This window comes from Empidonax traillii, unplaced genomic scaffold (assembly GCF_003031625.1).
Source record: "Empidonax traillii isolate 1590-97213 ecotype Southwest subspecies unplaced genomic scaffold, ASM303162v1 scaffold633:size372093, whole genome shotgun sequence".
Classification (NCBI taxonomy): domain Eukaryota; kingdom Metazoa; phylum Chordata; class Aves; order Passeriformes; family Tyrannidae; genus Empidonax; species Empidonax traillii.
Genome location: NW_020955826.1, coordinates 90,623 through 192,737, shown reverse-complemented (window position 1 = coordinate 192,737; position 102,115 = coordinate 90,623). Strand labels below are relative to the sequence as shown.

General features: G+C 50.2%; 7 protein-coding genes across 17 annotated transcripts; 4 read left to right on the top strand and 3 right to left on the bottom strand.

Moving 5' to 3' along the window:
• Positions 1 to 7,316: 7,316 nt before the first annotated feature.
• On the bottom strand, positions 7,317 to 28,647 carry ATAD3A (ATPase family AAA domain containing 3A). 2 transcript variants are annotated; one of them, XM_027898993.1, is made up of 16 exons: positions 28,413 to 28,647; positions 27,506 to 27,582; positions 26,914 to 27,015; positions 25,784 to 25,843; positions 25,359 to 25,428; positions 24,388 to 24,553; positions 23,357 to 23,426; positions 21,178 to 21,333; positions 20,905 to 20,961; positions 19,849 to 19,974; positions 19,454 to 19,578; positions 17,158 to 17,209; positions 16,216 to 16,286; positions 13,771 to 13,938; positions 13,381 to 13,489; positions 7,317 to 7,733 (listed from the first exon to the last, which is right to left on the bottom strand). In XM_027898993.1, the coding sequence occupies exons 1-16, from the start codon at positions 28,645 to 28,647 to the stop codon at positions 7,554 to 7,556; spliced, it is 1,824 nt and encodes a 607-aa protein (XP_027754794.1). In that variant the 3' UTR covers positions 7,317 to 7,553. The 2 variants fall into 2 exon arrangements, with proteins under 2 accessions (XP_027754794.1, XP_027754795.1); XM_027898994.1 differs by having other exon boundaries at positions 25,784 to 25,909; positions 28,413 to 28,518.
• A 1,085-nt stretch (positions 28,648 to 29,732) lies between these two features.
• VWA1 (von Willebrand factor A domain containing 1) lies at positions 29,733 to 43,415 on the bottom strand. Its single transcript, XM_027898995.1, has 6 exons — positions 42,795 to 43,415; positions 37,577 to 38,140; positions 34,529 to 34,807; positions 33,741 to 34,013; positions 32,463 to 32,732; positions 29,733 to 31,399 (listed from the first exon to the last, which is right to left on the bottom strand). Exons 1-6 carry the CDS (start codon positions 42,865 to 42,867, stop codon positions 31,359 to 31,361), a joined length of 1,500 nt encoding a protein of 499 aa, XP_027754796.1. The 5' UTR covers positions 42,868 to 43,415; the 3' UTR covers positions 29,733 to 31,358.
• A 13,860-nt stretch (positions 43,416 to 57,275) lies between these two features.
• On the bottom strand, positions 57,276 to 60,719 carry TMEM88B (transmembrane protein 88B). Its single transcript, XM_027899001.1, has 2 exons — positions 59,594 to 60,719; positions 57,276 to 57,601 (listed from the first exon to the last, which is right to left on the bottom strand). The coding sequence occupies exons 1-2, from the start codon at positions 59,861 to 59,863 to the stop codon at positions 57,332 to 57,334; spliced, it is 540 nt and encodes a 179-aa protein (XP_027754802.1). The 5' UTR covers positions 59,864 to 60,719; the 3' UTR covers positions 57,276 to 57,331.
• Positions 60,720 to 62,825: 2,106 nt separating this feature from the next.
• On the top strand, positions 62,826 to 65,638 carry MRPL20 (mitochondrial ribosomal protein L20). Its single transcript, XM_027899002.1, has 4 exons — positions 62,826 to 62,958; positions 63,720 to 63,830; positions 64,198 to 64,275; positions 65,177 to 65,638. The coding sequence occupies exons 1-4, from the start codon at positions 62,872 to 62,874 to the stop codon at positions 65,351 to 65,353; spliced, it is 453 nt and encodes a 150-aa protein (XP_027754803.1). The 5' UTR covers positions 62,826 to 62,871; the 3' UTR covers positions 65,354 to 65,638.
• Positions 65,639 to 66,540: 902 nt separating this feature from the next.
• CCNL2 (cyclin L2) lies at positions 66,541 to 74,868 on the top strand. 8 transcript variants are annotated; one of them, XM_027898987.1, is made up of 11 exons: positions 66,570 to 66,857; positions 67,670 to 67,744; positions 68,041 to 68,150; positions 68,385 to 68,505; positions 69,642 to 69,706; positions 72,579 to 72,678; positions 72,768 to 72,872; positions 73,061 to 73,202; positions 73,939 to 74,056; positions 74,138 to 74,230; positions 74,514 to 74,868. In XM_027898987.1, exons 1-11 carry the CDS (start codon positions 66,570 to 66,572, stop codon positions 74,866 to 74,868), a joined length of 1,572 nt encoding a protein of 523 aa, XP_027754788.1. The 8 variants fall into 8 exon arrangements, 5 of the variants coding, with proteins under 5 accessions (XP_027754793.1, XP_027754788.1, XP_027754791.1 ...); XM_027898990.1 differs by lacking the exons at positions 66,570 to 66,857; positions 67,670 to 67,744; positions 68,041 to 68,150; positions 68,385 to 68,505 and adding an exon at positions 70,455 to 70,568 and having other exon boundaries at positions 69,594 to 69,706; XR_003572907.1 differs by lacking the exons at positions 72,768 to 72,872; positions 73,061 to 73,202; positions 73,939 to 74,056; positions 74,138 to 74,230; positions 74,514 to 74,868 and adding an exon at positions 70,455 to 70,568 and having other exon boundaries at positions 66,541 to 66,857.
• A 2,263-nt stretch (positions 74,869 to 77,131) lies between these two features.
• LOC114065268 (C-factor-like) lies at positions 77,132 to 86,995 on the top strand. 2 transcript variants are annotated; one of them, XM_027899020.1, is made up of 6 exons: positions 77,132 to 77,278; positions 84,066 to 84,117; positions 84,408 to 84,595; positions 84,998 to 85,153; positions 85,934 to 86,044; positions 86,256 to 86,995. In XM_027899020.1, the coding sequence occupies exons 1-6, from the start codon at positions 77,138 to 77,140 to the stop codon at positions 86,367 to 86,369; spliced, it is 762 nt and encodes a 253-aa protein (XP_027754821.1). In that variant the 5' UTR covers positions 77,132 to 77,137; the 3' UTR covers positions 86,370 to 86,995. The 2 variants fall into 2 exon arrangements, with proteins under 2 accessions (XP_027754821.1, XP_027754822.1); XM_027899021.1 differs by lacking the exon at positions 77,132 to 77,278 and adding an exon at positions 80,664 to 80,887.
• Positions 86,996 to 88,648: 1,653 nt separating this feature from the next.
• Positions 88,649 to 91,378, top strand: AURKAIP1 (aurora kinase A interacting protein 1). 2 transcript variants are annotated; one of them, XM_027898999.1, is made up of 4 exons: positions 88,649 to 88,708; positions 89,161 to 89,249; positions 89,799 to 90,241; positions 91,212 to 91,378. In XM_027898999.1, exons 2-4 carry the CDS (start codon positions 89,198 to 89,200, stop codon positions 91,317 to 91,319), a joined length of 603 nt encoding a protein of 200 aa, XP_027754800.1. In that variant the 5' UTR covers positions 88,649 to 88,708; positions 89,161 to 89,197; the 3' UTR covers positions 91,320 to 91,378. The 2 variants fall into 2 exon arrangements, with proteins under 2 accessions (XP_027754800.1, XP_027754801.1); XM_027899000.1 differs by having other exon boundaries at positions 88,703 to 88,721; positions 89,160 to 89,249.
• Positions 91,379 to 102,115: the final 10,737 nt, after the last annotated feature.

Sequence of the window (102,115 nt, the reverse complement as noted above, 5' to 3'; positions counted from 1 at the left end):
GTGGGACAGCACGAAGAAGATGCAGAGTGTCTCATCCAAGAGCTCGAGTCCCCCGTTTCTTTGGTCCTTTGGCTTGGTTTTGCTCTGCCCTGTCCCTCCTGTTGCTAAAATGGCGTGGCTGGTCACAGGTTTGGATTGGGAGCTGCTGCCAGCGGGCTGGGAAGGCACAGCGTCCCTTTTTGCTTTGGTTCATGTTTTGGGGAGTTGCTGTGGGGGAAGGAAATGCTGGGAATGTGTAAGTGGTTTGTTGTTTGAGTTGTTATACACTGAAACCTGCCTTAAGCAATCCAGGGAATCTCGGTGCCAGCCCGTGGGGCAGGGCTGGGCCTGCCTGGGTCACCCCTCTGGTGGGACCTCGGTGGTGTCAGTGCTGCTGTTCCTTCACCAGAGCCGGAGAGGAGGGAGGGAGGGAGGAGTGGGATGGTGTTGGATCTGACTTCGCACCCTGATCATATCCCTTTGCTCATAAACACCCCTCCACCCCTCTCCTGGGAGGAAAGGAGCTGCTCCCCCCCCTTCTTTCAGAGGGAGAGCCCTGGTTAAACCACCCCAAAAACACTGGCAGTGCAGGGAGAGGGTCCTGTGAGCGATCTCACTGCCCCTGCACATGAACAAACACTTCTCTCCTGTGCTCCTGCCCTGAGCTGGAATAGCAGCAGGTCTGGCCTTGGCTTGAGGGACACAGAAATGTGGACCTGAAGCCAAACTCCTCTGCAGAGTCTCAGACATCCCACGTTCACAGCGTTGAACCAAAGTATGAGGACGCTCTAATTTTCCTCCCCTAGTCACATCTTAGGTGTGGGTTTTAAGGTCTGAGTGTGACCAAGGGTCTGAAACAACCTCCACACCCAGAGACCTCCTCCACTTGCAGGCAGAGGTGGCTGAAGGAGCTGATAAAGGCCCTGGGTGGCGATGTCTGGTCCTTGCAGTGGGTCATGTTCTGCTGGGGGAGAGCAGCAGAGGTGCCCAGGACACACCCATCCCTGCTGCAGGTGCTGGGCAGCAGCACTTGTGCTGCCTTAGGTGGGCAGAGAGAGAGCTGACCGAGAGGGACAAAGGAGGGAGATGCCCCAAGAAGCTGAGATGGTAGCCCTGGAATCACTTCTCCTTCATTCACCGCTTTGTACTGAGCGGGTTTGTGCTTAGGTGGGGAAAACACCCCAAAGAGGATGAATATTGGCAGAAACTGCTGGTTTCTTCCATGAATTCCTTGACACTGGCAGTGGCCTCCTGCTGTCTGATGGCAATCCCTGTGGAGGGAGAAGGACACCATCCCTCCAGCTCTTCCCTCCCTGCTTCAGCTTCCGTGTCTCGGGGTTTGTTTTCTTTAATTTGCTGTGCCCAGGGTCAGTTCAGTTGATCACAAGCCCCAAGAGCCAAACATTCCCATTTTTCTGCCATTCTTCCCCTCGTTATTCTCTAGGGCCTCTCATCTTGGAGCCCCCAGTTTGTGTCTGGGCCTGAATAACTGCCTGGTCCATAGTTGTGTCTGTTTGACTGCCTGTCACTGCTGTGGCTGGAATGTCTGCAGCCACCTCTTGGGATCTGAGGAATGACTTTTTCTGGAGCAGCTCCTTTCCCAGACACACAGTTTTGCACCCTCCTTGTGCCGTGGCACACACTGAGCAGGCAGGGAAGAGCAGGTCCTGTGCTATCAAAGTGTCTTCAGGTGGGACAAACACTTTGCAGAGGAGAAAATTCCATCGTGGTAAGGAGAAATATTGAATCTCTGGAACTAGTTATGGGTTATGGGGGGGGAAAAAGCACTTTAAATAATCTTTCCACTTGCAGCCTCTCATGAGAGTGACTTAAGGCCGTGACTTAAAGTCAGACTGAATATAAAGCCTGGTTCTGCCCTGCTCTAGCAGCTGACCTTGGTTGAAATATTATTAAATATGGGACAACTGGAAAGAGTGAAGTGATGGCTCTCACTCATTAAGTCTGCTCTGTCTGATCCACAGTGAAATTTCAGAAGAGCAGGAGTCTCTGGAAGGAGAAAAAAAATATCCCACACAATACATAATCCCATTATTTAAGAACAGATTTTTTTTATTATTATTATTTTTTAATTTGGGTCTGTAGCTCTCACCTTTTGAGCCTCTCTCTTGTTCACACAGTCAAAAAAAAAAATATAAATCAAAGACAGTCTCAGTGCAATTAAATTTACTGGGAGTCAGTCATTTACTGGTCTTAAATGCACAGAAACCAGCCATGTCCCCTCCGTGGGGAACGAGGTGACAAAGCCCCCGGAGAGGTAGAAGGTGGAGGAGGTTTTTGGGAATGCATCACTGCGCTGCAGCCCCTGCTCTCCCTGCCTGCCACTCTCTCAGCTGATCCTGCTCCAGGGGGAGTCTTCCCAGCCCTGTCTGATGTGTCCTCTCTCGTCCCTCTGTCCCAGTGAGGTTGCTGCTCTTGCTGTCAGCTCAGTTGTCCGTGGTCTGCTGTTCCTCTGTGCATGTGTTTGTTTTGCTTCTCTCTCTGGTGTGGGGGTGTTTCCTCCTTGTTTAATTGTCCCAGATGTACTAGTGTTGACTTGTTTGTTGTTCTCTTGCCTCTGATCCAGTCTTCACACACACACACACACACATACAAAATAACAAACAAAAAAACCAACCACAGATAGAAACAACAACAACAACAACAACAACAACAACACCCAAACCCAGCAACAACCCCAGGCAAAAAGGGTTCGGTTGGGAGCAGGTGACTTTGGCATCAGGGAGCTGACAAAACAAGGGCAGGAAGGGAGGACAGGGGGTGCAGCTGTGGCTGTGCTGGCAGCTCTGTGGGACATGGGAATGGGATCTGTGGGACACAGGAATGGGATCTGTGGGACACAGGAATGGGATCTGCAGGACAGGGGAGTGGGAAGTGCCGGCCCCGTCTCAGCACTCGCCCGCCAGATGCTTTGAGGGAGGCACTGATGGTGGGGGGGTAGGGGGGTGGGATATTTTTAGAGCAGAGACAGAGCTTAAAACTGGATGTGTCGATCCTCCAGAGCTGGGATTGGCACTGGGAATGTTCTCCCGTGTTTTTGGTGCGAGGAGTCCAGGCCTGGCTGCCTGCACATCCCATGGGTGTGTGCTGGTTGCTGCAGGGGGGAGGAGTGGAAAGCCAGGTGGAGAAAAGCAGGGGACTGAGAAATCCATTGCATCAACCAGTAGCTCCTTTTTAAAATCAAATCCTGTCCTCAGCACCAGCACTGCTGAATAAACCCCTTTTGCCCATAGAAACAAGAAGGACCTTTCCTCTCTGAGGAACAGTTTGGGAAGGTGTCTCATGTCATTCCATCCATCCATCCCTCCATCCATCCATCCATCCATCCATCCATCCATCCACTCACTGTGTCCTCTTACTGCTCAGTCAGAGACACATCCACTGGCCCATCCTGGCTGAAGGGCCTGACAGCACTTTATCCACCATCAAAGACCAGGAGGGAGCCTGGAAGGGCACTGGCAGCAGGGTGGGGTGGGTTTAGTTGCTCTCACTGCTATTTCTACCTCATTTTCTGGTTGTGCTCAGCTGGGAGAAGAGAATCCCTGATCCAGAGGGATGTTAAACACAGCCAGCTAAGGTGATTAAGGGACTGGAGCATCCTTTCTGTGAGGGAAGGCTGGGAAAGCTGCTCTGGGTGTCTGTGCTTGAGCAGGAGAATTGGACTAAAAGAATTCCAGAGGTCCCTTCCAGATCAAAGGGGAAAAAGAAAAAAAAAAGCCATGCAAGTGGTGCCGGGTGAGTTGGGGCTGAAGAGACCCAGAGCTGGTGGTTGGAGCCCATGATAGAAACATCAACAGCCTTTCCTCACCTTGGATAAAGTCTAGGGGAGCCCAGGCAGGAGAAAGCCCTGACCCAAGGTCATTCCCCAGCCTGGGAGAAAGCACATGGTGCAAAGGGAGGGGGATGTTCACCTTCCAGAGCCCCCTGCAGGAGGTGGAGGTTGGCAGGGGATGAGTGGCACAGGGAGCTCAGGGTCATTTCGGATCTCACCCCAGCAGCATTTACCATTCAGAGGGACAGTGTGGGTGATGAAGCCTCTGCTGCATTCAGGGGGCTCCGGGCTAGAAACAGCCAACAGAAATTCCCAGAGCACCCCTGGATGTGAAAGAAGTGCTTCCATTACCAGAGCATGTGGTACAAACAGACACTGGGATCAGTGGTTTTCCAGCCTGGATATTTTGGTGGGATAGATCTGGGATGGAGGGCAGGGGACAGACGGGGCAGGGACACAGGACTGCAGGTTCTACCCCAGGATGGAGTGCAGATGAGGTGTCCTCTCAGCCCAGCCCACTGGGGCGCTCAGGAGAACCTGAGCTTAGTGAAAAAAAAAAATCAAAAAAGCCAAGTCTACGACCTTTCTGCAGGGGCTGTTGGGGCAGAGGAGGAAGCAGAGGAGTGGGAAAGCGTGGCAGGTTAAGGAGGAGCTGGGCTGCCCATCTGCTGGGTCCTGCTGGGCCCCCCAGGGTCCCGCTCCGGGTCCGTGTGCGTGTTGTGCGCTCCCAGCCGTGTCCTCACGTGTTCACTGCACGAGCCTCCTCCTCCTGCAGTGCCTCCCTCCCATCTGCACTCACTGCTTGTCCAAAAGGGGTTGCCACTCCGAGTCCCCAGGAGGGGTGAGCCCAGGGTGACCAAGGCAGGGGAAGCCCTTGCAGGACAGAGCTCTCAGCTGGGGTGGATTTTGTCACTGAGAACGACGAGAACAAAGCTTGGAGTGCTGTTTTCCCCCACTGTTAATCCTTCTTTTCTGTTTTTTTTTTTTGTGCACCCAAACCAGTTTTGCATGCACCAGGCAGGGAGAGGCACAGCACACATCGAGACTGAGAGAGAGAGAAGTTATGCTCTGCCCTGAGTCTGATCACAGAATAATCTCTACTGTGGTTGAAAAGCAATAATGGCTAATTTATTTATTTTTTTTTAATTATTATTCAATATACTTGCACGGGCAGATGTCACCCAGGGGTTTGTGCTCTCCAGTGGCTGTGCTGGAGGGGTGACAACCTGTGCTGAGGGAGCAGCTGAAGGCGCAGAGAGAGCTTGGGGTGGGGGGGAGGCAATAGAAAAAGCACACTGTGATTTTCTTTGGGTCAATGAGTGAGTGTATTTCAGCCATTCCTTCCCTTTCAATAAGATGTTTGTACATAACCAGTTCAGCTCCTGGAACTAAGCCCGTCCTTTGCTGTTTGTCAGTAAAATAGTTTTTTGCATGTTTTGCATCCGAGTGGTTTTTTTTCCAACCCTTTGAACCCCCAGGGTACCCCCGGGGCAGGGGCACTGCTGAGCAGCAGCTCCCCAGCTTTGGGCAGGGGCTTGAGAGAGGAGGAGGAGAAAGTACCAAAAAGGCTGGAAAGGTGTGGGAAAACCTGTCCTGATCTCTGAAGAAGGGCTGTGTGATTTCCCCCAGGTTATGTGACATCACAGGACTCTGTCCCAGATTTTCACCTGCTTGCCTCCTGCTCACTGGGATCACAGGGAAGCTCCAAGGTCCAGAAGTGATTTTTAAAGGGAGATAAATATTTCACTGTTCAATTGTGGGTGCAAGTTACCTCCAGAGAGCAGCCTGGGCCCCTCGTGTTGCCTGCACGGGCCAGAAAGGCAGGAAAAGTGCAGGGAACTCAGTCCTCTGGCACGGAGAAGGAAAAGTGGGAACATTTCCCATTCCAGCAGTACCAAAATCTGCCACCACGACCCAGCCCTTGACCATCCTTCAGTCTGCTCTTGGCTGGAACAGAACCACACCCACAGACAGAGCAGGTCTGACCCCGGGTGGGACCCCAGTCCTTGTGCACCAAGATTGTGCTGCACGAGTCGCTCTCCAAGTCTGGGCACATCCCAGACTCCACGTGAGGGCAGAGCAGTAAATAAAACCCAGCACCCAAGACAAGGGATTATAAAAGACTCTGAGTGTTCCTTCTCCGTTCCAAACACAGACACAGGTTGGCAGAGAAAAGCTTCCTGGGGAGACTCCCCCCTCCCCGAGTGCCACAGCGTGCGATGCTTCCACAGGGGGACTTTGCTCCCACTGTATCACATCCAGAAGTAAATACTTCAAAGGATGGCAACTGGGAGGAGACAGAGGTGACCAGGCTGTAAATCTGCCTCCCAGCTGCAGTGCTGGAGCACAAGGGAGCACGTTTGAGCTGGCACAGACCAAGCTGGGGAGTGATGGATTGCCTGCTAATCCATCTGCTCTGAGATTTGCTCTCCAACACAAAATACCATTTTAATAAAGTGCTGCTGGCTCGTAACTCACTCAGTGTCATGAGAGGAGCTCACCTCAGCCTGGGGTTGCCATCCTCTGTCCCTGCAGGAACTGTTACATAGCTGGGTGCCACCTCCACGGGGACAGCAGTCACCCTGAGCTGATGGCCTGTGAGGCTGCCAGAGGTGACAGGGCCTTGCCTTTAGATCTTGGAGGAGGCAGGAGTTCCCTTTCCTGTCCCACTCCACAGGAGCAGCAGCAGTGACAGCACCAGGGTGGGCACCAGTGACCTGCCTGGTTCTGCTCCTGAGCCCACCAGCTCCTTCCAGCCAGGTGAGTCCCTCGGAGCTCAGCCACAACCACCGGTGAGAAAAGGCTGCTGTCGGTTCCTGTGTGAGGAGAACAGCTCAGCAAGGTACTCAAGGGCGCAGATTTGGGTCATGTTTGCACCGTGTAGTTACAGAAAGGGCCTCAGAGCAGAGCACAGGGTTCAAATGCAGTTCAAACTCAGGAAAAAAAAAATCAGGAGATGTTCTGACCTGTCTCTTATATGCTCACAAGCAGAATGAATGTCAGCTCATCAACACAGGCTCGTGTTTAGGACTTGACAATGGCACAGTTCTCAGTTGTTACAGAAATGCAGCAGAAGACTCGTGTTGCAAGAGCAGCTGGAGGGAGGCAGTGGGAGCAAACGAGCCTCTGTCTCCCATCTCTGGAGACTGTGCTGGACACCTTTGTGCCAGAGAGACCTCCTGAGCCCTGCCTGCTCACCTCCTGCAGAGAAAGGGCAGTTACTTGGGGAAAAAATTCCTGGGGCTGCTCTCAGACTACCTGTGTGGACTCCAAGGTAATCAGGTGAGTGACATCAAATCCACCCCTGGAACACAAAGCCTGCTCTGAGCCTGTGAAGGACAACACAAGGGGGATGCCACGTGGGCATGTGAGCAAGGAGGGGAAAAAAGGTGAGAAATACCTCTGCTGGACATAAACCCTACAAATGAAATACATGGGAGGATTTGGACAGGCACTGGGACACTCCAGAAATGTGAAATGGCTGGAAGGGATTTGGGGTTTGGGCCCCTCCAGCAGGACAGGCCACACAGACCAACACAGTCAGTGGTATTTCAGCAAGGGGGGTCCTTTAATTCAGTTGCTTCTGCCTCCTTTAGAGCACGTTGCTCTCTGGAGCAGTTTAAAACCAGGAGACCCAAGGCAGGCTGAGGCAGCACCCCCTCCCCCTTGCACCAAAGGACACACATCTCTCCCAACTGACCATCCCACCGAACCAGAAGACCCTCCCAGCTCTCTCCCGGGGCCTCGGCCCCACGGCATGCTGGTCCGAAGCCCTGCAGACTTCTCACACTGGGGTTCCTCTGGGGAAAGGCAGCAGGGGGTTCCCACCAGTCCCTTTGTTTTCTTCAGCACCTTCTGTTTTCAGCCACTCCATCTTCTGCCTGTGCTGCTGCACAGCGTCGGCCACACGGGCGTCGATCATGGCCTCGGTGAGAACGCCGTCCTCAGAGGCGTAGGCTGCTGCCTGCAGAGGGACAGGCAGGACACACAGGTCAGGGATGGCAGTTCTCTCCTGTTTTCCACGCGTGTTTTCCCCCACACCCTTCCAACGCAACCCCCAGGCTGGTTCTCAGGCAGTGGTGGCACCGGGAGCAGTCGCTGACAGGCACCTCGGCCCTCCTGCCTCTGGATTTCCCAGGAGACAGGACCTTTGCTTTCAGAAGAGACAAAGTGAACCCTGCTGAACTCATGGTCAGGCTGCAGCCACGCCTGGCCTGTTGAAATTCCCTGTCCTGCTTCAGCAGCCCTGCACGTGGGAAGCCAGTGAGGTAAAGAGCAGCAGGGGCAGGATGGGGATTGAATGAGCCCGCCCAGGAAATGTTTGAAACATCTGCACAGCAGAACCAACACCAGTGCTGGGGTGAATATGGGCAAGGTGGCACCTCTACAGTGATGTCTAACATGCATTGACCTTGCTTTCCTCATGCTCAGCTCTCCCCCTGTACCCTTTCATCCCCCCTCCTTTCATCCCACAATTCCTGTCCCTCCAGTTGTGCTTGGTAAGCACTCAGGTCCCACAGCTGCTACAAAAGGCAGCACAAATCTGATCCCAGCCCCTCGGAGAAAGGGCTGTAAACTCCTGACAGCCTTGCCAAACACCCCTCAGGGAAAGCAGGGCTGTGTGACTCCTCTCCAGCTGCAGCAAGAGGACTGTGCCCCTGGCCCACACAGCCAGGGCAGCTGGAACTGCACTGATCATCCTGCAGGTGACAACGTGCAGCCAGTCCCCTCCGAGCAAGGGGAGGATGTTTATGCTGCTAACTGCACCCATCTCCAAGGAAACAGAGCAACTCCCGAGCTGCAGATTTCTAAATCTGGTTCCTCCCCCTGCAAGAGCGAATCCATGTCCTGTTCCGTGTGCAGTTATGGAATGAGGGGGTTTGGCACCAGGCAGGTTGGGACCCCCTCCAGCTGCTCACACCCACCCTGCCTGCCCCAAAGAGCCCCAGATTTCTGCCCACATCTCCCCTCCACAGAGCTGTCACGTCCTGGACTGCCACATTCTCTCTGCAGGGTTTGCAACATCCCCGGCAGGAATATTAACCTGGGCTCTCACGACAGACTGAGGTGTGTTTGTAAGGGATTGCACACGGGCTCCACCAGCCATCAACGGTGCAAAGCATCAATTAAACCAAGAAATGAAGTTTACTGCAGAAGCACCACAGAAATAAAATCCAGTGAGACCATTTCCTGCACCCCCTGGCCAGGGGTGATGATGAGGGAAAAGACAAAGCCCAGGATAAGCTGTTGCACCAGTACCATCCCAGTACTGTAGGTTATACCTGCCTATTAGACTGGTGCTACCTCACTGCAGGAGGAATAATTAATTCAAGAAACGAGCAAAAGGTCACCCAAGTTGGTTCTCAGCCTCCTCTAACCTACTTTCCAGCCCTTTTTGGGGAACTGGTTAGCTCACAAAAGGTCTTGCTGCACAAACCACAGGGCTGGCAGGTGCTGGTTTTTCCTGCAAGAAGCATCATATCCTTTACAAAGATCCTTCCCTGTGCAAAACCCTTGCAATCCTTCCTTCAGGCAGCAGTGAGAAGTCAGGCTAATGCTTCTGCTTGAGATTAGGAGTAAACAGTGGCCACAGGGAAGGAGAAGGTCTGTAAACAGAGAATTCACTCTGCATTAAAAGCACTTGTCCTGCTTTCACCGGCAGAGCAGGAGGCATCCTCAGCACAGCCAGGCTGCCACTTCCACCCCACCGGGAGGAAAGCACAGCTTCCATAACCTGCCAAATATTTACACAACACCCCTCACAGTCTCACCTGCCTTCCCTCACCCCCCTGTCCAGTTTTTTATTTTTTTTTTTTTTTTGGCAGGACCTGCCAGTGCAGCCCCCCCCAGGCAGGAGCACTGGGTGTCTGAGAAGGGCCAAGGTGCTCTCCTGGGATGCACTGAGGTGTCTGCACAGCACAGGCAGAGGATGCTTTTCTTCCCTCCCCTCCTCCCTGCCACTGCACAGCCCATCCAGCCCACCGTGGAACCTCCTGCAAAGCTGTGCAGTTCACGCTCCGGTGATTTTCTCAATGACTTTCTATTTTTAGAAAGCCTTAGGCCCTCGCTGTCAAGAAAGCAAATGGGAGAAGCAGCTGCCCCTTCTGGGAGTAGCTTGCACACACACACAAAAATGGTACCAAGCCTCATTTATATTCATACCTCTGCCTCCTGCATGGACACATTTTAACCCATTTTCTCCTAGTGCAGCTATTCCTGGTTTACTGCTCCAATCTAATTATGAAATAAGCTGAAAACAAAGTGTTCGGTGGGGAAGTAGAGGGAGGAACAGATGACAAGTCCAGCCTAGATGACCTAATGTTTCATTTCAGCCAAGACTCCTGGTTTATTTTACCCTGGCCAGACTAATCTGTATCCTTCGAATCACATTTATAATAAAAATAGCCTGATAAAAAAAAAAAAAAAATCCCACACAAGCACTATTTTTAAAACACAAACAAGGTTCAGGGAGTAAAAAGGCATTTGTGTCAGTGGCATAAAAGGCAAGGAAATGACAAGAAGCTCACACTGGGACATAAAACTCCTGGGAATTCTCCTGATGTGCTGCCAAAACAATTTTCCAAGATTACAGCTTGGAATAGTGAAAGGTTGATTGTTTTGGGGTTTTTTTTTTTTTTTTGACATTTTACCTAAAGCACATCAAGGGGTTTTAAGTACAGGGTGCAGAGCTAGAAAGGTTGCACATTACTACAAACAGATCTGAAGGGAATTTTTCAGTGTATGAATGCACCCAGTCCATATTCCAGTCCTAAAGGGTTAGATCTGGGGGATGGAAAAGCACAAGGACAAAAGAGAATGCTCAGTCTCCTGCAGAAGAGATTAAAATGGATTTCTAGCACGCAGACTATTAGCTGTGCCAGACAGCAATATTTTTCCCAGGGCTAGTAGAGGTTACATTCTCTGCCTTTCTGCATCTTATTTTTTTTTTTCTGTTGGTAAATTCAGGACAAATCAAACGAGACTGAAACAAGAGTGAACTAGAATTTGGTGTAAATGACAGCCAATCCATCTCAAGCCCAGCTTATGGTGGAATTAAGCCCAGGAAAGCTGCAGCTATTGCTCAGTTTAACTGAGATGCTTTTGTTAAAGGCCAATATTGGCAGCAGAATCCAAAAAAATACTTTCCTGGGAACTTGACTGCAGGGCCACAGGGCAGCAGAGTGGCACTGTTGCTGCCCAGGCACTCCTGGCAAGGGCTGATAGTTGTGATGGTTCCTCCTCCAGCTGCTTCAAAACTTCACCCCTCCCCAAACCACCCCCGAGATTCGGTTCTGGCCAGGAGAAGTGATGCCAGGGAAGGCAGGAAGAGCTGATGGCATCTCCAAACTGATTTCATGGCTAAAAAACTCAAGTGTGCATTCACAAAGGTGCTGCTCACATCAGGCACAGTGGGGGGATTATTGAGTTTATCCTGGGCAGGGCCAGGGGTTGGGCTTTGATGACCCTTGTGGGTCCCTCCCAGCTCAGGATGTTCACGGATTCTGTGACCAGGTTATTTCCCACATCAGCCATCTTTGGCATGCAGCTCCTTGAATCCAAAATTCAGTTGTACAGGGAGTTTAGGAGACCAACAGCTCAAGAGTTAACAGTGGATCTGCAGCACACAGCCACCCTACAGCTGTTCCATCCAGCTGAGGGAAGCCTGACAAGCGTTTTTTTTGAGTCAGTGATGCTGGTTCCTACAGCCCCTACCTCCCTGGGATGTGCCAGAGCACTGTAGCTATGCAGTTAACTTGCCTTGCCAGGCTATTTTTAACTCTGCTCAGCTCCCTGACCCAGTTCACAGCACAGCCATGCACAGGGGTGCTCCAGCACCAGGGGAAGGGGAGCAGGAAGGCAGGAATGTAAGGCAGGAATAGCACTGCCAGGAATGCTTGTAAATGCAGCTTTAATCCTGCCCTGATAGCCCAGAGCGCTGCACCAGCTACAAAGATCCCTGCAAGTTCTCTGCTGGTGCTAACCCAAAACACCAGCACCACTCAGGAGGAGATCAGCAGGGGTTTAGAGTTTACAGCTCTGCCAGGACAGCGCTCAAAACCAGTTTTATCCCATTCTGGATGCCCTCACGAGCCATCTCCCAAGGAAATACCACCTGGCACACCCCACCTGCCTTCCTGCCCACCAGCACAGAGCCCCCCGTTCCAGCACACCAGCAACTTCGATTCTGACACAGATGAAGCTTCTTGCAGCTCCCACATCAAAGCAATCCGTGTATTTTTGCCCACCCTCTCCTGCACGGTTTTATTTTAAACCACTTTTGAGTGTTTTATGACAGCAGAGAGGAGAGAACTTCCTGCTGCAATTTGCCATGGAAGCTTGTTAATAGGCCTGGCACTATGAGGCACATTTTAAAAAGCTATCAGGGGGCAACACTGAGGAATTAGTCACCCCCACCTTCCCCTTCCTTCATGATCACTTAAAGGATAAATGATAAAAGCTGAGGTCATTGCTGGGGACTAACGACAAGCTTGCAGATAAGGGGTGATAAAAAGCAACAGGATCATTTATCACAACTTTTTATTACTGGAAATACCTGGCAGCAAAGCCTTTAGCACACATGGGGCAGATGACAGCACACAGTTTGAAATATGCTTCAGGAACAAAATTCACCCAGTAAAGTTAACCAGCTGTGTGCTACCAAAGAAGAAAATACCAGCTCTCAAATGGCTGCTTTACCTCAGCTCGTGACTGCTGAGGTTCAAATTAATTTAGATTAGAAAGGATAAATATTTTCTGTACCTTTAAAGGTACAGAAAAACAGTAGTAGGAGGAATGAAACGCACAAACTTTGTAAAACGTTGGTGAACTGCTAAACTAAATAAAAAATTTAAAAACTAAACAAAAAGCCACTTTGTTTGTTCAATCCCTGAAAGGAAGCTGACATGGGTAAGCTGCATAAGGTACAATTTGGAGCATATTCCTTAAATTGATATTTCTAGGTTAGTTCATGAAAATGCACAATCCCTAAGAAACTGGCAGCTGTGACAAAACAAGGTGAAAGGCTGATTTAAAAATAAAAAAAAAGTTTAAGCTTGTTAAGCATGTGAATAATTGTACTCCAAGTGACTGCTTTTTTTTATTTCTATATAGGGAGAAATAAATGGAAGAAATACCTATTTTTTTCAGCTCCATTTCCAGTTGGTTTTGTTTCTTAAGTTACTCCAGTTGCACTACAAATGTGTTTAGAACAAAGTAGGGAAGCAGGGGGGGGTTTAATGCCCTAATGCTGTCGATACCTGAGGCATCTCCTGAGCTGGACCACCAGTCATGGTCAGCATGATTTGCCCCAAACCATTCCAAACTCACCTGCTTTACCTAAATTCAGCGAGGGATTTTCTATCAGTGAGGGACTTGATGATCTTGCAGGTGTTTTTCAACCTGAATGGTTCTGTGATCATCAAAACTGCTCCTGTTTATGAGATGAGGAGCTGTGCTGACACTCTGACACCCACCCCAGAGCCAGGAGTGTCATGGGACCACCCTCTGGACATAACGGAGCTTTCAAAGGGAGACAAGCTCCAAGAATCCAAAATCCGACCCTCAAACCTTCCAGAAAGGGAGAAGGAGCCCAGTGTGAAAGCCCCACTCACCTGCCAAGCCACAGCAAGCTGTGAGATCTCTCTGCCAGACATGCCCTCGGTCAGCCTGGCGATCTCCGAGCACTTCTTCCCATAGTCAAACTGGGCCAACTTCAACCTCCTGGGAGACACAGGAACCAGGGTCAGTTGACATTTAGCCACATGACAGTGGAGTTCCAATGTCATTATGGCCTCCACTGCAGCATCCTCCTAAATTTTAAGGCCACAGCAAACCGTGGCAGAAAATCCTAGGATGGCATCTCATCCTGTAACAGGAAGAGGCATCTCTCCAACTCTTCACCGTGCCACTTGGTCAAAGTGACAAAATACAAAATACACAGACAAGGAGGTGAAGAAAAGCCACAGAATTCCCCAGGGAGGGAGGTGTGCAGGGACACTCACTGTTTGCCCTCTGTGGCCGGTTTCAGGACGTGCCGATCGAAATACATCCGGACGAGCCGCTCCCGCTCCTCCAGCCGGGGCAGATCAAAGTTCACCATCTCATCTATCCTGTCATTGATAGCCCAATCAAACTGCTCAGGCTGGTTGCTTGCTAAAACAAGCATAAACCTGGAATGATGAAAACAGGAGAGGAAAGACTCTCAAAAAACCATAAAAACAAAAATCAATGAACTCGTCTGAACATCGGGAGCTGCCACGGTCGGTACCAAAGACATTTCATCACCTGGGAAGATGGAGATGCCCTAGAAACAGCTTTGTAACAGCATCTCAAGGCCCACGCTAAAGTGCAGTGCTGTTTGGGCTATTCAGAACAGTCTCCTGTGTGCAGAGACATTCAGAATGAACATTATGAACCAAAGATGCTCTGTTTCACCAAGCTTTGCTCCGCTGTACAGATGTGCTGATTCCAGGTCCTGCTCTGTCCTGCTGCATTTTGAAGCTAGAAAATCCTTTTTTTTTTTTTTTGCTTTGTAATGATGCTACTTCCCTGTGCCAATACTTTAATGCTTTAATTGATGTTACCAGCTTAATAGTGTATAATAATTTGCAATGGGCTTTTAACCACAGCTATTGGAATATCGACGTTCCTCCTGTCTGTTTGAATCACGGTCTACAAGGGGCCGTGTTCCTTGCTGTCATTTCTGAGGATAACTTCGCCAACCCAAGAGCCACAGAGGCAGGAAACTGTGGCTTTTCTCCCAACTAGGACTTCCCCCAAGCTGCAGAAACACAGCCTGGATAAAGGGCTGATATTCAACCTGATCCTCAGGCACTGCTCGTTTCCATCATGACAACAATACAAATGAGCAAGACGTGTTGGCACAGTCTGATACCCCAGCAAGATGATGTTGGGAGGTTTAAGCCAGCAATTCACATTGCTTAGTTATGCTGGTGACAATTCAGTGCTCAAGTAACAGTTCTCCTCAGGGTCTCACCAAAGCAGCCACATTTACATGCCCCATTACACTTATTCAAGTGAACTCCCGTTCATGGATCCAGGACTCCTCCTTGCCCAAAGCAGCAATAAGGCTGTTGAGAAGTGAAAAGCAGTGCATGAATCACAAGGGCATGTTCAGCATCGTAGAATGGCTCATGGTTTAAAGCAGGGCTGAATTCAACATCTGCTCAACTGCTCTGAAGGGAAGGCAGAGCACCCCCAGCACCCAAACAGAGCCAGAGCTCTGCTAAAGCAATTTAACAGCAGGGGAAAGAAAGAACCCTTCCCTTGCCACCCCCTGCCAGTCACTGCCTTGCAAGCACAATATCATTTAATAACAATAAACTCAGCTTTACAGAGCAATTCTATGCATAATTTCAGAAGAGACTTGCTATCCTCCCAAAGGGAAAAATGAAGCTCTTGCAGGCTCAACACCTTGCTTTCTGACAATTTATTTCAAGACACCCCGAGGACAGAAAATGCCCTGCTTTTGTCCTTCCAGAATATTCCTTTCAATGTCATGAGGTTACTGTAACAGGTTATTTCATTCCAACACTACTAAGGGAGCAATTCATCACAAGAAACCCACTCTCCTGCATACACACAGAGACAACTTTTCTTGTTGGCTCAATTTCTTTGTACAAGTTTAACAACTAAGTAAAGTTCACACACACACACATCCACCAAAAAAATCAAATATTACTTGAAAAAGGTCGAGGAAAGGTCACCTCTCTATTATGGGTTCTGTTAAACTAAGCAGTGCTGTGCAGGAAGTTCACATCAATGTGACATGGTGAGCACGGCTGGATGGACAGTGACAGTCACAGACATCTGCCAGCTCAGCCCTGCAATCCCATGTTCAGCAAACCCGGGAAGGGAACAGCTCTGGGCTCCCTGAATTCACGAGCAGCGCTGCTCACAGATGCTCTGAGCAGCTCAGGCGAAAGGGATGGAGTCAGATTTGAACTCATCTGCCCCCAGGTTCCTGCACACACACATGCACCAGATGGAAAGAGGTCACCAAGGCACTGGAGAGGAACAGCAGCTCAAAGAAGCACCTGCTGAAGTATTTTTTTTCCAAGAGCATCCAGCCAGGATCAACTCCGAGTTCTCTTTTGTGATATTGATTTTCATGGGCCCAATATTGTTCTTGTATAAACAGCCACTTATCAAAAAAGAAAACATTAATCAAGCTGTCCAAACACCAGCCCAGTCTCAGGAAACAATTTCTCCACAGTTCTGATTTCCAAGTGCCAGGAAGGGATAAAGGAGGAGCAAGCTGCATTCAACACATAAACTGAAAAGGGGATATTTTCTGCAGATTTTTTTTAAGCCCTCAGCAGCACATATCATTCCCAACTTTCATTTGTACACCACAGACCCTTTACAGGCCTTTTCTCAATCCAGAGAAATCCCAGCTGCTGGAAGGGCTGGAACTGGATACTCACTTGTTGCTGTGCTGCCCTGTTCTGTGCAGGAATGCATTTAAAGTCGCTCTGAGATCTTCACTGATTTTCTCCTGCAAAGATGAAATCCAAAGGGAGATCAACTGCTGGGCTCTGCAGCCAGGTCACAGCTTTAAGCAGCATTATGGACAAAGGGAGTTCTGTTACTGTCAAGCACTTGAATTACAGTAGAACCCAAACAACTGTAATACCCTGGGGGAAAAAGGATCAATTTATATACCCAGGAGAAATGTTAGGAACTAAAGCTTCCAGTAGAGAGATTACATATTTATCCACACTCATCCAGTGATTTTGATTCCAAACCCAAGGCTGCAGCCACTGGCCCAGGTGGCTTTCCCTGCTGAACACCATTTTAGCTGGGAAGTCCAGTAAGATACAGGAAAATAAGCCAGAGCAAAGACTTGACTTACACACTCAAAGCAGTTTCCTAGAGAGAGCTCTTTAAATAGACCACTGGGGTTCAAGAAGCAGAACCAGACTGAATGCACAGTGTGGTGACTGACTTTGAAAACACAAATTATCTGTCCAGGGGAAGATGCTGGTGAAGCTTTGCTAACGTAGCAAAAAGCAGTTTTGTCATGAACCCCCCCCCCCAAGATAAACACCTGCTGGGAGAAAACACAAACCCTGCAGGGCACCAGCTCTGCAGTGTGAGCAACCTCCCTCTTGTTTTCAAGATATGCCTCTTTCCTTGCTGCAAAGCCCCCGTGGAGACTGTGCCACCCATCCCCTGCAGGGAGGGACCCTCAGTCGGGCTGGAGATGCTCATTCCGTTGAGCTGCGAGATGCTGATGTCTTGTCTCTGCATCAGTTAATTAGGTGAGCACTGAGGCCCCTGCCAGCCCTCATCTCTTGCCAGTGGAAGGCAGTTAATGAGACTGAACAGGGCTCTTGGCTGGTGACAGACACAGAGAGAGCTCTTACCGTGGCCCTTTTCCGCAGGAACGCGTCCGCCTCATCCACGAACAGCAGGAGGCTGCGGGAGGAAAGCACAGCGACAGGACACAGGCAAGTGAGGATAAGACAGCCCAAGGATCCTCCTGCCCCACTGCCAGGCACCCAGAGCTGTGCCCAGGTGAGCACCCAAAGGATTGCACAAAGGATTTCTTCAGGCAACACTTGCCACCGAGCTGCAGCAACGTCTCCATTGCGCTTGGCCCGGCCCAGATGTTGAGAAAGGGATGGGATTGAGACACCTCAGGCCATAAATCTGACCCCAGGCCTCTGGAGTTGTTTTTTTTTCCTGCTGTTCAGAAGAAGACTGAAGCAATTCTAGGGCCCACGACCTCAAACTCCCCCGGATTTTTAAATACCTAGGAGTTTTCACAGGCAGGGTTTGGCAATGGGCTTGTATCTGACAGTGCTGGTGTGTCACTGCCAAGCTGCAGGAGATATCTGAAGTGCAGAGAGGGCTTATTTTAGCATTGCCTCCTATTTAGAGAAATGTGTGCAGGGGTACAAGACAGGCACACAAGCACAGAAAAAACCTTGGTGACAACGGCACCTTCCTGCCATTTTTCTTCCTTGTGCCATTCTGAAAACCTCAACCCAGAGTCCTCTCCTCGACTTGCCTTGTTGTTTTGAGAGGTTTTTTCTCTTCCAAACCACACTGGCACTAAGGGTTTTTACTACCTGTGGAGCAGTGAATTAATAAAGTCCATGAATTATTCACAAAAATAAATTCACTTCTAACCCAAGGGCAGTGCTCTTCCCAAGAGACTAAGCCTGTAAAGATGTTTATCAATAACAAAACCAAGTTGCTCATAAAGCTGTCACAGCTTGTATTACCTCCTTGCCAAGCTTCAAACCCAGCTTTTTTTTTCCAGGGGATTTCAGGGCCTATTAACATCTTTTACTCAACCCCAGCTTCTCCGAAAATATTCTCAGCTACAGAGGAGTGTCTTTTATTACAACAGTTTTCAGCTAATAAAGGCAACACTTACTCACAGCTAACACTGGTGCAGATTCAGAGTAACACCTGCTTAAATCCTTCAGTGTTACTGGAGGTGAGAATATTCAGGTGGACACATGTAACCTTTGATCAGGCCACCTGAGGTGCACGAAGTTCGAGTGCACAGAAGTTTTTATCAGGGCAGAGAAACTCAGAGCCAGGCAGTGCTGGGAGAGAGTTCTTTAGTGGGAGCATCCAGCAGTCTTCACCCAGCTGAGCATCCTCACATCTCTTCCAACTTCTGCTTCTGAGCTCGCTTAAATTCTCACACCTTCCCTCCTATAGCTCCTCAGGGTAGGAGCAGCTTAAAAAAATTTAAATTCTTAGGACATTTCTGTGCCTTTTTTTGTTTAAGGGGAAATAGAAACACTTAGGTGATGAATGCAGCAAGGATTAAAACAGACACTGCAAGATAATGTCCATCTAAAGCAATCAGAGAACACATAAATCACTGGTTAGCCATATTTACAGAAGATCTGAGATCAAGACAGCACAAAACCCAAACTGACACCCACTGAAAATTCTATATTTAATTTAAACATCCTGGCTGGACAAGCAACTTCTCAGCTACCTCTGCACTGCAAAAATCCATTTGCATTAGGATGAGCAAATTAACTCCATACTCTTACAAAGTCAGGGAGTCAAGATTCAGCCTCAACATGGATATGCTTGTCTGCAGATACAAGCTTGCTTTTAAAGGTGATTGAAAAAGCACAACAGCTTGTGACTTTTACACCTAATGCCAATGCCTTTAGCATCTGCCTCCTCCTTATCCTCATTTATTTCTTATAATTCGCTGCTTCTGCTTGAGAACTCAAAAGTAAACACTATCAGTGTTTATAATCTGGGCAGCAGAAGAGGGAACATAATATTCAGAGAGTGTAAACAACTGGTTGCACCTCCATTTGTGCTAAATCTTCTAACTTCTGTCAGAACGCTCATCCCCCTGAAAGAAACGTGTCCCAGCTTACAAGTGGGCAGTATCTCCACCCCTGCCTGGTGAGATCAGCTCACAATCCAGCTATGACTGATCTGGAAAATCTGAGGTAAACAAGGAGGGTTTGAGGGAAGAGAAGAGCAAAAGCTTCCAGACTTCTAAATATTACCAAGCAGCAAGAATTCCCCCATTCCAGGAAAACTTCAGATGTCACGTTTGGTCAGTGTTACCCACCCTGTGCACTGGTATTGCTCAGTAACAGGAACTGAATTGCTGTGGTGAGGATTTTAGAGCAAGAGCCTAATCCAGGTCCCAGGGGAACAGGTACTTACCCTCTCCTACTGGTGTTGGCCCAGTCAAAGAGTTTGTGCATGGCTGTGACCCCCTCCCGCCCCATGGGGGCCACGTCCCCTCCTGTCATGATGGCATAATCCATGCCTGAGTGCACAGCTAATTTCTGGAGGGAGACAAAACCAGAGAGTTCCATTCACTGCAAGGCCCCTGAAGATGAGGGAGACAAAATGAGTTTATTCCTATCAGTGTGCTTATTGGCAGAGGGTAAGTATGCTTAGAGAAGGGGGTGCTTTAGTCACTTGGTGGCAACTTTTACTAGTGTATTGTTTATTTCTTCCATTTCTGTCCATCTCTACTGTTTCCAAAATCCAAACTAGGTGGCACGCTGCCAGAAAAACTCTTGGGGATAGGGGTTTAATGGCAGGGTTGTTACCTTGGCAAAGAGTGTCTTCCCAGTGCCAGGGGGACCGTACATGAGAATGTTCCTGTACAGGCTTTTGTTCTTCTTGGTGTTCCTGGTTGCTATGGCAATGTCTCTCACTCGAGCTTCCAACTGGGGCTGCAAGACAAGAGTTAAACTTTAGGACCAGAAAGGACCAAGAGACCTGCACCTATGCCAGCTTCCCAGATCAGTACCTGCAAGAAGGAGGCAGCATCCGACAGGCTCAAGCTTTTAAGTCTTAACTTCAGCTGCTCCTGACTCCAGACCAGGCTCATTTCCTGTCCTATGTCAGGATTTACTCCATTTTCTGTCCACTTGGCTACAGTTCTTTTGTAAGAAAAAGCAGCAGTGCAGGAAGCAGTGCAGTAACTACTACAGATAACACCTAAATATAATAGAGTAACTACTACAGGTACCACCCAAATATTCACTTCCTACTGGATGCCCTGGGAGGGATAAGTCAGAACATAAGCAACTCTTTGCAGGGCTAATTCCTTCATAAGTCATGTCTATATTTACTACTGCAATTGTGGATACTGGGAGAAAGCTATTCCTGCAGGAGCATTTTCTCTCAGCAGCTTCAAGGAGCTCTTAAATTTGCCTGATATATCCAGGAATCAAACTCAGAAGCAAATGTACAGAAGCAGAACTAATTTGCAAGTCAAGAACCATTCAAAGGTGGGCAAATGCACACAGTGCTTAAGACTTTTTGGCCTAGAAGCAGATCAAGGTTCAGTAATCCTTAGGGATCAGATGGGACAAGTGGAGTGTCAATCTCAACATGCTGACTCCAGAGAGAAACTGCAGCAGAGCAAGGACTGGGCTACGATTTCCAATTGCTTTCACAGAGGAGAAAAGGTTAACAGACTGCTTAATGCACGTCACACTGAACACAGGAGCTTATTTACGGTCTCGGTGCCCCAAGGGTGCTATGCCTCCAAAATTGCTGGAATTACAGCTTTTGAAGTGAGTTTAAGGAAACAGCCCTTCTTATTTAGATTCTAGAGCCATCCTTCACGGAGCAGGCCAGGCAAACAGAGTACTCACACTGAGAACAACTCCTTCAAGGGCATCCTGAGCCTTGCTGGTGAGACGTTTCCCAACCTAGAGGGGACAAATTCAATTACTCACATGGAGAACAGCCACAGGATTTTAGCAGCTCACCTGGACAAAAAGGTCATAAAACACCACAAAGCTCAGCCCACCTCTGCTCCCTCCAATAATGGGTTTATTCAGAGACCCCCCTGACAGCTCCCAGCTGCAAAGGCAGTTTTGCATCCTCCTGGCTGAGGGTGACACAGAAGCAAAGCTGAGCCGTACCTTGATGGGATGTTTCAAAGCTTCCAGCACAGTGATCCGGGAGGTTTCCCTCACCAGGGAAGGTTTGCCCAGACGTGCCTCAATGTATCTCCCCGCTACCGCAGTGGCATTTTTGGCAGAGTAAACCCCCACTGCCAGCAGGGTCAGACCTGCCACCTGCAAAGAAAAGGGGGAAGGATTAGGAAAAAAACACTTGGCAAGGCAATGGTGTTGTGTGGAGCAGCCTCTGTGGTGGGGAATTGAGGTTCAAGGACGACTGCTGAGCAAGAGGGGTTTATTTTTGGTGAGGTGTTTGATCCCTGTGCAGACAGTCACTGTCTCACACTCCCTGTTCACGGAACATTCACTGCACAGAGAGAGGCAGAGGAATCACAAGGAAAGGATACAGTCCTGGCTGCAGAGGTATGTACATCCTGCTCAAAATGTGTGGGGCTTTTCAGACTTAATTAACTTGAGCAATGAAGACAAACAGCCACATCAACCAGGTGCTGTCTGCCAGACCTCCCCTCACCGTGCAAGACAACGAATGCTGAATTAAAGATGCCAGGATAAACATCTGAACCGGGGCTGCCACCGAGGCAGAGGGAACAGAAAGGACCAGCCAGGGAACATCTGTTAAAGGTGACAGTCCCAACATGGCAGGGAAATAGGTACTCCAGAGTACCAAAGCCCAAACCACGTGGGAATTACCACCCCTGAATGAGTGTGTTCTGTCAGAAACCCCAGAGGATGAGACACTGCCATCGATTCGCCAGTGAAGCAGAAACACTCCAGGCTTAGGAGTCAGCTTAAAGCTGATGCTAATAATTTACATCAGGGAAAGGCCACACAGACAAAAGAGCAAACTGCAGCAATTGCTTTTAAAGTAAGCAGCCTTCTCCTGCAAGTACAGCCCAAGGTCAAAAGCCCCAAGGACACCAAGGATGGCACTGCTCAGTAAACCATGAGACACCATCTGTTCTCTCTGCTTAAATGGGTGACATCACTTCTGCTCGGGGTGGAAACGTGGAGGGTTCAGAACTGAGAGCTCTGGGATGCAAAGAATAAGGGAACCTCCACACCTGATTCATGCCCTCCCACACCACCCAGTCCTGAGCAAAGTTACAGCTCGCACCTCTACCTGGATGGATCTGATGTCAGTATTTCAGATTTTTGGACTTCCCTGACGTTCATGTTAAAAGAGACAGAGGAATGGAGCTGCAAGACTGACAGCTCTGTATCAAAACAAGAACCCAATTACCATGCCAGCTCTAAAAATCAGCCTGATTACAGTGCCTACCTGGTTGGCATGCAAAGGGCTGGATCTCTGATCAAGGAACAAAGTGAATTCCACTAAAAAGCATACCAAGCCCAAAAAAAAACTTGGAGCAGAACATCTGGGGTTCTGCTTGGATGGGAAGAGGTAGGAAAAGAGGAATACAATAAGCAGGAAGAGCTGAAAATTCCAGCCTCATTCCCAGGAACCCTGAAATAACTGTCTAGTTCTTACCTTACAGTCATTTTTCAAAGCAACAGAAAATATGAGTTCCAGCTGTGTTATCCCCTTTCCAAAAATACACTTTTCTTTTTTTTTTTTTTTAACCTAAATGTCCCAAATTCACAAGACAAGAGCGTGTCAGAAGCAAAAATGACCACAATGCAGGAAATCAGTATCTGGGTCAGGTGAATACACAGCTCAAAGCACCAAGCACTGATCTGCACAAGGCTCTGAATACAGAGGCATCCCAGGTACAGATGACAAAAGGATCCATTAAAAGCATGTCTTGTTCTCCCTCAAAGTGTCTTTTGAACCAGCCTGTGTGTATAAAATCAGAGGGTGGAGCAGGTGGTGGTGCCTGACTTAAAGCAAAATGTCCATTTTAACCAGCCACGCTACCAAAAATGTGTTTTCACTGGAGTTTTGTGGTAAGAGAAACAACTTTGTGTCCCTAGGAAGCCCTTCTGCCCCGTGAAAAGATGTTGATCTGGCTTTTAATGAATTTATCTAGGACACATAATAGATCTCTAAGTGCTCTCTAAGCTACATCAAAATTAGATATAAAGCTCTAATAAAAGCAGCAAAGCAAGTTTTAGATCATCATGGTCTCCAGTTTATAAACACACCAAAGCAAGGAGTTGGTTTAACACACATTTACAGACAGACTTCTCTGGAAGTTACTGGCAGGTATCACAATCTTACCGTGGCTGTAACTTTATCCCAGTCTGTTACAAAAGCACGGAATCCTTCCCCAAAGAGCATCCCAGCTGTCCTGTGGTGAGCAAACAGCAGGGCAAGAAGGAGAAAAAAGGGATTTCAATGACTGAATTGAAACAATTTACAGGACAACTTGATAATGATCTCCTTCAGAACCAGTCCAAAGCTAAGTGAGGGCTCACCATGGAACTGAAACATGAACAAACACAGCAAATGCATTTATAATCACCTGATGTCTACACCTGATCTGGGATTAAGTCCAAAAAAGCATTTGGCCACAAAATGGTATGTATTTATTTCTTTAACACATTATTGGTGCTGAACTGCACTAAAAGGTATTTATTTGTAAAGCTCTTTTGTTATTCCAAATCTCAAAGGACCTAAAATTGACAAATTCCATATCTAAATACCCACCCTTCTGGAGACAGATTGCTTTCTACCTTTATGGCATATGCTCAGAAAATGAAAGTACTGAGGGGTTTCTGAATATCTGAGTCTCCACATGAGAGGACAGGGTTTGAAATAACATGATAGAAAAATTGTAGAAAACTCACAAGTCTACAGATAACTTCTCTGGTTCACATTCAGGTGACAATGTAGCAAGACAAGTGAAAGAGAGGGTTCTTGTTAATACAATTCCTGCTGTTCAGAATCACAGAATATGCTGAGCTGGGAGGGACCCACAAAGGATCATCGAGTGCAGCTCCTGGCCCTGCACAGGCCCATCCCCAAGAGCCACACCATGAGCCTGAGAGGATCATCCAAAAGCTCCCTGAGCTCTGGCAGCCTTGGGGCTGTGCCCACTGCCCTGGGGAGTCTGTTCAGTGCCCACAAACCCCCTGGGGGCAGAACTTTCTCCTGAGATCCACCCTGAGTGCCCGGGGTACAACACCGACACTCCTCAGAGCTCTGAGGAATAAACGAGTTTCCCTACATGAGGGAACAAGGAACTAAAGGAACTAAAGGAACTAAAGGAACAAGGCAGGCTGTGCCCTCCTGCTCATCCCTGCCCGTACTTGAGGGACTCCAGCACGGTCTGGCGGTGCTCAGCGGCCTTGAGGCGGATCTGCTCCCGGATGATGTCCGCGTTCTCCCGCTCCGCCTTGGCGCGGGCTCTGGCCTCGGCCTCCACTCGCAGCATCTCGTTCTTGTGCCTCAGCTCCATCTCTCTCTCCACAGTAGCTTGGGAAAAGAAAAAAAACAACAAAACATCAGGAGAACAGCTCAATCTTTTAGGCTGGCTTAACCCCAGGGAGCAGAAGCCTTGTAAGGAAGAGAAGCAAAATGGAGCTGCCGGTCCCGGATGGGATTTGGGAGGCTCTGTTACTGCAGACACCCAGAATGGTGGCAGACAGGTTAAGATTAAATCTCCCTTCACATCACTGAGAAACCTAGAGCAGTCCAGGAGATGGGATGAGGGTTTCATAGCCAGCATCCTCTGTCTTTAGGGTCACAAGGAATCCTGACTGCACCGCAGGGCTGCTTGGTACCTCAGTGCTGCCCATGTCATGACATTTGTATTCGTGAGTAGGGGGATACTACAGGAGCAAAATAACCCACTACAAGATAAAACAACACACTGTTGTTACATGGATGCTACAGCACTTCCCTCAGACGCTGGGAGCACACTGATGGCAGCCAGCAGAGGACAGCACAGCAATCCACACCCGTGCTCGGAGCAAACTGGCCTTTCATTGCCACAAAGTCACACACAAACTGCCTCAACAATTTTAAGGTTTGGACCCCAGTGGAATCCCACTGGAGTTCTGCAAACCCCCAGGGCAAATGTTTGTAACTGCAGGCAGTAAAACTAATCTTGGAAGCAACTGGTAGTTCTGGTACTACTGGGATTCACCTGTTACTTGCCAGTGTGACATTAAACACGTGACATTAATGGAGCATCAACCAGTATGGACAAAGAGTCAAAGACCAGTACAAGGAACTCATATGGCCACACACTCTTACAAGCCACAGAAAAGTGATTTACCACGCCTCATGGCCTCCTGCTTCTGCACAGATTCTTCCTGCTTCCTCAGGTTCTCCTCATTAGCAAGTTGCTGCAGGCAGAGATGACAGCAGAAGATGTGTTAAAAGTGGTAAGAACTCCATCAAGTAGGCATTTGTGTAAGTTCAAGCACTACAAATGTTTACAAGAAGCTAGTGCTCCGGTTGAAGTGCATTCTCCCCATCTCCCAGATTTATTCTCCTAATCCCATGCTCCTGGCTGCTCTGCCCTAATTCCCAACCTTTGATTTGCCTGGCCAGCAATGCAGATGCCAAGCAGGTAGTGCAGATGAAAGCAACTGTGCCCAGCACCAGCCACCTGGCCAGGGCACAGCTCCAGATCATCTCTTGGGCTTGAGGGAGCTCCTACCCCATTCCCAGCTGGATCAGAGGAGGAATCCACCCTACCTGCTGTCGCATCTGCTCGTCGTAGCGCTGCCGGGCCAGCTTGTCCTGGTACTGGGCTCTCTTCAAAAAAAGAAAAACAGGACTCAGAACACAGAGATTTGGCAGTGAAGAGAGAAGAACCTGGTCCTGAGGGAAATGAGGTTTGGAATGTGCAGGGGGAAAAAAAGCAAAATAAAACCAATCCTGGGTTTGAACATGAACAGGGCAAGATGTGGCTTGCTGGTAAAAACTCCTCTGTGCTGAAGAGTGTACATAGTCTTTGTTTTAAGGTGTTACAGAAATAAAAGCACAGAACAAGTGTTTCTTGGCCCAGAAATTACTTAATTCACTGGGAAAACCAGAGTCTTCGTGCTCTAAAACACACTATTTGTACTGGTGACCACAAGCAACAGACCTGTCAAGATGTGCTGCCTGTCACATGGGCTCTGGTTTTGACAGATTTACTTGTTCCTCATTTATTTCTCAATCAACTTTCCACTGGCAAATAAACTCAAGCCATCTACACTCCACTGGAAGCGGTCTGAGGGTCCACACTCATCAGCAAGGAGAACTCTGTACAAGGGATGGAACCATTCCCCCCTATTCCAAACAGATGGATGGCGGAACAGCCTGGAATTTATCTCCTCAGCCACTGTAAAATATGGCACTCCAGGAGTAAATCAGGACTGAGCTTGCTCTGACTTCAAATGATGCCTTGTGAGCTGCAGGGGGTGAAGAGCCAACCTCCCTGAGCCAGCCCTGTCCAAAGTCCAAACCCTGACAGGATAAAAAGCAACATGTGCCAAATAAGCAGTTTTATCTCATTTCCCAAGCGAGACGATCCATCAGAATGAATCAATTCCCTCATCTCCTGTGCTCTCAAATTAAAAAGTCACCACATAGGAGCTATCAGCATAAACTTGGCAACAAGAGCTCAGGAGGACAGAGCTGCCTGGAACTACAAATCAAGCTCAACATTACCAAGCCAGGAGAGAAGATGGGCTCAGCCTGTGAACATCCTCACACCTCTGGCTGCCCCTGAGCCCCTTTCCCCTCACCTCAAAAGGGGTAATTAAAGCACTGGTGGCTTTTCCACGAAGGAAGACACAAAGAGGGTCTCCCATCACTTGGCTTCCCCCTGATTCCCTTACTGCTTGATGCTGTTTGGTTTCTTCACTGAGTGTTTTCCTCCTCTCCTCTGCTTGTACTCGGATCTGCTCGTTCTTCAGTTGCTCTATGGCAGCTTCATACTCCTGTTAAAATAATTATCACAAATGAACTTACAGAGAAGTGCTACTGACAGCTACATTCCAAGAAATATACCTGTAATCAGAGTGGTGCCCTTAAAAGACGACCAACGCCAGCAGAAAGTTAAATATCATCATAAATTATGACTGTAAGAAAACTCATCATTAACCATTTCAGGATTAAACACTATTTTGTAAAAACACACCAAACCAACCAACCCTCAAATAATCCTTGAATCCCTTTATAAAATATACATAAGTCTGTCCTCACACAGAATAGGCCAAATCAGCTTGTACTTCACCTCCCAGAATTACTTTTTTTTTTTTTTAAAGAGGCAAATAACCTCAGCAAATAATGCTGAAGCTGAACAGCAGCAGGAAAACCTCCCATCCTCTGCAGGGCAGAGATTTGAACTCCTGTCCTCCCCCAAACCTGGCAGCTGCCTCAGGTGGGCTGGGTGTCCAACACAGCAGGAGTTCCAAAGCTCCAACATACCTTGAGCTTGGTTTGCTGCTCCAGCTGCAAGGTCTGCTCCTGCATCTGGGCAAGGCTGAGGGCATCTTTGGCATGGCCTGCAAGGGGCAGCAGGGAGAGAAAGGTCTTTTCTCAGGGAAGATGATGCTCAGAGCACTCAATCCACTTTGGCTCCCTGGAGCACAGCTCTGCAGCTGCACACTCAGCCCTCCCTGGCAAAAATGGATGTGTTCCCACACAGCAAAGAAGTTCTACCACATATTCAGGTGGAACTTCCCGGGCATGAGTTGCTGCCCGTTCCTCTGGTCCCATTTCTGGGCACCCCCTGACGTCGGGCTTCGGAGATGTAAGTGGAATGTACCCTAAAAACTCTATCTAGGTGATTTAAATCACCCAGTGACTTAAAGGGACTAATCAAGCAGAACAAAGACACCATGAGGAGGGGAACTGAGGCAGCCAGCCTAGCAAATACAGCCGAGCTGCTGTGTAACCAAGTGAACTGCCCTGAACAAGGTCACAAGGCAGAACTACAGGGTGTTCAGGCAGAGGAGAGCACCAAAACCCCTCGGAGAAGCCCCTTATGAGGTCTCTGAGGGGATATGTATATATGTTACCAGGATATGCGCGTGTGCTCACAGGTGTTGGGAGAGACCATGAATACGCAACGGGAATGCGGGGAAAATGAATAATCACTTAATAGCTGCAGTGGAGATACCCCGGTCTGCACTTCGGCGAAACGATGACCGACTAAAGAATGCCTTTGACTTCTAAAACTCACAAAGGGGTCTCGGGGGTTTCTTTCAAGCCACACCCCGAGCAGAGCCCGGAGCATCGCCGAGGCCCCTCCCCTCCCCATTTTAGCCCCCCCCCCCCGCCCCGCTGAGGTACCGATGTCCCCCAGCCCCACCGCGCCCTCCCCCTCACGCACGGGACGCGTCCAGCTCCCGCGCCGCCTTGGCCGCCCGCTCCAGGCCCGTGGGGTCGAAGTTGCTCCATTTGTCCTTGGGAGCCTGGCGGTCCCCGGCGCCTCCGGCAGCCGCACCGCCGGGGGCCGGGGGCAGGGAGAGGCCGCTCCCCCCCACCCCGGGGCCCGCACCGGTCCCTCCATCCCCGCCGCCTCCTCCCGGGGCGGCCCCGCGGCTGAGCCCGAACAGCCACGACATGAGGGGAGCGAGAGCGCCCGGCTGCACGCGCGCCTGCGCCGCGGGGCGGACCGCACGCCCATTGGCCCGCGCAGGGGGCGGACCGCCAGCGCATTGGCCCGCGTAAGGGGGGCGGACCGCCTTGTGATTGGCGGAGGCGGAGCACGTGCGGGGTTTGATTGGTTGCGAGAGGGGAAAAGGGGCGGGACAAAGGGCACTTCCGCATAGCAACGGGAGTGTGAGGGGTTGCCAAGGGCGGGGCGGGAAGCGGCGCTGGGATATCGGGGATGGAGGGAGGGATTTCCCCTGGAAATGGGATCCTCGTCCAGCAGATTGGAACGGGAAAGACCACACAAAAGCCTTTAAAAAAAAAAGGGGAGTGGAGGGAAACCCATCTATGCGCTGAGCCAGATTTTCCCTGAAAATCAACTCCCAGTCCACCTGCTGGGAATGGGAAAGTTGACGCAGGAGCCTCTGGAGAAGGGGAGGGGAGGGAAGTGCTGTAAGAGTGAGAAACGGGTGGAATTCTGCAGCCTGAAATGGTGTAAAATGTAGAACAAGCCCGGCTCGTGCCTAGCCCTCAGCAGGCCGGGGATGCCATTCTGGTGTCTTTTTGCTTTAAATCTTCATGTTTCTTCCCAAGTGCACACTTGGAATCACAGAATCGTGGGATATCCCGAGCTGGAAGGACCCAGAAGGATCAGGGTCCAGCCCCTGGCCCTGCACAGGACACCCCAAAATCCCACCCTGTCCCTGAGCGTGTTGTTCACAAGCACTTACCAGTTCTGCCAAGATTTCGGGGACATTTACTTTTTGGCTCCTTGTAAAACCGTTCTTACTGGAGCTGAGACTTTACTAATACATTTCTATTTATATACTTCCAGCACATTTTTTGAGGGATGGGGGTGAAATTTTGTGTAAATCAGACTGTGAAGTCATGGGCGGGGTTCTTCCTTTCCAGCCATTAAAAATTAAGATGATTTACCAGCTGAACTTGGTGATCTCAGAGGCCTTTCCCAGCTTTTATGATTCTTTGAACACCAGCTTTGGAATAAAAGCTACGCTCCCCAGATTCGCCCTTACCGCCATCAAGAACAAAATAATCATTCAAAAGCTCTTGTATTTATATTTAATTATTTTCAAAAGGGTGTGTTACAATTGGGGGGGGGGGGTGACATGTTAATGGATTAATAAACTAAGCGGGGAGTTGTGCAAACTTAATTCTTGTCCTACAGCAAGAACAAACAAGACCATCCTATTGCATGAGAGATTCCAGAGGCTTTCTCATCCCTTCAGCACGGAGCTTAATCAGTCACAAATGCACATTCCAAAGGAGGACACAAATCAGAGGAAATCTCCTTATCCAGTTAATGAGTGACTCACCTCCCTCCATCCCTTCCTCCTGGGCAAGGCACACCTTGGAAAATGCTCCATAAACCTACAGATGATAAAATCCAGCACTCGGGAGGCAAGGCCGGGGATAAAGTTCCTCTCAGCTCCGAAAGGAGCTGTTTTAAGAAGTCCAAAGCAGGGTTTGGGACACTGAGTGGGGCTCTCCAACAAACAGCACAGCTTTAAAAAACGAGTTTCACACGTAGGACAAATAAGCAATACACTTCAAATAGAGCAGGTGCTACTGAGGGAGGGTGTTCCCACTGACCTGGGTTTTAGCAGAGAAGTATTTACATTTCTTTACAGCCCTAAGCCCTGAATTTTGAGACCAGTTGCTGTGTCACTAGGTATTTAATTTGTCTTTTTTTTTTTTTTTTCCAGCTCCACTTTCCAGAGGAGCTTTAGTGACAGCAAATTCAAGCCTGGGGCCAAAAGGAAAGAATCAGATTTACTCTTCTCCCCTAAAAACCTGATTTTGAAGTGTAGCTCAAGCTTAGCACTGGGTGGAAGCCCAGGACAAGACACTAAATATGTGCTAGGTATGTGCAGAGGAATGATAATGCTGGACACTTATTGCCTGTAATTAGTCACAGAACAGGCTGATTAGTCTCCATACAGCTGCTCTGACAGCAGGACTCACATCCAATCTGGTGGAATGATTGCAGTGGTGATGAGCCAGGCAGGACTGCACTGCTCTTTGGAGGTGTGCATTTGAAGGACAAACAAAAATAAGTGCTGTAGATGGTGTTGCTGTCTGGCTTTTCTGGACTCACTGCTGCTCCTTGAGCTCAGCTGAGGGCTCAGAGCTCTGGAGTAACCCACTGGGAAAGCAAATTCCCAGGGTTTTGAGTTTCCTGCTCTCTCAGACTCCAGGTTCAGTGGCTGTTGAGAGCAGGAATGGATTTGGCCACCTGGAATCTTCCTCAGAGTGCCCTGGATGAGAGGCCAGGGCAGTGAACAGTCAAGTCTAGAAAGTGCTCAGAAGCTGCAAAAATAAAACTGTATTGACATTTAATAAATAGAGAACAGGCAGCAAGCAAGCAAGAGTGAGGGTTCACCACTTCGCCTTCTGTTTGTTATTTGCTGGGCATATTCCTATAAAAGAGGGTATGGATTTGGGATCTGTTGCTCAGATTGCTTGTTCCACCCAGCCAAGCCAAACCTTTAAAGCTTTCAGAGAACTTGGCTGAGGACACCTTTGGGCTCCACCACCGGGACACCTCAAGGGACGGTGCAGGCTGGGAGATGATCTCTGAGCTTCCCCTGATCCCTCCTTTTCGTGCAGGTGTTTGTCCAAGCAGGATTCCTTGTTCTGCTGGGAATCTCTTCCCTCCGGTCCGTCACGCTCTCTGTCGGTGCCTGTACCCCTGGGCCTCTGACGCTGGAAGAGCACAAGAAGTACCATGTCAGCTTTCTCCACCCTTCTCCAAATTTGACTGAGTCAGAGATCTCACCCCTGTGGTCGGTTTTACTCTCCCTCCAGCCTCTTGCTGGGAAAAAAAAAGCTCCTTTTTAGCTCTTTACTTCAGCCTATCCAGAATCCCTTCATGTTCCGTGGCAGGAAGTGGCTCCTGGGCAGCAGGAAAGCAGATGTGCTGTGTCTTAGGAACTGGCTTGAATAATTGCCTGGTCCCAGCCACGCTGGAGAGTGAAGGCTAGTCAATATTCTAAATTAAAGTGTTTCCAATGCCCGTGCCAGCTCTTAGCAGTGTTCCCACCCTTGTTATCCCAAAGTAGTTCCAGGACTGTCTCCACTGTACACTTTTCCTCCTGCCTGCCATACGCTCCACTAGGAGGAGTCTTGCTCCAAAAAACAGGGGAAAGAACCCATCTTGGGTCGCTTTGGTGCTGTGATGAAGCCCCACGACAAGCCAGCTGATGAGCACAGAATATTCCAGCCAAGAGGGCTCCTCTGTGCTGATTCTCCAGCACCTCGAGGCTGATAGGAGACACGGAAGCTTTCCTCACAGCATCCCAGAATACCCAAATAAGGAACAATGTAATCTTAGAGAAGCCCCAGAGAATTAGATAAGGGACGGAACTCAAACAAACAGCACGTAAACCGAGCTCTGTGAACCCAAACAAGATAAAGAACAAATGTTACACTTTTTTTGGGGGGTGAAATACTATGATGCTCTGGCTGCTCAAGAACTGAGGTCAAGACAAGGAAGAAGACCCGGCAGCACTAAAAAATGGACTTCCAACAAGGGTGTGACTGTGTAAAGCAAATCAATGAATATGCATTAAGCAAGCAAGGCTATCAAACGACTGCTTGAACAGTGTGTGTAATAAAAAGCCCTGTCCATCTGTCATTTGAGAGGAGCTCAAATCAAAATCACACAGCATGCTGATGAATAAACACCGCCCTTTCTCACACCTGCGTTAAGGAGCTGGGGTTTGGAGCATCAGGGCCCCTGGGAGGTGCCTTGTCCCCCCCAGCTCACCTGGCTGCACGTGCACCGTGCGGCAGAGCCTTCTGCCGGGCTGGTTCCTGTACACGGGCGTCACGCACACCCTGTTGGCGGTGCCGGCGGCCAGGTCGGTGAGCAGCACGCTGTGCACCCGCGGGGACACGCTGAGCACCGAGGACGGGCCCGCCTGCCGCCGGCACCGCACCCTGTACCCCACCACCTGCCCGTCGGCAGAGTCCCACGAGGCTTTCAGGGTGTTGGGGCCCACGTCCTCGAAGCGAAGGTGCCTCACTTTGGAGCCCTCTGCAGAGAGAAGATCCTTGTCACTGTGGGATATGTGTGCGGAGAGGACATTCCTGCCTCCCTCCCTGTTCCCCCCACCCTGAGCCCAGACCAGCCCAGCCTGGGCTTTGCTTTCTGTTGTTCACTGTTTTCTAACAGTGGCAAGAAATGAAGATAAGATAGCAGGGACAACTAAACCAGTCTGGGCCATTCCACAGTTGGAAATGCCTGATTTCTGCCTGCCAAGGATCCTGCCTGGCCCTTGCTCTCCCAGAAGCAGGAGGGGTGGTGATTGGGGGCTGCCACACTGGACATATGTGGCTTTAGAAAGGCAAACTCAGATAATGTTACCAGTGGCTGGTATTTTGCTTAAAGCACCAACCCCTGGATTCACGTGGGAATCTCACCTTGCATTAAAATCTCAGAGCTTTGACACCTGGTAGATGCACTGACCCAACATAACTCTACATCTCCACGCTGGAGGAGCTCGGCCTAATTAGTCCTCAACTTTGTCCAGCACAAAGTACTTTTGTTGGCACCATTAGGCACTGACTGTCACCTCTCACACCCTCAGCCCTGTCATTCCCTGAGCTCCTCACTCTTGAGTCCTGATAAGGGCTGGACTTTGCCTCCTGCAATACCTTTACAGGTATTTCTTCAAAGGAGAAGCTTCTGCTGGTTAAACTTCTGCCTCTTGAATGCTAAATCACAAAGAACAGACACTGAGGAGACATGAGGGAAAGGAGGTTTTCTTTCTCTTTTAGAGAGATCCAGGGGTCTCCAGGTCCATTCTGCTTGTGCTGAACCAGCAGCATCAGCAGCCCCTGTAACATCATACTGTGTCTGATTCTCCTCAGTCCTCACACATCTGCTGCACCCTGATGGCACATCACTGCTCCTCATCAGAAGCTGCAGCTTTCCCCTTGTCATCCCACCCCAGGAACTGGATTCAGAGTTCTCTGGCCTCACCTAGAGGCAGGTGGGAAAGACACAGGGACACTTCAGGGACTCCTCCTGCTGCTCACTCACCTTCCTGGGTGCACGCCTTGGCCGACAGGGATTTCTCCTTCCCCGACCTGTAGATTGCGGTCACTGTCACCAGGTAGGTGGTGTTGGGTGCCAGGTTCTCCACCACGGTGCTGTTGTGCCTCCCATCCACCTCCAGCACCTCCACTGAGTTCCCTGGGAGGGGTCCATACAGGACCTGGTAGCCCATCACGCTGTCCAGCGTGGGAGCCCAGCTCACGTGGAAGCTGCGTGGCCCGGACTCTGAGATGAGAACCTGAGCTGGGCTTATTTCCTCTGCGAGAAACGAAGAGAGGTGGGAGTGAGGATGGAATTCGAGGCATAGGGATGCTGTCAGAGGAGCATAACTGACCTGCACCGTACCTGGCTTTCAGGAGGTGGGAGAAAATCAACCCAGCAAGTGGGTGTTGATAGTCATCCAAATCAGCACAACCCCACTCAGCCCTAAGAGATTGGTTTCTCTGCCTGTGCTGCATAGACTGAGCAGAACTACCCAGCCAGGACTGTTCTTGCTCACAAAAAATTAGTATCAGATACAAATTCACCTTGACTTTGCCTAGGTTTTCAGTGCATCCAGCACAAATCTAAGTTACTCTCTGGCCCAAATGACTGGTCTGCACAGAGGGACTGGTTTCTGCTCCGAGCGCTCCCCCTCTCCTTCCCTCTTACACAGGGAGTTCCCACCAGTCACGTGCACCTGCTTCCAGCACGCTCCTCTCCCCCAGCTGCTCCTCCAGCCTCCAGGTAGGAGACAGGGAGCTCCTTGTTCCCAGAGCAGCTGCACATTTTACCTGCCAGTGTGGTAACCCTTGTTGTCTGGGGAGGGAAGTAGTGGACGTTGGACTCGGGAATGAGGGCCACCTCGTAAGTGGTTTCTGGTGCAAGGTCACTCAGCACGAGGCTGGTGTGAGCCCCAGACACCTGCTTGGTCCTCTTCCTTGCCAGGTCATCTGTTGGGCCGTACTGCAGGGTGTAGTAGCCGGTTTCCTGGGAGAGGAGCTTGGGCCACATCAGGCGGAAGCTGCTTGAGGTGACATCGACTGCGTGGAGCCGATTGGCTTGGAGAACACCTGCAAGGGGAAGAGGAGCAAGAGTCAACACCCAGGACGTGCAGCATCTGAAATCCCAGCCCTCCTGGGTGGGAGATGCAGCTGGCAGCAGCACTGGCTGATCCCTGAAGTCACCAAGGCGTGGCCCATCCTGAGCTCCCTGTGGAAAACACCTCCCAGTGAAGCCAAACGTTCTGTCCTGTGTGTGAAGCAGCCTGGGGTGTGAAGAACTCCACTTGTCCCTGCTCTCTGCCAGTGCCCAGTGGCCAGGAAGAAGGGGCAGGAACTGGGGACTGCCCAGCATTGCTGAGCCAGCTCAATTCACCCCAGCTGAGGTCACTGCCCACAGGGTTTCACAGAGCTCTGTTGTTCGATGACATTCAACATTCAGAGCCCTCTTGTGCCGTCTCACCTCTCCCTGCCCCTGCACAGAGGGCTTCTCTTCAAGGCTCGCGCTACCTTTGAGTCTCAGACCCCAAATGCCAGGCACAAATACCTCTTCTGGTGCTCACTGCTCCCCCAGCTTCCTCTGCTGCTTGACCCTTCCCACATGTGTGGCCTCCCAAGCCCATCTTGGGCAGAATTCCACTGTTCTCTGGTCTTGCAGAGGGGCAGAAACACACAGGACTTTGTTTCTCCAGGGGAGTGACATATGAAAACATAAAGATACTCTTGTGTTTCTAAAGAATTTTTAGAGGCACCCTGAGCCTTGAAAGGTTATGATAGAACCCTCCAGCTCATGCCTAAATCCTTCACAGAGTCCTGGGGGTAGTTCTGTCTGGCTCCCCACTGCACAGAGGAAAAAAGAGGCACGAAAGTCTGCCCAGACCTGCAAAATGGGGTCACTTTGCACTCCCAGACTTGTCCTTTAGCAGGGAGAGGATCAGCTTCTCCTCCTCCGAGCTGCTCCGAGTCCCTGCCAACTCCCCTGTACCAAGTAAAACAGCCTCAGTTTTTCCTCTGAGCTGTTCTTTGGCTCTCCCAGGCAGGCAGGAACATTTCCCTCCCTGCTCCATGCCCTGCCCTCCCATCCCCACGCTGCCAGCCAGCAGCACTCCACCCGCTCGGAGCGTGGAGAGGCTGGGAGAAGGATCAGAGGTCCTGAGACACTGCACCCTCCTGTGAGCCCCACAAACACCAGTGGCCAAGCCACGATGGAACAGGGAGCAGAGGAAAGGCCTCGGTGCCAAAAGTCCTGCCAAAAGCTCAGGGAATGGAAATAAGTGAGCCTGGAGGCTCAGGGACACTGGGAATAAATCAGGCACAGCAAAGTGACAGCAAACAGCTCTGCCCCCCCTTGCCAGATCACAGACTCCTTAAGCATATAAAGAGGGCAATAATCCCCAGAAAATAGGTGTCCTCGGTGTGCTTCCCAGCACCTCCTTGTTCCCAGAGGGAAGCAGCAAGTTAATCTCCTGTGTTAGAGCCAGGCAGGATCCAGCAGCACTCAGAGACGGCTCATGACACACTTTCCTTCCACCTCCCGCCTCTTGGTGACTTGAAGCACTATTTTGCAGCCACAAGTCTGTTGGCATCCTCTGAACTCTGGCAAAGTCAGGATCAGACTTGCAGGAACGCTGCTGCTTTCCTGAGGGGCGTAAAAAATGCAGCAGGTGAACCTTTCCAGCCCTGGGTGCCCTCTCTGCTGCAGGGGTTTGGGACAAACCACTTCTGCTTGGTGGTTTTAGTTCTCTAGTTTGATATGGATGGGAGAGGATCCTGATTCTGGGAGGTGGGGGGGAAAACACTTCTCCATTACCAGGGGTGGAACAAGTCAGCAGCTGCCAGTTCAAGCAGCTGAGTGGAGAGCAAGTGGGTGCAAGCACAGAACCTGGTGTCACCTCAGAGGAATGCCCTGGTTTCGCAAGGTTGGTCCTTCCCCAAATGCCCCATTTTGGTACACACTGATGTATAAGGTGCAGTGGAAAGATCCTGTGCTCCTTCCTGGCCTGAGTCCCTTTCCCTACCCCAGACGAGTCCCAGGCACGCACATCCCATTTTGGGTACACGGTGTATTCGACACCTTTGTGTCCTCCCTCTCCATCAGCTGGCACAGAGCCAAACAGACAAACATTTTAGAGAAAAAAAACCACTACCCTGAATAGGAAAATCAAGTTCAGGGGGCTCAGACACCTCGCTCCCACAGTCAGCAGCCTCTTGCTGAGGTTAAATCGTTGCCTGTTTGGGAAGCCTTTGGTTAACAGCCTGTGCAGGTGGGGGAATTTTCTTGCTCTGCTGGGATTGTACAGATGCCTGACCTGCATGACTCATTCCAAAGGCTTGTGGGGTTTTTAAGGAATCCAGAGAATACCCTGCTCGAGCCTCCTTGCTTCATTATCAACTCAAACACAAACACAAAGCTCCTTACAAACACAAGCTCCTCTTACTAACAGGAGGGAATTTGTCCCACTCAGTCACAGAACCTTCCAAGGGGAAGAGAGATGTTTGTCCCAGACCTCCCAAAAGCTCTGGTTTATATTTGGACCTGTGGCACTGTGGACAGTTTGCAAGGGCAGCACCTGAGGGCCAGCAGAACCACTGGTTTGGGGGGATTCTCCCACTGCCTGCCCTGCAGAGCCAGGCATTAACTCATCTTCATTAATACCTAAATAAATTAGTGATGGGCTTATCTGGGCAACCAGCAGAGAGAGATTGTGTTGCTGCCCACACACAGGTGTGTTTTGAGAGATTCCCTCTGGGTTGTTTTGCACTGTCATGTGGTTTTTCCATCCGAACCCATCTTCAGCCCCATTGCACGCTCCCAGTGACCACAGCCCCAGCCCAGCCTACCTCGGATCCCATCCTGCAGCTCCTTGGTGATGATGGGCAGGTCATCCACATCCACAAAGTGCAGGTGTTTGTCTGGGGGCTGGCTGGCAGCAGCAGACAGCTCCAGGTAGTTGCCCCGGCCCGTGCTGACGATGAACACCGTCACCCCCATGTCCTTCAGGAGCTGCATGGGCTCGGAGATGTCGTCGGTGGAGAAGCCATCGGTCACCCAAACCAGCACCTTGGGCACGTCTGGCCGGGCTCCAGCCTCGCCGCTGAAGAGCTTTTCCTTGGCCAGGGACAGAGCTTTGCCCGTGTTGGTGTCCCCCATGAGCTGCCGCGTGCCCCGGATCGCCTGTCTCAGGCTCCCATGGGACGGGTGCCGGTCGAACGGGAACTCCATGGTGGGCGTGGTGCTGATGTGGATGATGCTGGTCTGGACGTCTCTGGGGCCGAAGGTGAAAGGTTGCAAAAGGTCCCACATGAATTCCTTGACCCTGGAGAACTCATAGTGGGAGACGCTGGCGGAGCTGTCCAGCAGGAAGAGGAGGTCGCCCTCTGTGTTGGAAATGGGCGGCCGGGGACCTGGGAGGGAAAGGGAGAGGGAGGAGTGTTAGAGGAGGGATGTGAACCCCAAACCTGCACAGGCACCTGCCAGGAGAGCTCGGTTATCCTGTGCCAAATCTGAGAATTCACTGGCTGATGTGGCAGAGTTGATCTCCTGGAACAACAGGAGAAATCAGGCGGAGCCTTCAGAAATGGAGGGCATTAAAACTGCCTGGAGGTGACTGTTTGCAAGAGCCTGTGGTGACAGGACAAGGGGGGTTCAAGCTGACAAAGAATAGGTTTAGATTGGATATTAGGAAGAAATCCTTCCCTGGGAGGGTGGGGAAGCCCTGGGTTACCCGGAGAAGCTGTGGCTGCCCCATCCCTGGAGGCGTCCAAGGCCAGGTTGAAGCAACCTGGGATAGTGGAAGGTGTCCCAACCCATGGCAGGGGGTGGAACTGGATGATCTTTAAGGTCCCTTCCAGCCCAAACCATCCTGTGATTCTTTGATTCTGCGACTAATCTAGAGAGGCCAGGAGGAGGCAGGAGATGTGCCATCCACCTGGATCACAGCCAGTTCCATGTGAGCAGCACAGCTCAGCCCTGTGCCACAGACACACCCTCCTTCTGACCTGGCATTGAGAGCTGAGCAGAAAATGAAAGTGAAGTCCAGTGAGCTTTCCTGTGTGCCTGCAGCAACTGCGATTTCATCACCACATCACGCAGTGGAGCCGAACTGTGACCTACAGGTCCATGCCACTGGTTCCCAGAACTCCTACTGGCATTCCAGCAGGGCTTTGTTTGGTGCTTCTGGCTGCAGGGAGCCAGGCAAGCACATGTGGCCACAGCTCTCTGCTTTTTTTTGGGGGGGGGGAGGTCTAGGCTGGATACCAGGAAAAGGTTCTTCCCCCAGAGGGTGGTTGGGCACAGCCCCAAAACTGCTCAGAAGCTCAAGGAGCGTTTGGACAACGCTCTCAGGGACAGGGTGGGATTGTTGGGGTGTCTGTGAAGGGCCAGGATTTGGACTGGATGATCCTGATGGATCCCTTCCAGCTCAGCATATTTTATTATTTTCTCTCTGCTGGAAGCAGTTCAAGCCACTGACTTGGCTGGCAGGACACAGGGAGAGACCTTGGAGCGCGACTGCCACTTCCCTGGAGGACATGACGGTCACTCACTGGTTCCAGGAGTGTCACTGGCGTCCCAAATGTTGCAACAAACAGCTGTGAAAGCTTCTGGCCCTGGCAGGGCAGGGGTCAATGGCCAGAGGACGCTGCTCACAAGCAGTAAACAACAGGGTCACATGCACAAGCCCTGGGAGGGGAACCTGAGGGAGCAGAAATCCCACAGCTGCCAGAAATACCTGCACAGGGAACACCGCAGTGAAAACCAGAGTGGAACACCCCACTGAAAGAGAGGGACACCAAAGGAGAGTCCCAGCCATGCCCTCGGGTCTGTGCCCTGCAGCTTTTGGGCACCAAGAGAGATGGGCAGAACACTGGTCATCAGTTAAGCATAGCTGGGAATGGCTGTGTTAATTAGGAACAGCTACAGCCTGACACCACAAGGTTCTGCCTGCAGGGGAAAAAGCATTGATTAACAACAACTGATTAATAACTGGTTAACAAAACCAGCAGCTAAACCCACTGGTGGGCAGGGTGTATTTGAGAGCTGAAGGGAAATCGAGAAAAAAGGCTCTCACTACACTGGGAGTGTGGCAACCTTTACAAAGCCTCTGGGCACCCCATCGTCCTTCCCCTCAGCTCTGGGCTTTCAGTTCCCTCATCATCCTTCTTCCTGCTCCTTGTCCCGCATCCAATCCAAACAGGCGGGCCGTGCCAGAGATGGGGCTGTGGAGGTTTCTTACCGCGAAATCCCTGCCTTACGCAAGCGGCTGCTGCTTTCGGGCACTTTCCTCGCTCCAAACTGAGCAATGATTGGCTGGTTGGCAACGTGCCGAGTGATTATTTCACGCTTCCAGCGGGATTTGGAGGGAAGGGGCATCCATGAGTGCTTCCCTGTCGGGTCTTTGCTCGGAAGAACCCTGCAGACCTCGCATCGCTGCTGTCCCTGCGCTCTGCTTGGCTCCAGGGAACGACAGAGAGCACAGGGCAGGATCCTCTCGTCGCTGCCTGGTCGATAAACTCGCACCAGCCACGCAAGAGAAGCGTTTGGAAGGGACTGATATGGGAGCAAGACGTCACTATGGAAACACGGTGCTGCCTCGTCGGCTTTTCCAGGAGAAAAACAGCTGGCCAGACTTCCCTGTGATGCTGACAGGAGACATCCGCTTGCAGAGCTCCCCCTGCTCTCAGCTGGGACCTGAACTCACGCCACACGCCTGAGTTACGTGGGGCTTGGAGCCCGTGGAGCGTAATTACAGCCAGAAGAGATCATGTCCTGTCTTGGTTAACTGTGCTTGACGTTCCACATTTGTCTTCTCATCTCGTTGTTTGGCCACGCAGGGGAAGGGAAGTTCTCCTGTGAGTGCAGGCAGGTTTGGAGGCTGAGAGACACGGGCTGTGCTTCCCTGTGGCCCCCCTGGATCACAGTGAGAGGCAGGAGGAGAGAGGCACCACCTCTCCCAGACAGAGAGGTTTACACTTCAAACCCTGGCAGAGGGGTCTGCGCCAGGGGAGATGGGCTGATCACACGCTTGGTGGAGGAGCTGAGCCCCACCAAGCACAATAAACTGGTGTGACTAAAAGCCCAAAATGCCTGTGCAGGTCCCAGCTCGTCTGTGCCACAGATTTCAGGCTGAGGGTTGAGAAATGGCCCTTCAGACAAATCCCAACAGCAGGAATGAAGCTGTGCTGCCATCTCTTAGGATCTTTTCAGGAGTTTCATTACCTCTGCTGTTTTGTTTGGGGCCTCACGAGTTCTGGAATCACAGGATTCCAGCAGGTGCTGAGCTGTGCTTCAGAGATCAGTAAGGGCTCCCTCCAAAGTGGGTATGGATGGGCCAAGTCTTCATTTTTCACTCACTGCACCCACAGGCATGGCAACATCTCCATCATTTTCAGCTGATGCTAGTCCAGAGTAACCCAGTAGTGACAATCTAATTTCATTTATCAAAGCCCAGACTATCCAGTGGTCACCCTTTACACTGGTGCAACAGAAATCTGAATCTGGAGCCAAAGAGGAAAGGGGTGGAACTGTGTGATGCTCTGCCTTGACTCTGTGCCTTGGTGCATGAAATCAATACCCATTGCCCTGAACAATCTAATCATTCCTGAGCATGTGGAAGCACCACTGGCCGTCCAGCAGCTTCTTCCCTTTGCCCACTGCAGCTGGAATGAAGCCACAATCCTTCACCTTCGGTCAAATGCCAAGGGAACAGGGGGTATGGACATGCACCCTGACCTCTCAAACAGTTCCTCTTGGTGTGTGATCAGGGCACAGCATCCCAGCACCTCTGGACAAGCACCAGCCCATTCCCAGGAGCCTTCCCAGGCCAGCTGCTGGCTCAGGGCTGCCTTAGGGAGCACCCAGAGGAGCTGAGGAGGCTCCACATCAAAGCTGCTGGGCGGGCATCTCCCCCACCAGCAGGTTGGTTCCTCTCAGGGAGCCTGGCAGTGTGCACCCCAGGCAGCACATCAGCAGCACAGCACACACACCTCTGCCTCTGGAGCAAGGCACAGTCCCTCTGGAATGCCCTGGCTCGTTTTGTTACATGCCCTGAAGGTCTGAGCATTGTTTTTAGCCCGGGCTGGGAAGCTGCCACGTACAACTCCCAGGGCAGCAGAGTGGCAGGACAATAGGAATAACTGCTGCCTGGGTGGACTTTGAGCACTGTGGCAATGCCAGAAGCAGCAGTGCCATTCCTGAACCAGCCTGGGACACTGAGGGACAGAATCCAACACCCTGCAAGGAGAGCTGAGCTGCAGACACAGCCTGCTCTGGGTACCAGAGACAGAATCAGACCCCAGCAGTCTGAGCTGCTCTCTGAGCCCAAGGACCTCCTGTCCACACAGACAAGAGGTCCACTCTCCTTTCCCAGTGGGTTACACTTCCCAGGTGCAGTGAAAACCAGACACAACCAGCACTCCCCCCGCAGCCACAGAACCTTTTCTGCTTGAGAGGGAAAAGGCAGCACAAAAATGAATTTCACCAGCTCAGCCACCACAGTGTGGGATAAGTCTCTGCCCAGCACCAACGGAGCAGGGACCAGGAATGAGACATTCACCTACTCCACAACCCTTTTCCCACTGTCACTTCTGCAGGACTGACCCACAAGCATTTACTTTCCATGAACAGTATCCAAGAGAAAGCATTTCAAAGAGAAACTGTGATGACTGAACCACAGAGATTAGTAAGAGAACAAGATGAGGATAGTGTTAATCACTGGTTTAGTTCTCTTAATGCACGTCCCTCAGTACAGAGGTACCAGTGAGGAGCAGGGATTTTTTTCCATATGATTACACCAAACTCTGCAAGTTTTCGAAATAGTTTCCTTTTCCCTACTGGAAACAAACAGGACAACTTTTCCAACGGGCGATTTTTTAGACAGGTTGGTTTGCTTGTTCTGCCCTTGTGCCAGCGAAGGAACACACAAGCATAACTATACACCTCAAGCATCGATATAACCTCAGCTTTTTTTCTGGAAAGGTTTCGGGAGCAGCTCTGAGGAGCAGGAGGTATGAAATGTGGGGGAAAGCACCACGGGAATGCCTCGCCTTTCCAGGCACTCACCTCGCTCAGGTGTGTCCTGTCCTGCAGCGAACCGCAGCCACAGACCAAGGGAAAGCACTGCCTTGGCCAACATAGCAAAGCCTGGTCCTGGGCAAACTACCTTAAATCCAGCGGCTGGGCTCTGTGGAGGCAGATGAAAAGCTCAGGATCAGTCATAGTACGCGCACGGATCCACCAGATCCCGGGGTGCCACTTCCACGCTGCTCATGCCTTGGGATCCGGCTGCTCCTCCCCGCGCGTTTTCGCTGGGCTGTGGTGCAAGCTCTGGCTCCCGGAGGCAATTTTCCTTCCTCCCCCTATTGCCCCCCCCCCGTCACCCCACTCCTTTTAGAGTCATAAATCCATCCTGACAGGAATAGCTGGAGGAGAGGCACACACAGCACCCCTGCTGCTCTTCCTCTCTCCCGAGCTAAGCCTGCCCCAGGAGCGCGGATTCGGTTGCAGTCTGAGCGCAGCTGGGCTGGTTTGAAAAATATATCCCCGTAGATAAAAACTTTTTTTTTGGCCCTGCGAGACCCTGGCAGCAGGCCAGCTGCCAGGGAAGGGGGGGAAAGAAGGAGAGAAAAGCTCAGAGAAATCCAAAGCTCTCCGCTCTGGAATGAGCTGGAAGAAGGAGAAACACGTATATAAAGGAAAGAAAAAGTAGAAAGGCTGGGGAGCTGCCCTGCCCTGGGAATATTGGCCAATCTTCGGGGAGGAGGCAGGGAGCGTTCCGCAGGTCCTAGTGCTGCCCAGCCTGTCCCTGCCCTGCCCTGGGGGCACACGGGGGGACACAGGACCTGCCGTGCCCTGGGGAAGGGCTGGTGCTGTCCCAGAGCCCGCGGGGAAGGAGCTGCTGCCGGGCTGGGAGAGGGCACGGAGCAACACCGGGAATTGCAGCAGCTGAGTGCCCATGGATCGTCTCCCTCGGCGTGGTGTTAAACACGTCCTCAGGTCCGCGATGCTGAGGCAAGAGGGACTCACATTCCCAAAGATAAACCTGTGACGAACAGGTTGGATGGAGGGGCTGAGAGTCTGGCAGAGAGCAAATACCAAAGCCCCCCAAGGGTCAAGCCTTCACTGGCTGCAGCCTCTCAATGCTCCTGGGCAGGAGAATCTGCCAGAACACAAACCAAACCAAACCTTTCTCTCCTCCTGCCTGCCCTGCTCTCCGTGGATCTGCTTCTGGCTCCTACTCATCAGCTACAGGTGACAACAGTCCCTTTCCCTTTTTCCCTTTGGGTTTTTACATGTGCTGCTTCTGGACAGATCCAAGATGTTACTTGTAGAGGAAAAAGCTGGAAAGTTGCACCTAATTATGAGGAGACCCATCAACCATCACCTCCTTAACACAGGGAGTGACCAACAGGACAGGCTGAAAAACAGCAGAGGAGGAATGCTCTGAATTTTGTGGGATTTATGAAACCAGTGAGCAATATTTCCCCCCAGTTTGATTTTCTCCCCCCTGGGGATTGCAAAAAAGGGCTTTCCAAGCCACTGCTGAGAGCAGGATTTGTCCAGTCTCATCCTTGTTCTCTCCTGGTGTGTGTGTCCTGCCTGCTGCCCTCACACTGCCTGGATCCTGGACCTGGGATACCGAAGGGATGAGCTGGAGGAAGCAAGTGTTGTTGCCCCACTGTGAACCATTTGCTTCTCACCAACTAACCCAGGCACTCCTGCCCCATCCTCCTCCTGCCCCAATGTCCTGCTCTGAGAAAACCACCTAGAAATGCTCTGGGTCTTGTTCCCAGGGCTCTCAGATGCACATCCAGAGCCCCTTGAACAGGGCTGGTGGGTATCTGGAGATGATTTCCTTCCATTACTCACTTCCCAAGGAAATGTTGCTCATCTGAGAATAATCCCCTTTTTTTGCCAGTTTATCAATGTGAATGCCATTCAGCCTCACACCCTGCAGCCTGGAGGGGTTTCAGCCTTTCTGTCCCTGTTAAGTCCTGCTGGGATAGGTGGAAGCAGGAAAAAGCAGCCTGGAAAATAATTAGATCTTACACAGTTCGGGTTTATTTTTAAACTTTACAGTAATTGGCAAATCCTGTTTCCAGTAAGGCCGGTGCCTGCTCCTGCTGGTTCTTTCCTGGATGCCTCCTGCACTCTGAAGTGTCACTGCAGATTTGCTCCTGGATAAATGAGCCCAAAACTCAGGTCTCAGCTCAGGCTCAGCTCCCCATCACTGCTAAGCTCAGATTCTCCACCTGCCTTGGCCAAAATTCACCCGGGGTGATGATCCAGCCCATGAGGTGCCAAGCTGCAGAACAGCTCAGGATCAACTTACATCTGTGAGAGGGGGAAAAACCCCCAAATCCCAAATAAAAGCCAATCAACCATATTTTGGTCGTGATGTTGCTGAGGTTCAGGCAGGTACACAGATATTTTATAGAGCATAAGCCCTCAGTGCCCTGTCCTGGGGGAGGTTTTGGTGTCGTGCAGCAGCTGCTGTGACATTCCAGGGATGTAAACAATCCACGATTTCTGAAGAGATGCAACATCCTCCCCGAGACAAATGACTGCAGCTGGAACAAACAGGCTTTTTTTTTTTTTTTTTTGGGAACACAGCCCTTGTTTCAGCTCCACATAGGGCGGGTTTGTTTGCTGGGGGATCTATATACGGCAGTTTGGAAATTCCCCGTTTGGAAAGGAAGCCGAGCGACTTCACGAGCACCAGGGGGGATGATGGGGGTGAAAACTTCCCCTGGAGCTCCAGGCAAGGTTTGTGCAGCCCAGCACAGGTGGGGAGATACCCAAGGGAGCCAGGGATCCAGCTGGAATCCACACACCAGGTCTTGGGCTGGAAGGCCAGACCCCAGCAGAGGATGCTGAGAGCAACTGAAACACCAGCAGCATTCCCAGCCAGCTCCAGGTTTTGCCCCCAAAATGTCCAGGCACAGCTCATCCCGCTGCCCCAGTCACACTCAGCTCCTGCACAGCTCCAGGCTGCGTGGCCAGAGGGCGTGAACTTCAACTCCCTGACCCCAGAAATGCCAGCCCAGCTTCCAGCAGAGGATCAGCCCCCGTGTTGCCACTTCTCAGTTAACAGTGTGTCCTGGAGTCTCCAGCCTCAAGTCATCTCTTATTTTTGTTTGACTTGGAAGACAAACTACAAAAATAGACGTGTTTACTCGCTGCATTCACCAGTTTTATGTTTCTCAGAGGTCGACCAGTGCCTAGGAATGACTCCTCAGTGAGGTAAAGTCTAGCTTATAGTTGATCTCTTTTATCCCAAAGCATCCTAAAATGTCACACAACACAAGATTACAGCCACTTCTAGGCTGAAGTGCAGGAGCAGCCTGGACTCTCAACCCTAAATTTAGAGTACCTCAAGCCCAGAGATTTCATTTTCTCCTGCCTGGAACTGCTGTAATTCCTTTGACTCCTCTTGACTGCTTACACCTAGAACAGGCTACTCCACACAGGGCAAACCAGTGAAGGGGTAAACCAGGAGGAACAGCAAAAGACAACGTGGGCCTCTGCTCTCCCAGAGGCTTCTGGATGTCCTGCTGTCAGGTAGGTCAGAAATAGCCCAGCTCCCCGTCCTTGTCCCTCCCTGTTACTGCGAGGGTTGCCCTGGTGTGCAGCTGGCTGAGTTTGGAGCTGTTGGGATGTCAGAACGATCCTCCACCCCTCTGCAGAGATGCCAGTGCTGTCCACACGCATCAGCTTCCCTGCCAAGGAGGAGCTGACAGAGCTTTTTGTCTCACATCTGCCCCCTCAGCTCCCTGCTCAGCCCAGCACGAGGAGGAAGAGCAGGGCAGGGAACACTGATCCCCCAGAGGAACAGGCAGGGCACAGGATCAGCCATCCTGGTGTGTTTTACTGCCTTTTTTTTTTCCCAGCCTCTCTTTGCTTGCCAGGAAGACAAATAGCTCCGAGAATTGGACCCTCTTCTGAGCAGTACAAGTGAGGTCTGGATGTAGTGGTCAATTTTTAACCAAAGGCTATTCTTTGGAGTGGATCCTTTTCCTTATTGCCTGACTTTTATCCCTTATCTCTATCCTGTTAGGAAAGCCCAGACAACTGGGAAAAGCCAATTTTAAGAGAATCTCCTTAGAACTGGGTTTCCTGAGGAATTTCCACCTACACAATAAGCTGCTATTTCCCACACTGAGCAGCAAGTTCTCAGCCTTGAGAACCCTCTAGAATTGTAGGCTCTCAACGTGTCAGTCTGGGAGAGAGAGAGAGAGAAGAGACAATTTAGAGCATCCTGCAGGCATGTGCACACACACACACAAGAGCCAGACATGGCAGAAAAAGCCTCCTGCACACGGGAGGTTCTGCATTTGGACAGCCTTCCCAGCCTGTTTGTCTGCAGGATGTCTCAGGGAGGAGCCAGTAAAGAAACAACCAAAAGCAAAGGGGATCACATTCCCTCCCCAGGAGGCTGCTTTGTCATCTGTTTTGCTTATTTTACCTTCTGTCCCCAGTTTCTTTGAGTCCCGGCAGTAATTGTTCAGGCAATTTCACAGCCTGATGTCCCTGCAGCCCTGACAGCTGCTGGGTGGGTTTGGGAGGGCTCAGTTAACTCCATCACGACTTTTAGCAGCTTATTTGGGCAGAAGTGCTGTTCCACCCATCTCTGCCTCACCTTTCAGCGGTGTAGGGAGAGGCCACCAGGGCATTATTTCCCCCTCCCAAACTGGAGTGTCCCTGGAGCCACAACCCGTGGATGGTCAGGAACAGAGCAACCCCCCTCAGCAAAGTTCCATCAGCTGTATTTTAGGTGTGCTCTATTTTTAGAGGCTTCCCTAAATCTTGCCAGGCTCTGGGAGTTCTCAGCGTGGTGGGTGGGGGGAGGCAAGGCAGAGGCAGTGATGGATGGGTCTCTGAGCACCCCTCAGCCCATCCAGCCACAACAGGAAAGGGAAGCAGAGGGTGGCTGTGAGTTCCTATCGGGAGAGACCGCCCGGCCCCCACTTCAAGTGCAGCTGCAGGAGAGCTGGCCAAGCCCTGCTCTCTGCTCCCAGCCTGGAATCCAGACCGGAGTGAGGCCGATTTTCCATCAGCCTCAACACCCAGGTGACAGCTCGAGCCTCTGAGCTCCCAGCTCTGCAGCTTTCCTGTTCTCCCCCTCTGGCCAGCAGCCTTTGGGGCCAGAGAAGTTTGGCTTCAGGATAAATGCCATCCAAAAACTGGCATGCTGGGGTGGCACAGGTTCAGCACTGCAGCAGAGGAGCACAACTAGACCAGTTTGGGGTGGGGATTTCCAGATATTTCTCTGCTCCAGGCAGCCAGAAAGGCATCAGCCTCCAGTTTCGGGGTTTATAACAGGGCTGCCTCTCAGGTGGGCTCTGCTGAGATGCTCCCTCTGCATCTGGAGCCTTCTACCCCCTCTCAGGAACAAGGCAAAAACATGTGAGCAGGAACAAAGCTTGGAGCACAAGAAACAATCCCCCTTTTTGTGTGAAGCCAGCAGGGAGTGAGTGGGAGGAGAGGGAATGACTCCCCGTGCCATCAGCAGGGCTCCTCCAGCCTGGCTGACCTTGGCCAGCTCACTCCATGCTCCTGGAACACTTGGAAACTTGTGCCCCCGTGCTGGGCAGCGACAGAGAGAGCACAGCATGGGATCAGCTCTGAGTCAGCTCCGAGTTTCTGCTTCAAGGCGCTGATTTTTCATTTCCCACACATTCAGCACGTTCTGGAGGTGCAGGTGCCTCGTGGATCCAGGCTTTGGTGCACAAAAGCCACAGGCAGGATGGGACAATCCACATGCCGACTTTTCTGGCGCAAAAGAGCTGAGCCAGTCAGGCTCCTGGAGCACTGGGAGGCTGAGGAGGGAAAGGATGTGGAGCAGGACACACTCTGTCCATGGGCAAGGCTGCCACTGCCCTCACAAACCAACCCTCAGGAGCTGGCAAGGCTCATGAGTCCTTTTTCACCATCACAGACTCAGTCTGAGGTCATTGTGTCAATTAAAGAGGTAGAGGAGGGCTGGTGAGATTTCTAAGGACTGAACAGTCCCTTGTTTCTGTGGGAAGGGGCCAATTCCACCCTGGACCACTCAATGCAGCCTCACTGCACCTGATGCCAACTCTGGGGGGACATAATCCTTGATATCCAACTTGAACTCACTCCTGGAAAGAGCCATGCTGGGATCTGAGAGGGCAGGATGAAACCTGGAAGTAACAAGGGGGGGGAAAGACTTCCTGCCGTCAACAAGTTGCTGTTTACAGTCAGAAGAAGGCAGATTGGAGTTCCTGCTGCATAAACAAGCCTGAGGGGGTGGAGAGTTCTGCTGGGGAACACTCTGCCTGACTCTTCCTCACTGCCAGTCCTGCCAGCCTTGTGTCCTCCCACGTCACACCAGGGAAATAGCTGCAATTCCAGCAGCCCATAAAGAAAGAGGTGACTTGATGCATGCAAAAGCCATCAAAACAATTCCCATCTATTTTGGGGATAAGAGACTTTTGTTCCAGGGCTGGGTGCCGTAATGCCTGACCCGATGATGAAAGGACAACAAGAGCCCAAATATTCCCCCGCAAATAAGTGGCACTATTGGACAGAAATGTCCCCCCTGCTCCCCACCCTTCCAGGGAGGCTCCTTCTGCCAGAGGAATTTGCTTCTTCAGTCCAGAAAGAAGAGGCAGGTGATGGGAATGCAGAGCCCCATCCACACTCCTCACACTTCCCAACAGGAAAGAGGAGCCAAATCAAATCCAAGAAGAAACATCGCTGAAGTTGGAAAGGAATTGGAGTCCACTAAGCTGAAGAGATTAGCCTTGTGGAAATCTGCCACTGCAGCAAATTCCTAGAAATGGTCCTAGAAATCCCCCTAAAAATGTGATGGGTCACAGGGATTGCCACTAAACATTCAGAGAAATAAGAGTATGGAAACAGCAACAGAGCAACAGCTGCTCTCACACTAACACTGATCTCTGTGCATGATTAGACACAAATCCTGGTCTTTACTGAAAATCTGCAATTCCAGCTATCCCTGCCCTTCCCAGCTGAACCAAGAAATGAAGTAACACTTACCACTTCCACAGTCATTTTCCCTCCTGGCTCTCCAAAGAAAGAGGACAGCTCTACGTGCATGGGTTTATACATGGATGGGACAAAGGGCAGAAAAAAGGGAGGGAGGGATGGTCACCCTCGAGCACCTTCAACTGGGAATGCCAGGTGGTTCTGTTGCTGTTCAGGAGAGGGTGGCAGGGCAGGCTGTGTTCCAAGCTGGGCTGCTCAAAGTGTGGGGCCTGCCCTGCTCCCTGGTCCTGCAGAGGAAATCTGGCAGATCCTGTTTTGCAGAGTTCTCCCACACATGGGGCTCTTTCTGCCTCTGCTTCCTGGCACCTGTCAAGGACGTTGCTGTCGTGACACTCTGCCAATGAAAGACACTCAGAACTTCTCGTGTGTTCTGTGCCTTTCCTCATCTCCATGACTGACAAGCTCTTGAGAGGCCATGGCAAGCTGGTCAGGAATGGAGGTGACCCATGGACCATGATGGAAAGGTTTATCCCAGAGGGTAAACAAGGAAAACTGATGCACAACAGACTTGTGAAACTGAAAACAAAAACAAAAACAAAACAAACAAACAAACAAAAAACCAACCAACCAAACAAACAACCCACACTTCTTAAACACTTTTTTCCTGCAGTCTTTCCTCCAGACTAATTTTTGTTGCTTGCATCATCATGTAGGCTACCAAGATTTCTCTCCCTGCGTGGAGTTCCCTACAAATCTCCAAAGCAGTGGTGAAATTCTGGGGGTTCTTCCCTCTTCTCTCCTGCCCCTTCAGAGGAGCCCATGGCTGGATGTGAGGGGACACCCATTGCTCCACATTTCATCAGCAGAACCCAGCAAAAAACGCAGCGTTTCCACCCCTCGTGTCAGACCTCCGACCCCCAGCAGGAACCAAGCGTTTTCCAGGATTGCAGATCAAAAAGCAGACAGTTTTAGTACAGGGATTCCTGGAATCATTTTTTTTTTTTTGTTACGGGCTGCCATCAATCAGGATGACAAGACCTTCCTGTGTTGCAGTTTTGGAAGGAGCACGAAAGCTGGAGCCCGAGCCACGTCATGTGGGCTGCAGAGAGTGTCCCAAATCCTCCTGGAGCAGATATGGAGGATGCCAGCAGGAATGCAAAGACACCTCGTGTCCCATGGTAGACCCCAGTAAAACATCCTGCACAGGAGGGGTCACAGGCTCAAAGAGAAAGTGTTTAATTTCTGGTTGTGAACGATCCAGACGGAGGAGAGACTCCAACAGTGACCTCATGGGAACGTGTTGTGCCAGAGGAAGGCTTGGCCAGGCTTTGGAGGGAATTTTCCTCGTCTCCAGAATGTTCATGGGGTTTTGCTGAGCAGCCACATCCAGCAGGACTGACGGGGAGATGGTGCATCTGTTCTGAGCAGCCCTGCCTGTCCAGGGCACAGTTACACAGCAGAACAACCTCCACCACCTGTGGGTTGCTCTGCTCTATCCTTTTAGTCTTTCCTGGATAGGAAAATCTGGCTTTCAGCTTTTCCTTCTAACCATTATTATGGGGAATCTGTGAAATGGTTCAGCTTTCTGGCTTTGTGGCTTTCTGGTGGAAAGGGGGAGATTCTGTGGCTGCAACATTTGTACCCCAAGAAATCTCCACCTGTGTTTTTGTCCAGCTCACAGGGCGTAACAAACTCCATTCTCCATCACTGCTATCTTGATGAGACACCCCCCAAAGGCTCATCACACCCTTTGGGTACCACACTGGTGTGGCTAAAATCGTGGCGAGGAGCAGCGAGACCTTAAATGGTCAAGGCAAGCACCAAAAAAGCCCCGTGAACAAAGGGCCCTTCATCAAGAAACCAGGCAGCTGAGGAGAGTTCCACCCACAGAACCTGTGCAATCCCAAGGAAACCTGATTTGCCAAGTGCTGACAGGAATGGTCTAGCCCAGGTAGATAGGCAGGCTCAGAGCCATGCCCAGGTACTTGAGAACAAACCAGAAAAATAGCAGAGGTATTCACACCCTTATCCAGCTGCATGACATCCTTAATTGCAACCAGGCAAAAGGGTTTTCTGTCCCACCCCTCCATTTATGTGGGATATGGAGTACTGCATTATTAAAAAAGGCTGAATGAACCCTTTCCCTGTAACCTGAACTAAAATCCTCTGGTGCTCTGAAACACTTGGACTGATTGATTTCCTCTCTGAGCTTAATGTTTTTCCTCTTCTCTGGGTTTCTAAGTTGTGACTAGCAAGCAAATGCCAGAATATCCCAGGCAGAGTGTTTGCCTGGTGCATCTGGCTGAGATGGAGTCAGACAGCACAGCAAATTAAATGTGTGCAGCAGCAGGTGAAGTGCAGCTGGTGCCTGCAAGAAAAGTGCCCTTTGTAACAGCATCTGTGCCCAAAGCTGAGACAACCCCACCCTCCCTGCCTGGGGGTCAAGACCTCGTGAGGGGAAAGGCAGTGGGAGAGGGGAAAGCCATTTCCAAGAAGAAATAGGAGCTATCTGAGAGCGGTTTTTGCAGCAAACTGGTTGGATCTCTTCCCTCCCTGCCGTGCCCTGTTGTGGTAAAGCCCGATTCTCTGGCAGGAAAGGCAGTCCCTGGATGTGCTGCAGGGCTTGAGCTCCTTTCAGGACAAGGATAAGAATCAGGATAAGGAGTTTCGTTTCCCAGCTGGGCTCAGCTAACACTTGCTCCTCTCAAACAGCGAGCGCTGTGCGAGTGGAGGGCTCTGTCTACATCTCAGCAGCAGCTGATTTAGGAAGGCTGAGGGATCCAGGATGGCTGGAAAGGTGGGAATCCCGGTGTAAGTGCTGATGGCCAGCATGGGACCATGGTCAGCACAGCTAAAGTAGAAACCAGAAGGCCAAAAGGCAGCTCTTTCCAAAATGTCCTGAGCAGAGCCCCGGGCTCAGCATCACAGCGAGGGCTGGAACAGCCCACACTGATGAGGGGAAGCTGGTGAAGGAGCCAGGAGGGCTTCCCAGGGACAGAGCAGATATTCTGGGCTTTCAGCAGCAAGATGCTTTTGTCTGGAGGAAGTCTGCTCCCCTGGCTTCTAATTTTACTTCTGTTCTTCTGCATAGGGCTTGGTTTCCTCAGTTCCATCCAAGTACTTGAGGAACAATGAAGGAGGCACGAGTGGAACTGGAGGCATCTGAAAGCAGAGCAAACAGCACCACTGTTTCCCTGAGTGGCCTGTCTGGGTTTTTTTGGCTTTGCTTCTTATCTCTCCCCGAGCTTCAGACAAGCCATTGAAAGCCAGGTCCGGCCCTGCACATCCTGTCTCTTTTTTACCTGCTGGAGGGTTGCCCACCCTGTCTCAGGGGGCAGGAGCACTCCAGTGTCTCCTGCTGTGACCCAGCAGTGCTTCCCAGGATGGTCTGGTTGACCTTTGTGATGCTGAACCCACCAGCTGTGCCGACAGTGGAACAAATTGCTTCACGCAGAGATGTCCTGTCTCCCAAAGCAGCCCCAGGGACAGGATGTCAGAACAATCTCCAGCTCCTGAAAGGGCTGGGAATGGCTTTTCAGCTTCCCCTTAAATATCCAGCGTGATAACTTGTGCCAGTTAATCTGCTCAAAGCCTCACTTTCTGCAGCCTGACAAGAATATGCCGAAAGACCACGGGAAAACAGCACAATTCCGTTTCCCCTCCCTCCTCCCCAAATGTCTGCCACGAGGAGTTCCCTTCAGTGGCATCAAAGGTGGGCCACAGCCACTCTGTGCCTGTGGGAAATCCTCACCAGGCTTTGATTGCATCCTGCTCTGTCCCACGCCCTGGAGGTGCCAGGCATTTGAGGAGGGCTCAGTAGCAGCTTTTCTGAGCAGCAGATCCCGAGGGCAGATTGCTTTCACAGGGACACCCCCTGCACCCAAGTGCATCCCTGTGTTTCTCCCTGCAGACCAGGGACCTGGAGCCAGCTCCCCTTTCACTCTTGGCCACCTGCCCTGTCTGTCCCCACACCAGCCAGCACTTTCTCTTTGCAGTTTTCACCGTGTTATCCAAAACCATCTTCCTTAGTGGAGTGGAACCAGATGATCCCTGCAGTCCCTTCCAACCCAAACCATTCCATGATCCCTCAGGTGGGTTCTCACCCTTTTCCTGGGGAGGGAGGCAAGGCAGGTGCAGGGGCTGGGAAGTTGTGATGATCCCCTTGCACCAATAAAACACGAGCTGCCAGCCCCCCCCAGGATGGGCAGAGCAGTCAACACTTCACAGAGGCTCCAACACACTCCAGCAGCCTCCTGCCTGGTGCCACGCTGATGGAAAGGTGTTGACAACGGGGTGATTTTAGCACCCTGGTTTATTGACTCTGCTGCTGAAGAGCAGGAGCAGACAGTGCTTTTGGGGGAGAGGGAGGGAATGAACCCTCCTGTTCATCATCACCTCTCTGCTGCCAAGGAGTTACAGAGCCAGCACCTCTGGCAGCTGCAGACACCTCCCTGAGTGCTCATCAGCTGGCAGAGCTCAGCAGGCAGCTCAGAGCTGGGATGCTCTCTAAGGGCCAGTGTCCCTTCCAGTAGCTCCCAATCGCCTTCCTGAGTGCAGGAATGTCCCGAGTATTTTCGCTCTTCCTTGCAGCAGGCTCAGGAAAGAGGAGTCCTCGGGCCTGCCTTTGGGGAAGGAAGCCAAGGACAGGTCCCCAGCGAGCTGGAGTTCCTGGAGCACAGCTGCAGGTTGCACTTCACTCGGTGTAACTGGAGTAGATGCTCCGAGTGCCCCGTGTCCTCCCCTCCCTTGTGACTCAGGCACTCGTGTCTCTGCTGTGTGGCCAGGGAGGAGCTGGCCTGGAAAGCTGACAGGGATTTAATTGCTTCTGGCATCAGAGGGCACCCACCCACAGCCTGGGCTGGTCCTGCTTCCCCACACCAGCATTTCCATGAACTCATGCCCTGGCAGAGGGGGAAATGAGCAGCACAGCCTTGACAATCCCTGCAGCTCTGAGCATCCAACGTGGAAAAGCCCTGGCTCTTCTCTTGAAAAGTGCCTCTGTTGCTGGGCTCATAAATGTCCCTATTTTTTTGTCCCTGGGGTGTAGATCCTTCCCTTGGGCTGCCACCACAAAACCTGGGAATGTTGCCCAGCCTGCCTTGGCATTGCTCTTTCACAGGGGGATGATGGCAGCCCCAACCATCCTGCTGCCACAGACAGGCCGAGGGGTTATTCCCATCAGCAGCTCAGCTCTGTGGGAATTGGGTCCCTATCCAGCTGCAGGAGGTGCTTGGGTCAGAGGGGAAGCAGTGACTGAGGTTTGGGAGGTGACTGCTGGCACTCAGAGGTCATGTGTGCATCGTGCCAGGACACACCGAGCCCCCCAAGTCTCCTTTTGGGAAGCCACACTGTGTTTTCCAGCAGTGGATCACACCAGCCCATGCTCCCTCCCACTTGGCATTTTTCAGCCCATCCTGGGAGATGACAGACAGCTAAAGGGGGGGACCAAAACCACAGTTAGTGCCCCAGCCAAGTCCCAGGGGAGGATTCCCAGAACAGGGTGCAGTTGGTGACCCATTCTGCGGGCACTTACATACCAGGAGGACCAGCAGAGGGAAGGAGCCCTTGGCAGGCCCTCCCTCATTATTCCTTCTTTAATTCCTTCCATTCATTCTCACCAAGTTCTCCAGCAGAGCTGGAAACAATCACCAGTGACCAGTTAGCTCAGAGAAAGAGCAGGGAGGGGAGGGAGGACAGGGAAGCTTCCCTGAAGCCATTCCAGTTACAATGAAGCTGTTAGCAACACCAGCGGAGAGAGCACAAGAGACTGTCCAGAGCATGTGTCACTGGGCTTATATTACCATGCAAATCCTGCCAAATTAACCTGGAGAGTTATTCACAGAAAACTCAGCACTTGGAGCATTCAACTGCCCCTGATGGGATGGGGAGCAGCACATCCTCTCATGGTATGTGCAGCAGGTTCCAGCTTCCTTTCCCTGGCCTCCCTCAGAGGAGGAATGTAGCATCCTTCCAATAAATTCCGTGTTGTCCTTGGCTCTAAAAGATGATATTCCTGATTTCAGTTCAGGCTTGACAGATGGTTTGTATTTGCACTGCCCCCAGCTGAGAACTCCAATAACTGGAGGCATCAGAGGGCTGATGATAACCACTGAGACATGGCATCTTCCTAATGACTTCATCTGCACTGTGCACTGATGAGAGAGGAGCAGGAAAGTACAAATAAACATGGACCTGACCAAAGGCTGGATGGAAATGTATTTTAGTGTCTTCTGAGGTCCATCAGTACCAGGTTAGTGCCGTGGCTTTGAGCATGGAGATGTCACAGGGAGATTAAACCCCTACGTAGTTTGAACTTTAAAAAAACCCAACAGTTAAACCCCATTTCTGTCCTCCTGCAGCACCTTGGTGAGCAGAGCTGTGCTCTGGGCTGCTTTGGGAGCTCTCAGCACAAAGCCCTGCCTGTGGGAGTGCAGAGGAGGCATCACCACATCTGTGGGCACAGTCTCCGCCTGGCACATCAGCCCTGCACGCAGCAGGCTGGCACAGCTGCCCTCAGCACTTGAGCCGAGGCCGAGGATGCTGAGGATGGCTCTGTACTCTCTACAGGAAATTTAGGATCAAAGCAGTTTCACCTCAGAGCTCTGGCACTGCTGGGAATGCTTTGTTGTGGGCTCTGCCCGTGCCAGGACACCCTTAAGTACAGCCTGAGCTGTACTGAGATTTCAGGTAGATTCATTTCCCCTTTGTTATTAAAATTTTCTGTGAAGGAAAATACCAAATGAAATCGATTTTTTGCTTTATTGGGAAGGCTGCAGCAAATAACACTGAATTTCTTTGCAGGGACAGCCGTGGGGATGGTTCACTACAAAACTTACACCACAGCCAGGCTGAAGAATCCTTTCCTTGTAAAAGCAGCTGGATTAAACAGGTGAGCAAAGGGAACAGCAGCTCATATCAAATATCTGTACCCAGTGAGCAGACACTGCCCCCAGGCAACACTTTGTTATCCTGTAGCACGATATCTCCTTTCCATGGAACAGAACTTTCTTGTTTTTCCTCAGTCCTGCCAGAAGCTGACAAGTATTTTTCTCCCCTCTCCCTTTATTTTCTCTCCAGTTCACTTACACCTGTAACCACCCCTGGTTATTCCTCAAGGTGGTACCAGGGCCATGCAGGGCAAGGAAACTGGAAAAATCAATCCTCAGAAGGAAAAGAAAAATCCCCTTTTACCCTCCAGTGCTTTGTGGTGTGGAACAACAGGTACAGCGTGGCTGGTGCTGCTGCAGCCAATACCTTGAGACAGAACAGAGAGAAACTCCCTCGGGGCATTTGGAACCTCCTTTATTTCTACAGAACACTGGAGATGGTTACGCTGGGGAGGCAGGGGATCAGCATCCAGCGGGAACACACGGCCTGCAGCGATGATGAGCAGCACACAGACCCCACCACCAACGCTGCAGAGGCCGCGGGGATGTGACGGGACGGAGCTGCCCTGCCTTCCCCTGCCTGATCTGTGCCACCACTTCAGACACCCCTGAAATCCCGAGGGAGCCCCAGCTGAGCTGGCTGAGCATCAGCTCTGGCCCCCCTGGCAGCTCCACAGGGCCCCGGGGAGCCGATGAGCGGGGACAGGGCGGGGAGAGGACGGCGCTGGCGCTGCCAACTCACACCCAGGCCTTGACCTGAGTGTTCCAGCCCCTGGCACAGCCGCAGGGACCACCCCCCTCGTAGCGGCACCACCTGCCCCCCTTGTAGATGGCCAGGCTGTAGGGCTGGAAGCACATGAAGAGCCGCAGGCGCCGGGCCAGGCTGCAGTAGATGGCCATGGCCACCACGATGAGAGGGGACATGATGACAAAGCCCAGGATGATGAGGGCAGAGGAGCTGTTGTCGTCCAGGATGCTCTTGCAGTAGCGGGCAGATGAGTGCAGGACCTGTGGGAGGAGAGAGACAGAGCTTAGGCCAACTTTTCCACTGCGAGTGGAAAACGCCTCCAGGATCATCCAGTCCAACCATTAATCCACACTGCCAGTCCACCCCTAAGCACCACATCTACAGCTTGGCACAGGTGGTGGGTGGGAGCCAAAGCATCCTGGAATTCCCAGTGTTTTCACACAAAGACACCTCTTCCCTCTCTCTGAGCTGAGCTCAGGAAACTTCAGGCTGCACTAGGGGGTGACGTCACATCTTAATCAAGATTTCAGTTTTTCCAGCATCGCTGTGAGGCAAGGACATTGCATACTGATCCTGAAGCAGGAAACACTGATCTTTATTAAATCATCAAATAGCATCTGATAGGCAGCAAAAGGCCTCCTGGTGCTACATCAATATGTGTGGCACAATATTGGAAATCACAACAGAATAAATAAAAATACAGCAAGATGTGAGATTCTGCAGACAGAGCTTGGTCATTTCGTAGCTACCTGCTGGCTGGAGACCCCTGCCCTGGAACAGACCCTTTGTGTTCTGTCCTCTGTACACACTGGACTCATTTCTGCCTCTGAGCATCAATTTGCACTGAAAAACCTGCCAGGAAAGACCATTCACTCCATTTGCTGCAAAGCAAAGACTAAACTGGGCCTCGCTGAGTGGTATTTAAAGCCCTCCTTTGGTGCTGGCAGCAGCAGAGCCAAGCTGAGCACTCAGTTGTTGTGCATTAACAAACGCTGCAGGCAGCCCCCACGTCCCCAGACTTCTTTCCTTTCTCCCTGTCCTTTCAGCAGTAAAAAAAAACACAACCCATCATCCTACAAAAAAAACCCCCTGAACAACAATAAATCCATCTAATGGACCTGCAGTGCAGAAATCAGCCCTTGGCTACCAGGAAGGCACTGAAAGGCCCAAAGACAAAGGACTGCTCTTGTGAAGCCAGTTGCCACAATCCCTTGCTATGATTGTATTAAAGAAAAGTCTGTTCTAAAAGACTCCTGGAGGCTTCCAGCAACGCAGGGGCTTTCACTTCTGGTCTATTTGGCTGCACTCAAAAACCTTTTGCATCTCCTGAAAGCCTCTGGCTGTTCGTGCAAAGAACTTGAGGTTTTCCAAGGTGAGGGAAGCTGGAAGGGGCAATTCTGGGAGCCAGTTCTCATCTTTTTTTCCCCCATTTTCTGTTCCATTTGAAGCAAATAATTCTGACTTATGAAACAGTCATGTTGAGCTGGTCTAACAGTTAATGCCTGCAAGGGAAGCAGGAGAACTGCTTTTTCACCTCCATGTTTTGTCAAGTGATCCAAAAAATATTTATAGGAATATACCAAGAAGGAATGTGTAAGGAAATAATGCAACCCAGAGGACAACAAACAACTGGAAGAGCCACGCACGCAGCCAGAGCCTTTATGGGCAGAGGGGGCTCATTTTTGGTGTGAGGAGCTGCACAACATATTTAAGAACACATCTGAATGTTAGACTGGCGTAAGAAGGGGATTAAATATTTTGTCATTAATTCTATCTTGAGGCACTGGGCAGAACCAATACTACAAACTTACTTAAACAGAAAGCAGCAAACCCTTCCAGAGCCCAGGCAGGACTGTGAGTGACAGAGGAGTTCAGGTTGGCAGCTCTCAGTCACGGACAAGAGAGAAATGTTGTGACATTAAAATGCAATGACTAAATGATTAAAAAGCATTTTAATCAAAATCAAATCAGGGAGTGTGTTCACCTCACCTGGCACTGCTGCTTGGTATTGCCATGGGGATATAACTTTATTGCCCAATCAAGCTGCCATTTCCCACAGTACCTGTTCTTGTCAGCCAAGATCATACACATACCCCCCCTTAGGGAAAAATCTGTCCAGGCACACACCCCTTATGAAAACAAAGCCACAGCTTGGGGAGTCTCACTTTGCCTTTACAGCCACTGCTCAAATAAACCCTCAGGGATGGCCCTAAGGTGGCTGGGAGCAGCCAGGGGGGGCGAGGCTTTCTTACCTGGGAGTGGCACTGGAAACCAAAGTAAACCACCACAATGGTGGGGAGCAGCACGACGGTGAAAATAACAAACATCAGCAGCAAATTAATGAGAAAGACCAAGGAGTTCATGGTGCCTATGACCAGGGTCCAGGCCAGGCAGCACCAGGGGTTGCGCTGCTCCCTGGGCAGGAGCTGGTCATCCATGTCATAGGGGGGGAGGCCGGGGATCATCCGAGACTTCTCTGAGAGGTTTTCTGCTCCCAAGTCCTCAGTGTCCTGGGCAGACATTCTTCAAGGAGATCAGTCAACCCACGCTCCTGTCCAAAATGGTTTCTTTGCTTTTGGTAGCAATCTGCACTGGCTTTTTCTGCCTCTTCCCCACGCGGACAAGAACCCCTTAACCAGAGATCATTCTGAAGCAAGGAAGGAAAGGTCTCTTTCCTTCCTTCTTTTCTTTGCCACCTGCTTCCTCAGGACCTCGCCAGCACAGGTTGTTTTCTTGAGGTGGTTTCCCAGCAGCGTCCCAGTCTCAGTTCCGAGTAGATCTGGCTGCTGGAGGTTTGGCAGTAGTTATTATTTTGGTTTGGAATCCAGAGTTCTGCTGAATTTGCTGTTGTTCTTCCCAGGATTATGATCCCAAGAGGTCCCAAACAGTTGCTGTCTTAGCTGTGATAGGCTGCTCGGTTCCAGAAGGTGGCTGGCTTTATATCCTCCTCCTCCTCCACCTTTGAGCACTGCTGGTTCTTAGGAATATCAGGCACTGACAGACACTTCCTTGTCTTCAAACCATCTTTCCATGCTCTTCACCCTGTAACCATGTAGATATTCCTGCTCAAGCCTCACCCAAATGAGGTGACTGATGAAGATAAAGAACAGGAGCTGTTTCTCCCCTCTCTGGAGTCCTTGCCCACACGGTGCAGACCTGGAAGCGGAGATGGGAGCGGTGTGTGGTGTCACTGCTCTCAGCTGTCTGCGCTCACAGACACTCAAATCCAGGCAGTGTCATCCCTTCTGAGCCAGCTCTCAGCTTTGCAACACTGCTTTGTTTACAGAACAGGCTCAGAAGCTGCTCTCTGTGCTGGCCAATCCTTCACATCTGTCTCACCAGGGATGTGATTTAGCACTCAGCACCCAAGAGCCACACTCGAACCATCCATCCCCAGGGCAAGATGGTCCCTCTCCAACTTCAATTATTCTGCCTCTGATTCATTTTCTGAAATTCCTCTCTAGATTAAAAAAAATCTCAGGGAAATTGATAACAACCACTCCATACCTCAGAAATCATCTGTCCCCTGCAGTCATCACTGTTACTGAATGCAGAACATATTGATATTCTTGTAGCGAAGGCACAGCGATTATCAGTTATTTAATCTGCCTCATATGATCAATATTATTTAAGAATTGCAGTGGCATCTGCATGTTTATGTAGCTTTTTAGATACATTCATGGTAGTAGGAGAGAGAGAGATTAAAAACACAGAGAGAAACAACCTGTAAAACAGACATCAGAGTATGAAAAGTCCATTTTCATCGTGTTCCTTCACATGGCTCCCAGGGGAGGTTGCAGGGCACTCAAGCTGCAAAACGTGAAACTTCTTCACAGATCTGTCCAGACATCCAGAGGGAAATAACTGCTGAATCCAGCCTGCTTTCAGTGGTGAGAGACAGTGTTAATAAAGCCTGAATCTGTGCAGGAAACCAGATGGTGTTGGGTGTAATAAATGTGACAAGTGGCACGGAGGAAATGAAAGAGTCCCAGTATTTACTCTGCCATCTAAAAGCTGCTGATTTAAAGACGTAATATTTTTCAGGCTTGATTTGTGCCTTCTTAGTGGAAAAAAGGACAAGTCACACAAGCACAAAGAACCCAACACAAAACTATAGGAAGAACAATCAAGGTTGGGTGCTGCTCAAAATCCTACAGCTGGTTTTGCCATCTGGCGAGGGCACAGTGGGGTAGCACAAGACAGAGCTCCTTAACTAGTCATAAAAATGCCATAAATTCTAAAAAGCTCTGCTAAATCCAGTGAAAAACTTTCCAAAGTTCTTTTGCTGTAATGAAAAGACATTGTAACCCGTGGGAGGTCTGTAAATTTATTTTCCTTCAGAGAGAGAAGCAGATTCTAATGGCTCTTCTGATATTGTGTTAAACAAATCCCAGTGATAGCAATAGAGACTGCCCAAGCCTCCAATTCTGTGAAATTTCCACTTCTTTAAGAAGCACCTGCCCAGAAATGGGAAAGATATCTGGATGGTGGAGTAAAATTCCTACCAGCAGCATCATCGCTTTGAGATGCTGGAACCGGTCATGATTAAAGAGGATCAGACCAATTCATCAGTTCTCTGACGCCAAGGACTGTTGCTCCTAAGGAATAATTTTCTGGCAGCACCATCTTGTGGTTTGCTTCGGTTCATAAATTTTTATTTTACGTCTCACAATCTCTTACACACGGGACGACTCTACCCGGGTTGGAATCATCCCAGTCCACAGCGAACAACACCAAATCTTTGCACGGTGCTTTAGCATTGCTGGTTTGGGCATTTGTTGGGAGTCTCACAGCCCAGAAGCACAGAGATGAGAGCACACGGTCCTAAACTGCGCCAGGGGAGGTTTAAGTTGGACATCAGGGAGAATTTAATCACAGAAAGGGTGATTAGATATTGGAAGGGGCTGCCCAGGGGGGTTTGGAGTCCCCAGCCCTGGAGGTGTCCAAGGAAGGGCTGGATGTGGCACTCAGTGCTCTGGGCTGGGGGACAAGGTGGGGATGGGGCACAGGGGGATCCATGGGCTGGGAGGGGATGGGGCACAGGGGGATCCATGGGCTGGGAGGGGATGGGGCACAGGGGGATCCATGGGCTGGGAGGGGATGGGGCACAGGGGGATCCATGGGCTGGGAGGGCTCTTCCAACCTCAGTGATTTTGGGATTCTGTGAGAGCGGGGAGGGCGGAAAAGCCGGGGAAGGACCAGGGGAAAGGGCTGGGAAAAGGATCGGGGGAAGGAGCAGGAGAAGGACCGGGGAAAGGATCGGTGAAAGGGCAGGGGGAAAAGCCGGGGCAAGGACTGGGGAAAGGACCGAGAGAAGGACCGGGGGAAGAGCCGGGAAGGACCGGAGAAAGAACTGGGAGAAGGATCGGGGGAAAGGCCGGGAAGGACCGTGAAAGGGCAGGAGAAGACACCGGAGGAAGGCGCGGGGAGCGATCGGGAGCGGGACCGACGGAAGGATGCGGGGGAGCGGCGGGGCCGGCTGAGGGGCCGGGCCGCGGCCGTGCCCGCCCCGGAAGGCGCCGCCGCAGCCATGGTGGTGCTGAGCGCGGCCCGCTGGCTCCGCAGCCGCCTCACCGACCGCTTCTGGAGGGTGCAGGAGGTGCTCAAGTACGCGCGGGTGAGTGCGGGCTCCGAGCCGCCCTCCCAGCCCGGCCCCACCGCCCTGAGCCCCCACACCGAGCCCCACGGGTGTCCCGGCCCTTCCCCGGCGCTGCCGAGCCGCGTGTGTGGGGTCCCGAAAGCTGTTCCTGCTCCATCCCTGCGAGTGTCCAGGGACAGGATGGAGCGGGCTTGGAGCAGCCTGGGGTAGTGGAAGGTGTCCCTGCCCCGGGCACAAACAGCGGCAGGAACCCTGAGAAGAAATAAATACAAGTACTGTGAGAAGATCAGTCTGCAAATCCATCGTGCTGTAGGCTGGTGTTGATTGTGGTTTTTTTTCCGTTGAGTGTTTTTGGGTTTGTTTTTTTTTTTTTTTTTTACTGGGCAAAGAAGCTGGAAAAAAATTAACCCTGCCCTTTAAGTGTGCTTTGGAAGGGGAAAGAGGCTGATGCACAATGGGATTTCAGTGGAACCTTCCTCAAGGGCATCCTGGGAGGTGTAGTAACATCTTGCTGTGATATTGAGGTAGAAAATGGTTTTGGCTCCATGCTGGACCAACATTTTCTAGCCTGCTCCAACTTTCCAGCCTTACATTTCCCATGCTATAAACCAAGGAAAGAATATTTTCATTACATGCCAGCTGAAGGGTTACCTGACGCTTGTGAAGCATTGGGTGATACTTGCTGTGGACAGCTGTGAGATGCCAGTGAGCTTATATTGGTATTACTGGAGGGTTTTGACAGCCTTAAACATAACGAGAACATCCTGTTTCTGCTGCAGCATTTTCGTGGGAGGAAGAACCGCTGCTACAAGCTGGCAGTGAGGAGCGTCCGCAGGGCGTTTGTGAGGTCCACAAAGGCCAGGACAGAGAAGAAGAGATTCCTGAGAGCGGTAAAGAACAACATGTTGGGTTTGGGTCTCTGGTGACCAGTGACAGGACCTGAGGAAACGGCTGGAGCTGTGTCAGGGCAGGGTTGGGCTGGATTTCAGGAAAAGGTTCTTCCCCCATAGGGTGGTTGGGCACTGAACAGGCTCCCCAGGGTTTGTTCGCAGCCCCAAGGCTGCCAGAGCTCAAGGAGTGTTTGACAACTCTCTCAGGGACAGGGTGGGATTGTTGGGGTGTCTGTGCAGGGCCAGGAGTGGGACACACTGGTCCTTGTGGGTCCCTTCCAGCTCAGGATATTCTGTGTGAGCAGACCAGCATGGCAAAAGGATTAAAGTATTTTATCACTCAAGATGTTTGTTTTTACTCTTTCAGCTCTGGATCACAAGGATTGAAGCAGCTTCCCTTGAGCATGGTTTGAAGTACCCAGCCTTCATAAGCAACCTGGTTAAGGTAAGGAGGGGGCTGGGAGAATAATTACTTACTGATTCTAGTGATGAAAGGCCTTCTACTTGTGAAAGCAGTTTCATTCACTTCAGGGATTAAGTTGTACCTAAACCCGTTTCTCTTCCTTACATGCATCATCCCCTTTTATCTTGGTGAACATTGTGGTTCTACACCTTGTTCTGTCCCCAAAACTCTTACTGAGCATCTTAAGACTCATCAAATGCTTTTACACTGTTGCTGTTGTGGGCATTAAGTGACAACCTGCTTTCCTTTTACTTGAAGAAATTAAAAAATACAAAGCTTGGATTAGAAAAAAAAAAAACCACCCTAAGAAATCTGTGTTCTCTTCACTGACTTTGTGTTTTGCTGAGCATGGACAGTGCAGAGAACTGGTGCCATTGTCCCTGTTCCTAAACATGCTGGGAATTGGTTTTAATTTGTAGATACAGGTTTTAATGTGTTGAGACTCTTGGTTTTAATTTTAACTGGTTTTGATTTTAATCGGTTTTCATTTGTTGATACTGTTTTTAATTTGTTTGAGCTGAAACAAATGCCATGGGTTAACCTGGAACACATGGCCTGGAGCAAGATAATAGATTCTTCTTCAGCTCTTGGTTTCCACCAGAAAAACTTAGTAAACAGATTTTACACATGAGATACCCATGGCCAAGTAGTCACATTTGACAATCTTTAACAATTCCAAAATTATACAGGGTAGAAAAAAGGTAATTTACCTTAAGAACTCAGGTATTAAGCATTAAGAGTGTTTATTGAAATTTAATGAAGGGTGTTTACATAAACAAGAAAGAGTGTTTATTACATTTAATATTTAATAAAGTGTGATTAAGCATTGCAGTGTTGATCCTAAAAATTACAGGCCTTAACCAACAAATTTTCTTGCATTTAGTCCCAGGTGGAGCTGAATAGGAAAGTGCTTGCTGATCTTGCTATTTATGAGCCAAAGACCTTCAAGTCCCTGGCTGCTTTAGCCCAGAGGAGGAGACAAGAAGGATTCCTGGCTGCCCTGGGAGATGGGAAAGAACCAGAAGGGATATTTTCACGGATTGTGCGCCACCACTACTGATATCAAAGAGTCTGTATATATGTGTTATAAACAGGGATTGGATTGCAAAGTAAACCTGCTCTGGGACTGCTGCTAAGATGGAAAATGTGGGACAATGTCCTCTAAGGATGGTTCCAGCAGGATGAGGTAGGGGCTGGGTGTGAAGCTTTGCCTTGGTGGCTTTTCCCTGTGTTGTTGTCACTGAAACCTGTTAAATTAAAAGCACAGTTCAATGTTAGTAGTCAGGCCGTACAAGGACATGCACCCTGTTCTCTTAATAACTTAATAAAGGTATTTTTTTGGTAACTTTGGAAAAAATCTCATTTATGTGGCGAATTCTGGTGCTGCACGGCAAAAACCCAGCCGGGAGTGGGGGAGTATGTTGACCCTCACTCATGGACCTCAGTGGCCAGTGTATTAAGGACACAAGGACACACATAGTCTGTTCTTTTAAGGACCTAATAAAGATTGTGGGGTTTTTTTGGTAACTGGCTACTGGAAAAAACAATATGTATGTTGATTTCTGGCACCGGAGGCAGGGAGGATATCGACCCTCTCACGTGGACCCTGCGTGTTGAGGACACAAGGACACGCACAGTCTGTTCTTTTAAAGACTTAAACAAGGCATTTTTGTTTGGTAGCTGCTATGGGGAAATAATATGGGGGAATAATTTGGTGAGTTCTGGCTCTGCATTGGGAAAATCCTGCCCTGGTGACCGTTGCACATGGAACCCAGCAGCTGCCGTGCTAAGGACACAGAAGAACTTACCAAAAGGGGGGGTTTTGGCAACCGTTACTCTGAAAAATAGTGTGTTTTGGGGTTATTTTTGTGTGTGTGGTGAGTTCTGGCGCTGCACGGGGAAAACCCAGCCTGGGGACGGGGGAGAGAAGGGGGGGGGGGACATCGACCCTCGCGACTCTAAGGACAACACGGGTACACACAGTCTGTTCTTCTAACTGAATTGACTTAGCATTTTGACCGAATAAACACATTTATCCGGTAACCGCCGTGCGCAATCAGCGGCCGGGCCCGCCCCGGCTCTGAGGGCGCCTCCCCCCCCACCCTGCTCGGATTCCCGAGCGCTGCGTCACAGCCACCCCGGGCGGCGTCTGACGTCACGGCCGCTCCGCCAATCAGCGGGCGGCGCCGCTCCGCTCTCCACCAATCAGCGGCGGACGGGCGCGGGGGGGAAGGAGAAGGCGAAGGAACGCGGAGCCAGCGAGGCGGCGGCACAAAATGGCGGCGGCGGCGGGCGGTGCGGGAGGCGGCGGTAGCGGCGGCCCCGCGGGCCCTCAGGGGGCCGGCGCGGCTCCCACCCCCGCGCCGGGCCCCGGCGCGGTGCTGATCGGCGACCGGCTGTACTCGGGCGTGCTGATCACGCTGGAGAACTGCCTGCTGCCCGAGCACACGCTGCGCTTCACGCCGTCCATGAGCAGCGGCCTGGACCCGGACACCGAGACCGAGCTGCGTGTCACCGGCTGCGAGCTCATCCAGGCGGCCGGGATCCTGCTGCGGCTGCCGCAGGTGGGGCTGGGGCCGCGGGTGGGGGGTGCTCTGGGAGCGGGCCTGGCCCGGCGGGGCTCCCCTTTGTCCCTGGGCCCGCTGTCCCGGCGCCAGGCCGGGGAGGCCGCGGGGCCGCCCGGGGGGGCGGGGGTCGCTGGGGGATCGCTCAGGGGTCGCTGGGGGATCGCTCGGGGGTCGCTCGGGGCCTCGCTCGGGGCCTCGCCCGGCCTGGCCCGGCCGCGGAGCGCAGGAAGCGGGTGATGTCAGCGCCTTTCCTGCGCCGCCCCCGCCGCCTCCGCTGTGATCGGGGATTGTGCAAAGACGGATTTCTCTGAGTCGTGACCTCAGGAGGCTTTTGTTCCCCTGGAGAGCTTTGGGCCCAAACGGCCTCGTTGCTCTCTGAACGTTAAAACTTTGCCAGGCGTTTCCCGGGTGCCGGGCCTCGGCTGCTCAAATATATGCAAATCATAATGTTATTATTTTCCCCTTCTCTTTCCACGCCCAAAAATCAAAGGTTTTCCGGTATATCCTCATAACTTTAGGTTTTATTGGGGTTTGGGGTTTTTTCCTCCTTTAAATCACTATTTGTTTAATAATTTAGAGCATATATTCATGCTTTCTAAAAGAAAGTTGTGATTTAATATATGTAATGTACTTAGAGTATTTATGGTCTTGATAAGTAATTAAGTAGAAGTTCTAATTTTCCTTAGATACCACTGAATGTACTCCCATGCTTACCCAGGCTTCTGGGTCTCAAATCTGTAGAAATTTCTCATTGGAACTGCTGGTTTTTTTCATGCCTGTTGTGGTTATATCTTTTTTTTTTTCTTTAGGTGGCTATGGCTACAGGACAGGTGCTATTCCAGCGGTTTTTTTATACCAAGTCTTTTGTGAAGCATTCCATGGAGGTAAGGAAACATTAAATAACATTTGTTATTAACGTACACGGAGCCATATACACCTCTTAATCTTTGATCTCGTTTGGCAAGTTGTCATCTGAGATGCGGTCAGTGTTAATGACCAGCCTGGAGATTGTACTTTGTAAAATAAGGTTGCTCTATAATATTGTTTTTTGCCTCATATTTACTCTTTCCTTTTTTTTCCCCACCGCTTTCCCTTGTTATCCCCCCTTAAACTGTGGGGAGAGATGAATTCCTGGGTTCCTCAGTACCAGGAACTGATATATTATTTATTTCTATTTCAGCATGTGTCCATGGCCTGTGTTCATCTGGCATCCAAAATTGAGGAAGCCCCAAGACGGATACGGGATGTGATAAATGTGTTCCATCGCCTCAGACACCTGAGGGAGAAAAAGTAAGCTGAGACTCTAAAATAATTTATTTTTGTTGTATCTTATTAAACCTCTGATGGAATCATTCCCTGCTTCATAAATCAGGGAGCATCTTGAAGAGATCTCACGAAGGAGAGTTGTCACATTTTATGAAGTCATTTTAAATGCTGATAACTCTTATTTTTACACAAACACAGCCTGCCTCTGAGCCCTCTCTGAGGTTAAGATGATCTCCAGAATGTGCCCTTGTCTTGCAGAAAACCTGTGCCTCTAATACTGGATCAAGAATATGTGAACTTGAAGAATCAAATAATTAAGGCAGAAAGAAGAGTGTTGAAGGAGTTGGGATTTTGTGTTCATGTGAAGCACCCTCATAAGGTTTGTACTGCATAAGTTCACTTCACAACCCAGTGTTTCATGTGCTGTAATGCTTTGAGGAGGCTGCCTGCCTGCGTGGATTGTACGTGATAACTTCAGTTAATTCAGAAAGATTAGTTTCTTACCATCCTGATGTTTTCTTTCTCATTTAAGAGACTCTTACTAATTGGTCTTGTATCACTGCTGAATGACGACGAGGTGGATGCAGGTGCTCAGTGTCCCTTGAAGTCAAATTGGATGAGTAGGTAGCTTTGGTGTTAGAAAATGTCACTGTAACGTAGATTCTTGAGCAGAAAAGGAGTCTGAGGACCTGGAGTTGTCATGATCTCTGCTTGTGGAAACATGCTGAGGTATTAAACCCATCTGAGCTAGTTAGGGGGGTTTGTATTCTAAAAGTTACGCTCAGGTGTGAAGGGCTTGGCTAGAAATGAGACAATTCTCAGTGGCTGAGTATCAAGTATCAGACTAGGGTGATACTGGAGAGCTACAACTACTGCAGGTGTTCAGTTGGTGCTTTATTACCATTAGTATTAAAATGCGGTAAAAGAACTTCCGACTTCTGTGCCAGCAGAACTTGGGATCTCCCACTTTCCTCCAAAAACTGCTGTTGAAAGTCTTCTTTTTGAGCCTACTTGACCTCCAGAATTCCCTCGTGTCACCCACCCCAGGGGGCAGCTGCACTTGTTTTGCTCGCTGCCGTGAACTTTGCTTGTAGTCCTCTTGTCTGCAGCCTCGTTTTCCTTTCAGAGGAAAAGCCCTCGGAGCTGAGCAGGCCAGGGGCACACAGGGTGTTAGATCTGTTCTCTGCACACACTTCTCTCGCTGCCCAGTGCAGGCAGCAATATTTCCTCCCGAGTTGCAGCTAAAAGGAGCCCTGAGAGGTTTGTAGGAGAACATCCTTAGGCGGAAACAAGACACCTGGCTGAGGAGGATGGATGGATGGATGGATGGGCTCGGAACGTGGAGAGCTAGGAAGGCCAGAGCTGTGTGGATAAACACTGGGGATGGTGCAAACACTTCGTGTGGAGTGTTGTAGGACTTGAAAGAGGCTGACAGATGCCTCATGGATGTCCCTCTGAAATGAGATGGTGGCTCTCCAGATGCTCGTTAATAACTCAATAACCCATATCTTCCAGATAATCGTTATGTACCTTCAGGTATTAGAATGTGAACGTAACCAACACCTGGTCCAGACCTCATGGTAAGTTGATTTTCCTTGTTCTAAGAGACCAGAAGGGGCAGTAGCAGAAATATGTCACTTGAGGCACTGGGCAGCATTGCTCAGGAGTGCTTGGGGCCACACCAGACAGATCCACTGTCCTTGGCGTGCCCCAAACTACTTCCCAAATGTTGATCGGCCTCTTAAGTCAGAGGCACTGTTTTAATGGTAAGGTAGCTTTCCACCCTGACTTCTCACTTCCCTCCTCTCTGCTTCCACTTTTTCAGCTAAAGGGAAAATGTTGGGGTGGGTTTTAGTGTTTCCTTGGGTTTTTGTTGTTCATGTGTAGTTCAAGTCTGTTTCCAGTGCTGGGAAATGGCTTTTCCCGGGGCTTGAGCTCGATTACAGGTGTATCAAAACCTCAGCACAGATACATTTCTGTTATCTATGTGGATAATGCAAGTTGTCAGCTTCTAAGCCTGGATAGATGGATAGACTGCATTCTTGTTTGCCAAGAAATGTCCTCTGCCTTATCGCTCTCATTACAATAAATACTTGCTTGGGGGTGGGAAGCTTCTGTAAAATTCCAGGTCTTAAAACTTAACAACTGATAAATAAATGCTTTGAAACCGTAATGCTTTTTTTAACAATAGCTTGGTGTTAAAAAATAAAAAAAACACCTTTTAGTGAATCCAAAGACCATATTTCTGCTGACTGAACTGTCTGGTACTGTGACCTGTGTGTAGAGAACCAGTTTTGACTTTTCTTTTCTGTACTCTTTTAATCAAAGGGTAGCCTCTGAGGGTAAGTGACTAAGACTTCTCCTCTGCTGCCCATGGTGCAGGGATAGCTGCCGTCTTCAGTCAACCCAAAGCTCTCCAAAGAGAAGGCTGGCTCTAGACAGGTGGTATATACATGATAGTAGAGTAACTGGCCAACTGCTTCTTGTGCTTTATACCTTTTTAATTTTTTTTGTTTGTTTTTTTTTTTTTTTAAATCGTGCATTTTGGACTGTTTGTATCTCTTATAACCTGACTGTCGAAGTTACAGAAGGGATTTAATGTTCTGGTTTATAACGTGATGTGTTCTTAAGTGCTAAAGCAAATTTAAGGTGGGGTTTAAGTCTTAAAGGGATGGATTAACACAAAAAAATACGAGTAGTTTGCAATTGTAAACTAGTCAGGAAACGTTTGATACATGTTTGAAGCGTGGAGACAAATGTCATACTTAGAGACACTTCCTGACTTCCCAGTACCATTGCATGGAGTACTGGAATGTGAGGTATGGACTGATCACTGCCAGTTATCTGCTTGTAATGGGAGGAGGGATAGGGGAGGAGGAGGGAGGGAATTACCCTGGTAGAGAAATGGGTCAGATGTTACAACAACACATCTCTGTGCTCATGTTGGTTGCTACCTGCAGACTGGTGGGTATCCAGTATAACTGGTTTTTGAAATGTGCGTTTTCACAGCATTCCCTTTTTCTTAAAACATTGTGACAAGGATTCATTTCCCCACGTGTCTGATCCTGAGCCCACAGGGAAAAGGTGTGCAGAGGCCAGACCTGGAGCAGTCATGTTTTCTCAATTTGGCAAATCAGAAAAAAAGGCTGTGTGACTTCCAGCTGAAGTTTCACTTTTATCTCTTTCTTTTTTTGACCAAAAGGTTTGTGCTCTCTTTGTAACGGGACAAGAAAAGTAGGTTTTGAAGTTCTTTCTTTTTCCCAGAAAGATGAGCTGATGGGTAGTGTTGTTTCTCTGGGGTAGCAGTTGCTCTTTGTGCAAACAGGAATGTGGGACAAGTGGGAGTTGGATACCCTTGGGATTCAAGGTCCTTGGTCTGCCCTTGTATAAACTGGTTGCAGATGTCTGGCCTGTGGTCTCTGCTTCGGATGTCTTGGGGGTCAGTGAATCCTTGTATACTGGGTACCCACATGGTTACTTACTACTTTAAAACATAATATTTTGAGGATTTTTAATTGTGTCTGGTTTTAGTTTTTCTCCATCTGACATTTTGCTTGATAGAAGTGCTCAAAAAGTAGACCTCTTTAAAGCTCATCAGCTGAGAGAGTCAGAGGAAGTTACTTTGTGTATTTAAGATTTTAGCAGGATAATGCTTAAGTGTACTGACTGGAATATGTGCAATATTTTACAGTTTTCTCATTCTGTGAATATTCATTTTAAGCAACCTTTCTGAAATGGGACAATTTGGAAACCTTATTTCATGTGCCAAAGAGGAGATCTGCCTGAATACTGACTGTTGTCCTGAACTGACGTTCCCAAACACCCTGATTCCTTCTATGGCTGATTTTTGCATCAAAAGGAATTCTGTTCTGGCTGGAAAATCCTGCTTCTGGAGGAAATGGACCCCTCAAATCCCAGTGGGAGTTGTCATGTGCTGAAGAGGACTGCATTTTCCTGGGACAGCTACTGAAGGAGCTGCAGCTTTTGCCAGACATCTGGTTCTGCCCTTTTGCAGGGAAACATGTGAACCTAAAATTCTCTGAGTACTCCAGAGCATATTGTATGTTGTCCTGATGAAAATAACTTGTCTGTTGCATGAGAGCAGGCCAGTAGAGATCCAGCAGGAAAAGTCAAGTTCAAATTGGTTCTCTTCTCACAGCTGAATTTTCAGCAGTCAGTCAGGCTTAATTCCTGTCACACATCCCTCCCCTTGAGGGATTTACTTTAGTTTTTCTTTTTTTTTCCTAGTTAAAAAAAAAAAAATTCATTCCAACTTCTCTTTAGAGTTACAGGACTGTAATGTTGAAGTCTAGTAACTGAATGCAGAAAGAAATAGCCCTTGTTAGAAGTAAAAAAAAAAAAAAAAAAAAAAAAAAAGGCAAAAAAAAACCAAAATAAAAAAGCCCAGAGAGCTTTGCAGTGCTTTGCAACCTTTGCTCTCCTGCCTTCCAGGAACTACATGAATGACAGCCTGAGAACAGATGTCTTTGTGAGGTTCCAGCCAGAAAGCATTGCCTGTGCGTGCATTTACCTGGCAGCCAGGACGCTGGAGGTGAGCCACGATTCCCTAGATTTGGGGGAGTTTCGAGGTTGCCCCCAGGAGCAGGGAGAGCTGAGCGTGTCCCTGTCCCTCCCTTCCAGATCCCGCTTCCCAATCGCCCGCACTGGTTTTTGCTGTTCGGAGCGACCGAGGAAGAAATCCAAGAAATCTGCTTGAAAATCTTGCAGCTCTACACGCGGAAAAAGGTTTGTTTCTCTGGCAGGTTGGGAGCCCTCACTTAAAAAAACAAACAAACAAACAAAAAAAACCAAAAACACCCCCACTTTGTCCCGTTTGAAAGCAAGGCTGACACATGAAGGGAACAAGGGAATAAGGAATCCCAGCTGTCTGGAGGTTCAGTTCACTAAGTGGTTGTCACCACCTGTGTTCACAGGTGGATTTGTCTGACCTGGAAAGTAAAATAGAAAAGAAGAAATTGGCCATTGAAGAGGCAAAAGCACAAGCTAAAGGTCTGGTACCTGAGGGAATCCCGAACTTGGATAACACATCAGGATTTTCCCCTGCCCCGAAAAATGGTAAATGGTGGATAACTTGGTTTTAATAACTTTCTCATCTTTCATGTATATTTGCCCCTTTGGGACGCATTTACAAGTGTGGTTTGGGGTTGGTTGGGGATTTTTTTTTCCAAGCTGGCTTCCAGCAACTGGCAGAGTTTGAATAGTGTTGTGACTTTGTGATTTCTTGAATCAGATAAAAGCTAAAATCAAATTAGTCTAAAATTAAGGCTAGTTTAAACTCATATAGTTGCAGGGGCTTGTTTTTATGTGGTTTTGGCAATAAATATTTGCAACTGGCATGTTATGCTAAAGCAGCATTAAAGCAGAGGTGTGTTAGGAGCTCTGGCAGGAGTAACATTTTGGGGTGACGGGTGGGGAATATTTTCCTGCACTTCTTGGTTGAGAGTTTCCAATCTGGTGCCTGTCTTGCTTAGAAGGTAACATTTACCATCATCTCCCCTCAGTTTACCTTTAAAACGATACAGAATAACTGGCAAGAAAAAGAAGTTGCTGTCCTGCCTTCAGGTCACTCCCTGGGGTTACTTCAATGCTTTGGCAGAAATGTTTCAGATTTGTTTCTGCTTTCTGTGAACTTGTTCAGATCTGTTTGTGGGTGGTTGTGTGTGTGGAAAATACAGCTGTACGCTTCTGATCATGGCAGAGATGGTGAGAGAGAGGGGGCAAGGGGAGCCTTCAGTCCTTTCAGGTACTTCCCATACTTGCAAAATAGGTAACAAAGGCTTGTTTTTTCCAGAGTCCCCAAAGGAGGTTAAAGGAAATAAACCTTCCCCGCTCCCTGTCCAGGCAATGAAGAATGCTAAAAGGAAAACAGAGGGAGCCAAAAGAACGAGCTCCAACAGCCCAGTGAATGGGTAAGGCCTCATAAGGAAGCAGCTTATTTCTTCTCACAGCTACTTTAAGCAAAATAACTGAGTGTTTGTTGTGTCTTGCAGTGTCCAGAAAGGGAGAGAGAGCAGAAGTCGGAGTGGGAGCAGAGATCAGAGTTACTCCAGATCAGCCTCGAGATCTGCATCCCCCAAGCACAGGTATGTGCTGCTGTATGGGGGGCTGTGCTGGGACACCCTCCCAGGCTGGCATTTCACAGTAGTTTGTCACCAGGGGGCTGTGAAGTGACACAGCAGCGCGTGCTGCTAGTTAAACTGCAGAATGAACTCCAAACTGGGGCCTTTTGGTGGCAGCGTGACTGTAACTGGAGCTGGAGAAAGGGATACAAGTTCCTAAAAATTTCTCCAGTAAGCAGATGTTTTAGGACACAGGATGAGTTCTCACAATTTAAGAAAATCATGTTTTCTCTCTTTTTTTCCCCAGGAAAAGCGAGAGTTACTCCACCTCCAGCGGCTCCAAATCCCACAGCCGTTCCCGCAGCCGCAGCGATTCCCCCCCCCGCCAGTTCAACCACAGCTCGGCCTACAAGGGCTCCAAGGTGAGGAGCTACAAGAAATCCAAAGACTACAAATACTCCACCCACAAGGCCCGCAAGTCCCGCTCCCGCAGCTCGTCCCGCTCCCGCAGCCGCTCCCGGGAGCGCTCGGACCACTCGGGGAAGTACAAGAAGAAGAGCCACTACTACAGGAACCACCGGCACGAGCGCTCCCGCTCCTACGAGCGCGCCGGGCACCGCTACGAGCGCGAGCACCCCGGGCACAGCCGGCACCGCCGCTGAGGGTGGGCCAGGGACACCTCCCAAGCTCCACCACCCGCCTCCCTGACCGCCCATCCCGCTGGAGCTCCCCTGCTCCCTCCCCAATCCAAGGGGCTGCTGCGCTCCGGGTGCTCCTGTCCTGCCCTTCTTGAGTGATTCCCATCTGGGATTTCCACTTCCCCTGCAGCTCAGCCCTTGGAATGCTGCGCCCTGTGGAACTGGGAGGCCGTTCCTAACCCCCGGGAGTGGCTCGGTGCTAACAAAGCTGTCTTTTCGTACCGACTCCGGTGTTGTGCAGATGGGAGGTGACTTTTCTAGCCCTGTTGCCTATATTAGGTTCTATGTGTATATATATATTTTGCAGTGTTACAGTACAGTATGGGATTATGGCCTTACTAAGCCTTTACACTTTACCCACAATTGTAAATAAGCATTTGTTTAATACAGGTGAAGATATATACAGAAAATTCAAAACTTGAATTCTATAAAAAAAGAAAAAACAAACCCTTGTGTAGAAAATTCTGATAAATGTGAAAGTATTTAGCTCTGTGCATTGAGAGTAGTATATTTTTATCTGTGCAATGCTGTGTGCAGGCCACCAGCTCATAAGACATTTCCTATATATACATTTTGAGTGGTTTGAAATTCTTTACTCAGGATCTTTGACACTCTGAAGAATTAGTAGTTTGTCAGTCTGCATGCTTGTTGGAGAACAGAGCGTTTAAAAGCAAATTAGCAGACCCCCACAGCCCAGTAGTATCAGTTCTAGTGGTATATCTGAGCTGTTACTCTCTCATGCTCCCTAATTTCATTAAAGTATTTGATTTTCTATTAAATTTCCTCGATGGTAGTTTCTTATGAGCCACACCACTGTGCCTACTCATAAGGAAAGAATGAAGCGACTATCAAATTGTGTTCCCTGTTCCCTTGAAGTCAGGAATTTGGGGATGTTCTGTTAGTTCAGGCACCTCTCCAGGCAATCCCAAACAAAACATCCCCCAATCCACCAAAATCTGAGCTGGGCAGTGCATTTCCCTGCCTCCAGGTGCAGCTGGCAGGGTCCAGCTGAGGTTCCTGAGCAGAGACTCCTCCCCTGTGCATGAGGAACAGATGGCAGGGAACACCTGGGGGTTTTGGGGGGTTGCACCCCTTGCTGTGGGGGCTCTGTGCCAGTTTTGGGGGTGGTTAAAGGGATGAGCAGCTGTGGTGCTTTTGGTGTGAGGCCACGGGGACCTGCTGGGACATTTTGGGATGTCAGTGCTGCCGCTGAGCACAGCGGAGGGTCCCATGCCTGGAGCTGGCAGAGGAGGAGGAGCTGACATCCAAAATAAAGCCCCACGTTTTTATGTGCCTGCACATGCAGGTCTCAGCTCTCGAGGTGAGTTATGACTTTGTTTTCTCATCATCTGATGACTCTTCCCGGGTTCTTGCTGGTTTCTGCCACCTCCCCTGTGTGCACAGAGATGAGCTTTTCCCACCAGCTTTGGGGATCTGAAATCCAGGCTGATCCAGGAGCAACTCTGCTCACACTTGGTGTGTCTGGGGGCCTGGGGAATGTCTGCAGGTGTCTTGTCACCTTCCTCTCCCCCTGGGAGCATGACAGGAACATTAAACCTTCGAACGCTTCCAGATACGTAAATCCAGTACATTTTTGGAGCTACTGCACTTAGAAATAAACCAACAAGTGGGAATCGGGGCAGACCCAGCAAATGTCTGAGGCTTTTCCACAGAATTTTAACAAATTACCAGCTCTCTGTGTGGTTTAGTCTCCCACGTCTGAGGGGAGAGGCTATCCCTGACCTCTATCAGGATGGAGTTCATGTTTTAAAAGATCAGTGAGCTGTTAAAAAAAGAAAATACAATCTTGTGCTAGCAGATGTAATTGAAGCCTTTTATCCCTACGTACACCAGTTTCTGTATGAGTGTGTGGACCAGGAAGAGGTTGTTGATGTGGGAAGGCACACGCCAGCCCTGTGGGGAGCTTGTGTGAGGATTAGCAAAGGCAAGGCAGCCTGTGCTCAGGGCTCTCCTTGTTCCCTGCTGGAGTTCCTGGAGCTGGGCTTGGGAGCGAGATGGGCTTTGTGAGAGGGGGAAGAGCAGATCCACCTTCCTCTGTCCGAGCCCGTTCCTTCCCTACCCCGGGGGAGGCGCCGGGCGGGGGCGGGACCGGGACGGCCCCGCATCGCGCAGGTTGAGAGAACCGCGCGTGGTGGAGAAACTGCGCCGGGAGCGCAGCGAGCCGGGACCAGCCGAGCCGAGCCGGGACCAGCCGGGCCGAGCCGAGCCAGCCATGGCCCAGCCGCGCTGCCGCTCCGTGCTCATCACCGGCTGCAGCCGCGGCATCGGGCTGGGGCTGGTGCGGGGACTCGCGGCCGCCACCCCCTCCCCGGACTTCGTCCTGGCGACCTGCCGGGACCCCGAGAAAGCGCAGGTAAGCGGGCCGGGGGCGCAGGGGGTCCCCGGGGGAGGGTAACGGTGGCGGAGGTGAGGAGAAGGCACTTTGGGAAGCGCGGAACATCCCGAGCATCTCCGCGCCCGAGCGCCGGCAGCGAGTGCCCGGGATGGGATGGAGAGAGCATGGGATGGAGCCGGGGATGGGTCGGAGAGAGGATGGGATGGAACCGGTGCCGGGGAGGTCTCCGAGGCTGGAGCAGGGGGGAATCGCCGCTCCAGAGCCTTCCCAGGAGGAGCAGAGCGAGCGGGACACTCCGCAGCCCCCGAGCATCTCCAGCACTCATGCTGCCCACCCCCCCTCCCCACCCCGGTTCCCGAGTTTCTCGCTGGATTTGCAGCTGGAGATAAGTCTGTCCTGTCCTTCTGCCGTTTTGCACTGACCCGAAGCCCTGCAGGGGCAGTGCATCCCTCAGAAACATCCCCAGTGGGACCCATCACAGCTTTCCTTGTCTCCCCACGCGGTGTGTCCGTGTCCCCAGAAGGGGCTGTGCCCCGTCTCCCTCTTCTCTTTCTCCGCTGCGCTTGCAACAAGCGAGGGAGCCCGAATGAAGGATGAATTCAACACTCCGTGAATCCCACACTCCTCTCGGTACCCCCCTCGGCCGGGCAGGGACCAGCACTTTGTGCTGGAAACAGTGGCTTTTGTTACCTGCTGCTGGTGGAGCCACTTGCAGCCCTGTTCCCTTTCAGCCCACGCCCCTGCTGCTACAGGGTGCTGGGACTCCTTCCCCATCCCTGAGCTGCTATAAATGACTGTCAGATAAATCAGAGAAGCAAACTGATGAGGGTTATCAATCATTTTGTGGCATCTCAGCTTGACTCTGCCCAGTAAGATGAATTTAGGGCAGCAGAGCCACATGTACAGGTATCACCTTCTTCTTGGTGCTCCAGAGCTGCAGGAATCGGAGCTCTTGGCTCTGTGACTGTCTCAAACCCCTCTGTGATGCCACAGGCATTTGGTAGGAGAATTGATACCCAAAGCCCTATTTCTGCATCTGCCCTATTTCAAGGGGAAGGCAAATTCCCCGGCACGTGCAGAGGAGGTGAACAGAACCTGTTCCTTCTGGTGGATTTGATTCCTTTCACACAAACTGTAATCACACCACACCAGCAGTAAACCAAACACAGCCACTTTGTTTACTGCTTAGCTACAGAAAACCTTAAAAACGTGTGGCAGGGCTGGTCAGGCAACACCTGCACCAGAAGCTTCTGCTGCTCTACAGGGACTTGTGAAACTGCAGAGAAAAGTCTTAATTTCCTTTTTTTTCTCGTAAAATTAAAAAATCTCTCCAGCACAAAAGCACATTTAGGATATTCGTAAATAGAAGTGCTGAAAACAGCCCGGCCAGGCTGAAATCAGGTGCACAGGCTGCCTTTCAGAGCTCTGGCCCCTGTGGCTCCCCCTCACCCCCTTCTGCACCACCTGAGCAGGAATCCACTGCCCTTCTGTTCCCTTTTAACTCCTGTTCCCACACCTGGCACCGCTCCCAGCCTGTTTCCTTTGGTGGTTGCACAACACCGGTGCAGCAGTGGCACAGGAAAGCAGCAGAGACATCTGACCTGTGTCAGATAGAGATCTCCCCGCGGAGCTGTTTGTTCTGGAGCTGCTTGAGGGAGGTTCTTTCTCCTTTTCACCGGCTGGCCCTTGTGTTCAGCAGAGATTTCTCACTGTAATGGTCTCGGATCGATTACACGGAGAAGCGAAACGGTCCCTTCAATAGGAAGAGCTTCCTAGGAAACGTTACACGTCTCAGCACAACTCCTCAGGTTTCTTGCCTTGTCATTACCTAAAATTGTGGAGCAAAAAGGCTGGTGAAGCTGCACAAGGAGATTAAACAGCCCTCAGACAGCGCAGGGCGTCTGGGAAGAGTCTGGGTCACTCCTTGCCTGCGGTGAAACCTGGAGAGTCTGCTGGCAGCGTGTCCCGTAGGCAGGAAGCTGGCCCAGAGCCACATTCCAGGAACCCCAGTGGGGATTCTGCAGGACACATGGGGTGCATCCTAAGCTTTTTGTTTTTTTAGGGGGGCAAGGTTTGTCCTTGGTGGATCAGGGTGGGTTTTTGTTCTCTGTGAGGACCTCTAGGCCATGTGCTGTGCTTTGGCAGGACATCAATAGAAGCCTCTGCAGCCAGCTGAAAGCAGATTTCTAACAGATGGGTTTGGAAACCCCACAAGGGAGAGAAATCTTTACCAAGGGTACTGCGGTGGTTTCACCAGCGTTATCTGCCCCATCTGCAAGGCACTGAGCTGGCACAAGACCTTGTGACCTCCTGAGTGTTTGCACTTTGTGCTGCTGGTCCTCTGGGCTGGCACGGGGCGAGCAGGGACCTGCTGGAGCCTCCAGCACTGCCAGTCTTGCTCGTGGGAGCACAAATTCACCTGGGCCCAAGCTTGGATCCAACCTGGCAGTGTTGCTGGAGCGTGGTGTGGTAGGAAAGGCAAAGGTTCAGTGATTTTCTCTTGATTTTTGTTTGTTTGTTTTTATGGTTTTTTGTTTTCCCAAAAAGAAACCTTTGCCTCCACTGACTTTTCCATCAAATCTTGAACACCCCAGGTTCAAGTTCCTGCTCTCCAGAGACTGGCACTGCAGGCTTGGCTTAGGGCACATGAAATGGGCTTTGCCCAGCTAAGACCTGCTTGTTGACCACTCAGAGTGGGCTGCAAAGTTGAGTGAGTTCCTTCACTGCACGCCTGAGTGTCAGTGCTTGCTTTTTTCTCGACAGCAATCTGAGTCTAATTTTGTTTCCTCCCACTCTGCTTTGTGATAAGTGACCATATGAAAAATCCTTCTTGATATAAGTGCAGTGCCCCCAACTTCCTCTCTTGCTTTAGAGGATGAACCTGGAGAACAGCAACTTTGGACAGTTCCTTGAAATTCTGCTCTGCTCTGGTTTGGCTGAGCAGCGTTTTCCCCCTTGCAGAACGCAGAGGGGAGGGAAAGGATGGGAAAAGCTTAAATGAAGAGGCTTTTAAAAAAACCATCTTCCAGTTTTTGTAGGAAAAGTGATTAAATATTCTTAGCTGCTGGCAAATACAGAGTCCATCTCGGGCAGAGAATGTCTCAGCAGTGATGACTGAACACTTCGCAGCCCTCCAAACACTGGACACGGAGAAGAGCCCTTGAAGACCTGACTTGAGGAGGATGCTGGGGAAGGCTGACTTTGCTTTGCTTACCAGGGGAAGCAGCATATCTCCTGTAACTCCCTAACCTTGGGATAATGCTGAACAGCTGCAGGCTTTTGCATGTGAGTCTGTGCTGGCAGAAGTTGTAAAAAACCAGAGCTCTTGTGCTGAGTAGCTCCTAGGTGGCCTCCCCAGAACATTTGCCTAACAAATGGGCTGCAGATCACACGATAACATGCAGCAGGCCCGCAGGCACATCCAGATAACCGCTGCCCCTCCTGGAAAAGTACCATCGGGAGACTCCTCCAGCCACACTTGGATTCCAATCTGCCTTTACTTGGGCTGCTCCAGCCCTGCGAGTGGAAGCAGCTACAAATCTCCTGCAAAATAACCCTGACGTCCTGTCTTTGCTCTCCAGATGGACCAAACCCCAGTGCAGCCTGCAGGGGCTCATGGACACAGCTGTAATTATCCCCACACTCCTGCTTTTCTTCTGTACTCTTTCCTCCCCCCCCATCCTGCTTTCCCATAAAAGGGAAAAAAACTCTGACCCAAAGTCTAGAACAGCACTTAAAAATGGTGTAGCCCCTTTAGCCCCTGCTCTGAGGGGGGAAAAGGAGGAGGTGGCCACGGTGTGAATCCGTTCCCGGAGCTGGATGTGGGACCCCAGCACAGGAGCATCCCCCGTTCCTCCTGGAGCATCCCCCGTTCCTCCTGGAGCATCCCCAGTTCCTCCCAGGTGAACAAGGAATCGCTGCTCAAGAGTCCCCTCCAGAGCTCTGGAAAGCTGCCAGGGTTTAATGTGCTGGTTCCCTTCCCGTGAAGAAGGAGACTGTTACCACCGGGGCTGCCCCCAACAGACCCGGAGCTCTCCTGCCCCTCAGGGGCTCTGTCAGCCCCGGGGGACCTTTCTTCCCTTTGCCCATGGGGTTTGCAACTGGGAAGAGCAGCTGAGCAGTGATAGATGTGTTGTTATACCAGGCAAAGGGGGCATTTCTGAATTTACAGCAGGAAAAGGGGGCATTCTTGCAGTCTTTCCAATTTGGGGTTATTGCAGTATTGTTGTTTTGGTTGGTTTGGTTGGTTGGGTTTTTTTTTTTTCCTGGAAGTGTTTTACACTTCCTACAGTATTAAGGTCTGGCTTTTCTTGAGTCAGAGGGGACTGTGGGGCTGGGCAGTGCTGGTGGAAGCTGTCACACACTGAACACTGAGCTGGCTGTACACTGGGATAGGACATAATCTGTCTCAGAGGGACGCAGAGGATACACCTCTGGCTTTGTCCTGAGTGCAGGCAGGATGATGTGAAGGATACCCAGGCACCCTCATCCTGACAAAGCTGCCCACAGTCTGTGTTTGTTTGCCTCGATTGCTTCCAACTGGCCTAGCAGAGCCAAATCCTTTCCAAGGGCTGTAACTGGAGTGGATAATGCTTTTGTAAAGAAGGCAAAGTAAATCTTGCTAAATGACAAAGGCAGCAAAACATTCCTGGTTGAAATCTAGCAATAAATACCCTGTGTGCTGAGGAATCTGGATCTGGAGCCTTGAGTGCCAGAGGATCTTGTTTAAATCAGAGGAGGCTGACTCTTTGTTAACAGTAATTAAAAATCAGGCAAGCAGGAAACAACAGATGCTAATCAGAGTTTAATTTTCTTCTTGGACTCCCTCAGAGTGGATTCTCAGGAGTGACTATTTGGGTGCAGAGCAGTTCTAGAGCTACCATGCTAAACACAGAATTAGGGCCCTGTGCTGTGGGTTTTTTGTTGGGGGTTTGTTTGTCTTGTTTGTTTGTAAATTGGCTGTCACAGCACAGTAACTAAAAATGCCTTAGCTGGGATCTGTTGGCTGGACCTGCTTGTCTCTGTCCTCCTCTCCTCATGTTCCTTCAGGTCACAATAGGGGAAAAAATAGGCTTTCCTGCAATTTTAAGGTTTTCTAACTGGATTTTTCAGCTTTTATCGGGTGTAACATTCTTGAGGACCAAAGCTGTCTAGGTTACCTTTATGCCTGGAAGCTGCTTCTGAGAAACTTAAACCACTGCAGTGGGAGTCACTTGTTAACCAAGTCATTAACTAACTGGAAAAACCATTGAATTTTAAACCTGATTTGCAAGCAGTGATTGTAATTTCATGCTGTTTATGTTCTGGAGAATGTTTAATGCTACAGTGTTTGGAGTTTTTTAATTGGAAATGTTGCTTACTCACTTCAGAAGCCTCTCAGTTGCTGTTGCTACACAAAACAGCCCTGGCCTTTTAGCAGGAGTTAGTAGCTTGTTTCTGTCAGAGAATAAAGCACATAAATAAATGAACTATAAATAAATGAACAAACCCCGAGAAACCACAGCACTCGTGGGGTTTATTATCAATTAAGTGATATTGTCAAACCAAAATCCAGTGACAGTGCAAAGCCATGTAATTATTGCAGGCCTTGACACTGCAGAACTATTTCATCCTGGACTATCAATGAGCAAGACAGCGTGTTCTGGGCCTTTAATTTATTGAAAACTGCCCCACTAAGCCCTGTCCAGGGGAAGGAATGTCTTCTGGTTTTGTGCTTCTGACTCGTTCTCCTTCCCCCTCCCCTTAATATCCTGAACTGCAGTTGTAGATTGGCCTCAGTGAGAGAACAAATTTCCCAAACAAGCCTGGAGAGGATCCTGAGGGGTTTGAGCTGAGATAAAAGTTGTAATGCATTCGAGTTTGTCAGAGGACACCGAGTCCCTACGTGTCTCCAAGTGGCAGAGAAGTATTCCTTCAAACCCAGCCCTCCTGACCCCCATTCCCAAAGGGCTCCTAAAGAAAGGGATTTGCTTGAGCTGGAATGTTTGGCCAGGTTGCTCTGTCTCCTGAACATGGCTGGGAGTATGCAATCCATCTGTTGTGTTTGGCCACGCTTCCCACTTGGCTGCATGGCACAGAAACCTAAGTATTCCAGCTGGGCCTATAAATCCAGCTTGGACACACTTTGTCCAAGCCATAACACCACAAAGTCCTGATTTTCTCCAGGAACATCAGTCTCTGCTGAGAGGCACTCGACAGATGACTGAATTATAGCAGGGGATATTGTTGTTGCATGGAACTGGTTTCATGTGTGCTCCACCTTCAGCTCCAAGCTAACGAGGCTGCCGGGGAAGCGGAATTTCCACGGGAAAACTGCTTTTCCTGCAAACAGTGATTCCAATCTGAGCGTTCCTGTTGCCCTGAAGTGATGTGGAGCCCTAGCTGAGCTTCAGGAGAATGATGCTTTTCTTACAGAATTGGGGAATTACTGGCTTTTTACTGGAATGCTGCCTGAGCCCCGGGGCTGCTGTGGAACTGCTGGTTGGTGCTTACACTGCAAACATACCCCGGAGCTGAGCACACTGAGAACTATCCCACTAAAAATCCAGCATGCTGGGATCTGACTAAGCAGGGAAAGGGTCCAGTTTCTTGGAGCTGTTGATCTGGCGCTCAGGAAAGGTGCTCAGCAGGCTGGAGAACAAAGTAGCATCGATGTCTTCGGTCCAGTCATGGCAATATTTCAGTTACAGTTCTGGAGGTGCAGATCTCAAACTGTTTTATGTAATAGCCATGGAGATCTCTCTCTCTATATATATGTATATATTTATATATGTGGAAGATAACAAAAAAAATGTCTTTTTCCTAGGAACTCCAGCAGCTTAGCAAGCAGTACAGCAATATCAAACTCCTCCAACTGGGTGAGTAAAGGGCTTTATTTCTGTCCATAGAAATATCTTCAACTTCCTCAGGTGAGTACACCTCAAGAACACGCTCTCCTGGGTGATCAGTAGCTGGACATGATCTCCAGCAGCTGAAAACTACCTTAAGATAACACTGGGGAAACAAAAATCCACCTAAAATCTTCTGTGCATTGTCACCTGTGCGCTGCCTAAATGTCCCCAGTCGGCTTTAGCTTTGGTTTGGGCACGTGTTGTGTCGTGCCAGACTGACTCTGATCCACACTGTTCCCTGTGCCTCCTCTGTGCAGATGTGGTCTGTGAAAACAGCATCAAGAAAGTAGTTAAGGAAGTGGAAGAAATCGTGGGGGACAAGGGGCTGAACTGCCTCATCAACAACGCTGGCATCAATGTGCTCGCCTCCTTGGAAGAGGTGACGGCAGAGACAATGCTCACCATCTATGAAACCAACACTGTGGCCCAGCTGATGGTCACCAAGGTAAGAACTGGGAGGAATGTGCTTCGTCTGGGGTACTAAAGAGGGTTTTCTCCTATAACCAAGGTGTTTTTCCCCTTGGAACTGCAAGTTCTGGTGTTGAACTGCATGTCTAGAGAGGAGCAGTTTGTCAAGGGTCTGTCTCTGAGTTTAGATCTACCTGATGTGAGGTCCCTTCAGTGGACAGGTGGGGTTAGGAGGTGGGTAGAAGAGTCTGAAGGTCCTTGCTACTTCCAGCTGGCTGCTGTAGGAAGGTTTTCTATGGCCACCAAGCCTGAGGAACCATCACCATTTTGTGCCGGTGGTACTGGAATTCTTCAAGAGTCTGGCTCGCCTCGAATGGGGAAATTATGCAGACTAAATCAAACCAAAATCACAAAATTAAACCAAACTCTTTTTCCCCAGGCATTCCTACCCCTCCTGAGGAAGGCAGCCCAGCTGAGCACAGGAATGGGCTGCCACAGAGCTGCTATTATCAACATGTCCTCCCTTGCTGCCTCCATGCAGCTCGTCCAGGCCAATGAGATGTTCCTCAAGGTCTATCCCTACAGGATAGCCAAGGTTTGTGGGCTCCCCTGGGCTGGGAGTTAGAGTCTAGCCGAGCTTAGGATGGTGATGGGAGGTGGGCAGCACCTCCACGGACACAGAAACTGGGCTTGCTCTCCACGTGGGTGGAAGTGGGACCTGTGCAACACCTGCATGTGAACTTCTGAAGAACAGGCTCCCCCGAATCACTGCTGTGATTCAGAGGGATTTGGCACTCGGGGAAGAACTGGTGGTGTGAAATGTGTGTGCTGTCAGCTGCGTTCCCCTCCAGTTGAGGAGAGACAGCACGGAACTCAGCAAAAGGTGTGCTGACCTGTACGTGGTGATGCTGCTTAGTGAGAGGTGGGATTCTTAGTTTTCTCACCTCCAGAGACTGAGTTTGCACAGATAGTCAAGATCAGGCACGGAGTTTCTCCTACACCACCTACTCATAAGCTGTTAAACGCTTGTTTACCCTGTTCAGAAGTAAACGAAGGTTTGTGTAGTGGTTATTGCAGAAAAACACAGTCCTTATGTCAACATTATTTTCCTCCCAGCTCCTTAGGAGTTTCAAATGCTGCTGTATCTTCCATCATAACACAGTTTCATCTTTGGGCAGTCAACCTGTGGTTATAGAGCCTTCACAATGCTCCTACTAACAGGTATCTCTGAGAATGCAGGGCCAGTAAGTCTGGAAAAGTTACTGTGATGCTGTTACTGCCAGAATGGTGGAAGGGAGGTGCCAATTAGCTTGGTTTGAGGTCTTGCTCGAGGTTTATAAACCAGCACCCTAACAGATGGTTTCCACCCTCGCAGACTGCACTGAACATGATCACCAGGTGTCTTGCTGCAGACCTGAAATCGGATGGAATTCTCTGCATTTCTTTGCATCCAGGCTGGCTCCAGACAGACATGGGTGGCAACATGGTAAGTGACACCTCTGAAAAAGTGAAAATAGAGCTCCCTTTTTATCCCAACCCCTGATCAAGAACCCCTGGCACAGTGTTTGCCTCCCTGTGCCGCAGAGGCACTGAGAAGCAGGAAAATGCATCCCTCTTGATTCCAGTAACTCCTTAAATGCATTTGTTTCTTTTCCATAGGAAATTCCCAGTAATGACCTAAGCTTGATCCTTTCCAGGCTCCCATGCAGGTGCAAGAGGCTATCCCTGGTATTCTCTCTGTTCTGGAGCGTCTTGGTGAAAAAGAGAATGGTTCCTTCCTGGACTGGCAGGGGGAAACTCTGCCATGGTAGAAGTGCACAGGTTACTACAGAAACAGCACGTCAGTCACCATCTAACCTCTCATGTCCGTGTCTCTGGGGTTTTCTCACACACTAGTTGAAGTAGCCAGTCTGATATCCAGCCTCTCTAGGTGTCTTTGAAAAATAAAGTGGCTGACTCTTTCACTTGGTATTGCTACTGCTCTGTTCTAATGCTTCCTGCAAACACTGCTGTGCTCTTGGTGGTGGGGATCTCCTGGAACCCTCTGAAATGGATTAAAACCTGCAAGATAAATCCGGGGGCTGGTTCCTCTTCACTTCCAAAACCAAAGCGGGCCTCTTGCTCTCTGCAGGGTTAAACGATCTGAGCTCAGAGCAGGGCCAGCGTAGGCTGTCAGATCCCAGCACGCTCAGTCTCCAGAAGAAAAGGTCCTGTGGTCTCCTTCGGTCCTAACTGAGCCAAGGCTGAAATTGCCCAGCTCCCAAACCACGTGAATTTGGTACTTCTGTGAATTCCTTGGCAAACTGTCCCCAGGTTGACAGCGTACACCAGGCGTTGCTTTGTTCCCAGCGGGTGACTAACATCCTGATATGGGGGTGGGAATGTTGTTTTGTACATAAACTTCTGAAGTGTCTCCAATAAAAAACCAGTCTGTTTACTGAACTGCTTCAGTTAATTTCTCTTCGTTGGTTTCTCTTCCCTTACCAGAGAACTGCACTTCTACCTTGCAGTAGGAACTCCAGCCGTTGCTGTTCCCTTTCAGGCTAGATGAGTTTGACACGGTGGGGTGTAAAAACTGAGACAGACCCTTGCTCTGGTCTGAAACACTACAAGCAGCTGGTGAATAAATCCCTTGTGTGCTGCCGAGGGAGGTATAAAAGCAAAAAGTTCTTTGAAGTCTGGGATTGGCTTCACCATCCCTCCCTCATGCCAGCAGATTAGGCACTTTCATGCCGTGCCAACGTGGTGGGTTCCTGCACCAAAAGCAAGAAAGACAAACAACAGCCAGGTAAGAGGGAGAGACAGGTGTGGCTGTGCCTGGACAGCAGCCACTGAGACCCGCCCACAGATGCAGACGAGGGTGTGTAAGGGAGAGGTGTCTGCCCGCCTTCCATGATCCCCATGTCAGCAGGGATAGACAGTCTCACTGGAACAGAACCATGGGATCACGGAGGTTGGAAAAGACCTCCAAGAACACCAAGTCCAACCTTTGGCTGATCTGCACCTCGTCAACTAAACCAGAGCGTCGAGTGCCACATCCAGCTGTTCCTAGAACACCTCCAGGGATGGTGACTCCACCACCTCCCTGGGCAGCCCCTTCCAGTGTTTAACAACCCTTTCTGTGAAGAAACTCCTCCTGATGCCCAAAATTCCTCCTGATGTGGGCTCGTTGTGCCACGGTTCCATGTTCAGACCTGTTTCGGTGAGGTAGGTGCAGCTGTGACTCAGCAGGTGAGCACAACGCAGACATCGACTTCCCAGGTGCGACTGAGGTGCCTGTGCAAACCTGGCGGGTGAGGGACACGCTGGGTTTGAACCGCTCGAATGATTTATTTTGGATCGCAGCCAGGGAAGGGTCTGGAGCTCCAGGAGAAGCTGAGGGAGATGGAGAGGCTCAGCCTGGGATGCTCCCTCAAGGTCACTGAGACCAGGACTGAGACTGCGAGGGGTCGTGAGGGACCGTGAGGACCATGAGGAACCATGAGGGACCACGAAGGGCCAAGACCATGAGGGACTGTGAAGGACCATGAGAGACCATGAAGGACCAAGACCATGAAAGACTATGAGGGACCATGAGGGACTGTGAAGGGCCAAGACCAGGACCGTGAGGGGCCATGAAGGACCATGATGGACTGTGAGAGACCATGAAGGGCCGAGACGGGGACCATGAGGGCCAGTGAAGGACTTGTGAGGGGCCATGAGGGGCCATGGAGGACCATGAGGAACCACGAAGGACCATGAGGGGCCGTGAAGGATTGTGAAGGACCACGAGGGCTAGTGAAGGGCCACGAGGCACCATGAAGGGCCAAGATTGTGATGGGCCATGAGGGACCATGAGGATCGTGAAGGACCATGAGGGGCCACGAGGGACCATGAAGGGCCATGAAGGACCATGAGGATCGTGAAGGACCATGAGGGGCCATGAGGGACCATGAAGGGCCATGAGGGACAGTGACCACGGAGGATCATGAGGGACTACGAAGGGCCGAGACCGGCACCCGTGAGGGACTGTGTGGGGAGACTATGAAGAACCACAAAGGACCACAAAGGGACCGACCACGAAGGACCGTAGCGGTCGGTATAAACCTCATCCCCCCGCGGCCCCCAGAGGGCGCCGGCGGAGCCTGCGGAAGTTCCGGCGGCGGGGCCGGTGTGTGATGGCGGTGATGCCGGGGATGGCGCCGGGGATGGCGCCGGGGAGGGCCGGGTGGGCCGTGCCAGGGCTCGGGGGGAGGCGGCGGGGAGCGCCGGGAGGGCTGCGGGGAGCGGGGGCAGCCCATCGGTTACGGCCCCATCGTTGGGCCGAGCGGCCGCTCCTGCCGGCCTGAAGGGGGGGAACCCTGAGCGCTGGGCCGGGGGGGACTCGGCTGCGGTGGCCGCGTTTTTAAAGCTAAACCAGCCCAAGATTTGTTAATTAATCACCTCCGGGGCTCAGCTACCCCCTCCCCGCAGCACAGCCCGGCAGACTGACACGGTAAAACGAGGAGGATGCTTAGGGTGTCTCAGCCCGTCTTTTAGGGGGTTTGGGGTTAAATAGAGAATTTGTTTGTTTTTTGTGAAATGCATGTTTGCCTCCTGGAATAAATGTTTGTATTTTAACAGTCACTGCTGGCTCTGCCAGTCAACAAAGTGAAACAAAATGTTAATAGCACAGCTGAGTTCCCAGTTACTGAAGGCTTCGAGAATTGCAGGTAAACCGGTGTTGTGCGACCTTATTTATTTGTGTGTTCTGTTTTTTTTTTTTTTCCCTGGGGTAATCTATCTCTCAGAAATTTCTGGGAAGCAATGGCAGGAGTGAGGAGGCTGTTGTTGAGTCAGTGCTTGCTGAGTGCTGTTAACATCTCTGATCTATTATGTCAGGATTGAGTAGCTCTAATTTAACCTTTTCTAAGCCAAAGAGGAGATTTCTCAGCAGCAGGAAGGTTTGATAACAGCAAGCAGTTCCTCACCGTTCCAAATTGCGCTTCGTGGAATCTCAGAATGGTTTGGGTTGGAAGGGACCTTAAAGGTCATCCAATTCACCTCCTGCTGTCGGCAGGGACACCTTCCACTAGACCAGGTCTGCTCAGTGAAGGAGAACCTCCACCCTGCTCTGCCTGGGTGACTTGGGCAGTTCACACAGTAAAGCACGATGTATTTTTAGCGGGTGGCATTATAGCGGTGTAATTAAAATTTAGAAAGGCTGTTACGATGACAGTACAAAATTCTGCCTTCTAAGTGAAATTCTTTTTCTCCCAAAGGCCACCTTTTGCCCAGGTCTGTGTCTTCCTTCCTCTGCTGCCGCGCCACGTCCGCCCACTACAGCACCCAGCCCCCCAACACGAGCGGGGCCCAGCCCCAGCAGTGGCACAGCCTGGACCCTGAGCTGGAGGAGATCCTGGTTCCCAGGAAACTCTCCATCAGCCCTTTGGAGAGCTGGCTGTCGGTGAGATACTCCCTCCCCGAGGCAGAGGGAGCTCAGGGGGAGGTGGGCCATGAGCCCGCAGAGGGGTCCGAGTGCCCCCCACCCGCCGGGGGAGCGGCCGTGGGGGAAGGAGGAGCGGCCCCCGGGGACACCGTGCAGTGCAAGAACGTCCTGAAGATCCGCAGGAGGAAGATGAACCGCCACAAGTACAAGAAGCTGCTCAAGAGGAGGAAGTTCATCCGCAGGAGGATAAAGGAGGGGCGCAAGAAGAAGCGCCAGGTGAGCTCGGGGAAGGGGGCGGTTCTCCTGGTGTAAAACGTGTTTTTAAGTGGAATTGATTTCACATTGGACATCAGGAGGAATTTCTTCCTGGAAAGGGTGGTCAGGCACTGGAAGGGGCTGCCCAGGGAGATGGTGGAGCCCCCACCCCTGGAAGTGTCCAAGGAAAAACTGGACGTGGCACTCAGTGCCCTGGGCTGATGGACAAGGTGGGGATGGGGCACAGGGTGGTCTCGAAAACCTTTCCTGACCTTAATGATTCTGGGATGGTGAGATAGTTACTAGGTGAAATTTTTCTTCCATGACAGTAAATTACAAAAAGATGGGGCTGATGGAGAAGAATTTTAGTGTTTGTGTGAAAGATGTGTCTGTGTTATATCATGGATATTGGTTTAATCCTAATTTCTCTCCTGTCTTGCCAAGATCCTCAAATGCTTCCTGTTGTTTTATCCTATAGAGAGGCCTTTTTCTTCCCTTAGTAGAAGGGCTGGGGGAAGCCATGGCCCTCTGTTCAGGCTGTGGATGTTCTCATCAGCACTACCTTTCAGCAGGGTTTGCTGTGATACAATTTAGTTCATTCTCTGCTAATTCTCACCTTGCCCGGATGCAAATTGGGGTTAATTATAATTCCATGCCTTCAGATTTGTAGGAGGCAGTGTTGAACACTTAGATGATGAGAAAATCCTCCTGATTTTCTTACCACTTCATTGTCCATCTTCTCACTTTTTCTTGCACAAGGCTTTTAAAATAGTGCTACCAAGATCCTTGTGCATTTTAACATCTTCTAATGTTTTGTCTGCAGCAAGGGTAAATATTTTGTCACTCAAAACAAGCTGCCTTTGTTTCCTCTCTGTGTGTTAGGCTGTCCTTGGGACATGTGGGCAGTGGCTGTGAATGAATATTCAGGTGTTGCTACTGGGCTGTGTTACCTCTTTTTTTTTTTCTTCTTCTTTTTTTTTTCCTGTTTTAGATAAAATTCGAGAAAGATTTGGAGCGCATCTGGAAAAGGGCAGGTTTGAAAGGCCCTCCTGCAGGATGGCAAACACCCAAGATATTCCTGAGGAGCTCAAAGCGATAAAACCCACCTGTCTCGAGTTTTGACCTGTAATTGTAATTAAAAAAAAATTATATATTTCAATACGTGGATGACATTTAACCTCTCTCTGAATGTGATGAAATAAGCACTCCCAGAGGAGTGGTGTGAGCTCCTGGGTGCTGGTTTGGCACTGCTCCTTTGTCTGAGCAGAGGTGTCCTGGGCTGCAGCCGAATTTCTGGAATTCCTGTCTGATTCATTAGGACATAAGAACGGTCAGTTGTGGGAGATGGGACGAGTGGAAGAGCTCCTCTTGATTGTATATATGACACAAGCATTTGGAAAAGCTCAAACCTGCGTTCTTTAGTAGCCTTATTTCAGAAAAGGCTGGTGTTTTCTAAGAAATCTGGGGAGGTGGGAGTTGGATCAGAATTCCATAGAATGTGTTCTGTATCTGCAAAAGCTTTACCTGGAGCCTTGGTGTGCACGTGCCTTAGGCATTGCATGGACAACCTTAAAGGCACGTTTGTGCTCTTATTTTGTGCTAATAAAAAATTGGTTTCGTTTTTTTTTTCCCCTTTGATTGACCCCTGTCGTACAGAACATCCAGATCTTGGTATCAATAAAAGCTCAGAGCTAATAATTCATGAACTACAAAAACTTTTGTGCCTGAGGCAACCCTGGTGATAATCACCTGGTTTTGTGTGGTTGAAGAGGGTGGTGAAAGCTGTGAAAAAATACAGGTGCCTGAAAAATAAACCCTGACAGAGGGCTTTATATCTGGGCTCTGGTTTGGGTTCTGCTTTGGGGGTTTGTGTTTGAGGCAGTTTTGGGTGGTTCAGGGTGATTTAAGTGTTTGCATCCATGAGGTGAACTGACCTCTGAGAGAGGAGGGAATAAGAATCAGCTCCTTTGGGCTGGTCATTGTGCAGTGCCCAGGGAAGCTGCCCTGCAGATGCATCCCCTTTGTCCTGCTTTAATGTTCCTGAGCGATTTGAAACTCCCTCCCTTTGCTAAAACAGGATCAGACGAGATGAAAGAAGCTGCCCTTAAATCTTTCTGTAGAGGGAGCACGAGTCCAGGAGATCCTGTTCACAAAGCCTCGCTCTGAGCTGCTGCTCCTCTCCAAGACATCTGCACACCAGTGCATCTGCACACTTGGTGGAATGTGGCTGTGCATGTGTAGCTGTGGTAACAACAAAAATCCTCCAAAAACAGGAAAGGTTTGACTGTTACAATTCCCAAAATATTTAAGACTTGGAAGATTTCTCTTTTGTCTCATCGTTCTGCTGTGCTGAGAAGAAATGGTTGGGAGCAGGAGGCTGCTGAGACAAATTCATGCTCTTGATTCCAGAGGCTGGAGATAGCCAGGGGGATGGTGATTTTGTGTCAGTCATTCGTCTGGAAAGATCCCTCAGAATGGGTCTATAGACCTGGGTTCTCTCATGCTTTATCCCCTTAATTCTTGGATTGCATGCCCTTCAAATCAGCCAGTGAGCTCGGCTGAGAACATGGACTGTAATGGTTTTTCTCACAGTGATCAGGTTTGTGCTGAAATGGTTTGGCTCTGAAATAGGAAGTCAGCTGACTTGGAAGGGCCGAAAGTCCTGAATTTTGCTTCTTTTAGCCAAACATCCCACTGCAGGCTCAGAGAGCGTTCTCCCCCTTGGAAAAGTGGGAGCCCAGCACCGTGGTGGCAGTGGCTGCTGGCTGGATGTGGCAGAAACACCATTTCTTGTCAGTGCTGGCAAATAATGCTTCCTGGCAGATGAAATTTTGGTGGTCTCCTTGGCCTGGATAGCAGTGTTTCCGAGCAGGGTAAGAATTAAATGCATTTTTAGGAGTCTTCTCTAGAAAATGTGGTGTTCAGTTCCATCAGCCTGGTTCTTGAAGTGTTTTGGAGGCTTCTGGACATAAAATAAAAGTTCTTTCAGCCACACAAGTGAATCCAGAAGAACTTGCAGCTCAGGCTCAGGCCTGGCTGTATGTGGGAAAGGAAGCAATGCAAAGGAACTGCTTCCTGCAGCTTTTTCCTCAACTATTGTGTTAACACAGTCCCAGATAGGCTTGCTTGGCACAGGGGTGGAAAAGCCTGGATCAGCTGCCAGTGCTTTGCATAGTTTAGCGCTCACAGACATGAGGTGTTGGCAGTGCCAGGGCATTTTTAGGAATGATGCGGAAGCGGGGCATTTGTGATACTGATGGGGAAGTAGAAAATTATTTTCAATTAACTTTTTATAAAGGGAGCACCCCTTTTATTGCAGGGCAGATTAAGAAGCCAGGAAAGTTGGTCCCTTGGCAACAAGGATTGAAGCCCAAATGGGTGGAAAGTAGAAATATTTAAAGTGTGTAAAAATTACATCATCTTAGCAATTAATTTACCTCTTTGTGCCCAAGTTAACCATAACCCCTCGTGGTCTGGGGTCTGATTTCATGGGAACAGGCCTGGATGTTTGGATTCTCAGCAGTGTGCTGGGAGTGCTGAGGGCAGGCACACATGGAGCAGCAAATGGAAAGGGAAATCCTCTTCGTGTTCCTGTTGTGTTGGCTTCTGTGTTGTGCCTGTTAACCTGGGGTTTTTTTTTGGAATCTGGGGTTTTTTGGGGGGGAAATTTGTGCGTGGTTTATTTCTCTTTGGGTTTGTTGTTTGTTGGGGGTCGTGGGGTTTTTTATTTGTTTGTTTTTCTATTGTGGGGGGTTTTGTTTGATGGATTTTTCTTTGTGGGGATTTTTCTCTTTGATTGTTTGGTTTTGGTTTTTTTAATATCAGAGGGAGAGGAGCATTTCTGTGGGGCTGGAAGCCCAAGTTCTTTCCATGTCTATATTGTGGGAACTGCTCTGTCTTCCATTGGTAAACTCAAGACCAGTCTTAGAAAGGAGTGGGTTAGCCCATGTCAGGGAAAACTCATGAGCACCTGGTGTACAAAACACCTTTCAGGGGATTAATAGGACCTGACCTCGCCTAATAATTCCTGAGCAGAAACAGTGGCCACCTTTACCCTGGTGAGCTCATGCCTGTGTTAAATGGGACACTTTCATATGAAAAACTGTCGAAATATTGGTGTGTGTTTGTTGGCTTTAACAGCTCTGGGGCCTTCTCAGATTCTGAAGGCAGCTCTGCTCCAGTGGGTCTGATCCCTGCTCCAGGGGTTCCAAATTTAACAAACCAGGCTTGTTTCCACTGGCTGGTCTCACAAACAGCACCTGTGGACAGCTAAAATGACATCTTTTCTTTTCACCAGCCGCGCTCTGCTGTTGGCATTTCTCTTCTGACTGGGAAAACATCCTGGTTTGGGTTCATTTGGGCTGAGCCTGACGGGTTCCTGTTCCAAAAATAACAGCACTCAGTCCCTCACCTGGAGCGTTTGCGGGTTTGAAAAGTGGCGTCTGTTTTTCCTGCTGATTTCCAAATAAATAAATAAAATATCGATAACTGTAGCTGCTGCAGACATCTGAGCTGGCTTTGAGCAAACACAGTGGGTTGGCTTTCCCGTGGAAGGATCCATTCTTGCTTGGCTTTCCCTGTAAAACACAGGGACAAAACTGCAGCAGGGAGTTAGTTCTGTGAGCCAGGGAATTTAGGGAAGCCATCTGATACGTCACTTCTGCGTCAGCTCCCTGGTTTAGGGGAATTTTTTTAGTCTTGCTCCCTGCCTGGGCACTAAGAGCTATAAACTGAGACTTGTCCCCTTGAATGCAGCTGAAATTTTCTGTTGTGTTTCAAAATAAGGGGAAGGAGGAGGAGGTTGGATGGACTGTGGGGCCGTGTAACTGCAGGTGCCTTGTTCCCTTGGGAAATGGAAACAGGGCTAAATGGGAGTGGCTAAAGTTTAGTTGGGAGTAGAAGAATAAAGTGAAATATTGGTTGTAAAACGAGTTTTTTTCCCCTGTTCAGTAATCAAGGCTTGGTGCAGCTCAGGTAGGTGTTGTGCTGAGGGACTGGAATTGCCTTTGGAAAAAACCACTCCTGGAGCTTCTCAGCAGCTGGAGCACCTCAGGGTCCCTCTCCCACTTGCAAAGTGACTGGTGTCAAGGCAAAGATGTGGAGTCCTGAGCACAGAAATGGCACAGCAGGTAAAAAACGAATAGCTTGGGATGTGAGAGGTTTGTTTTAAGGGAATTAGCAGTTCATGGTAAGGAGGTTCTGGCTGAGCTCCATCACGAGCCAGTGAGGAGCTGGTTAAAGGTGAAAGATAAGCAGCCTTAGAAGAAAAAGGTAGAAGGGACTGTAAGAGTTTTTAGTCAGCAAAGGGAGGTGTGTGAGCAGCAGCAGTTACTCACCAGCCCCCCTGCCCGGCTGCTCCTGAGTCAGAGCTGCCTGGCCAGGGGTTTTCCCTGCTGTCAGCACGGAGGGAGCCAGTTCTTGAAGGGGCAGCCAGCTGGACCCTGCCCAGCAGCAGCATCAGCAGGTCCATCCCCAGGGCAAAACGTGTGCCTGCTCCCCCAGGCTGTGCCTGATAACATCAGCCCTTGGGGAAGCCAAGGCGAGGGGTGCGTGGGGGGGGAAAGGCTTTCCTCTCAGGAGTAATTAATGCAAAAAATTACTACTGTGGAAAAAAAAAAAGAGAGGAAAATAACAATATCTGGGTGCAACACCTTCTCCTGGAGTGTTTAATTATGGAGCTGGGGAGCAGAAACAACAATAAAAATACCCACAGGTGGTTTTGAGTGCAGGAGCAGCTCCTTCTGGAGTGGGGCTGCCAGGATAGAGTCACCTGAACCTTTCCACTTGGTCCTGATGGAGGAATATGCACATCTCAATGTGGAGTCATCAGGCTGCTCTCCTGGGGAGTGAGGATTTCATTTCTAAGGGAGGCAAAGCCAGCAGCACCCTGTTTTTTTTTTTTTTTTTAGCTAAAATGATGGTTGCCAGAGTTCTCCTGAACTGATCCTGAGCAAATACACTGTTCACACAGGCTGCCCTCAGAAGCTGGCCAGGCTCCATATATGTGCGTCTAAATTAGGATTAAATTGCATTGTGGAGAGCACCAGAAGTATTTTTATTTTAGATGAAACGACCTGCAAACCTGAGGTAAGTCCCAGAACTCGGGGAGGCCCCTTTGAGCACCCTCCTCAGAGCCAACCTATTCATTTTTTCCCACCCTTTCCCCGTCATTTCTGATCTTAAAATAAGCTGGTGAGCCTGGAATGCCGCTGCTTAATTACCCTGGGCGGGTGCAACGGATGGGCTGCAATTTGTGTGAGGGTTGGAGGTTCCCCTGCAAAAGCTCCTGGTGCCAAGAGCGCTGTTCCCACGTGCAGAGACAGAGTTCTGGGCGCTGTTTTTTCGTCGGCCCTCGGTGCAGTTGCTTCCCCCTTCTCTTCCTCAGAACCCGCCTGCCTTCTGCAGGATTATCAACTTCCACACCTTGAGATCTGGAAGGAAAGAGCTGCTGAAAGAGGGGACCCAGGTCTGCCCATCTGGAGTTTTAGAGTTTAGAGAGCAGGGTGAGTAACAGCCAGGTGGAATGTCACAGCTCTGAGCTGCTGCTTTCTCTCCCAGTTCTCCAGACAAACACACTGTGGCTGAGCAGAGTTCAGAGGAGTGATTTGATCCCTCAGCCATTTCCTCTGGAGCTTCGGCTCTCTCTGCCCTCTGCCAAGTTGGACCAGAGTGGATCTGTCCCCTAGAGCGGGGCCCGGTGGAGTCAGCGTGGGTTTGGAAGAGCCAAGATGCTCCAGAACCACATGGCAGTGACTCAGTGCCGTGTCATGGGTTGGACACCCTTTTGTCTCAGGCACTTGCGATTCTGAAGTTAATTTTGGGGGGGGGGGGCTGTCATGGTATTGATCTGGAAGGTTTTGGGGCACTCAGTTGAAAGTGGCCCTGAAAAACATCCCCAGCAAAACACAGTTTCTGGCTGCTGCTGTGATCCTGTCACTTAGGGGAAGATTAACAGATGCAGAGCCACTCCTAAAGTTCTGATTGATGGGAACTCCAATTCAGATCTTGCTCATATTTCTCAGTTCACGTCAATTCATATTTTCCCATCCCTTCAGGAACTTCATGGTTCATGTGGTGATTTTGAGCTCGTACCTGCAAATACTCTGTTGATGACACTGCTGGCTCTCAGAATAGACTGGGAGACAAGAGTACTTAATAATTCAAATGAGATAAAAGTTACAAAAGATAATTTCGCTGTGGTGTCCTGCAAAGAACCAGCAGGTAGAAATTACTCCTGTTAGCCCTAGGGAACTGGAATATTGGGAAGATCTGAGGCAAGAGGGATGCAAGAGGCCATTGTAAAGTTAAAAACCAGGCTTGTGTCCAGATTCTGAGTTCCACTGGAGACAGGGCAGAGATTTGTTTAAGCTGGTTCCCTGAGCACAGTGGGTGCTCCCACAGTGCCAGGGCCGTCCAGAGTGACAGAGGCAGCACAGCCTGACTGAGGTACCACAGCCTGGGCTGCAGCTGCTTCGGACTCTGCTCCCAGTTGTGCCACTGCTCTGCTCTGTGGATTTGGGTGAGTCATTTCCTTCTGTGTTCCATGTCTCCCCCCTGCTCCTGTCTGTTTAGACTACAGACTTTTCCTCCCAGAAGCTGCCTGTGCTGTGTGGGGCAGACACAAGAGTGCTACCACCAAGAGAGAGCCTTCACACGGGAGTGAGGGACCAGGAAAAAAAAACATTTACTGTGTTTCCAGGTTGTCTAGTTTTTAAAGACATTTAAACTGAAACAATCATGACAAGCTTCTTAATTATTTTTTTTTTTTTCAGGAGAACTGACTTTCCAGATTTACCTTTTCAAACACTTCGGTTCATGCCACAAAAATATTAAACTTAAGAGAAAACTGTGATTTACACCTGCTTTGTGGGTGTCAGCGAGGTGCTTCTTTGTGCCTCTGTTTCCACCCCTGATTTGCTTTGCTGCTTGTTATTTTCCCCTCTCTCCTTGGTCAGTGTTTTTTTTGGGTAGCTTCTGTCTGGGGAAAAAAAAAAAAAAAAAAAAAAAGTAATCTGTGTTGGTTTCCTGGGCAATTTCTCTGTTTTTGTAACTGGTTCCTATTAATAATGGTTTTGAGATGAATCCCAGGAATCTGGAGCTGAGCTGCTTCCCGGCCAAAGGGGGTGTTTAAATATTGTGCCATCCAGCTGCTGCAGGAACCACAGAGCTTTGGAGGTGCTGATGGCAGAGGGTGCAGACAGAGCTGTGACCTGGTGTGAGGACAGCAGTGCTGGAAGAACACACCAACACCTTAATCCCTTTGGTTTGCTTGGATGCTGCAGTTTAACCTCTCGTTTTGTGCGTGGCCAGGTCTGTCCTGGGCAATCTGCACAGCTCAGCAGGTTAAACAGATCAGAAACCTCTCAGCATTCCAGCTCACTGCATACCTTGCATACCTGGACAGTCACATTAATTAATTTATGCTCCAGTGCCTTGGAAATAGAGCTTTCCAGCTGGAGATTCAGGAGAGCGAGAAGTTGAGGAAAGGACAGCCCCCAAAACCATGGAGTGTCCCTGGGAGACTTCATTTTGCTTCAGAACGAAGGGGAGGTTTGAGTGGGACATCAGGAGGAATTTCCTCATGGAAAGGGTGGTCAGGCCTTGGAAGGGGCTGCCCAGGGAGGTTTGGAGTCCCCAGCCCTGGAGGTGTCCAAGGAATGGCTGGATGTGGCACTCAGAGCTCTGGGCAGGGGGCCAAGGTGGGGATGGGGCACAGGGTGGATTCCACGATCTTGGAAGCGTTTTCCAACCTCAGTGATTCTGTGACTACGTGATTCAGGAGTGCTGGGGCACAGCCCAGCTCAGCTCTCTTCACCTTCTTCTAGTTGTTAATTATTGCCACAATATCATTCCATACCCCCCCAGAACAAAGGGTGTCAGAGACCTGCCCACCTCACACACCAGACCTGTGTTTGCCCCCGCAGCTGCACCTCAGGCTGGTGGTTACAGTGGACTCCAGTGATGTGAAACAAAGCAGAAAAACATCTGGCCAGACCTTCAAACTTGTCATTCTGGACATGCCTCTTCAGAGAAGGCAAATCAGGGGCTTTGGTGTTCACGGCTGGGGAACAACCCTGGTAAATGCTGGGGCTGAGAGGTGCAAGGCTTGTTACATCACTGCAGTAATGACAGGCTTCACTCCACAGCCCTGTTATTGTGGTTGGGTTTCAGTTTTGTCCTTTTGGTTCGCAGTTCTTGCTCCAAGTTGGATTTTTGTATTCACAGAAGGTCTGAAGAAGTTGTTCATAATAAGCCTGGAGTGGTGACAAATCCTGGATGTAGGGCCTTGTACTGTAACTTGTGTTAATTAATCCTGGCATTCCTTTTTAATGCATGTATTTATAGCTGTGAAGATGGGGGGGAAGTGACTACTTCCACTCCTGTTTCCCAGGGTTAGTGGTCCTCAAAACTGCAACAAAGGATGGAGGGTTCCTCCTGGCATCACCTTCTTCCTGATCTGATACTTGCTCAGCTTTTCTGACTGATGGCCTTCAACTCAGATTTACTGGGAGGTCCTGAAAAAAAAAATGTTAAAAATGGAAGAGGTGGGGGAGGAGGAAACCTCCTGGCAGACCTTAACCTTGTGAGCCGTGTGCTGTCTTTTGGCAGGGCTCTGTCCACCCGAGTCACCACATCTCATATCTGAAATGGATGGGAAATGCCCATTTTCTAGTGCCACATCTTTCATCTCTGAAAAAGGGGTGACTCTGGAAACATGGGAGCCTTTCCCCTGCTGCTGGGCTGGTCTGTGATGAGGGTGGCAGGTGCAGAGCCTGCAAAACCCACTGCAGAGCTGCTGGGAGGTGCCTTTCCCTGGCCTGGATGGGGTTGTTTGCTTTGGTCAGGCTTTGTGGTGAGGGCAGGCAGCTCTTTGGGAGGCAGTGGGCAGCCAAGGGATGGTGCTTGTTGTGAGAATCAATACCCAAATTCCCCTGGGAGCGAGAGAGGAGGGAACACAGCTCAGGACAGCGTCCATGGAGAATCGACTTAAGAATTCAGCTCCTGACTGGGCGAGGTGTTGACACAGCTGCTCTTCCAGGATTTCTTTGGAGCAGCAAAGCTCTAGGAAGCAGGGGCTGTGCAGAATTAGAGTGAGGAAAAGGCAGAGATCAGCAAAATAGGCTCCTGTGTCCCTTTGCTCCTCTCTTTGTGGACCCCAGAGAAGCTGTTGCTCTTCCCTTCCAGCGGGTGATTTTCTTTAGGAGACTTCAGCGGGTTCAGCCTGGACTTGGCTCCTCTCAGTCAGGAAATATCCAGTTCATGACAGCAGCAACCACAGCAATCTGCAGCCCTCCCAGAAGCCCTGCAAGGACCAGGCAGTAACCTCTGCAGTGCCAAAGCCAGGAGAGGGGAAGGTGGGAAAAGCAACGTGGAATTGCAGCCTGGAAGGTTCTGACTGAGGCTGAGAGAAACCAAGGAAGGAGAGGGTGCTGGGTGTGCTGGCTGTGCACTGGGAACAGCTCTTTGCCTCCCAGCCAAACATTTTCCAGGCTCTGCTCTGACACAACTCAACAAAGGGCTGTCATATCTGAGCCTGGTGTGGCTCCCTGGGCTGACAGAGACAGTGGGAAAGGCTCCTTTTCCATGAGATTCCTGGCTCAGCAGCAGCCCAGCACCTCAGCTGCTCTGGTTGGGACACCTGGCAGCAGCTTTGCCCTTCAGGGGCACGGGGGATCAGGAGCCTTTGCTGCATGGAGGTGGTTATGGAATTGGACTAATGGGAATTCCTGAGGCTTGCAAAGCCGAGCTGATGGGTTTGGAAAGGGTTATAATTAGGCTGGACCCTCGAGCAGGGAGGTGGTGACGCAGCTCAGGTGATGAGTGTGGGAACGTGGAGCGAGGGAATGTTGGTACCTCGTTCCCCCTCAACCTCCCCACTTCCCAGAAGTGCCAGAGTTGGAGTTTGCAGGGAAATTTTGTGGGGTTCTCAGCTGAAGATTATTTCAGAATTTGTCCCTAGACACAAACCAGCAGTTCTCTGGATCTGTTTTGGGCAGTGGGGAGAACCTGCTGGAGTTTTAACAGCAGGCTCTTTTCATGGTCATATTATATAATAATCATATTAATAGCTCCAGTTTCTTGGAATGTCTTTGGAAGTCTCTGGCTCTGTCTGCTGCTGGAGACAGGATCCTGGACTAGGTGAAGTTCTGATCTAGACTGGATGCTTCCCAAGTTCCATGGTTGCAGTGTATAATTATTTAGATGTTTATTTAGGGTTTTGGCATAATTATAATGCCCTCCACTTTCCTGAAACATTTTCCCCTTGGGATAGAGGAAATCTATTTTCTGGTGTAGTAGAGAGACAGAAAAATGTCAGCAGGAAAAATTGAAGTGGGGCAATTAAGTTTATCTCCATGGATGCCACGGGAAGGCTTGTGTCTTTAAACTCTGCTACAGAGTCCCACATATATTTAGCTTTGATCTGCAGACAGGCATTTAATAACAATAAGTTTTAATTCCCCTTCCCCAACATTTTCCACTTGATGACTAATTTGATTTTATTGTTAAATCCACTAAATGATAGTAACTAAACAACAATAATCTAACGACAGAATGCAGGAAAACAGAAAAAAATTACCATATTTTGTTTTTTAGCATACACTGACAGAAGCTACACTTTTCCTGACTTAATACTCATTGTAGTTTTATTGCAAGTCTTGCATTAAAAGACTCCTGGCTAATTCAGTCACCTGCATGGTTTAGGTTGTTAGGCCTTATTATCCTGTTGCTGCTCTCCAGCCCTCACTTACAAATTACAGGACAGAGTAAATATTGTTTTCTAGGTTGTTTTTGGAGACTCGAGCTTGAAGTAAAACCATATGAGGAGACAAAGATCAAAAAGCCATTGAAGGCAGCAGAATAAATCCAGTCTCAAGCAGACAGCTGGATGAGTGT

What these genes read in the sequence shown, in the direction of transcription:
- VWA1 (XM_027898995.1), bottom strand. Translation starts at nt 42,867, where the DNA reads ATGTTGGCCAAGGCAGTGCTTTCCCTTGGTCTGTGGCTGCGGTTCGCT. An exon ending in AAGGGTTACCACACTGGCAG is followed by an intron (nt 34,014 to 34,528) that starts GTAAAATGTGCA and finishes CGTTTCTCGCAG; the next exon opens with AGGAAATAAGCCCAGCTCAG. An exon ending in CACGGTGCACGTGCAGCCAG is followed by an intron (nt 31,400 to 32,462) that starts GTGAGCTGGGGG and finishes GTGCTCTTCCAG; the next exon opens with CGTCAGAGGCCCAGGGGTAC.
- CCNL2 (XM_027898987.1), top strand. Translation starts at nt 66,570, where the DNA reads ATGGCGGCGGCGGCGGGCGGTGCGGGAGGCGGCGGTAGCGGCGGCCCC. An exon ending in ATGTGAAGCACCCTCATAAG is followed by an intron (nt 68,506 to 69,641) that starts GTTTGTACTGCA and finishes CATATCTTCCAG; the next exon opens with ATAATCGTTATGTACCTTCA. An exon ending in TCCAACAGCCCAGTGAATGG is followed by an intron (nt 74,057 to 74,137) that starts GTAAGGCCTCAT and finishes TGTGTCTTGCAG; the next exon opens with TGTCCAGAAAGGGAGAGAGA.
- LOC114065268 (XM_027899020.1), top strand. Translation starts at nt 77,138, where the DNA reads ATGGCCCAGCCGCGCTGCCGCTCCGTGCTCATCACCGGCTGCAGCCGC. An exon ending in TATCAAACTCCTCCAACTGG is followed by an intron (nt 84,118 to 84,407) that starts GTGAGTAAAGGG and finishes TCCTCTGTGCAG; the next exon opens with ATGTGGTCTGTGAAAACAGC. An exon ending in CCCAGCTGATGGTCACCAAG is followed by an intron (nt 84,596 to 84,997) that starts GTAAGAACTGGG and finishes CTTTTTCCCCAG; the next exon opens with GCATTCCTACCCCTCCTGAG.
- AURKAIP1 (XM_027898999.1), top strand. Translation starts at nt 89,198, where the DNA reads ATGTTAATAGCACAGCTGAGTTCCCAGTTACTGAAGGCTTCGAGAATT. An exon ending in GAAGGCTTCGAGAATTGCAG is followed by an intron (nt 89,250 to 89,798) that starts GTAAACCGGTGT and finishes TTTCTCCCAAAG; the next exon opens with GCCACCTTTTGCCCAGGTCT. An exon ending in GGCGCAAGAAGAAGCGCCAG is followed by an intron (nt 90,242 to 91,211) that starts GTGAGCTCGGGG and finishes TTCCTGTTTTAG; the next exon opens with ATAAAATTCGAGAAAGATTT.
- TMEM88B (XM_027899001.1), bottom strand. Translation starts at nt 59,863, where the DNA reads ATGTCTGCCCAGGACACTGAGGACTTGGGAGCAGAAAACCTCTCAGAG. An exon ending in GTTTCCAGTGCCACTCCCAG is followed by an intron (nt 57,602 to 59,593) that starts GTAAGAAAGCCT and finishes CTCCTCCCACAG; the next exon opens with GTCCTGCACTCATCTGCCCG.
- ATAD3A (XM_027898993.1), bottom strand. Translation starts at nt 28,647, where the DNA reads ATGTCGTGGCTGTTCGGGCTCAGCCGCGGGGCCGCCCCGGGAGGAGGC. An exon ending in GCGGGAGCTGGACGCGTCCC is followed by an intron (nt 27,583 to 28,412) that starts GTGCGTGAGGGG and finishes TGCCCCTTGCAG; the next exon opens with GCCATGCCAAAGATGCCCTC. An exon ending in TCCTGCGGAAAAGGGCCACG is followed by an intron (nt 16,287 to 17,157) that starts GTAAGAGCTCTC and finishes TCATCTTTGCAG; the next exon opens with GAGAAAATCAGTGAAGATCT.
- MRPL20 (XM_027899002.1), top strand. Translation starts at nt 62,872, where the DNA reads ATGGTGGTGCTGAGCGCGGCCCGCTGGCTCCGCAGCCGCCTCACCGAC. An exon ending in AGAAGAGATTCCTGAGAGCG is followed by an intron (nt 63,831 to 64,197) that starts GTAAAGAACAAC and finishes TTACTCTTTCAG; the next exon opens with CTCTGGATCACAAGGATTGA. An exon ending in TCATAAGCAACCTGGTTAAG is followed by an intron (nt 64,276 to 65,176) that starts GTAAGGAGGGGG and finishes TCTTGCATTTAG; the next exon opens with TCCCAGGTGGAGCTGAATAG.